The sequence below is a fragment of the Erpetoichthys calabaricus genome, chromosome 18 (assembly GCF_900747795.2).
Source record: "Erpetoichthys calabaricus chromosome 18, fErpCal1.3, whole genome shotgun sequence".
Classification (NCBI taxonomy): domain Eukaryota; kingdom Metazoa; phylum Chordata; class Cladistia; order Polypteriformes; family Polypteridae; genus Erpetoichthys; species Erpetoichthys calabaricus.
In genome coordinates, this window is record NC_041411.2 from 62,055,636 (window position 1) to 62,199,814 (window position 144,179).

General features: G+C 41.0%; 2 protein-coding genes across 2 annotated transcripts; one reads left to right on the plus strand and one right to left on the minus strand.

Annotated features, from left to right (window-relative positions):
- Positions 1 to 1,971: 1,971 nt before the first annotated feature.
- LOC114668438 (transmembrane protein 40-like) lies at positions 1,972 to 14,503 on the plus strand. The gene is made up of 6 exons (XM_051921541.1): positions 1,972 to 2,108; positions 3,597 to 3,645; positions 12,515 to 12,767; positions 13,090 to 13,161; positions 13,350 to 13,424; positions 14,225 to 14,503. Exons 3-6 carry the CDS (start codon positions 12,701 to 12,703, stop codon positions 14,308 to 14,310), a joined length of 300 nt encoding a protein of 99 aa, XP_051777501.1. The 5' UTR covers positions 1,972 to 2,108; positions 3,597 to 3,645; positions 12,515 to 12,700; the 3' UTR covers positions 14,311 to 14,503.
- Positions 14,504 to 14,784: 281 nt separating this feature from the next.
- tkta (transketolase a) lies at positions 14,785 to 56,350 on the minus strand. The gene is made up of 14 exons (XM_028825069.2): positions 56,056 to 56,350; positions 43,525 to 43,642; positions 36,827 to 36,940; positions 34,416 to 34,513; positions 20,836 to 21,027; positions 20,055 to 20,173; positions 19,761 to 19,957; positions 19,506 to 19,670; positions 16,602 to 16,758; positions 16,256 to 16,386; positions 15,771 to 15,854; positions 15,591 to 15,684; positions 15,243 to 15,365; positions 14,785 to 15,049 (listed from the first exon to the last, which is right to left on the minus strand). Exons 1-14 carry the CDS (start codon positions 56,160 to 56,162, stop codon positions 14,862 to 14,864), a joined length of 1,887 nt encoding a protein of 628 aa, XP_028680902.1. The 5' UTR covers positions 56,163 to 56,350; the 3' UTR covers positions 14,785 to 14,861.
- Between the last annotated feature and the right edge of the window lie 87,829 nt (positions 56,351 to 144,179).

Sequence of the window (144,179 nt, forward strand, 5' to 3'; positions counted from 1 at the left end):
CTTATATGTTGTTCAAATTCTTTTATCAAAATACCACTGACAGCGCAATGCACGATAACATGGAGTGAATACACCATACGCATCCGCCCACGGCTGCCCTGCTGTGCGCAGATAGGACTTGATTGTACAATAAAATAAAATAAAGATAAAAACACTAAAACAATCATCACCCATAAAGCGGATAGTAGACGTGACGTACTATATGTGTACCACATTTCAAGTGTATAGGTGCAACGGTTTGCGAGCTACAGGTCATTTAAAATCCTGGACAGACACACAAATTGCCACGGTAGCAAATTACAGAAGAAGATTTTACTGTTTAATAATTTATATTTATATGAAATGTGCTTCTTATATATTACTTCATATTCTCATATGATAATGATGTTAATGTTTATATTGATTTCTGTGTTATTAAAACTGCATGTATGTGTGTATATGTATATATATATATATATATATATATACGACCTGTATATACCTGGCGTTGCCCGGGGCAGAAGTAACCTAATCGGTCAAACACTTACATATATACCAAAGTAAACCTAATCGGTTAAACAGCTTCATATATACAGAAGCGAACCTAATCGGACAAACAGCTAATCTATATACATAAGCGAACCTAATTGGTCAAACAGTTATGCATGTGCAGAATAATTTTACAAACATTATGCGTGTTAACAATCATTAAAAAGAAAAGATTGAGGAACTCTTCTTCTATATGTGATGAAGCTGGATGAAGCTGACTTGACGAAGACGTAGGTGGCATAGATTGGTTTTTCTAAAACAGAACAAAAAAATGAGTATCTATTATTATTTTAAATTAGAATGAAAATGAGAACCTTGATTAGAGATAGATTATCCGTATTAAAATATGTGCATGAATAAACTTTTGGTAACTCTCTAGCAAAAGTTTATTCATACAAATTGGCATGGGATGGCTTTGTGAAAAACTAAAAATTAGATAAAAATAAATTGAGAATGCGTACTTCGATTTGACTGAGATTATCTGTAATGATGAAAAAAAAGTTTAGTATGTTTTTTTTTCCATACGGGAAGGATGTAAAACCTTACATAGGCACCCTTCAGCCCGTACTGAAGGGTACTGTCAGATTCTTACTGACTAAAAAACACCCTTTTTATTCCACAGCTACCCCAAAAACCACTATTAGGCATTACTTTGGGGGTGGCAGTAGTTTAGTTATGAAACAGCTGGGTCCTGAAAAAAAATCTGTCTTATTAGTGGCTTCATCACATATAGAAGAACAGTTCCTCAATCTTTTCTTTTTAATGATTGTTAACACGCATAATGTTTGTAAAATCATTCTGCACATTCATAACTGTTTGACCAATTAGGTTCGCTTCTGTATATATGAAGCTGTTTAACCGATTAGGTTTACTTTGGTATATATGTAAGTGTTTGACCGATTAGGTTACTTCTGCCCCGGGCAACGCCGGGTATATACAGCTCGTATTATATAAATTACTTACAAAGTTTGGAAACTTTTGGACCTTGTGTGTGCACTACATGCTGACCATCTAGTGCAGTGAGACTAAGCCACCCTGCTGTGACTGGTGACACTGAAGTGTGTCACAAGTGATGATATTTTTTTCTGCATTCTATAATATGCTAGACACTGTGATGATGGGACGGTAATTTCAAAACTGAACTGGGATGTAGTTAGATGGAACTTCTGCCTTCTTTATCTGTATACAATTGTGACAGAAAAATCAAGTGTGTGGGCTAATTTGTTATTAGTGAAGAGCTAAGAACTCAAGAAATTGGCTTCACAGATCTGGGATGAACTCATTGTACAAGTAGTTGTAATGTTTAGCACCTAATTTGCTCATTATTAGCATTTAGACATGCCACTTTACTTATCTTTCTTTACATATAAGCTTTAAATTTCACACCTTCATCTTCACATTTTCTTGTATTTAATAAACAGAAATCAAGGGGTTAGCAAAGGCATAGTGAGAAGTCAAGAAAATTAACAATCATTTTATGTTTGTAGAACCTAATCTGGAAATTCAAAGACAACTGTAATTCTGTGTGGAACTCTGTGAGGGGAATAGAAGCGCTGAGTATGATCAAGTGCAGCCCAAAGGTAAATGGAATCACTGGTCCTGTCAATGGTTTTCTTACCTGCAGCAGCCACTCAGCTGGCTCTTGAAGGCTGCTAATCTCTTAAACCTTTTAGGAGAGGGCAATGATACCCGTTGTGTAACTGGGTTAAGTGTGATATCCAAAGGTATAGTCTGAGGGGATTCCTATTTGACCCCCCTCCCAACTGATTGATCATAGACGGAACTTCCTCCTCACCCATCTGAAGTTAATGCCTGCCTATTCCCTGGTAGATTGTAATATATTCTTATCTGCTGTTGTAGCTTACTGAATGCTGTACTCTTTGTTTTTTAATGTTTCTCTTGTGTTATTTATGTGTGCATCATCAATGCAAACTCATATCAGCTACATTGTATGCCAAGTCAAAGTAATTGATTGATTGATTATTGATTACCTATCTAAACTCCTGCCCATCCTGCCCCAACAGCTTTGAAGTGATGCCAGCTGTCCTTTCTGAGTCCAGCATAGTGCTGCTCCATTGATATTTTCAAACCCTGCAGTGGGTTACTTTACTGGTTTTCCCATCATGCAATGTGGCTATTTTCAGACCCCTTACCTGAGCTCTTCTGAGTTTGGTGTTTCAGTTTCAGAAAAAGAAGATTAAGCTCAATTCAGCTGTGCCTGTATTTTATGTAGCCATTGCAATTCAGGTTAGTTTTACAGTCCTTTTGGGCAGCTCACTTGTCTTCAAATGCATTTCTCCTTAAATCTCTTCAAGCTTGCCTAATTCAGTTTAGGGTCTGCAGGCTTTCCTATGCAGTGCCAGGCATAAACCAGTAATCAGCCCTGGATGGAGCACCACTGAATAACGGAGCACACTCATGCACACAATCCCACAAAGTCAATTTAGTCAACAGTCACCTTACCAAACACGTTTGTGAATTGTGGACTGAAAGCCAGAGTCCACAGACAAATATCCAAATAGACATAAGGAGAACATACAAACTCCACACAGTCAGTGACTGGACATTCAAAAGAATGAATCTGGAGCAGAGAGGTGACAGCACCCTCTTCTGGGCTACCAATGAAACTGAAGCATCAGTCTGTTGTTGCTGAGCAAACTGTTGCTCCTTAAGCTTCCACTTATGCCATTGTCTGCTGTAAGAGTTCTCTTGGGTCCTGGTGGTTAAGAACTGTTGCCTCCCTTTAACAGCCTGGTCACACTCTGTGTGACGTTTGCATGTTCTCTTTGTGTTTGTGTAGGTTTTTCTTTTGTTACACCACTTTCCTATATATGCCAAAGACATGTAAGTTAAGATGATTGATATCTCTTTGTGACCCACCATAAAAAAGTGGAGAGGCACTTCTTTCAGAACTGGTAGTTCCTTTGCACCCAGTGCTATTTGAAAGTTTTCACTCTCTGCTAGCCTTTTTATTTAAAATGCAGGTTCAGAAAGTAAGTAAAATAAATAAATGAATCAATCTTTTTTCATTTTCATTTTCTGCTAATTACCTTTTTCCTTTGGAACAGAAAAATAAGAGTTTCACAGCAGAACCTGAGGAGATGACTGAATATGAAGGTATGTAACAATGCAGCTGACACAACCTAAAACCTTACTGCCATTCTAATGAATGCACTGCTATACCCTGAAGTCTGTGGGTGCCATTTAATGAATGGGAATCACAAATGTTAAGATCCTCTTTGTCTAAGGCACTGTATAAAAGAAATCAGAATTATGTTTAGTGCATAGGAATTCTAAATCATATCATAATCAATCAATTATAAATCACCCATCCATGTACAGTAAATTATTAATCCATCTGTAGAGTAATTGCTCATGGGGAGCTTGAGTGTTTCCTATCAACAGAAAAAGAAATCAACCCTGGATGGGACACCCACCCAGTGCAGGGTACGGCTGATGAAAGTTAGCAGTGGAGTCAGATATTTGAGCATAAAATATCCAAAGTGTCTCCTGTTCCTGGCCTGTAACATGATTGTTTTTGTAACTGTTACTCACCCTAGTCAGTTCCGGCCCAGTTTCTACCCACATGTTGTAAGGTTGCTGAACAAGGATTGCATATACTTATACTGTATATTGGATGTTAAGTATAATTTTTACTGTATTGTATTTTCATCAGCTGTTCTGAGGAGATATGTAAGTATTAATTTTATTGCACTGAGTACACATGATAATTGACTTGTCACAGAATAGTCCCAAGGTAGCACTTCAGTTGACCCATTTGCTGCTTTCTCTTATTACTGAGTTATTAATATATTCTGTAAATGAATGTCCTCATTATTGTTATAATTTTTTGTGAATTAGTAGAGCGACTGTGGCTTTAATATGTGAAAGCTGCACATTTGGGAGCATGGACCCTCAAAACTGATGCATAAGAGTGACTATGAGAATGTACCCTACCATGTTCTACCATCCTGTCCAGAGTTGGCACCTGCCTTTCATCCAGTGCTGCCTGGATAGTCACCGACCTGCCTTGAGCTTGAGCTGAAATAGTAAGATTAGAAAATGGATGGATGGATGGATTGTATAACAGGAGTTTGTCATTTCAAAGCCACTCCAAGTGCTGTCAAGTCTTTTTAGAGTTTCAAACTGCCCAAGGTCCTTGCATCACTTGTCCCATGTCACACAGGAATAGGCTTTGTCATTCTCAATGTGAAGGAATACTCCACCCAAAAGTGATATTTTTATACGTTACTTGCCCCATGTGGTTTGTAATGATGGCTGACAAAAAAGGTGAGTTGATGTTCTGCGTGTTGGAGCACAAGTACTGTATGATGATGTTTTCACTTATTTTTCTATACCTCTTGGTCTTTAGTTTTACAATTTCATCAGTGGACACTTTTTGTTGCTATTACATGAAGCACACATTAGCCAATGAATTGGCTGTGACTAGGCTGGACTCCTGACCAATGAATGGGGGGGTTGGGGTTGGCAGGTCTTCAATTCAAGTCCATTTTTGTTTACAAAAGCATTTCCTGCAAATGGTTTATTTAAAAATCTTTTTGTAAAAATACATGTGTTTGGGATGTTGTAAGCAAATAACTGGATGACTTGACATATGAAATATACAACACGAGAACGTGAGAATTTTTCATGGATGTTTCTTATATTGTTTGCTGCTGTCTAGTGATGGTCACTACAAACCCCTGTTACATCCACAACTGTCTTTTCTAAGTTCTGCATAAAAAAGATGAGATTAATCATTTCTTAGTCATCACTACAAACTACATGAAGTAAGTAACATATAAAAAAATATAATTTTTGGGTAGAATATTCCATTAACACTTAGACAGTGCTGTCTACTAGTAGGGAGTGTAAAGTGCTTAGTACTTTATTTTTGGTTTACAAAAATTGCCCAAAAGAAGGCGTCTCATACAAGGTAATCTTTTCAGGCCCTTCAGCTTTGAAGACCTCAGAATCTTTTTCTGAATTAACTTATGGGTTACTTCAGTTTAATTTGAAATACAAAAATGAGTCAGCCAGCTAGTAAGAATACAGATTAAGATTTGTCATTTTTCTTAATTATTTCGATGATCATTCTTGAATGCTGCAGTGGTTAGCAGTGCTGCTGTATGGCTCTACAGCCCTAGGTATGGATCAATGCCAGTGCGGAGTTTGCACATTCTCTCTCTTTCTCATTTTCTCCACATATTAGAACCAAATTAAGTTAAATGGTGTGAGCCATGGTGGGGGGCTACTAAAGCTTCAAAAGCTTCCCTCTTGCATGAAGTTGAGCTGACACATGGTGTAATGCCCATAGTCACATTAATATGGGATGTCCATAGTGATGCATGTGCCATCAAACAGGTAGATAGATAGATAGATAGATAGATAGATAGATAGATAGATAGATAGATAGATAGATAGATAGATAGATAGATAGATAGATAGATAGATAGATAGATAGATACTTTATTAATCCCAAGGGGAAATTCACATACTCCAGCAGCAGCATACTGATACAAAAAAACAATATTAAATTAAAGAGTAATAAAAATGTAGGTAAAAACAGACAATAACTTTGAATAATGTTAACGTTTACCCCCCCGGGTGGAATTGAAGAGTCGCATAGTGTGGGGGAGGAACGATCTCCTCAGTCTGTCAGTGGAGCAGGACATTGACAGCAGTCTGTCGCTGAAGCTGCTCCTCTGTCTGGAGACACAGTTTAGTGGATGCAGTGGATTCTCCATGATTGACAGGCATCTGCTCAGCACCCGTCGCTCTGCCATGGATGTCAAACTGTCCAGCTCCATGGCTACAATAGAGCCTGCCTTCCTCACCAGTTTGTCCAGGCGTGAGGCGTCCTTCTTCTTTATGCTGCCTCCCCAGCATACCACTACGTAGAAGAGGGCGCTCGCCACAACCGTCTGATAGAACATCTGCAGCATCTTATTGCAGATGTTGAAGGACGCCAGTCTTCTAAGGAAGTATAGTCGGTTCTGTCCTCTCTTGCACAGAGAATCAGTATTGGCAGTCCAGTCTAATTTATCATCCAGCTGCACTCCCAGGTATTTATAGGTCTGTACCATCTGCACACAGTCACCTCTGATGATCACGGGGTCCAGGTGGGGCCTGGGCCTCCTAAAATCCACCACCAGCTCCTTGGTTTTGCTGGTGTTCAGGTGTAGGTGGTTTGAGTTGCACCATTTAACAAAGTCCTTGATGAGGTTCCTATACTCCTCCTCCTGCCCATTCCTGATGCAGCCCACGATAGCAGTGTCGTCAGCGAACTTTTGCACATGGCAGGACTCCGAGTTATATTGGAAGTCCGATGTATATAGGCTGAACAGGACCGGAGAAAGTACAGTCCCCTGTGGTGCTCCTGTGTTGCTGACCACAATGTCAGACCTGCAGTTCCCGAGACGCACATACTGAGGTCTGTTTGTAAGATAGTCCATGATCCATGCCACCAGGTATGAATCTACTCCCATCTCTGTCAGCTTGTCCCTAAGATGCAGAGGTTGGATGGTGTTGAAGGCGCTAGAGAAGTCTAGAAACATAATTCTTACAGCACCACTGCCTCTGTCCAAGTGGGAGAGGAATCGGTGTAGCATATAGATGATAAAATCTGAAAATATAAAAAATGATAAATCGATCGAGTGATGGAATGATGAGGCATGATACCACCGTTAAGAAGAGCCCATGCACATTGTTGAAGTAGCATTAGTTAAACAGGAGGCCTGTCAGCCTCTCATGGCTTATCACCAGTAGGACTAGAAAACCTCAGGAATTTCCAACTGTAGTCATAACCCTTGCAAGCAAAGGCACTGGTGGGCTCTCATGGGATGGATCATTATCAGTACAGTGCCAAATGAGGATATTCTACTGGGAACACAAAGCTCTTGCTGTTCTGTTGTCCTAATGCTTCCTGTTGTATTTTGCAGAACAATTCACCAATCAAATAAAGGACCTCGTGCTAGCAGGTAATGCGACATTTCGTAACACTAGCACCCACAGCAGTTGTCACTGTCTATCAGTACTGGGTGGTGTTTGTAATAAGTGGAATTGAATGCAATTTGAAGAACACAATCATCCTAATACTAAAAGAACTATCAGTTTTTAAGTATGGTCTTTGAGGGCCAATATTAGGAACTTAAGCGTCAGAGATTGTGTGATGTGTGTTGCCATTAGTCCTTTCTGTTTTATACAGCACCATTCACAGAGGCATTGGAGTGTTCTCCTTTAAAACTGATCAGGTACTGTGGTGTGACATCACCATTAAGAACACGTGTGCACTGTGGAAGCAGCATTAGTCAAACGCGAGCTCTGTCAGCCTCTCATGGCTTATCAACAAGTCTGACGCATTTCCTGTTGGAGAACCCTAACCGTAACCCTGGGCACCGTAACCCTGGGCACTCTCATGGGGCGGAGTGTCATCAGCACAGTGCCAAGAGAGGTGATTCTGATGTGAACACAATATCTTTCATGTTCTGTTTGTCTAAACCTTCCCGTTGTCTTTTGCAGGACAAATCAACACTAGAATAAAAGACTTTATGAGAGCAGGTAATTTAACGCTTTCTAAAAGTAGCACTGTACTGTTCATGCTGGGTAAAGTTTGTCATGGCTAAGTTTAGATGCACTCTTGAATTTGAGCAGTATGAAGAACAAAATCAGTCCAATATTTAAACATATGGCTGTCAGTTTTAAAAATGGTCTGCAAGTTGCAAAAGTAATCACCACACTATTCTGGGCCTTTACATGCCAGAGGTTGTGTGATGTGTGCTGTCATCAATCCTTTCTGTTTTATATAGCACAATTCACCTGTTATACAGCTCTTTATCAATTAATCAATAATAAAATATAAATTGCAGTACATAATGGTAAAGAGCTGGAAGAGAAATACTGACAAACAGGCTGCAGACTACAGAGCATCAAGGCAGAACAGAAACCAAGGAAGAGAACAGATGGAGAACAGTGAGCAAGGGCACTACCCTGTTTAGAGCTGCGATTTGTGTAATGAAGCCCCATTTTACAGTCCTGATGTTGGCTGAGCCCTAGCTGGTATGGACTGAAATGCCACAGGAGATGCATCACTCTTCTAGCTCCTTATCTTTGGATAACATTCATCCAGCTGTTGTGGTATCCTTCAATAAGGGCGCGCACAAAAAGGCGAGCTTCAAAAGGGCGACCTCAATTGGGCGCAGCGAATAAAGGCGTGCGTAAATAAAGGCGAGCTTCAAAAGGGCGACCTCAATTGGGTGCAGTGAATAAAGGCAAACGCAACAAAATGATTACAGAAAATGTATTAGATAAAGGCAATGATTGAACGTATAAAAATGCGAAAGCAAGAATATTAAAACATCCAATTAATTAATGCATGAACTTCTAACGAACTATTTCTGGAACAAATTTGTGAAGAAAATTTATTAGATAAAGGCAATGATTGAATGTATAAAAAGGCGAAAGCAAGAATATTGTTGCTCGTTGTTTGATGTCCACTATTGCTTTCCTTGTTTCGATCTTCGCCACATCTGGAACATGGTTGTGCGTAGATGGTCTCTGGACGAATAATCCATTTTTGGTATGACAGCGAGACGAACATTTTCCAATCCTATATTCAGTGCATTTCCAGATGTGTTTCCCGTTGATAGTTTTCTCCTTTCTGAATGTTTAGCCTTCGACTACAAGTAGATCTGCACCTTTGTTGCTCTTCACATATTCCAGAGCCATTTGAGCTAAATTATCTACGAATGCCTTTATTCGCTGCGCTCAATTGAGGTGGCCCTTTTGAAGCTCGCCTTTATTTACGCGGGCCTTTATTCGCCGCGCCCAATCGAGGTTGCCGTTTTGAAGCTCGCCTTTATTTACGCGGGCCTTTATTCGCCGCGCCCAATTGAGGTTGCCGTTTTGAAGCTCGCCTTTTTGTGCGCGCCCTTATTGAATAAAGCCAGCTGTTGTCTGTCCCATTTGGTACAGTTTGGTGACTTGGTGGGTATTATTATTATATAAAGTACTAGGGGGTTAGCCCGTGCTCGCTTCGCTAGCCCAAATGCCCCCAATGCCTACGCTAAGCGCCAGCCACTTCGTGTCTCTGCCGTTTGTGTTGTAAAGAGGGGGGCTGAACGCACCCCAGGGAGACACGGTTGCTCCTCTGAAACCCCCTCTTAAACGGTGATACAATGGGAAACAAATGCAGTTTTATTTACCTCCTCTTTGCTTGATCAGCTGCTGGCTTGCTGCTGCTGACGTGCTGCGTGATCTGCATCTCGTGCTGCACTTTGAACATTTAAAAGCCTGTACAGCAGTTGTCTTTGTCATCTTCTCTTTGTCTTTTATTTCCGGCCCCGGGCATGGTTAAATGTCTTGGCACAAAGTCTCGTCTCATGGGAGTTCTTGATATTTTTTAGTTAATAATTTAAAAACAGAATAAGAATCTGAAAATCTAACAACATCACATTAAAGTTTGATAAATTCTAAAAAGAACGATACCAAACATATATATGTAGGTTTTAAAATAAGCCCAATTTAAAGCGTCAAAAAAACGTGACATAAAAACGTGACATAAAATCGTTGCGCAAAATCGTTGCACTTTCAGGCTTAGGATTTTATATATAGAGAGTAGATATTTTAGGCCAAGGCCAAGACATCAGACAGGTTTATGTGGTGTCTGTGTTTAGGGGTTTGTGTTGGAGTTACGGAATTTTTTCAGTATAGTATGTGACGTGTATTTAAAATGTCTGCTTTCTGTAGTTTTCTGAATGTGTATTGGTTTGTGGGATGACACCAGTGGTGGATACAACAGTGGGCACAACGGCTGTCTCTCCATTCTCTGTAACCGCCATATTTCTTGTGACATTTCTGTTTACTTCTGTATTTTATTATGTGGGTGTTTGGTACAGCAATGTAATAATATCTCTAGTGTTATTTTCTTTGATTACCAGTATTTTGACTGGTCTTTAGATAGTTCTGTACTGGTATAGTTTATGTGTGGCATTTTCTAGCCCTGTGGTGGGTTAGTTGTGTTTCTAATATGGTTTGTGTGTGTCTACTAGTTTGTGGTGCAGTGCCAGTTCTTGATGTCTGCCATCTGATTGTGTCTGTGCGTGGAAACTGTCTGTTGCCACTAGTTTATAGATGGCTTCTTATGGAAGTATCTGCATGTACTATCTGTAATGTTAGCATCCTTAAGAATATACAGGGTGTCCCAAAAGTCACGATACATCCATTCATTTTCCAACCCGCTGAATCCAAACACAGGGTCTCGGGGGTCTGTGGAGCCAATCCCAGCCAACACAGGGCACAAGGCAGGAACCAATCCCAGGCTGGGTGCCAACCCACCGCAGGACACACACAAAAACACCAGGGCCAATTTAGAATCGCCAATCCACCTAACCTGCATGTCTTTGGACTGTGGGAGGAAACCGGAGCGCCCAAAGGAAACCCACGCAGACATGGGGAGAACATGCAAACTCCACGCAGGGAGGACCCGGGAAGCAAACCCAGGTCTCCCAACTGCAAGGCAGCAGCGCTACCCACTGCGCCACCGTGCAGCCCCAGTCACGATACACTTTTAATAAATTCCTAAAAATGACACAAGAAACTGAGTTTATTAATATTTCTAGCATCAGCAAAGGAGTTGTTGCAGTTTTACTTGCCAGGCTTGCCATCACGTTCCAGAGTTTTTTGTATAGTCGACCCTCTGATTCAGTCACGACTGTATGCCCACCTTCTCCAAGGATTCCCTTCTCTACATTAATTGATCGACATTTTTCCAGTCTAAATTCCTTGTGTAAGTCTTATGAATACGTTTAGATTATTTCTAGTAACTGTTGTAATTGTTTGTTCCTGCATATATCTTTATGTCACCCATGTAGATTAGATGAGAAAGGGTGTATTGTTGGTGTTTTTTTAGATTTGCGTCCATATTGTGTGTTGTTTAATATGTTTGGTAATAGGCTGAGACTGAGACAGAACCAGCGAGTCCCACTGGAAGATGTCTTGTCTTATTTGTGTTGGGTTTGTCTGCATCGATATGTTGTTGATACGTTCATGTAGTGTTCCCCAGTGCCCCAGTAGTGTTTGTAAGCAGTGTATGAGGACAAGGTGTATCTTGTGTAATATTTGTACTAGCCATGTGTGAAGGACACACTCAAATGATTTTTTGTAGCCATTGAATCCTGTGTGCAAGTTTCTGTTTTTTTTTTGTATGCCTGCTGGAGTGTCATGGAGTCAATTAAGAGTTGTGTTGCCTTTGGCGGTCTTTTTGTTATTCGTTATCAGTGATGTGTATGTATATTTTGGTTGTTATGCATGCAGTAAGTATTTTGTGGAGCCCCACCAGACAAGTGATTGGTCTGTAGTTTTTGGCATCTGTGGCGTCTTTTGAATCGGGTTTCATGTGGATTGTGAATAAAGTACATCAGTTTGTCTGCAAGTACCAAGTGTAGAGTGGATAACCACTTAAACCAGAAATTGTGAACTTCATACAGGCCCGGTGCCTTCCTGTTTCATTTTTCCTGTCAAGATTTTCTTGAAATTATTATTATTATTATTGTATATCTAGCAAATGCCATTACCCGGGGTGACTTACAGGAGCAGTGAGTCAGCAGCACATTTTCAGTTTAAACTCCCATACCTGACCCATTAGGCCCTACTGACTGCCTATATGACAAATTTCTGTTTGCTATTTAATGCCTTCTTCTATGATTTTGCTTACTGTGAAGGGTGCTACATGAAATAGACATTGAGTGATTGTTACTCACCTTCACGTCACAGCAGGGGGAACAGCAGTCACAAAGGACCAGCTAAAGTCTTGTAAAATGTCTTCTGATAGCCCACTACAGTATTTAAAATGGAGCCTGGTTTGAAGATAGTCTCCACCATAGCGGTGAACATTGGATTCTCCTTCAGCTGTGTGTTAACTTTATACTTCCATGTAGTTCTGTTTGTCCATAATTTCCCCTTACTACAGTGTTTCTTTTATTTCCAGGTACTCGGCAAAGAGAGCTCCACTGTAAAGAAGGTATGTGCCCAAATGGTAGAAAAGGATGATGCAAGGACTCAACACGAATGAGTTTTGGTAACTGAGATGCAATCCAAGTCCATTACATTTCTCAGGGCCTATGATTTAAAGAAGTTAAGTGTCCATCTTTGGTGACATGTTTGATATGATGCTATGCTAATAAATAACTTACCTCTTCTAGAGTCTGAGAAGAAGACTGGAAAAATTGTTAGGAAAAGTGGTAAGTTTTCAAAGTGAGTCATTGTGATACGAGTGCTTTGGATTATTTGGCACCAGAGTAAGGTGACAAAAGAGGGGTTGATGTCAGATTTGTTAACAGTGTCCAAAAAAAAGGTAGGCGCTAAGGTACCAGTGTAAAAGTGTGCCAGTGCAGCTGTGACGGCAGTGTTAATAGCAGTAATGAAGTGTGCTACATTATGAGATGACATAAGAACAGGTTTTCTGGAAACTGAAGTTGCCATATCCAGGTGGCATTGAATGTTGATGTTTTACTACTGATAGAGAAAGACTAAACTGTTAAGCCTTCCCTTCCTGTCTTTCAGATGAGTTCTTCCACCTTCTCATCGCCTTCCTTGCCTTTGGATTTGGCTTTGTTGTCTTCCATTTGTATAAAGGTAAGCTTTTGATTCTGAATGGAGTCATTATATGCTGATTGTGCCTGAGTGGAATACAGGGAATGTTGAACCGCTGGTAAGAGGCCATATACCTTTGAAATTGCTTTTAAACCACCAAGTCCACAGAAAGGAGATGGTACTTCTAGGGGCCACACAAACTTATTAATAGGCGACATTGTTAATTTCAGGCTTGATCCTTTCTATTGGAGTCGCTCTGATCACATTTGCGTTTCTGGAAATCACTGCCATCTATTTCCCCCTCGGTGAGTGTTAATGTTATTTATTTTTTGGAAAAGGCATCATCTGTTCAAATAAGTACAAGCAGACACTATAAACAACTACCAGCCAGCTCACCATCCTAGATCTACGAGGTGAGACACAAAAATATTTATTGATGAATTAGAGCATTCTAAACATTGCCACCTTCTATACAAACTTTTGTCATGTGAAGTTTTTCGTGCAAAATGCGTCTCACTGATTCCATGTCAATACCAACCAACTGTGAAATAGCTTGAACACCTAGGCAACAATCATTTCGAACAATCTGATTCAAGTTTTGATGTTTTCATCCCTCCGAGACAAGCATGGGCGACCTGGGCGTTGAACATCTTCCACATTTTATTCTCCCTCCTTGAAATGTTTGTGCCACTCAAAAACTGTTATCACCATACACTGTTTTTATCATTTCATAAGTTTCTGTGGCTGTTTTGTTCAATTTCGAGAGAAATTTGATGTTGATTCGCTGTTCGATTTTTTCACCCAACATTATAGCGGCAACTCATGTAGTGATTGTTGTGCGAAGACTGACCGGGCTATTCACAGGATATACCTAGCTGGTCGGCGGTTTGATAGGGCGTGTAGGAGGGGATATAGTTCTCTGATTCACATCCAGACGGACCTCCAGATGGTTTTCCAGGAAAGACCCAAGCCCAGTACGTTTATTTTTGTGTCTCACCTCGTTCTGCAATCAGAGACCGACAACTGGTGGTGTTCTGGTCTGGCAGTCACATCCAGTGCAATGTTGTTCACCTTATTTTATTTTCTTTTAATTTTTTTTACACAGTTCGAAGAGTCCTAAATGTTTTCTACTATTTCATTAAAATGATTCCTGAAACAAGTTCATGGGTGCCTTCCATCTGGAGACGCTGAGAGTTTCTGAGAGCAGCATGTCTTGCAGTGTGGCACACCAACCATTTAAAAGGCCCTGGTGACAAACACATGAAGGATAATGTCTCCAGTGTCTTCCGAGTCCTTCCTTCCTTCGGTCCCTCAAGAAAGGCATGTTTTTTTTTTTTCTGCCAGAGCATAGAAATCCAAATAAAAAAGTCTGATTAAAATTAAATTTGTTGTATTTTGGGTCTATCCCTGTTCGTTCTTCATCCTGAACAGGGTTGCCAGTGCCGATGCCAGCCTATCCCTAATATAAGATCTATGAGGGCAGCAGCACAGACAAGTGGTGCCAGGCTGTATTGAAGATACACAGATAAAGTAATTGGAGGTCAGATAACACCTTGTGCACACTGCACATTACATTAGCTTACTGTGAACTACCTGCCATGTGGTATAGTGATCCTCTCCAACTCTCCTGTGGCCCTGACAGTAGGCATACACTTTCACTCTGTCCCTTATTGATGGCAGCAAAGCCTTTATTAAAAAAAAAAAAAACTTACAGGTACATCAGTGCTACTTCCTAATGGTGGTTAAATGGCATTCTCAGTGATGCTTATCACTTCTTTCACTTTCTTCATAATGGCATCCTTGTCTATCTGAAACATCTTCAGCAGCTCTGCAGGCTTGCCACTCCGGGGGACGCCAGACACCGCCATAGGATGCACCGTAATGCCAGACTCCTTTGCCACTGCAGACAACACTGCCTCCCCAAGTCCACCTGTAAGAACAGGAGAGACACTGTGAGGCTGGCAGACTTGCTAGTGTACCAGGCCTTTGTCTTAAGATTCATTTTCAGATATCTCTTACCTGTCGATCTGACAGTCCACTCATGGGCCAACTAGACCACTAGTCCCTGAGTTAAAGAAAGTCTCCCCAACCCTATCTTTCTATGTAATAGCCCCGTCACACACCTTCATAGTAATGGTCCTCAACGGTAATGATGCGCCCCTTGGTCGCCTTGGCGCTCTCCATGATTTTGTCTGCATCCAAGGGCTTAATAGTAAATGGGTCAATCACACGGATGAAAATATTTTCTGTAAGGAAAGATAAAAAGTACATTACACCAGCAGGGATCACTCTGCCATGTCACTACCACTGGGTCTAAACTGTTCATGTGCAAATCCAGCAGGAGTTTCCAGTCACCCTTTATCCATCTACCCATCACATTCTCTCTAGTAAACATTTTAATTTGCAGGATTCCAACAGTAGAAGTCTTAGAATAAGTAGGAAACTAAAATCTAGTCAGCTGACGGTCCTACCTGTTTTAAGCTGTTCTGCAGCGGCCTTTGCCTCATGCAGGGTTACTCCGGCCCCAATCACAGTAACTTGGTCATTCTTGCTCTGCTGCACCACCTGGAAGGAAGAGTAAGAACTGACTGAGTCTGACAGGTTTGCATAAGCACCACTACGGACAGTTGGCCCGAGTTGTATACACCAACCTTGGCATGTCCAATCTGGAACTCCTCACTGTTTTTGTAAATGATGGCATTGTCAGGGCGACTGGTCCTTATGAAGCAAATGCCCTGTGAGGGAGGAAGCAGAACATCGAACAGTCAGTTCTATTTTGAGTGCTTTAGTGAGGCTACTGGGGAACACCTAAAGGAAATGGGTACAACTTGGGAGGCTGTGTACCCCCCATAGACTGGCACTATATAATCTGGAACCAGGACGAGAAAGAGAGAAACAGAACTAACATTATGTGATTGACCCAACCATGAAGAAAGCACCTATATGACACTCTTTATTTAGTAGCAATAAGTCTGTTTTTTCTATAAAAGGTTAGATGCAAAAGTGCTGCTATACAACTTCTGTCCGTTCCATTTAAATATTACATGGAAGAAAACCTGAGGATTTAGAGCTTCAGAAGGGAGGTGGACAGTTCTCTGTCTCCCTCTAGTGCCACTAACTTTTAATGCATACATACCTTTGTGTTGGCAGCCAGCTCCACAGCCTTCTCAGTTGACACTCCATCGCTAGGGTAGAAAACAGTGGCTGTGGGGATGGCACGGAAAATTGCCAAGTCCTCAAGAGCCATCTGTGATGGGCCATCCTCACCTAGAAAAATCACTTGGGGTTAATATAGTTCACAGGAAGGCAGGTCACCCTAAAATACTGCAATGTAACAGAAATAAAGCCAGAACCCATTATTGTACCACAACCTGAGCAGAGACATGAACTGAAGTAGCAAGATTTACACCAATATGTTAGACTTTGGGGTTTAAAGGATGGTTGATTTGTGTGGACAATTCAAAGTCCTGTCAAATACTAACCAATGGAGATGCCACAGTGGGAGCCCACCAAGTTAATGTTGCTCTCAGAGATCGCTGCCATGCGGATCTGGTCATATGCTCGGGTGAAGAAGGCAGCAAATGTGCTGGCAAAGGCCACTGTGCGGTCCCTTGTGGCACAGCCCACAGCAATGCTCACCTGGCAGAACAGAAATAGTCCATAAATCATAAATATAAGCAAAGGGCCCAGTTATCATGAAATTAAACTGCAGCCTTTTACTCTACTAGTTTTAATTGTATTTTTACTCATTCTTGTTTATTTTTTGACATTTGGTTGCGATGTCATGATGATGTTATCAATATACCATTCCGGATTCTGGTTGTCATAGCCCCTCATTTGATTATTCAAACTTTGTTTGTAAACCAAAGAGCTTTTGTAAGCTTTTGGTTTTGACTAAGTTTTGTTATTAACTTAAAGCTCATTTAATCCTTTTTTTGTTTCCAATTTTATAAGACATACATGAGTTGTTCCTATTTTCTTTAGATAACTCTTCTACCTCAACAAATTTACTTAAATACTTACTTGTGAATTTCCCATTGGGATTAATAAAGTATCTATCTATCTATCTATCTATCTATCTATCTATCTATCTATCTATCTATCTATCTATCTATCTATCTATCTATCTATAATAAAACAATTTTGCTTCAAATGCAGCAACAGCCATTTGCACGCAGCATTGCACTGGGAAAAAGGTAGTTGCCAAGGCAGCAGGTTGTGTCAAGACGCAGAGGATAATCGGGATACAGCTTCCATCCCTGGAGGACATTTATAACACACGCTGCCTTAGGAAAGCTACCAGCATCTGCATGGATTCTTCTCACCGATGCCACAGTCTATTTGAACTTCTCCCATCTGGCAAACGCTTCAGAGCCTTTCCTGTACATACATCGAGGCTCAGAAACAGTTTCATCCCAAGAGCTATAAAGACACTCAATCAGTCCATCAAGTGCTCCTGGTAGAACGGTTTGAACTTATAATTACAATTACCTCACTGTAAACTTGCACTACAACTGTAACATCGCACCACCTGAGCCACTTTAGGAACCATTTACACTATCTGCACTATATGTACATGTATATTGTACTTATGCTTTCATATGATATATTTTTCATTTATTATTATTATTATTATTTTATAGGAAAATTACTTTATAGAGGAGTTGCATATTGAATCTCATTGTACCATACAATAACAATAAAGGAATTAAATTCAATTCAATAGAAGAAAGTGCATATTTACAGATGATGATGACTGGCTTCTAAGTCGATTTAGATTTCTAAGAGCTATCCTCTTGGAGCTGTGGGCAGTTAGAATACTAACATGTATACTTGATATCATTTTTATGAAGAGATTAATTAAAGTATGTACAGTATATTACATTTTACAGATAAATTGTTAACTTCATTTAAATAATGTATACTGTTAATAATTAAACATGTGGGGGCATAATGACATCACGGTAGCGATGAGCTGGCACCCTGTTCAGGGATTGTTCCTGCCATGCGTTCTGTGCTTGCTGCGACTGGCACAACTCTGGATGGTTGGAATAATTAAACATATATAATGAAGATTTTTTAATGTCCCTTAAAAGTTTTGAAGAATCAGCATTCTAAGCCTACATCTGGCTTTACCTTTATTATAGACGCTTATTGAGTGGCCATTGGTTATGTGGAGAAAAAAACCAAAGGACAGGAATTGTGAATTGGTACATTTGACAGACAAAGTACTGCTGCAATAAATTATTCCATCCAGGGTTACATGCATCCCAGCAGGTATCTTGCGGGAGGCAGGAACAATCTCTGGACAGGGCACCGGCTCATTGCTACTGCTGTGCCACTGTGCCCCCAAATGTTTTGATAAATGCTTTAATACATTTCATCATGAAAATGGTATCAAGTATACATCTTTGTACTCTAAAATGTTCAGAGAGCTATAATATAATGAATGTAATGTATTCTGTATGGTGAACACTGCCTGCACACTCCTGTCAGTGTAAGAAAAAGCTACTTTAACAAGCATGTAGCAATTATCAACTAAGTTGGGTAACACATAGAATATGAAGCATTCTAGTGCCACATTAGTTAGGATGGTAAATGAAACATCGATTTTAAGATGAAGTTTACAAAGTTCTACTCTAATGACAAAATAAACTACGAGATTAACATGGAAATTTTGATATTAAAGTCACCATTTCGATTTTAATCTGGACATAGACCTTTATTTTTCTTCTCTGTGGCCCTAATACGCTCCCTATGACACTCAGACACTTGCCTTTTCATGTTGACTTTGACATCTGACCACTTCTTTTTTTATTTTGAGCACTGTGCAACTTTCTGAACTTAAAACTTGTGAGTGACACTCTGTTAATTTCTTTTTGTTGCTCATATTACTGCTTAAGCTACCAAATAGAACGTTTCTCCTTGCCTCCACTTCACTTCACTCATTTCGCATTCACTGCAATTCTTCTTTTTTATACATGGTTTTGCCATTGCCTTTAACAAAACACTGAACGGAAGGGTCTATTTATTTTGATCTGCATATTCAAATAGGTGTAATTCTGGGAGGAGTCAGGGTGGGGCTGTAGGCGCATGCCTGTGAGTTAAAGTTCACATTGATTGGGATTTATAAAAGGTAAGTTTGTGTAACTTTTCTTATGCACAGTTTTATGCATCAGAATTTTTGTGAGTGTACGTACATTTCTGTTTTTGTCCGCATGCAATATTTTATTGTAAATTCTACACATAGCATTACATATGAGGATACTAGTTCTTCTATGTAAAAAAAAAAATCTTAATGACTCAGTTTTTCAGTCAGTAAAATTACAGAGATGACCCCTAGTATCACTAAATGAGAGAACAAAGACAGCAAATGTGTTGTTTACCATATTCTGCTCCGCAATGTAGCACTCCACAAAGCGATTAGGATGCTCCTTCTTGAACATTTCTGAGAAGGTTGAGTTTTTGGTGTCTCCATCCATGGCTACCACTCTGTTATTGGCATGACCCAGCTTCTTCAGAGCAATTCCGTAGGCTTTACGAGTAGCCACCTATATGAAGAAAAGAGGAAGCTTGTGTGAACTAAGTAGTGCTGTTAATTAGTCCCGCGTGACCCCATGGACCAAGACTTTGAGGAATACCTTTTCTCCCAATTTGTAATCAGGAGCACTGGGCATCTTGATATTTTTAATATTGACCGCTGGTGCATCCTCCTCTGGTGCAAGAGGGCAAAGCTTCTTGTTGCTACTATGGATCTGTTTTTCAAAATCCTTAGTGATGCGGTCAGCCATCTCTTTGGGAAGGGGCTTGCCATGCCAGCTAAGTTTATCTTCAGCATCTGTAAGATGGCTCAGTTATTAGACTGCCTGAAACAGCAACATGGAAGAGAGTTAAGCATTTTAGAGCTTCCCAACCCATGTATTCAGATTCAGTACCTGGGATGCCCTTTCCTTTGAACGTCTTAGCAATGATGACTGTAGGCTGCTGCTTTGCTTGACTCAAGGCCTTACAGAGCTCCTCTATGCTGTGACCATCTACGACAATGGCATTCCAACTGGTGAGAAAAGCACAAGCAGTATTAGGGCAGGAAAGACCTTACAGTGGCCAGATTAAAAAGCACATGCCAAGCTTACAGAATTTGAACCAACTGGGAAGCACAGAGAGGTGGTAGGTAAGACTCTAGCTCTCTATGTTTGACACGGACACATCGATTGTGGTAATTTGTCTAACAGCGTAAAACCACACTGATGCTCTGTACGTCTTTAGAATAAATGTCTTTAACTCAGCATAATCTGTGCATTTTAAGAATCGGATATGAGGTATGAAGCTAGCAAAAATTCCACTAATGATGTAAGCAATTTCAGAATAAATGGCTCCAAACAGTAAATGTCCCAGTTTGAACTTCCACTCCTTGCATGATCTGCTGTCCAGCTCTCACTTGCATTGGTTTAAAATGCTCTGGGCGCACCGTGCACCATCAAAGGTACTGAACACAAAGTGCGACTGACTGGATGATCTGAGTGATTTGGCTTAGTGGCTGCTGAGTTCCAAGATGCTGTTGCCATAATTGTCTACTTTCTTCACCATTATCCACATTGACGTTAAAGGGCTGCCATCTACTAAGTGCACCCTGTAATATGCGCTAAACATCCAAATGAGACCTGGTGATCTATACATACATACAGTATGACACACTGGCATGCACTACACACTTACCCAAAGGCTTCACAACGTTTTTGGTATTTGTCCACCTGATGCTGTAGTGGAGTTGGGTCACTCTGACCAAGGCGATTGATGTCAAAGATGGCCACTAGGTTGTCCAGATTGTAATGGGAAGCAAAAGCCATGGCCTCCCACACAGAGCCCTCTGACAGCTCGCCATCACCCAGCAGACAGTAAACACGGTAGCTGAAACAAAGACACATTACAAATTGAATCAAGGGATGGGTCCTGCAAATATCTGACTGTCTGAAAAAATCCCAGTAGTACCTTTAGAAGACAGGAACAAATGGACACTCAGAGCACTCCTGCCCACAGCCATGATAGTCTCTGTCCTAAAAATTGTCAGTTCAGACTCCAGCAGAGGCTCTCGGCACACATTACTTTGTAGGTAAGGCATGGACTCCCATGCAGGTCGCACATCTGCACAGTTTAAACACTGATGGCCTGTACATCTCTGAACTGTCGCCTTCCTCCCACTTTATTCTCCTTCTAATGAGGTCCTAGCCCAAGTCCAATGTTACCCAATTCCTGTGAGCCCTTTTGTGAGGTCCCATGTCTCTGAGATGAGCCTGGCGCACTCAGTGAATCCCTCTCCTCTCCGCTTGGTAAGGCATTTTGATTTCGTCAGCACTTCTGCTCTTTGCAGCCAGAAGCTCAGGTTTAAATCAAGATGAGCACTCCACTTGTCAGCTAAGCTAACCTGACAGGTTTCCAGTCCACTTCACATGTTTCTATTAACATGAGAAGATTGGCCAGGACAACGCGCATTAGTGCATGCATGCCAGCGCAGCAGCTCAATGACACCTGCTTTCGTGAGAAAGAACGAACGATGCGGACCACACCCTGAGCCAGGCGTTTGAAATGAAATGAGTGGGCTATCCGGGAGTTTTCATACTCTCTGAGAAGAATGTGGCATACAAGGTGCTATATGGAACAAACCTCTCTGTAATTGAAATGTCATCAGGAGGACATATGAAATGCACAACTGCAAACCACAGCCTCAAGAGTATCCATCATGTGCTGTCCCAAAATGGCATTGAGCCACAAGCACATCCAGAAGAAGCAAAAGGCTCTCAGCAGTAGAATGAGAGCCTGTTTTTGTGCCCTGTGCCCGAAAGATGATTAGTATTGCTGACACAGAGGATGACCAGTAGGAAGTGATATATGGTGTCTTAGAAATGTTTTTTTTAATTTTTTTTTTCTGATCATTTCAAACAGTAAAATGTACCCTTGGGGAAAACCAGACGCACACTGAGAAATGCCATCTTTTATGAACATGGTGTATGCGGTTGATTCTGTGCATACCACATGTCACTTCTCACTGACAAATGGACCAAGACAACCCCAAAGGAATCTCCATGAAAAGCCCTGCTGCACCCCTCAGAAGAAAAGGAGGAACTCACAGCCATCAATCCTAGATAGAGCCATCTAGGCTGCTCAGTGCATGGACAGCTTGTGCAATGAGTGGGCCCAGGAGGTAGCCCTACCCTTAGTGCCCATCAAGGATTAATATAATTACTGTGAAAGGCACTAGTTGGCAAAGAGACTGAAATAAGTAAAAGTAAAAACTCACTCTAGGGAAAGATATCAGACATTAAATGCACCATATAACAATGTGATCAGCATTATTATATTACAAAGGCACGATAGAAGCTCAGGCACTATACTCTGTATATCCAATTCATTATAATAACTATTCATGGTGGCTCTAAAATCTGTACTAACCCCTACTCTCTCTTCTGTTTCCTTTTCTGGTGTCCTTTTGGTGGTGGCTAAGTACCGTGATGTTCCAAAAATGATGGATGGATTAAAAGCCAGAAGTCTGTATGACCATCAGCATCAAGTGACTCCGTGAGAATCCTAAATACAAAGAGGACTATTTCATTTATGTTACCGTAGGTAGAATGCCCAGAGGGGACTGGGTGGGTTTCGTGGCCTGGAACCCCTACAGATTTTATTTTTTTCTTCAGTTTTCTGGAGTTTTTTTTTTGTTTTTTCTGTCCACCCTGGCCATCGGACCTTACTCCTTTTCTATGTTAACTAATGTTGTCTTATTTTAATTTCTTATTTTGTCTTTTATTTTTCTTTTCTTCATTATGTAAAGCACTTTGAGCTACTTTTTGTATGAAAATGTGCTACATAAATAAATGTTGTTGTTGTTGTTGTTATAGAGAAAGGAAACTTACATTATTAAAGTACTAAGGTACTATATAGAAAGGAGACTTACATAACTAAACTAAAATGTACTATACATAAACAAGACTAACATTATTAAAGTACAAATGTAGTAGGTAAAAATGAAAAAGATATTATTGAAGTACAAGGGCACCAAAAATATAGGAGACTGGCATAACTGAACTAAAATGCACTGTACAGAAAGAAGACTTACGTTATTAAAGTGCTAAGGCACTATATATAGTACGGATACTGACATTATTGAAATACAAAGGTACTATAAAGAAAAGAGGCTGACATTATTACAGCACAAATACTCCACATACAAGGACGATGAATACTGCTAAGCTACAAAGGCACTACATAAAAATGAAACAGACATTGTGAAAGTACAAAAGCACTATACAGGAAGGAGACTGACATAACTAAACCAGAAGGCACTATAGAGAAAGTAAACTGACATTATTAAAATACAAGTGTCAGGGAGGGAAGGACATGGGTACAGTATTCCTTCAAGTTTCTGAATCTCTGAGTTCATGAAGTAGGAGTTAACATGTCTGACATCCTGCAAGGCTCACTGCTCTTTTTAAATTATTGAAATGGCAGGTAAAATGTAAAACACAAGTTAATGACATTTAGAGATTGCTGTAAATGGAGTGAATTCACAGATACTTTAGGGGTGGCAAAATCTCTATACAGGCCCACATTTGTGTGACAAATTAACGTTAATACAGTACTAACAAATATAAAGTTTTACACAAAAAATAAAAAAATGATTACATAATTGGGCAGCACAGTATCACACTGATTAGTGCCGCTGCCACACAGATACAGTATCCTGGGCTGAAGTCTAATTCCCAGTCATTGTCTGTATGGAGTTTCAAGTTCTCTCTATGTCTGTGTAGGTCTCCCTCAGGATACTCCAGCTTTACTCCCACATCATTAAAGATGTGTGTTAGTTTAACTACTGCTTCCAAAATTCACCCAGTGTGTGAGTGTAAATGGCACCCTGCGATGGACCAGCACCCTCTCCAGTGGTCACATTTATAAAACTTGTGCGCTCACAAAAAGTGGCCCAAAATGTGCGTATGCAACTTCCCATGCAGAAGTCGGGATTTACAAAAGAAACCTGATGGGTGAACATACATATATTTTCAGCTACTATGACCCAACCATGCACAGGATCTTGGAGAAACTGGGAAATGACAACACTAATAAACGATAAATAATAAATAAAAAATAAATACATAATAAATTAAAAATAAATTAATAAATCATAAATAAATAAAGACATGCAGCCAAATTAGCTAAATGATGACTCAAACACCTAATAATTCATGGCACTGAGCTGTTATTATAATGTGCATTAACATGATAAACATATTAAATAAATATTAGACTATACTAGGGGGCTCCGCACCCTGCTCGCTTCGCTCGCCAACCCCTGGTCTTGGGTAACCCGAAATAAATTTGAAAGAGATTATTGTCGGCGTAACCCGAAATACATTGATGAATGTATGCGATATGTGCCTGCATTGCTTGCGGCATTTCAGACGCGCGCTGTAGGCGTCTGTGTCAGTTGTGGTCTTTCGTTTTGAACCTGTGCCTGCTTTGCTTCCGCGGTTTCAGACGCGCGTTGTAGGCGCCTACGTCTATTGTCTTTATCCATGCGGGCTCGCTTTTGTAGCTCCGTTAGTTGAGCTGGATCGTTTTGGAGCCGTGACCGTGACTCCATTTGTTATCCATTGTCTACTGTTAGTAATATGGCTAATTGCACTTACTGTTAATACGGAGCGTTTTCTGTGGTTGTACCGTTAATAATGCATCACTGTAATGTGATTCACATATGCTATATGGTTTGGATGTGGGGGGATGCCGTATGTTTAATACGGAGAGTTCGTGGCGCGTTGTTGCTTCATGTCCTATTCAGAAGCGCGTTTTGGACGCCTGCGCCTTTCGTACTTTCCCGCGCCTTCCGTACTATCTTTGTGGACCTGTGGGGCCTCCGTAGCCTCTTCCGTTTGACTCTGGGGTGCAGCGCAGAATCCTCTTTTTTGTGGCGCTGTGTCGTTAGTCGTTAGCTATGGCCGTGTTGTTGCTTCATTTCTCATTCACGTTAGTTGAGCTCTTTTGTTTTTGGGCCGTGACTCCTTCGTTCGCGGTGGATAAGACTTCGCTTGCGGTTTACGGGACGCGCGCAGGTGCAGTAATTCTCATGGTCCCATCGCCATGTACCTGCGTCCATATCCGGTTTATTCTCGGTTAGTAATATGGATTTCTCTTTTAAGAGGGTCAATGCTGGGTATTTGCACTGAACAACTTATTTTTTTTTTCTTCATTCTGTATCTGCCACCTATTGTCACTTCTTAGGGAACTGACCGACGAGGTGCTACATTTAGTTTTCATATTGGAGTGCATATACATACAAAAAACATAACATGTTTTGCCAACAAAAAACAGCCATTTGTAGCAGTGTCCAGTTGTCCTAATGTAATCAGACCAATTTACTGTACTTATATTACACTAATGGGAACAGTGGCTTGAGTCAACTTTGATGTAGTGTAGCTTTGATAGACGTGATGGTGCTGTATGTGGTGTCTGTCATGTTGGTAAGGTAACTGGCTGAACCCTCAGTGTTTCATATGGCTTGCACTATTCATTGTAACAGCAATCACATCATTGCATGTACTAGGTGATAGTGTCTACACGCTCAGATGTTGCTGGTTTACGCCTTTCCCAGACCCCCAGAGTGCAGAGGAGAGGCACCACAATGCTGCACCTGATCTTGTGCACTCAGTTGCACAGCACAGCATAGGACCTGATGTACCAAGAGGGAGGCCATCCTTCTAGTCAATGAAGTACCGCAGCATCGTGATTGCATATGTACAAGGTTGGTTACCATTACCCTTCTATGGCTATTTCAGGGTGCTAACTGGGTGAGATTTGAGGAGAGCTCATGTACCCACATTTAAAAAATGATTGTGATATCTAAAAGCAATTTGCATAGAAATGTGTGTGACAGGTTTTATAAGTCATACACATTTTTCTGTTGGAAGGCATGGTGGTGCAGTGGCAGTGCTGCTGCCTCGCAGTAATGAGACCTTGGTTTATATCCTGGCTCCTCCCTGCAAGGAGTTTGCAAATTCTCCTCATGTCTATGTGGGTTGCCTCTGGGTGCTCTGGTTTTCTCCCAGTGTCCAAAGACTTGCAGGTTAGATGAACTGGTGACACTAAATTGGCCCTATTTTGTGTGTGTGTGTTTGAGCTCTGTCCATGGTTTGTTACTGCCTTATGCCCTATGCTAGCTGGGATAGGCTCCAGACCCCACTGCGACTCTGATTTGAATTAAGTTGGTTAGAAAATGATGTCACATTTTCCTATTTTTCTGGCATAGGTATATTTTTATGCCCTAATCCACACAAAGTTCTATAAACGAAACCAAAAGGACTATTTCCTGCCTTGCACCCAGTGCTGCTTGAATAGTCTCCAATCACCCATGACTTTGAATTAGAGTAAGCAGGTTGAATTTAGAATGCATGTCTGAAATTAGAACGAATACTAACAAAGAATATTCACCCAAACAGTGTGCTCAAGCAATGCAAACGCTTAAAGGATTTGGGGTTATATAGCGCCTGTGCTGTGTGGCATAAAAGAGGTGTTATACATAAGCTGTACAATGCGCTTGTGAGGCCACACCTGGCATATCATGTGCAGATTTCACCAAAAAGGCGGGACATGGCAATGTAAAAACAATGAAGACAGTCAATGATAATTAAGAAGCCAAACAATTTCACATTGGTCAGCCATTCCATTTTGGTGCAATGCCAGTATAAAACAGTACACTGACTATAAATAAGGGGAGCAACAAGCTTTGTTATACTTGTTGACAGCCTGGGTGCTCCATAGATAGCCCTGCATTTGTCATTATTGATACAACACTGTTGACGTTGGAGATCAAGAAGAGGAAGAGAGTGAGGGCAGAGCCAAGGATCAAATGGTGGAAGTTGATAAAGGAAGACTGCAAGGCTGAGTTTAGGGAGAAGGTGAGACAGGCACTGGGTGGTAGTGATGAGTTACAGCTGGGAAACTACAGCTGATGTAGTAAGGGTGACAGCAAGAATGGTGCTTGGCGTGACATCTGGATAGAGGAAGGAGGAAAAGGAAACCTGGTGGTGGAATGGGGAAGTACAGGAGAGTATACAGAGGAAGAGGATGGCGAAGAAGAAGTGGGATAGTCAGAGAGATGCAGAAAGTAGACAAGAGTACAAGGAGATAAGGCGCAATGTGAAGAGAGAGGTGGCAAAGACTAAAGAAAAGGTGTATGATGAGTTGTATGAGAGTTTGGACATTAAGGAGGGAGAATAGGACCTGTACCGATTGGCTAGACAGAGGGACCGAGCTGGGTAAGATGTGCAGCAGGTCAGGGTGATAAAGGATAAAGATGGAAATGTACTTACAAGCGAGGAGAGTGTGTTGAGCAGATGGAAAGAGTACTTTGAGAGGATGATGAATGAAGAGAACGAGAGAGAGAAGAGGTTGGATGATGTGGAGATAGTGAATCAGGAAGTGCAACGGATTAGCAAGGAGGAAGCACGGACAGCTATGAAGAGGATGAAGAATGGAAAAGCCGTTGGTCCAGATGACATACCTGTGGAAGCATGGAGGTGTTTAGGAGAGATGGTAGTGGAGTTTTTAACCAGATTGTTTAATGGAATCTTGGAAAGGGACAGGATGCCTGAGGAGTGGAGAAGAAATGTACTGGTGCCGATATTTAAGAATAAGGAGGATGTGCAGGACTGTAGTAACTACAGGGGGATAAAATTGATGAGCCACAGCATGAAGTTAGGGAAAGAGTAGTGGAAGTTAGGTTAAGAAGTGAGGTGATGATTAGTGAGCAGCAGTATGGTTTCATGCCAAGAAAGAGCACCACAGATGCGATGTTTGCTCTGATGGTGTTGATGGAGAAGTATAGAGAAGGCCAGAAGGAGCTGCATTGCGTCTTTGTGGACCTGGAGAAAGCAGATGGCAGGGAGACTTGAGAGGAGTTGTGGTATTGTATGAGGAAGTCGGGAGTGGCAGAGAAGTATGTAAGAGTTGTATAGTGGAGTGGCAGAGAAGTATGTAAGAGTTGTACAGGATACTGTAGATTAGATAGATAGATAGATAGATAGATAGATAGATAGATAGATAGATAGATAGATAGATAGATAGATAGATAGATAGATAGATAGATAGATAGATAGATAGATAGATAGATAGATAGATAGATAGATAGATAGATAGATAGATAGATAGATAGATAGATAGATAGATAGATAGTGTGGAATAACGGGGGCGTACATCTCCCCAAACACAGACAGGCACAGAGGCACAAGTCTAAGGCAACACACATTTATTTCTCATGGGGCATCACTTTTCCCCGCTCCCCAATACAGATCACAGTACAAAAGCACAAGCAGTAATGCTCAGTGCCTTCTTCTTTCTTTCTTTTCCTTCTTATTTCTGTTTTTCTCTGCCGCCTCCACTCCTTGGCTCCCAGAGTGGCGTGAAGAAGCTCCTTTTATTCAGCACTTGGGAGTTCCCCAGGTGGTTCATCAGGATTAACTGGAATCACTCCCAGGTGTGGTGGGAGTCCATTATATGGCTGTGCAGCTCCCCCTGGCAGCCCCCACAGAGTCCAACAGGGCTGCACCAAACTTCAGCTCCCAGTGTGCCCTGCGGGACTCCGTGGTGCCACAACCACCCAGGAGGGCTGCCCTCTAGCGTCCCAGGGGAGGTATTGCCTCAGCGATGCTCTCCCTCCCAGTCCTTCCATTCCATTGCCGTCCTGGCCAGGTACTGTCCGTGACAGCCCATCACAATAGATAGATAGGCACTGTATAATAGATAAATGGATGGATGGATGGATGGATGGATGGATGGATGGATGGATGGACGGATACATAGACACTGTATGTACAAGGGAAGTGTGACTGTGGTGAGGTCTGTGGTAGGAGTGATGGATGCATTCAAGGTGGAGGTGGGATTACATCAGGGATCAGTTCTGAATCCTTTCTTATTTGCAATGGTGATGGACAGGTTGACAGACGAGATTAGGCAGGAGTCCCCATGGACTATGATGATTCCTGATGACACTGTGATCTGTAGTGATAGTAGGGAGCAGGTTGAGGAGACCCTGGAGAGGTGGAGATATGCTCTAGAGAGGAGAGGAATGAAGGTCAGTAGGAACAAGACAGAATACATGTGTGTAAATGAGAGGGAGGTCAGTGGAAAGGTGAGGATTCTGGGAGTAGAGTTGGTGAAGGTGGATGAGTTTAAATACTTGGTATCAACAGTACAGAGTAATGGGGATTGTGGAAGAGAGGTGAAAAAGAGAGTGCAGGCAGGGTGGAGTGGGTAGAGAAGAGTGTAAGGAGTAATTTGTGACAGACGGGTATCAGCAAGAGTGAAAGGGAAGGTCTACAAGACGGTAGTGAGAGCAACTATGTTACAGTTAGGTCCATAAATATTTGGACAGAGACAACTTTTTTCTAATTTTGGTTCTGTACATTACCACAATGAATTTTAAATGAAACAACTCAGATGCAGTTGAAGTGCAGACTTTCAGCTTTAATTCAGTGGGGTGAACAAAACGATTGCATAAAAATGTGAGGCAACTAAAGCATTTTTTTAACACAATCCCTTCATTTCAGGGGCTCAAAATTAATTGGACAATTGACTCTTTGGCTATTTCTTGGGCAGGTGTGGGCAAGTCTGTTGTTATGTCATTATCAATTAAGCAGATAAAAGGCCTGGAGTTGATTTGAGGTGTGGTGCTTGCATGTGGAAGATTTTGCTGTGAACAGACAACATGCGGTCAAAGGAGCTCTCCATGCAGGTGAAAGAAGCCATCCTTAAGCTGCGAAAAAAGAAAAAACCCATCCGAGAAATTGCTACGATATTACGAGTGGCAAAATCTACAGTTTGGTACATCCTGAGAAAGAAAGCAAGCACTGGTGAACTCAGCAACGCAAAAAGACCTGGACGTCCACGGAAGACAACAGTGGTGGATGATGGCAGAATCATTTCCATAGTGAAAAGAAACCCCTTCACAACAGCCAACCAAGTGAACAACACTCTCCAGGGGTAGGCATATCGATATCCAAGTCTACCATAAAGAGAAGACTGCATGAAAGTAAATACAGAGGGTGCACTGCAAGGTGCAAGCCACTCATAAGCTTCAAGAATAGAAAGGCTAGATTGGACTTTGCTAAAGAACATCTAAAAAAGCCAGCACAGTTCTGGAAAAACATTCTTTGGACGGATGAAACCAAGATCAACCTCTACCACAATGATGGCAAGAAAAAAGTATGGAGAAGGTGTGGAACAGCTCATTATCCAAAGCATACCACATCATCTGTAAAACGCGGTGAAGCCAGTTTGAAGGCTTGGGCCTGCATGGCTGCCAGTGGCACTGGGACACTAGTGTTTATTGATGATGTGACACAGGACAGAAGCAGCCGAATGAATTCTGAGGTGTTCAGAGACATACTGTCTGCTCAAATCCAGCTAAATGCAGTCAAATTGATTGGGTGGCGTTTCATGATACAGATGGACAATGACCCAAAACATACAGCCAAAGCAACCCAGGAGTTTATTAAAGCAAAGAAGTGGAAAATTCTTGAATGTCCAAGTCAGTCACCTGATCTTAACCCAATTGAGCATGCATTTCACTTGTTGAAGACTAAACTTCAGACAGAAAGGCCCACAAACAAACAGCAACTGAAAGCCGCTGCAGTAAAGGCCTGGCAGAGCATTAAAAAGGAGGAAACCCAGCATCTGGTGATGTCCTTGAGTTCAAGACTTCAGGCTGTCATTGCCAGCAAAGGGTTTTCAACCAAGTATTAGAAATGAATATTTTATTTCCAGTTATTTAATTTGTCCAATTACTTTTGAGCCCCTGAAATGAAGGGATTGTGTTAATAAAATGCTTTAGTTGCCTCACATTTTTATGCAATCGTTTTGTTCACCCCACTGAATTAAAGCTGAAAGTCTGCACTTCAACTGCATCTGAGCTGTTTCATTTAAAATTCATTGTGGTAATGTACAGAACCAAAATTAGAAAAAAGTTGTCTCTGTCCAAATATTTATGTACCTAACTGTATATGGGCTGAAGACGGTGGCACTGACCAGAAAGCAGGAGACAAAGTCAGAGAGGTGAGATTGCGTTGGTTTGGACATGTGCAGAGGAGAGATGCTGGGTGTATTGGGAGAAGGATGCTAAGGATAGAACTGCCAGGCAAGAGGAAAAGAGGAAGGCCCAAGAGAAGGTTTATGGATGTGGTAAGAGAGGACATGCAGGTGATGGGTGAAACAGAGCAAGATGCAGAGGACAGAAAGATATGGAAGAAGATGATCTACTATGGCAACCCCTAACGGGAGAAGCCGAAAGAAGAAGAAGAAGAAGAAGAAGAAGAAGAAGAAGAAGAAGAAGAAGAAGAAGAAGAAGAAGAAGAAGAAGAAGAAGAAGAAGAAGAAGAAGAAGAAACATTCTGAGCTGGTGAAGCTTGCTGGCCTCAGTTGGGATGTCTGCAAGCCTGCTGGTCAGTGATATGTATGGCATCGTCAATAGCGATGCCCTTCATTATAATAGACCGCAAGTCTGTCGGCACTGCAGCTGTGGAAAGTAACCTGTGTGAGACTTTAACCAAGTGGTCTGCGTTTGAGCATTTAAAACAGCAAAAAAAAAAAAGTTGTTGTTTTAGTGTCAGCTACAGTGACAAAACGGGACATTTTCTGGCTTCATTGGGCTGATGAGTTTAATTTAATTCAAATTAATTTGCCTGAAACTAAAGTAAAAAAAGAGATTGAACAATCCTATTGGTACAGCAGTAGAATGTGGAACTTTACTCTACAAAGCTTCTTTGCTGTTTTTATTTTTCTTTTTGCTATTCTTAGGTTGCTTTATAACAACTTAAGATGATGCTCACTGGAAAAGGTACAAGACAGACAGACAGACAGATAGATAGATAGATAGATAGATAGATAGATCTTTATTTGTAGACACTATATGTAAATAAAGACTAACTGGCTGTATAGTGGTAGTTAGATAAAAAAATAAACACAAATGTGTCACAAGTAATGGCACTATGCAGATCCATCATCCTGGGATTGAATCCCCCAACCAGTCTTTGCCCATTTGGATTTCACAAAGTCTCATCCTGTGTCTGCATGAGTATTGTTCCTACCTCTCCAAACCTTAGCGGGAAACCCTAAATTGTCCCTGGGTCAGTGTGACTGTGGGTGGGTGTGTGAGTGAGCCATGTGACCCACATGTGCTGTCCAGGACCAGATTTTGCCTTGCCCCAAGTATTATTGGGATAGGGTCTGGCCCCAGTGACAATAAATTAGATCAATCAGGTTTGTTTCAGTTGAATTAAATGAATAACCAGAACTATAATTCCATTTTATTCCAAGTCCCCATTCCTTGCCACAGGCTGAAATGCCACTGTGCAACACAAACATCCTATTTATTCCAAAAAAAGACTCTGTCATCTAAAGGTAAACCTATTTATTCTGATTTGTAGTGATCATACATGCCAGGTATAAAACTGGACACTCTTAAGGTGGTGTTAGGGTGGTTTATAGTAATATCTCAATGTAATTGTCACATCTTAAAAGCAACTCAGAGGCTTGCTATCATATTGGGGGAGTAAATCAGCATGCAGATATAAAAGGTGAGTCCTCCAGCATGAGCTGTACGTTTCCTTAAGCTCTACTTTGATTTCAGAAAGGTTTCACTATAGTATACAATTTGGGGCAAAACTATTGTGGTGCAGGGCTACTCTGCTCTCACAAAGAAATGTAGCCCCAAGCCAGCTCAATGTAATGGCTAGCCAATAAAACAAAGCCCATTTGCTCTCCTGTACCCTATCCCTATCTAAATGGCTGACCAATACTGCTTTGGACAAAGTTCACAAGACTTTCCTGTATCACAGCATAAGCTAGTCAGTCAGACAATAACACAACGTCCAGCTACCTTTCTGGCAACCAAAACAAGTTAATCAACTCACCACCAGCACTAATATAGCAGATAAGGTTCAATTTCTCCCTGCTACAATTTCTCCATTTGGCCTAACCAGTAACACAAATATGCTGTCCCTGCCGGTCTCCAGTACATTCAAATTTACAGACCAGTAAGACAAAGTCCACCTACTCTCCCTGCTCCCAACCTCATGCTGACTGGCCAATTATAACTGCCACTGAAGAAAGTCCACCTCTTCATTAGAACATGATATTTGACTAACCATTACTTTCCTGAACAAAGTCCACTCCCTCTTCCTGCCTTACAATACAAGCCTACCAAATGATCAATAATATAAAATCCATCTATCTCACTAAACCCACCTCAGAATAACCGATTGACCACTATTGCGTCACAAATAGAGTTTCTCTATTGTGCAAACCATTTTAGTGACCATTTCTTTACAGGGTAAGGTCCATCTCCTCTGCCTGCTCCATGCCACAAACTAACCAGCTGACTAATGACACAAATGCCACCTGGTCACACCTTAAGCTAATTGGCTGACATGTAACACAATGTCCACCTTATCTCTCATCACTGAAGTTAATCCGCTCTCCTGACAGTCACAATCCCCTTACAGTGGGCTTCCAGATCAAAATGAGATGTCCACTGACACCTTAGTGATCCAGAAGATAAAAGCCTAGCAAAGCTTCACTAAGCTCTACAAGTGCAGCTTGAGCCGGCAGATGGGCACAGAGCCAGACATGCCAACAGAGGTCCCAGACACCCCTGCAACTGAATGATTGTTGTGAGGTGCAGTAGGTATGCCACACTGTTATTTTGTGTGTCACAGTAAGCAAAGAACCCGACCCCATGAGACACACAGTAGACATCTCAGAAAAAAACAATTTGCTGAGTAACCTCGGAGGATGGAGGTCACTGGTGGATTTCCAGTATGAAGTAGAGAAACGAAAAAGGAAATATCACTGAGGGGACAAGTCCACAAGTCATTGGTGGACATATGAAAAATTATTAACAGTCAACAATATAAGATCTGTCTGCATAATGGATCAGTTTTGATATTTTTGGACTTATCATGACATAGAGGGCTGCATTACACTACTACGCATACTTTGAGGAAATTCTATTAGAATCCCTGTTTTGGGAGACAGAATGAAGTTAAGCAAAAGACTAAACTGAGTTGGTAGAATGAAAGAAAGAGGCCACCAGTTCCTAGCGCGGAGGGTTACCCAGGTGTTCTTTTTGGAGAAGTGGAGAACAGCTCCCTGCACATATGGGCACAGCATCTGCTTTCATTGTCACAGTGCATGGTTTTCTCAGCACACGGCTCAGTGTCACACCTCTTAGCTCAGCATATCCTTGGCAGCTTACTCACCTGGCCTTGTCAAAGTACTTCCCAGTGTAGGCCATGCCACAAGCCGCTCCCAAGCCCTGACCCAAAGAGCCAGTGGCAACATCGACAAACTGCTGCCTCTGCAAACAAACACATTTCGATTAAAAGTGCTCACAAAGACCACTGCTTCGTCTCAGACAACAGATATGTGCTGACACTGAAGTGCCACTGAAGACCAACTGTCTAGCTACTAAAGTCAAAGTTAAAGGAATAATAAATGACATTTTTTATATGTTAATTTCCCCATGTAGTTTTGTAGTTGTCACTGAAAAACACTTATTAAATCGATTCCAATATGTACAGAAATGTGCTGACAGTACTCCATCATTATACACAGAAGTTCAATATGGTGTCCCGCAGGGCTCAGTACTGGGACCTTTACTGTTTTCACTGTACATGCTTCCACTGGGATCTCTCATTAGGAAACATAATGTTAATTTTGTATGCAGATGACACCCAGTTATACCTTTCATTTAAATCAAATGAAGTTTCTCCAATGTTGTCTTTAATTAGTTGTGTTAGCGAATTAAAGGAGTGGATGAATGAGAACTACTTGTCTTTAAATACAGATAAAACAGAGATGTTAATTGTTGGAGGGAATGATGCTGATCACAACAATATTTTGTCATCATTTAACTCAATGGGAATCCCAGTCAATTTTACTGAATCAGCCCGCAATCTAGGAGTTATCTTTGACTCTAGCATGTCATTTAAAGCGCATATTACAAAGTTGTCCAAAACATGTTTCTTCCATCTTAAAAATGTTAGGAAATTAAGGTGCTTTTTAAATAAACAGGATTCTGAGAAACTAATTCATGCATTTATCTCTAGTAGGATTGACTACTGCAATGCCGTGTTCACTGGATGTTCAAACTGTTCTTTATACAGCCTCCAGTTAATCCAAAATGCGGCTGCAAGAATTATTACAAGAAAAGGAAAATACGAACACATAACTCCAGTTCTTAAATCCTTACACTGGCTCCCAGTTAAGGTTAGGGCAGATTTCAAAATCCTTCTTTTAACATATAAAGCATTAAATGGTCGAGGTCCGGCTTACTTGTCTGAAGTTATCATGACTTACAAACCTGAGCGCACATTAAGATCTCAAGATGCCGGTCTGCTTATGATTCCAAGGATTTATAAAATAACAGTGGGAGGTCGAGCTTTTAGTTACAGGGCCCCTAAACTGTGGAATGGTCTGCCTGCTACTATAAGAGATGCCCCTTCGGTCTCAGCTTTTAAATCCCGGCTGAAGACTCACTACTTCAGTTTAGCATATCCTGACTAGAGCTGCTGATTAACTGTACAGACTGCATCTCTGTTGTTAGTCATTAGCACTTAAACATAAGTAACATGACAGTTATAATTGTATAATAACCCTCACTTATTCTGTTTTTCTTCTCGGTGCTCAAATGTGGCACTTGGTGCCATGGCCCACCTGCCAAATTGTTTTGCCTGCCTAAGGAAAAGTCATCTCTGATGGAGGATCGCAGGAATCGTGGGAAAGAGGGGTCCTTTCATTGGATTGGCTGGCCCAGCACTGTTTCAGCCGTGGAATGGCCAAATGGGGGAGGCAGCTTGAAGGATGAGGTCTCCAGGACTCTACACAAATCCAAATCTTATTATGGGATATATCATCTACTGTTAAATTCTGCTCTGTACTTCTAAAATTTATATTTTTTATTTCTTACTATATTGAGAAATTGTTCTGTTCTGTGTACTGCATTGTATTGTATTGACCCCCTTCTTTTGACACCCACTGCACGCCCAACCTACCTGGAAAGGGGTCTCTCTTGAACTGCCTTTCCCAAGGTTTCTTCCATATTTTCCCTACAAGGGGTTGTTTGGGAGTTTTTCCTTGTCTTCTTAGAGAGTCAAGGCTGGGGGGCTGTCAAGAGGCAGGGCCTGTTAAAGCCCATTGCGGCACTTCCTGTGTGATTTTGGGCTATACAAAAATAAACTGTATTGTATTGTATTGTACTTGTAATCTGATGGTTTCATGGAGAGAAAAATGTTTGATATAATAGAAGCCAGTGGCCAATGCTGTACATAGCAAACAAAGTGAAAAATGTACATGTACAAAAGAAAAAAAAATCTTGTGTTACTTGTGTTGCATAATCTACGTGTCAGTTACTTTACTGAATTAAAGACAGGACTGTGAGTTAAGTAGAGTCCCACCAACAAATCAGTAATGGACACTTTGTGAGTTAAGCAGAGCTCGGTTATCAAGTCAGGAAACGTCACAGGAAGAGGAGCAGATACCAAACTGCAGTCCATTCCCTTAAGTCAGCACATTCTGCACTACTCAAACATGTCAGTCAGTCATTGTCCAACCCGCTATATCCTAACACAGGGTCACAGGGCTCAAACATGTCACTTCCAAATTTACTTACCGGAACAGGGTGACCTTCCAGAATTGAGTCAAGCTTTCTCAAATTCAGCAGCTCACTCTCCTTCAGGAATCCAGCTTCTGCCCAAACAGCATACAAGATGGGTGCAGCGTGACCCTGCAACAGAAACACCAAGGGCATATCAGCAAAACCAGTATGAAAGTGAAATAGTCATTGAGCAGAGCAAGAGGCAAGTATAAGCAGAGTGAAGGACATACTGGGAAATAAGTCACAGATTAACCCCCACCCATCAGCTCTCATTTTTTGCCTCTGGATGTCAGTGACTGTGACTCAGTTTGGAATTTCTGTCACCCAGCATCAGGGATCCACTGGATGGCAAAATTAAATTGGATGAACTCTGAGAAGCAGAGTCAATTCTGAAACTGACTATGGCAGACTTTCACAATGTTTGGCCCAATAGCCAAGTGAGGGAGTCACTGGGAAGCAGGCAATAACCCTGACCTGAATTAGCATGCTTACATCATGTCTGTGTAGAAATGTTCCTGCTGCTGCTGACATTCAGGATTTATTCCAATGAGGTCTGTGTTATTCACAGGCTTGTATTCAGATGCTGGCCCTTCTGTGCCCTTGACCTACTGAGCTTATCAGCTAAAAGCGAATCTCCCTTATGGCTACAGATAATGAAAATTTTACTCTCTCTAACCTCCCAGTAGACAGAAGCAGGGTTGTCGGCCATGAAGTCAACTTTGTAGAATGGAAGGCTCAAAGGGTGGCTAATTTAATGAAGCAACTGTGCCCCAGTGTCCGCAGCTGAGTGGGTGGGGCTCAGCCCTTAGCCCCTCCTTTTGCCTGCATTTTGCCCCAGTGCCTCCTCTCAGTTAATTATGTTGCAGTCAGTTGATGGGAAAGGCACTGTAAATAAAAGGCAGAACCTAACTAGAGGTTTCTACTGTAATATTTGAGAAGGCCTCTGGTCTAATGCTCCCAAATTTTATGGTTTAAAACATTTTTTTCTTTTTTACTCTTACTTGCCTCTCACATTTCTGAGATTTTGTCCTAGCACCTTTAAATACTTATGCCTGTGAATTTTTGCTTTGCTTTGCTTTCCGCTGTAAGAAATGTGTAAGATGTGAGAAAAAGAACTAATGTCAGTCAATCAGTTAATTAATCATCAGTTTTACTTTTGGCAATGGCAGTAATTAATTAATAATTTGGTAAGTCTCCCACTTTATCTTCATTATTTTTCTCTGTAAAGAGGATCCCCAAGCGTTAAACTCATATCAAGGTAACTGAAGCACACTTATTTTAAGAAGCAGAATAATAAAAATGTATTGATAAGCACAAGGATTATAGAAATATGATAACTGCATGCATATATATATATATATATATATATATATATCTATATATATATATAAAATCCCTATGTGCGTCCAGGTGTCCGTGTGTGGGTGTCTTCTGATGAAGTGCGCATGCACGGGGCACGGTGCGATATTACTGTCAGAGAAAGTTAGAGGCGTTTTACGGAAATACAAACCAGTATTACCGCGAGAGGAAATTAAAGGTACACAATACAGTGACGCATATTACAGCCACATACAAGCCAGTATTACTGTCAGAGGAGATTAAAGGCATATTACCGATGCGCACGCCTGTATTACCGCCAGAGAAAATTAATGGTATATTACGGACGTACAAGCCAGCGGATGTACAAGATGGTATCTTTCAATAAGGGTGCGCACAAAAAGACGAGCCTGAAAAGGGCGACCTCAATTGGGCGCAGCGAATAAAGACACGTTCAATTGAGGTCACCTTTTTGAAGCTCGCCTTTTTGTGCGTGCCCTTATTGAATAGAGCCGTACAAGACAGTATCACTGTCACAGAAAATTAAAGACACACAATACACGGCGGCAGCCCACGAAGAACGGTCAGCTCAGCAAGTAAACATCAACAAAAGAAAGGCTGAAAGAAAGAAAAATACGACCAACAAAAAGAATGAGGTCAAAGTCCCTTGCCATTTAATATAGACTGTTCCTACTAATGTTTATGCACTACTGTTCTAGCGCCCGTTATTATAACGGGCTAAATGACTAGTATATATATATATATCTCATATATCTCATTTATTTATCATATTTACAGTAGAATAGTGCACACAACCGTCTATCTATCTATCTAGTGCCGAAGCACCAATCACCCCTTTAAGTCCTGGCCACAACACAATGCCTTTCACAGTCTCTGGTCCGCCTCCACTCCTCTCCACCAAGCTTCGACCTCTTCCTCCTGACTCTTGCCCCTGACTGGAGGGAGGCGGCCCCTTTTATTCATCCCGGAAGGACTCCAGGTGCATTCTGAGGGGCTCCGTAGCCACACCCCTGTGTGGTGGAAGCTCTGACAGTACATCCGGAAGTCCTCCTTGGTGTCCACAATCCTCTTCCCCCCAGCACTTCCGGTTGTGGCGGAAGTGCTGATGTTCAGGGCTCCCAAGGCATCGGGGCGCCCCCTGGCGGTGAACACGGGCCCCTACAGGGTAGAGCTTCAAAGATCTGTACCCGTGGCCCCCAAAGCAACCAGGGCGGATGCCCCCTCGTGTTCTGGAGGAGGCATGAGCCCTCCTCTGGTCCTCCTGGGCATCCCAGCCGGGCAACAAGCCCAGCCGGGTGCCACAATATATATATATATATATATATATATATATATATATATATATTTATGATCTGCTTCTCGCAACTGAAGGAGGGCACCGTGGCAGATGTTAGCCGACTTGCTGACCAACCACAAGCGTTACCTGGTAGGTAACCACCCATACAATCCGATTGTGACACAGACTACGAATACAATGAATATATATATATATATATATATATATATATATATATATATATGGTTGAAATAGTTTACTGTCAAATAATGCAAAGAGTACGCGACACGTGTTTTGCCCTAATTCTTGGCTCATCAGGCGTACACACTCACTGCACTCCCTTACAGGAATCGAACCTCGGACGTCAGCGCTAGAGGCGAAGCCCGTAACGTTGCGCAACGGCGTGTGATTCATTCATTTCACAGCATGTAGATCGGGGTAATTACATTCATGGCATTCGTAGTCTGAATCACAATCTGATTGTATGGGTGGTTACCTACCAGGTAACGCTTGTGGTTGGTCAGCAAGTAGGCTAACATCCGCCACGTGCCCTCTTTCAGTTGCGAGAAGCAGATCATAGAATGGTTGAAATAGTTTACTGTCTGGTAGGTAACCACCCATACAATCAGATTGTGATTCAGACTACGAATGCTGTGAATGCAATTACCCCGATCTACATGCTGTCAAATGAACGAACCACACGCCATGGTGCAACGTTAGGGGCTTCGCCTCTAGCGCTGACGTCCGAGGTTCGATTCCCGTAAGTGAGTGCAGTGAGTGTGTACGCCTGATGAGCCCAGAGTTAGGGCGAAACACGGATCGCGTACTATTTGCATTATTTGACAGTAAACTATTTCAACCATTCTATGATCTGCTTCTCGCAACTGAAAGAGGGCACGTGGCAGATGTTAGCTGACTTGCTGACCAACCACAAGCGTTACCTGGTAGGTAACCACCCATACAATCAGACTGTGATTCAGACTATGAATGCCGTGAATATATATATATATATATATATATATATATATATATATATATATATCATAGAAGACAGGGAACTGTCAAACATATAACACAGAAGAGGCTAGAATTCTAATTTATAAACACATTTACAATACCAAGGCTTTAAGGGGGATGTCCAATGATGTGTATAGTTGTGTGCTGGTCCTACTGGGTTGAAATGGAGGACTCTTCTTTTGTCGCAGTGCACTTTGGTTTTTGCTACATGGTCCTTTATCCATAGGGTAATGCTGCCTTCCTCAGCTCGCTGTTGGGCACTTTGCTGTGTCCTGTCCAACTTCATTGGGAAAAGTGTTACTCTTTTCTGGCACAGGAGTGCAGGTACTGAAGTTCCCCTCTTGATGTAATAATGGCTGCTTCTCAGTCTTCTCAGACTGGGCTCGGTCACTGACACAACAATTGGCTTGGCAGAACGGATCTTAAGAGTTTGTTCAGGGTATCCTGCTTCAAGTCTCAATGGAGATGAGCTTCCAGTCCAATAAGGGTTTGCAAGCTTTTTGTTCCACCAAGAATGAGTAAGTTTTTTCTCACCAAAAGAGAGTGGCTTGTCAAGCATTTAGCTTTCCCAAAGAGGCAGAAGCATGGGAAGATCATCCATCAGGACATTCTAGGTGTACACCCATGGCATAGTAATAGCAAGGGCCCTTTTTACTAAATCCATACTCCCTTCCACTTAACCTCAACCCCCCATACCCCCCTCCACCCAATGAACTGATCCACTGTCCATGTGTGTAAAATCACTGAGGCTCAATGAAACGATCAAGTGTATGCGTGCTGAAATCAGCAAGAGGGAACCCACCCCTTCGCTTGATAAAATGATTTAGTCTCCTCACGGGTGTTTGCACACTGCATTGCTAAAAGTATGTTCACTCTGGAATGCAGGTGGGATACAGTTGGATTTCTGCATCCCTATTAAAGCTGCTATCTTAATAGGCCTACAGTGCCACTAAAAGCCAGGCAAAATGGGCAATGTCCACTTTGTCCTATACCTCCTGCCTTGCTTTTTGATTACTGTTAACAAATTGTAAACTTAAATAATAAAACAATGTTTACCTTCCACTTTGCCATACCTGCTTTTTCTCAGTTCGCCCTGATCTGCGCATCCAGCAAGATACTGTATGTTCAGCTAGCCTAGTTGTGGACACAGAGTGCCCAAGTATTATTGTGGCCACTAAAAAACAGGTGATGATTGATGAATGAGAATTCTTAGTCTATATGCAAGCTAGGCTCTGAACACCACAAGGGCCAAAACAAAAATGTGTAACTAGAACTCAAAGGGCAAGGCAAAATCAAAAGTCAGATCTGACATGGGTCATAACTAGAGCACAAAATCCTCCTGCCATGGCCTACTTGGAATAACGCTAAATATTACTATGATGGTCAAGTGCTTTTGCATCCACTGAGGGATAACACATAGTGTAACTTCCATTATGTCATCGTTGTGATGGTTGAGGTCATGTGACCTTCAAAATGGCCTCACAAAAATAAAGAAAACTAATCTTAATACATAATCCGCCTGCCTCCTCACTCACTCACTCACTCACTCACTCACATCCATCCGAAGCCGAATGCACAATCGCCTTCTGCGCACGTCCGAAGCCGAATGCGCAGTTGCCTTCTGTGCAGCTGCCCGAAAAACCTTACGAGACCGACATCCAACTACAACATCACGGCAGGCGGGGGATTTACGGCCGCAAAAATTCAAAGAGAAAGGCAACTTCGATTAAAGCTCGAGGCCTAATTACGCATTCTGATTCAATTCCGCATTCATTCAATACACCTATATCAGGTTTGTGGTGTTGATACTTATTACTATTCCATATTGTACTGGAACACTCATCATTCAATATTATACTATAGGCCTGGAAAATTCATCAACTAACAGTACAAGCCTGTACAGTAATGAGTAAAGCGGACTACAATCATAACAAAACAACTTTTTTGTTACTTATCATTTGTTCTTCATACACTGCTGACACAAACTCGTGCCCGTTTCATCTAACGTTGTCGAAATGGGCTCTTTGTCTAGTATTTTAATAAATATCAACGTTTAAAGGAATACTCCACTCAAAAATGATGTTTTATTTATAAGTAACTTACCCCGTGTACTTTGTAGTGGAAAATTTTTAATCTCATGTTTTTATGCATAATGGAGAAAAAGAAGTTTATCACAAAGCAAAACTCAATGGTGACCAGTGCTGTACAACAGCAAGCAATATGAAAAACGTCCATGGAAAAAATCTTCTCATCTTGTATAATCACCATATCAGTTATCCAGGTGTATGCTCAAAAAGTGCAAATGGAATGCTTTCTTTGCTAAAATACTGTTAAATAACTACTTCCACAATTATCAGTGCATACATAAACAGGAAATCCAAAAGACTCAAAGAAAGGATGTTTAAAATTGAAGACAGAACTCTTGACTAATGAATGATGGGGAGAGGCTGGTCTTCAAGTCAGAAGTCAGTCCCATGAGGCTTTGCCTTTCCTGTTTTTGTATGCACAGATAATTACAGAAGTAGCTACTTAGCAATATTTTAGCAAAAAAAGCATTCATGTTGTACGTTTGAAGCAAAGGGCTGGCTAATAGACATGTGGATTATGTGACATGAGGTCAGATTTTGTTTCCTTTCTCCCCATGGACATTTTTCACATCATTTGCCATTGTACAGCACTGGCCACTACTGAGTTCTGTTATGGAATAAACTCCTTTTTCTACATTCTGTATGAAAATATGAGATCAGAATTTCTTCTCAGCCACCACTACAAAGTACATGGGTATAAGTAACATATAAAAAATAATTTTTAGGTGAAATATTCATTTAAATATAAAACATGAAAGTAATGGAAGAAATGGATTTCTCAAGTGTCAAAATGCCAGGACAGACAATAATACACGTATGACTAGCACTCACTAATAATACACAGCCATGCTCAGAGGTGTGGTGTGTTACATTGCAGAAACCCAATGCTGGAGTTCTGTGTTGCATGATCTCCGAATCTGTGGGCAAATTTGGTCAGCGTTCACCTGACATCTGGCAGTGAAGCAGGGTTAATTAATGGCTTTGCTGTGCCTTACCTTAGACAGCACAAAGCGGTCATTACACGGGTGCCGGGGCTCCAGAGTCTTATACTTCATGGTGTGGAAGAAAACTACAGACATGATCTCTGCCATACTGCAGCATGAAGTTGGGTGGCTGTGAGGAAAGAGGCAAAAAAAATGCATTAGAGTTGTGAGCAGTAATCTCGTCGCCCACCTCACTTCAGCCAGGGAGCTGCATGTCTGCTAAAACAGACTGAAGTAAATACTATTAGTAGTAGTAGGTGTAGTATTGTCACTTGTACAGGGTACAGTAAAATTCTTACTTGTATGTCTGACCAACAGGCAAAATACCCTTTGGCACCATGAAAAATAAGAATGTAATCTTGTCTACCAGTGCCAACTGTGGACTGTCCTAGTGCAGCCTCTTGGGCATTTTCAAACTGTGACTTCAAACAATCACACAGACCTCCACGCTACAAATATCCCTTCTTCAGTCAGCTATCTGTGTTGATATAGTACACTAGGACCCCAACATATCCTTGAGGGCCCAGCTCTTATAGAAACACAAGACTAGGAGCCAAACCCATCCACCCTAATGACTGAAATACACTATCCTAAAATGGCTGTTGCCACCCCCACCACAGTTATGTTATTTAAGCCCAGCATGCACTGAAGGAGTCTCCATTCACAGGGATCTTTGGACCCTGTGATTTTATTCTTGGACCTCTCAGGACTAAAATGCAACCTGAGTGAGGGAAACTGTTGGAATGAAAATTCAGAGCACAATCAAGCCTCTTTCTCCATGCTGATTAGAATTCACTTCTTCAGAGGCAATCCACGTATCGCGTATCTCTTTGGTCATGCACATTAGACTTCTCGCTCTTAGTCACACAAGTCACTAAATAAGATTCACATATCACTGGTTAGCGGGTTAGGGGGCACGCAGCATGCTTTTTTTTTTTTACAGATATCTTTGTCCTCCTCCTGCTTCTCCTTTTCCTTTTTCCCGCATGAATATTTATACACCTGCAAGAAGACATCAGTTAGGAAAACATTAACAGCAGCCAGAGAGAAGAAAGTACATCTTCTGAGGAACACAGTTCTCCACATCACACCCATAGTAAGTCGTTCCCATAGAAAAGCACCATATAAACATTTAGTTTAGGCAAAGTACAACCACAGGGAGAAGCTGAAGTGATGGGCACTAAGCATCCAGAACTCAAAGTGCAGGAAGATTGAAAGTCAGGCAAAGGGAACTATGTAAGTCCCATGAAGTATAAAACCCAAAGTGGAACTGGGAATTTGACTTTGGACATCCGGACTGGAGTATTGAAAAACATAAGGAAATGTTAACAGACAAAGAAAAAAGCAGCATTTAAAGTACATAGTCACACTTTGTACCTCTGTACACTCTCAGTCGTGACTCCTCTTACTGGGAAACTCCTGCATCTTTCACTTGCCTTCATCTCTTAGAGGTTCATGGGAGTTTTAGTAATTACCACAAATGACCTGCACCCAGCTTAGCAATAGCGCCCCCTAGTAGCTCTTAGAAACACAGCACACTTGATCTCTGGCATCCAGGAATAAACAGAGTAAAATAAACAGTGCTAAATTCACATATTTCATTTTATTTTACAATTCAAGATTTGGTGTTAGTTTAAACATTTGTGTGTTATTTTAGTATCATATAATACATTCCTACAATTTCCAAATTGTCCCTCCTTTATTTGTCTATGAAGAAAAGAATGCAAGAATTCGGCTGACTGTCTATATGAGGGTGCAGCACAATGGTCAGCAGTACGGACTCCCAGCTCCAGGTGACTTGAGTGCGACTCTGAGCCTACTCAATGTCTATCCAGAGTTTGCACCTTCTGCCCACTTTCATGAGGGTTTCGCTGCATTATGCTGTATTCTATCCACCTCCCAAAGGAGTGTGATGAGCTGTTGCTCCCTCTACAGTGGGTTCCAGCCTTGTGTCTGATGCTGCCAGGATGGTCTCCTGTTCCCAGTGACCCTCTACTGGAATAATATGCACGTCTGGGAATAATAACAGTGCCGCACTTCATCCTTCCAATGCTGATTTTGTAATTGCTCACTGTTCTTTGATTATGTAAGATATTAGGTTTCATTCTTTTAAATAAAATTACAAACTAATTATTAGTTTCAAAAATTAAACTTTATTTACTCGTTCCCTGAACAGTACAGTATAACAATTCCAAATGGCCTGAGCTACAATTAAATAATTTTTACAAAGTGCATTACTTCAATACACATCCACCCTGGCACATACCGGGTCAATTTTTAATAACTAATTTAAACGGTCACTTTTGGGGTAGAAAAGAAGACCTCAGTACCCGGGTGAAAAAGTTTGTTCCTTGTCCAACCCTCTGAGTCGGCGCCCAGCATATAAATCTGAACAACTCCTGCAGACAAGTGTGGCCAAACGGAAATACTACAGTTAGTTCAACTCTTCCCAAACTCTTTTCGGTCGTTTAAAGCACTTATCTTACATTAATTAATTTTAGGATATTTCGGTAAATTCAATGTTGTTATGTACTGTATACAGGCGTGTACATGGAATGTGTACACAAAGTGCACGTGCAAAGTAGGTGTACAGTAGTGGTTTTCAGAGATTGTTCATCTGTGATTCAAAGGTGCAGCTATTTTTCACATAACTTACAAATACGGCATTCATCTTTACTATGGACACGTATTTTGGGCGACGTGTGCCTCTTCTCTCATCTGCAGATCAGTTTGTTAAACGATGAATTTGCAGGGTGTCACTTCTTCTTCGTTCTTTTCGGCGTCCGTTCACTTCTTCTTCTTTCGGCTGATCCCTTTAGGGGTCGCCACAGCGGGTCATCCTGTTCCATACCTTCCTGTCCTCTACATCTTGCTCTGTCACACCCATCACCTGCATGTCCTCTCTCACTGTATCTACAGGGTGGGCCATTTATATGGATACACCTTAATAATAACTATTATTGCATTTAACTCCCTTCTCCATCTCTTATTTATATAGATATTTACTTCTCCCCTTCTTTTGTCTAATGTTGCCTTATTAAAAAGCTTAAAGAAATTTTCCTTTAGCTAAGCTCTCCTTCTCAGGGGTGGGGTTTGATTTGTTTTCAAATTTGTTGGGTTATAAATTGATCTGTTTGTATGGAATGATTACAATGAAAATTAATAAAATAAAAAATATTAAAAATATATATAAATAATAAAATGGGAATGGTTGGTGATATTAACTTCCTGTTTGTGGCACATTAGTATATGTGAGGGGGGAAACTTTTCAAGATGGGTGGTGACCATGGTGGCCATTTTGAAGTCGGCCATTTTGGATCCAACTTTTGTTTTTTCAATAGGAAGAGGGTCATGTGACACATCAACCTTATTGAGAATTTCACAAGAAAAACAATGGTGTGCTTGGTTTTAACGTAACTTTATTCTTTCATGAGTTATTTACAAGTTTCTGACCACTTATAAAATGTGTTCAATGTGTCAGGTCCGAGCATTCCTAGATGAACAGTTTCCTGGAAAGTGGATTGGTCGTCGTGGGCCAGTTGAATGGCCCCCAAGGTCTCCCGATCTGACCCCCTTAGACTTTTATCTTTGGGGTCATCTGAAGGCAATTGTCTATGCTGTGAAGATACGAGATGTGCAGCACCTGAAACTACGGATACTGGAAGCTTGTGCTAGCATTTCTCCTGCGGTGTTGCTATCAGTGTGTGAAGAGTGGGAGAAGAGGGTTGCATTGACAATCCAACACAATGGGCAGCACATTGAACACATTTTATAAGTGGTCAGAAACTTGTAAATAACTCATGAAAGAATAAAGTTACGTTAAAACCAAGCACACCATTGTTTTTCTTGTGAAATTCCCAATAAGTTTGATGTGTCACATGACCCTCTTCCTATTGAAAAAACAAAAGTTGGATCCAAAATGGCCGACTTCAAAATGGCCACCATGGTCACCACCCATCTTGAAAAGTTTCCCCCCTCACATATACTAATGTGCCACAAACAGGAAGTTAATATCACCAACCATTCCCATTTTATTAAGGTGTATCCATATAAATGGCCCACCCTGTAGAAACCGTCTCTTAAACCCGTAACTGGGCGGTAACTGATTGACAAAGAATTTCACCATTCACTGTTTTAGGATGCACAGTAGGCGGGACTTTTCGCTACCAATAAAATGTTCATTTTTTTTTTCTACCGCAGAAACCTCTCGTAACTGACAGGCGAAGCTGTGACCCTGAAAATGATAATCACTTCTTAAATGACGTTTTTATGTGTAAATTAGCTGGAGGTATTACTGCCCGACTTTGTTATTGCACTGTTTTATGCATATAGTGCCACATGAATGTGTCATTATTTCTTCAGTGGGAGATGTGTGTAATGGAGCAATAAATGAAAACTGACCTTTTGACACAAAAGTAAATATCATAAATTAATCTACCAGATACTGCTGAGTTTTTTATATTTACTTTACTTAGGCTTTTCGTGTATTCGGTTACCTGTTGTGTACGTAACATATTTCACAAACAAATAAAATTGTAGCTTAAATGTTTTAAGTGGGTAGGGCTATCGAGTACTGCCTTAGTCTGGTTTAGATCATATATAACTGGAAGGAAATGCTTTGTCAGTTATTATGATTGTGCATCAAAAACACATGATATTCTATATAGTCTACCACAGGGATCAATTTTGGAACCATTATTATATTCACTTTACATACTTCCGTTAGGCCAGATAATTTCAAAATATAATAGAAATTACCATAGCTATGCTGATGACACACAGCTCTATTTATCCATTGTGCCTGATGACCCAGAGGTTCTAAACCTTTTAATCCACTGCCTTACTAGTATAACAGAATGGATGAGTATGAATTTCCTTAAACTAAGCAAGGAACAAACAGAATTGTTGGGTTATTGGCAGCAATAAACAAAATGAGAATCAGAAATAGAATTAATCATCTGGGCTGTGAATCAAACCAGAGGTCAAGAATTTAGGAGTTATTATTGCCTCTGACCTTCATTTCAGATTTCATATTAATAATATTACCAAGACTGTTTTCTTCTATCTAAGGAACATTGCAAGAGTGCGATCTCTTATAACATTTAAAGATGCTGAAAAATTAATACATGCGTTTATATTTAGCGGAATAAATTACTGCAATGTTCTCCTATCAGGACTAACCAAGAAGGAAATAAATCGGCTACAGCTTGTCCAGAATGCAGCAGCAAGCATTTTAACCAAAAGGAAAAAATATGTGCATACATCCTCAATATTAATATCTTTACACTGGCTGCCAGAGTCCTTTAGAATCTATTTTAAAATACTTCTACTTGTATATAAGGCTTTAAACAACCTTGCCCCTATCTACATCTTTAAATACCTGTTTCCTTATGTACCAAATTGTAATCTTAGATCTGCAAATTCTGGTTTACTCGTTATTGCAAGATCTAACCATAAAAGAACTGATGAGGCAACTTTCTGTCCTTATGGACCTAATATCTGGAATAATTTACCAACAAAAACATGCCAGGATAAATCTGTGGAACATTTCAAAAAACTTTGGAGGGTGGGCGACCAGCTGGCCTACAGTAGGTCATTCAGATAATTCTATGATGTAGAGACTGATTACCATCAGACCTAACTATATGATTTGCTCGCTTCTGTCTAGCCACTATAGACATCCAGGGGTTTATTTTTCTCCTATGGCCCATCGTAGGAGTTTTTTGTTTTCCTCTCCGCTTCATTCGGGTCCTAATCTGGGATCCTGAATTGATGTGTCATGTGGTGGGTGCGGCAATGCGCTGTATCAGTGCCTGCTGTTAACCTCTCTCTCTCCCTCTCTCCTCCATGTCATCTGGTCAACCAATCACATCCAGGAATCAAACAAAAAACTCCATCTACATCCTAATTCAACCGAAACAGCTATGGACTGTTTTATTTGCTTTTTTATCTTTTCTTTTATCTGGAGTATGTGAATTTCCCCTTGGGGATTAATAAAGTATCTATCTATCTATCTATCTATCTATCTATCTATCTATCTATCTATCTATCTATCTATCTATCTATCTATCTATCTATCTATGATAAGGGTGGTGGTTTGTTTTGCACTTTAGTGGTTACATTTTACTTAACAATACCTGGTTGATTTTGTATTTAGTATACTTACATTTATTAGAAATAATCATAGCATTAATTATAATAATCCAAGTGAATGTGGCTTATCTTTGTTTTTTGTTGATTAATCTAAGGAAAGCACGCTGAGTTGCATGTAAATGTATGATAAGGTGCTATATACTATATATATATATATATATATATATATATATATATATATATATATATATATATGGTTGAAATAGTTTACTGTCAAATAATGCAAAGAGTACGCGACACGTGTTTCGTCCTAATTCTGGGCTCATCAGGCGTACACACTCACTGCACTCCCTCTCGGGAATCGAACCTTGGACGTCAGTGCTAGAGGCGAAGCCCCTAACGTTGCGCCACGGCATGTGGTTCGTTCATTTGACAGCAAATATATATACAGTGGAACCTCGGTTTACGACCATAATTCGTTCCACAACTCTGGTCGTAAACCGAGTTGGTCGTGAACCGAAGCAATTTCTTCCATAGGATTGTATGTAAATACAATTAATCCGTTCCAGACCGTAGAAACTGTATGTAAATATATATATTTTTTAGTTTTTAAGCACAAATATAGTTAATTATACCATAGAATGCACAGCGTAATGGTAAACTAAATGTAAAAACATTGAATAACACTGAGAAAACCTTTAACAACAGAGAAAACTAACACTGCAATAGTTCGCGCTATAGTGCTAGGAACCGCTCTCGCTAAAAACACTTTTTTTAATGAGTTTTAAGCACAGGGAAAAAAAGGAACATTTGAAAAATTCGTAATTTAATAAACCACCAAGAAAAGTAACATTGCAACAATGCAGGCTACGAACCGATCACCGGAAACATAACTGAAAACAAAAACAAGCCTTCTCTAACTTATGCGTCCCTCAATCGCTGTGTGTGTGTGCGTGCGTCTCTCTTTTGCGAGCCTGGAGCGCTCCTGTGTGTGTGCGCGTCTCTCTCCTACCCCCCCCAGCCTGTGTGTGTGTGTGTGCGTCTCTCTTTTGCGAGCCTGGAGCGCCTGTGTGTATTGTCACGCTTGGGTCACAGATTTGCACAGAGACACAGGAGGTTGTAGAAAAAAAGGAACTTTATTCAAAGCACTGCAAACAAACATTTGTCTCTTTTCAACAGTTTAAACGTGCTCCATGACAAGTCAGAGATGACAGCTCCGCCAGGAGCACAGATTGTCTGAGAGAGAAAGAAGGAGAAGCAAGCAACCAATTTAACAAACTGAAAGAAGCCCGTGCAGGCTTTTTAAGAAGGCGGAGCACCGCATGAGAGGCATATTACGCGACAGAGCCGGCAAGAAGGGAAAGGAGGAATGTGAAGGTAGTCTGTCCATGTTTCTTAGGGGTTTTCCCAGGGGCGTCTGTATTCTCTGGGGGTGCGATCAGCTTTGCAGCTCACAGTGTGTCTGTCTAGAGCGCTCCTGTGTGTGTGCGCACACGCCTCTCTCGCGCGTGTTCCTGTGTGTGTGTGTGTGTACAGCCCTCTGTCTCTTGCGCTGCCTCTGTGTGTGTGTGTGTGTGCGTGTGCGCATGCGCGTGCTCTCTCTCGCTCGCTGCACAGGAAATGCACAGGGAGAGAATGAACATCAACAAACCGAAAGGGAACCTGGCTTGTTCGTAAACCGAGTGTTTGGTCGTGAACCGAGGCAAAAGTTTGGCGAACTTTTTGGTCGTAAACCGAGTTTTACGTATACCGAGACGTTCGTAAACTGAGGTTCCACTGTATATATATATATATATATATATATATATATATATATATATATATATATATATATATATATACAGTGGAACCTCTAGATACGAGTTTAATTCGTTCCAGGACTGAGCTTGTATAGCGAATTTCTCGTATCTAGAACAAACTTCCCCATTGAAAATAATGGAAATCCAGTTAATCCGTTCTGCACCCCAAATATATTAACATAAAAATCAATTTTCCTAACAAATAACACTGATAAATTATATATACTGTAGTCTACCTTTAATAAATAACACTGGTAAATAATATAACTGATTATTAAAAGAATCAAAACAGGTGTCCAAAGTGCAGTAGAGCATTCAATAAATCTTTAAATAAATAATCCTTAAAACAGTTGTGAAGTGGAGGTTTAAAATACACAAGAATAACAATCCTTTAACACGAGGTTAAAACGTCAAAAGGATGCCGTCTTTAAAAAACAGATGACAATCGCCGGTGCTTCTTCTCTGTTAGCGTCTCACCTGCGGGCTCTGCAACAGGTGAGACACTCTTAATGCAGCTGACCTTCTCTACACCGTCCTGCTTCAGCTGTTTGGCTCGCCTGTTCAGCTACACGCGAGCCTGCACTCGCCTGCCTGCCTGCCTGCTCTCTCTCTCTCTTTTCTTTTACTTTTTCTCCCCCTTAACCGGCTCGCGCTTCTCTATATATGCGGGGAGGACATGGCAGCTGCAGCCCATCAGCCACAGGAACAATCATGGATGTGGGCAGTTTCCCACCTGTGCACTTAAGTGAGAAACGCAGACACCGCAGATCGCGGCTCGCAACTGCTACCACGCCCCCTTGCTAAGCCGCGAGCTATACCCACAGCCTGGCTCGTGGCTCGTTACGCGAGCCAATGCTCGTATTTAGAGCTGAATTTTTCACTCATACTTTCCTCGTATTTTGAATTTCTCGTATACAGAGGTGCTCGTATCTCGAGGTTCCACTGTATATATATATATATATATATATATATATAAAGTAATTATTATTACTAATATACAGATTACACAAAAAGTGCAATCATCCAAATAAAAAGGTGAATGTCTTCAATATTCTTAACTGTTTGTGCAGTCATCTAAGCATGGATTAATGAACTCCTTCAAGTTAAAACAAAATAAATATGGTTAGGCTAACAACCATAAAAAAGTGAAAACAAATGAGTGGATATGTTTGAATTTAGTTCTATCAACAATTGTACTGTATGCTGATGTAAAGCTGTCTGTATGTGTCAGATGAACACTCTTTGATTGAATGGAAATGTGTGGCCTAACTGATACAATTCATTAATTTATTTTTTGAGCACGTGCTGTCACTGCCTAAGTCTTCCCAGGAGGCTTTGTCAGTCTTTGTGTTGAAATGGCACCCTTTTCTCCTTTGTATCTTAAATTGGCAATATTGTTGTTTTATTATCCAGCTCTTCTGTATGCACGGCATGGATGGTAAAGCTCCTGTGCTATCCTCTACTTCTACAGGTATGTATACTCAAAAAAATTATTCTTGGGGTATGTTGCTGTTACACAGCTAATTTAAATTGACTTTGCTGAAAATTGGCACATTTTAAGACTTTACATATCTGTTTCAAAAAGAGCTGAATCATATTTTTTGTGGTGTGACATGCACAAGTATAATTTATGCAAAAATGAGTTAAAGTAATGGATTTCATTACTTTAAACACCAGCATCAATCCCACAAATAATTTCCATTGCCCAATTACCTTATGTTGACTTTGGCCCATTTTAACATGTTTTTAACTTTTAAGCATATTGTTTGGAAAAATGTGTTGTTACACAGCATCGTTAATTTGATTCAAATGGAAATGAACGAGTTTGTAATCTCTACAAATCTGTTCCAAATAAGACTGAACTGACATAATTTTATCATATTTTTATTTTGATTTGATATACTTTATTAATCCCCTAGATGTCATAGTGACTCTGTTCATTTATGTTCAAGCAAATTACATCAGTTTCATAGCCATATCATCATTATTTGCACTACAACGTCACACAGCAAAGTTGCCATGGGACAGGTTCCCCCAATCAGGTGATTTTTTTTAACATTTTCCAATTGGGAAATGAGAGCTTGGGGATTTTGGATATTTTGTAGATTGTGCAGTTTTTCAGTTATTTTTTATTTTTTGGCAAAAATGATGAATTTACGTAAGGGAACCACCTTCCTTTGTAAAAATATTAGAAAGAGTTTTGGGGACTTCTACTTATTTGTGCCTGTCAATCAAAGATCAAGGCTTTGTACATAAAAAATGCCTTTCTAACTGATAAATATTTGTACAGTTACGAAAATGGCTTTAGGCTTGTATGTGCTCAATAATCTGTCAAATCAATTACACACGGTACATTGCAAAAGCATGCGTGCATTCTCCATGTGAAGATGTGAACATAATTACACTTTTGGATGTCATTTGTTATTTTGCTGTTAGGCCTCTGGTTGGCTTTTCTGGATTGAGAGAATTGCTATATGGATGGAGACTGGTTCAACAAAGAAAACAATAGGCCTAACAATGATGTGACTGGGTGGTTTTTACTTTGTGACTGGCTAATGCACACAACATATTTGGTTAAAATTAGAGCAAATTTGTTCAATTGAATGGAAAAAGGTAATATAATTTGACGAACTAAATCAAACAACTTAGTTTTTTCAATAAAAACTTGCTGTAATAACAAAATATTAGAGTATTAGATCTCCACATCTGCTAAATATTAATACTACCTAATTCGATTAAATAGAAAAAGGTATAATAATTTTACTAAGTAGATCCAATTAGGTTTTTTCAGTGTTTATTCTGAGTTTTTTTCTTTTAGTGCTTGATAATATCTATGTATTACACTTTTTATTTATCTTCTATTGCACTTTATCTTGTTGCTTTGAAGGGTATACTTAGATGCTCTATAAAGTGTCTTGTGATGATTAAGATTTATTTTTGTTTACAAGGACAAAATATGAATAAAAATAAGATTTCTTCTGTGTCAGCTAGAAAAATAAAGAATTTTTTCAGATAGAGAAAATATTAGGTGTGTATAAGACATATTCCTAATTGAATAAAAACTCCATATTTTAATCAGATCTGCTTGAAAATGGCAGGTAAAGTTCAGTTTTGTTTGAATATTTTAGGATGATATTGTCAGAAGTACCTCAAAGACCCTGTCCATTACCTCGTGAATGTCCCTGAACATTCTTTCACTCTTTCACACCATTTCTATTGCTTTTATGTTACTGGCTCTGCTGCTGTGGACCTGCACACGAATTGCTTAACAGGCACGACCTACAGTGTTGCAAAAGTTTAAAGAAACACAGTACACCATTAAGCAATAACACAATAGACAAATAACAAGCACCTCCACGCTATTTAAAAACTCTTTTCTTGTTCTCATCAGCTTTGTTTCCACCTTTATTTATTACAGGTATTTATTTTGTATTTTCTCCTTGAAGTTCACACTAAAATGTGTTGTGTGTTTTCTTTTTGTGTCTTTTTTTTTTAGAGAAGGTATAGGAGTCATCTTTACTTGTGAACAATAAATGCCCACCCTCAATCATTTACTCGCTTCTGCTTGCTGAATCGCACCCACTGCACAATGGCATCGTGTCCTCAAGTGTCCCCCTCCAGGTACCAGCAGGCCGCCACTGCAAAGCTGTCAGAAATTTGAGTCTAATTGTGCCAGGCAGACAGGGTGACACGCAACAGCACCCAAGTGTAAAACTGGCCGCCCTGCGACTTTTACAAGTTAACGCTGTCGGCCATTTCAGTGTCTTACTGCACGTTCATCTATAAGCTATACAAAATCCGAAAAGCTAGGAAATAAGAGATAGTTGGCTTTGAATTTTTACAAACTTCCCCATGCCGTCTGCAGTGTGTAGAATTTGATCGCATGCCAACATTGTGCTTTCGCAACGCCAGGCTCAATCAATCGCTACAGATAATCCTTCCTGTTCATTGGAAATGGTGAAACGGACTTGAGCGCCTTTTGGTCATCTTTCTACTGCTTTTCTAGCAGGTCACTTTTATTTCGAGTAGTGTTTCAGCCACAGATGATCAGGGGGAATAGCATCTGACCCGGATATGTCCGTCCAGGCCAAGTGACATTTCCAGTAGTGTACGGTCACAACGCAGTCCTTAAAGCACTGAATCGCAGCAGCACGCACGTGTGCACAGCGCGGTTCTACGACAAGCCCCATCGCGCGAACTGTTTGATAGATCTCCGCTCGGTTTAAGGACACAGCAATGAGCGTCTAGTGCAAGACGGTATGCGCCGATCCAGTCGCTAATTCTGAGCAGGAAATCTCAAAGCAAACATCTAGTGGACAATCAGATGGAGGCTGATGCTGTCACCGTAAAACATAAACTAGCTGGGTTTTTTTCCCCAAGCACGAAAAAGACGATGTGCTGTCACATAACACATGGCAGAGCGAACAGAAATGTTCCGGAAATTATTAAGACCTCTTCCCAGGTTGAGAAGCGCGTGACGTGCCATGGTACATATTCTAACGCATTTCACTCTAAAATGTCTGAGCTATAGATAATTAAGCTAGCGCAATGATACAGGAGGCAGCATATCGATGCTCCTCGGGTGCCCAAACGATGCCAGTCTTGTGTCCCGCCTCCCGTTCTTAGTGTCCCCCCAGTGCCGCCCTCTTACCCCGAGCCCGCTGCCGTGGTTGCTTTGATGGAATTGATGCGCAGACGGGTGGCGATGTCTTTCAGCGTCTGCAGAGTCTGCTGATCGGGCTTGTGATAATGCTCCATGATTGAAGAAGAAACTATGCAGACGTCTAAGCAAAAAGGAAGCAACCAGTAAGCCGGGGCAGGTGCCTGCGAAATGCGAGCTGTCAGAGTCGCTGGCACAGACGGTCTAGAACGAATGGAAAATCCCTCTGACACGCGCACATATAGGCGCAGTCAGCTCGCCCGAGACCTCCCACCGGACGGCTCACTGCCTGATCCCGGTAGGGTGGGACTCAAAATGACGAGTGGGCGGACTCGAAGCCAACCTGTCGCCATGAGGACGGAATTTGGCGTCTTTGACTCTGGGTACACTAGGATTTGGCGGGCAAGGAGAACTGGCAAATGTGAAAACAATTAAAGTCAATGCTAGTTAGTTAAAAGAAGACGCCGTAATGCATACAGCTGTATTTTATCGTTTTCTCAAACCCTAAATGTAATTATTCTGCTTTTATAAAATTGGCAATGAAACGAGTGGTACTTAGTATAATGAGATAAAAGTAGTAAGCAGTTAGCCTGGCTTTTGGGACGTGACTTCGAATGGATGCCATTATGGCTAAATGTTTATCTTAAAAAGCCGTTTGTTTACTATTCAAAATAATAACAGGGACCTAGATTAATACCTGAAGTTCAGCTTTTAAATTTGGGGTTGCATTACAATACGTTGAGCCTCTCATTTTTCATCCAAACTGTTCCAGGGTTCCTCAATCGTCCCCTTAGGCCAGAAGTACTAACTCTGTGCACATATGACCGTGGAGAATGCCAATTTTTAGGGTGGCGTGTTTAATCTTACAAACGGGGACTCTAATGACGTGCTTCTCGCTCCACTGCACCACAGGCATTAATTACTTGGCTAAACCAGAGATTCCGCCCTGTGAAGCACGCAAGGACTAACGAGGTAGAACTCGCTTCTTCCTGAAAGGTCTGTGACGTTTTGTGGGAGGAGCATTCACAAATTTCTTTGAATAATTCTCTAATCTACCAATCATTGTCGGCAAGACTGTCATTCGAGGAGAAACGGCAGAGTTTTAATCCCGCCCCTGGTAAGTGATTGGATTCTTAGAACACGATTGACGAGTGATACTTCCACTTGGCCGACCCCTCCGGGCTTACTTGCATTTTGGATTGGAATTTGAGGTCCCAACGGAGAGTTTTAAATGTTGGAAAATAGAACAGCTGTTCGGACCAGGCCGAAACTCGCGCGTGTGTCTGCAGCTGCTTTCTATGTAGCCATCCATTTACCAAAACCTATTGTAGCAAGCATCGGACACAGTGCGTTATAACCACTGGACTAGGCGTCAGTCTATCGGAAGAATACACACACACACAAAAAGCTCCAATTTAGCATCGCCAGTCCACCACTATGGAGGACTATTTCGGACAAAATTAAATAAATAAATAAATGCGCAAATAAATTAAAGTTCTGTGAAATGTGAGCATAAATAAATAAATGTATCATGAAATGAAGCCTTAATAAATAAATGTGCCATGAAATGAGAGCATAAATAAATAAATGTGTAACGAAATATGTTTTTTGTTGCTTATTTATTTATTTCATTTTGTCCGTAACATTCCTCCAAACCATCATGAAATACGACTTGAAATAAAACTGTCACTTTCACTCGTCAAAGTTGAGAGGGTGGGCTCTAACACACCCTCTAGTTATTGATTTGTTGAGTGTTACCTTCAGCCTAGAGTAATCGAACTATGAGCCATATGATTCTCAAGGTACCAAAGCGCATGCTTAAAGTTGTGCTTGTGAGTGTCCATGGCGAATATGACTGCTACAAAAAGTTGCCCAGAGTTGCTACGTGAAGCGGCAGTTTTAATTCAGGAAGCTCTAACCTCTTCATCCCCTCAGGAATCAGCACATGAGGTTTCAGCTGTAAGTGCCCCACTTGATAGCCGAAGACCTACCCCCACTTTGTCGAGTACTCACTCTACTCCTGTTCAAGATATACTACTGTATTTTAGGTGGCTGTGCTAATAGCGCTGTAAATTTGCAATAGTTATTTGTCTGCAAAATACAAACCTGCCTACAAGTAAACAGAAAGACCTGACGGTAGCCACATCACAAACGAAATATCAGTTGCTAAATACTGAAGAGCTATTAAATCTAACAGAAATATTTTGTGAATGTCGCACAATAGTTGAGTTGGAGCCATCATTTTATAAACATACTCGCCTCTTTATATTCACTTTGTTACAATGAGTATAATTGAACAGTGGTTATCTTAAAATGCAGTTTTCACCTACTGTCAAGTGATTTTGGTAGACTGAGAATGCAGAAATTATCCATCCATCCATCCATTTTCTAACCCGCTGAATCCGAACACAGGGTCACGGGGGTCTGCTGGAGCCAATCCCAGCCAACACAGGGCACAAGGCAGGAAACAATCCCGGGCAGGGTGCCAACCCACCGCAGAATGCAGAAATTAATTTGATGCAAAGGATGTGGAGGAAACAAAACAGGTTTATGTGCATTTTTAGGATAATAAACTTTAATATGAACAGTTGTTTTTCTTCTCACTTAACGGTATGTTATACACATATATTGTTGCAAGTGTTTGTTTTAGTACATTCAGTAACCCACAGCAGAAAGACTGTGGAAACAATTTTGAGTTAATTTTTCATGCTATTAAATAGCTTTCCGTTACTAATTTCCTATGTTGTTATGCATGTATTTTTCCTTGATTTCTCAATATGTGACTGTATTTCATTTTTTACTTTTTTCTTAATTATTTTTCTATGTTTACCAATATGTTCTATTTTCTTATATCACATTGTTTATATTTTTCATGTAATTGTGTTTTTAATTTTTTATTCTATGTAATTGTTAGTCTACTACCTTTGCCTTTTTCTGCTTTTTCTACCACTTTTTATATATAAAAATTTGATTCATTTTCATTTCAGTTTGTATTCTTCATACAATTGGTTTCTGGGGTTTTTTTTGTTGTTGTTTTACCTGTTTTTTCCCCCCTTTTCGTAATTAAACAACACGTTTCTTTGTTTTTCACCACCCCCCATAATTACTGTTTAAAGTAGGTTTTAAACATTTATTTATACTCTGTCTCTCTCTTTCTCTAAGACCTGTGGTTCCTTGCAGTTTAGTGAGCATATTTTTTATACAGTGTTTCCTGGTATCCTGATTCAGTTTTACCCTTCTGTAGTTATTTGTAGTATGTTGCTACTTCTAGCTTTCCTAAACAATCCTCAAAACATGGTGCCCACATTCCAGAAAGGATGATTCTCCTCTACATTTAACTGGGCTTTCAGTGTTGCAGTGAAAGAAATACAGTGATGAGCACATTTATTGAACACATTCAATTTTATCTTGTTAAAAACTATATTGCTGCATGTCAAAAATTAAATGTGTTGCTTCTTTTATTTAACAGCAGAGGTAGCACGGCTATTTGCCCCGTATGGGGGCTCAAACAACCCAAGGAGGCAATTTAGGTCTACTAGAAGGATGCCTTCTCCAAGCATAGTACATCACATAATGTACACACATAATTTCTGTTGTCTAAGTGACCAGACTTCTACCAAAATACCAAGTGTGTTTGTCAAAGCAAGCCTTGCTGCCTCTGGACTTGGAGAAAAGAGGATCTCCTTCACAGGTATGTAATATTATTAGACCACAAATAAGTAGCCCAGTTAACATAATGTAAAGTATGGAAGGAGAGAAATAATTTTGGTTTTGCAGAATAATGTCAGCAGTGTGAAAAGATCATAAATGTGAAATTACATGGTTAAGTAAAATGTGTGATATTTAATTCAAACTGGAACGTCAGTCTTCTTGCATTCTTCCATTTCTCTGCAACAATTCTCTCTCTGAAATATGTGATATCTTCGGCAGAATCCATTTCATCGGCAGTAGTAAGCATTTTTCTAATTAATTCTTGTGCTATCTCGTTTACTTCCATCTCACACACAGCCATGTTGAATTAGGCATAGCCAATCTACAGAAGTCGATTAACCAATCAATAACTAGAGGGTGTGTTAGAGCCCACCCTCTCAACTTTGACGAGTGAAAGTGACAGTTTTATTTCAAGTCGTATTTCATGATGGTTTGGAGGAATGTTACGGACAAAATGAAATAAATAAATAAGCAACAAAAAACATATTTCGTGACACATTTATTTATTTATGCTCTCATTTCATGGCAAATTTATTTATTAAGGCTTCATTTCATGATACATTTATTTATTTATGCTCACATTTCACAGAACTTTAATTTATTTGCGCATTTATTTATTTATTTAATTTTGACCGAAATAGTCCTCCATACACCAAACCTGCAGGTCTTCGGACACAAAGCAAGGTCACATGGGGAGAAATTGCATACTCCACACATTTAGCACCCAGCACTTGAACCGCAAGGAAACAGCACTGGCACTGCACCACTATTGAACAAACGATGCCAGCCAGTTATGGAACAACGTCACACAGACACAAAATATTAAAAAGCATGATACAAACCCCACAAATCCATACATATCAGGTTTATCTGTTCATGAAATGTGTTTAATTATTGTCGAGCCATCCATTTGCACATGTAGCTAAGCCAAGCTGAGTTAATGGGTGCAATGCAGGAGCCAAAACACAAGCAGGTTAACTTACAACTCTCCTGAGCACTCACTCACTTCATATGTCCAGTCCATCCATTATCCAACCCGCTGAATCCCAACACAGGGTCACGAGGGTCTGCTGGAGCCAATCCCAGCCAACACAGGGTGCAAGGCAGGAACAAACCCTGGGCCGGGCGCCAGCCCACCGCAGGGCACACACACACCAAGCACACGCTAGGGACAATCGGCAATGCACCTAACCTGCATGTCTTTGGACTGTGGGAGGAAACCGGAGCACACGGAGGAAACCCACGCAGACACGGGGAGAACATGCAAACTCCACACAGGGAGGACCCAGAAAACGAACCTAGGTCTCCTTACTGTGAGGCAGCAGCGCTACCACTGTGCCACACTTCATATGTACACAATGTAATTCAAGATCACAGGGTGCCACACAACCGGAGCCTATCTGCTTGGCAAAGAGTGCAAGCAGGAATCTGTCTCTGGGTGGGACACTGGCCAAATGAGTAGGAAATTTGTATTAGTTAGATGTAGATGTACTAAAACACATCCAGTAGACACCTAAAATCTTTTCAATCAGTTCCTTCTAAGGATGTCATTTTTAGTCATTAAAATTAATATGTTTTAATTTACTTGAAGTTTTAATTCACTCTGTCATTATGAAGAATAAAATATCCATTCATTCTTCAGTCAGACTGCATTTTAAATTCTTATCATCTTCTCACAATGGTGTAGCTACACTAGTGTGGCACTGATTCACTGCTAACCAACCTGGGACTACCATAAAGCAAAAGCATTTAACAGTAATAATATTTCTCTATAGACCTCTTTTCATTACTTATAAGAGCCTTACCTAGTGTATCTGACAGCTAAAGGCACCTCTTACAAGGTACAAGCATGCCATACCAGTGAGTAAAAGATGCATGACTGAGGTGCTTTTTAACCAGTGCCCACGGCTGTACTATAAGCAGATACCAGCAGGTGGCAAGCAGCAGCATCAACCTCGACCATAGACGTGGAGCACAAGAAAGTGGTCTCTTTGGCTACTAGTTGACTTTTAGAAAGCATACAGAGGGGCAGTGGCCTTCTGATGTACCACAGAGAACAGAGCAAATCAGCTCACATTTGCAAATGGAAAAAGTGTGGCCACCTGAAGTATAAAAGATTCTGAGTCAAAATACAAGCCTCAGACATGGAGACATGGATTAATGCAAAGGGGACGACAGAGTTGGAAAAAGGACTTATGATTTGCTATGTGGAACATAAGAGCTTTAAATGGAAAGGAGATCACGCCTGGGGAGGAAATGATAAAATAGTATTGGTAATGTCAAAAGTCTACACACCCTTGTTAATGCTAAAGCTAAAATCAAAATCAATCGGGTTATATTTTAAAGAACCTTTTAAACAACAATATTTATTCTTAGAAAAAAGTTAAACATAATAAAAGTGTGAAAACAAGAAGAAAAAAACTGGAGAACAAGAAATGGATAAGGGATTCACTTTGAAGTATTCAGGTGCACCAGAGGGAAGAAGTGCAAATGAAGCACTGAGAGCCACTGTATCTTCAGAGGCTAAATACAAAGTGTTGGGATATGGAGCAGTGAGCCCCAGAACCTTAGTGGTAGATATGAATTTAGAAAATGATTTAACTGTGTGGGCGGCACGGTGGCGCAGTGGGTAGCGCTGCTGCCTTGCAGTTGGGAGACCTGGGGACCCGGGTTTGCTTCCTGGGTCCTCCCTGCGTGGAGTTTGCATGTTGTCTGCGTGGGTTTCCTCCGGGTGCTCCGGTTTCCTCCCACAGTCCAAAGACATGTAGGTTAAGTGGATTGGCGATTCTAAATTGGCCCTAGTGTGTGCTTGGTTTGTGTGTGTCCTGCGGTGGGTTGGCACCCTGCCCGGGATTGGTTCCTGCCTTGTGCCCTGTGTTGGCTGGGATTGGCTCCAGCAGACCCCCTGTGACCCTGTGTTGGGATTCAGCGGGTTCGAAAATGGATGGATGGATTTAACTGTTTTGCAAGTGCACACCCCAACAGAGGATCCTGATCTACTAGAAAAAGAGACCTTCTGTGTGGATTTTGAGATATTCGTGATGTTCTCTGGAAACAGAAATATAAGTATTATGATCATGGAAGACCATGACTTTAAATGGTAAATATACTGTAGAGAAGACTCAAAATACAAATGGACAGGATTCATACATTAACATTTGAATCTAAAGGATGAAACATAAGAAACATAAGAGATGGAATTATCTAAGCAGAAAGTGTATGATAAGCAGCATGAGATGTAAAAGTAATATGAGGGGTAAAATTGTCAAATAATCATACATTTCTGTTTTTTATATATAGGAACAAGAGAAAGAAAGAGAACATAAGATAGAACAGACATAGCAGAATGGTGTGACATGGACTAGAGAAATGAATATCAAGACAGACCAGCAGAGACTAAACAAATGTAAAAGGGTAGTAGTAGAAGGAGGCAGGATGAAGAGAAAGAGTAGAAGCAGAGATTAATAAAGAGGATATGGCAAGGCTATTAATAATATGAAGATTGTAGAGGGTGGCAAAAAGGACAGTAGTGGAAACAATTACTCTTCTTTGAGGAAGTGCATGCAGGGTTCTCAATGTCTCCCACTCCACTGGTAACGTTCATGACATCATTATATAAAAAGGGGAACAGGAATGAATGAGGAAACTACAGATCTGCATTCCTATCATCAGTTGGTTTACAAAGTGTATCACAAAATGGTCATTGAAGATACCCTGGAACAAGAACAAGCAGTCTTTAGACTAAGGGGACCTGTGCTGGACTATATATTTAGTCTCAAGACTGAATTAGAAAAGGCATTGGATAGAGAAAAAATGCTGTTCCTAGCCTTTATAGACCTTACATTTGCCTTTGATATGGTACCAAGAACAGAGTTCTGGAATGCTCTAGTGCGTACATGGGTACTGAAGAATTTATTAGTTGCAGTCTAGGACTTCTACAAGAGAGAACAACGAATTGTGGGGCTCATTAGAGACATTTCCAACCCCTTCAAATGGTTAAAGAAGTCAAGTAAAGGGAAGGCTTGAGACCACTGCTATTTATTGCTTTCATGGATGAAATGCATAAAACTGTGAAAGGCAAGCTTCAGGAACATAAACTGGAAAGTGGTGGAAGAGGCTCATCTACATGAAGGCTCTGTTCTTTGCAGATGGCATAGTCTTGATGGCAGAAAAATCAAAATAATTGGAGGAATGTGTCCTGGTGTGTAAACAGAAGCTGGAAAGGGCAGGGATAATAATGCTGGTAAAAGTAAGGGTCTCCTGGTATCCAAGGGAGAAAGAGAATTAAAGGAGGTAAGGGTGCAGTGTGGAGACAGGGAGTGGGAGCAGGTGACTATATTTAAATAAATATGCATGGCAGCATAGACCAGGAAATTACAAATAGGATCACTATAAATTATTTGGTGGTAGGAAAAAGAAGTCCCTACAGGCCACCATTGCTGTATATTTCAGAATGATGGATAGGGATGTTTGCAGGATTACATCGATCAAAATGTAGTATTTGAAGAATGTAATTGGAAAGATGAGGAGAAACAGAAGATGAAGCGAGAAGATAAAATCCTAAATGGAAGAAGTTCTGTTAGTGAACACTGTCAAGGAAGATGGGTTGGACATATAATAAGGATGCAAGAGGACAGACTTGAAGAGTGGGTGATGAAAGCAAGGTCATAAGAGCACAGGGGACATGTAGAGAGTACCACCAACTAGGATAACATGATGGAATTGGGAAGGGAAGATAATAAGACTATGATAGGGATGGAGAGGAAGATGTGGCAAGATATAGGCTGATTCTCAATCATATCCATATCTGAAAGATTAAAGCGTTGGAGAAAGAAGAAGAAGGAGATTTTAATAGGTAAATTTTTCACTTTACATACAACAGTGTTCAAATTTAAGTTTAGAAATTCTTACTTACAAGTCTGACCAAGATGTAACAGATTGCTATTCCCTGGTGCCATAAGCAGCAACTATTGCTTATCAAATGTGAACTTTGGCTTGAATCTTCCAGAGTCTTTTTTTTTTTCATTCTAAACATTTTATTGAATTTATTAAAATCAAATAACATTCCATAAGCAAGTCTAATTTGACCAGACTAGGTTTGAATCAAATCAACCCCCACCCATGAGAGAATGAGCTAGGACAACAGAGTAAAACTTTAATAGTAGGAAAAATAAGTAAGTAAATAAATAAATAGAATAAAAAAAGTGAAGAGAATCCGCTTCCTCAATTTAAATGCTTATTCTAAAATGTTATTGATTAGATTCTACAAGGTTTGAAAAAAGTTTTGCACAGATCCTCTAAGTGAGAATTTGATTTTTTTCAGTTTCAGATAATATATAACATCAGTTACCCACTGACTTAAAAGAGGTGAGTTAGGATTCTTCCAGTTGAGCAGGATAAGTCTACATGCCAATAGTGTAGTAAAGGCAATTACAACTTGTTTGTCTTTCTCCACTTGAAACCCATCTGGAAGTACACCAAACACAGCTGTTAGTGAATTGGGAGGAATTGTGACTCCGAGGCTGTCTGAAAGGCATTTAAAGATTTTGGTCCAAAATGATGTTAATTTGGTGCATGTCCAAAACATATGGTTCAATGAGGCTGGAGCTTGATTGCAACTTTACAGGTTGGATCTTGTCCTGGAAACATTTTGGACACTTTGAAATGAGGCAGATGTGCTCGATAGATGATTTTAAGTTGAATAATTGTATGCTTTGCGCATATGAAGCTCGAGTGAATTCTGTGCATGGCTGCCTTCCACTCCTTTTCTGAAATGTTGAATAAGAGATCCTTTTCCCACTGTACTCTGGGATCTTTGAAATGGAGGGACTTTAAAAAGTTTTTATATATTACAGAAATGCTGTCTGAGTCCTCGAGACTGATCAATATTTTTCTGGAATAGAAGTAGGTGGGATGTGAGGAAAATTGGGCAGGTTTTGTTTAGCAAAGTTTATAATTTGGAGGTAGTGAAAGAAATGTGTTTCTGGAAAGTTGAATTTGGAGTGTAATTGTTCGTAAGATGCGAAGATGTTGCCTAGGTACAGATCTCTAAGTGATTTAATCCCGAATGTTTTTCAGACATAAAAACTGTGTACTTTTGAGAGCGTGGAAAATGGTGTTTCTCGTGCAGAGGTGCCACAGATAAAAGTTTCTTTATCTTAAAATACTTCCTACATTGGTTCCATATTCTGAGTGAATGAAGCACAATTGGGTTGTTAGTATATTGCCGATAACTTGTATTTATTGGGGTACAAAGCAAGGAATATAAAGAAGTACTGCAGGATTTTATTTCTATTGCGGACCAAGCCTGTGTATGTTCATCTATTTGTATCAATATCCAGGTTTTTATAGCTTATATATTTGCTGCCCAATAATAAAATTGAAAGTTAGGTGGAACCATGCCACCTTCCGCCTTAGGTCTTTGTAGGATTGCCTTTTGGATACGTGGATGTTTTGAATTCCAAGTAAATGAGGTTATGATTGAAACTAACTTCTTTTGATGTATCTTTGAAATAGAAAAAGAAGCTTAGGAAGGATATTCATCTTGACAGTGTTAATTCTTTCAGCTAAAGTGAGATTAGACCATCTATGCAAGTTTTCCTTAAGTTTTTCCATGCAGACAGCAAAATTTTGTTGATAAAGAGCTTTATGTTTAATTACGATGTTTACCCCTAGGTATTTAAACTGATCTGTGATGATAAAGGGGAAGGTGTCCAATCTAAAATTGTGTGCTTGAGAGTTCACTGGAAAGAGCACACTTTTATTCAAATTAATTCTGAAACCAGAAATCTTCTGAAATTCTGTTAGTGCTGTTAGGACTGCAGGCACAGTATTTTGTAGATCTGATATAAATAGTACCTTATCATCTCCATATAGTGAAATTTTCTTTTCAAGGCCTTCTCTAATAATTCCCTTTATGTCATAAGCATTTCAACAGTGAACTGCCAGTGGCTTAATGGCGTTTGCAAATACAGCTGTGACAAGGGTTATCCTTTGTCTTGTACCAAGTTCTAGTTTAAAATAGTCTGAAATAAAGTTGTTAACACAAACTGAAGCTTCTGGACTGGTATACAGTAGTTTGATCCATACACAAATGTTCGGGCCAAACCCAAATTTCTCCAATGTAGTGAAAAGGTAGTTCCATTCAACCGTATGAAATGTTTTTTCTGCACCCAATGATAATAATATTTCCGGGGTGTTAGACTTTGTGGGTGAATATATTACATTCAACAGGCGTCGAAGATTGTAAGCTAAGTATCTGCCTTTTAACAAATTCAGTTTGGTATTGTGATATTACCGAAGGAAGCACTTTCTCAGTCATTCTAGCTAGGTCTTTGGAGAGTATCTTAACATCATTATTAAGAAGTGAGAGTGGTCTGTATGACGCACATTGTAATATGTCCTTATTTTGCTTAGGAAAGAAGGTAATTAATGCTTGGCGAAAAGTCCGAGGTTGAATTTTATTGTCTCTAGCTTCTGTAAATGTTGCTAATAAAAGGGGATCTAACTTAAGTGAGAATTGTTTATAAAATTTGGCAGGATAGGCATCAGGCCCTGCTGCATTCCCACTCTGAGAATCTTTCAGAGTCTTTATTTTCCCAAAGGCGATTTCTTTAGGTATGCCAAGAATAGGCTACCAATAAAAATTATATATCCATTCAACAGCGGTACTGCAGTTAGAAACAGAGTGCTGGGGAACAGTATCAAAAGAGGTGACTCATTTTGTACAGAAGAACAGGCAACAGTTGGTAAGTTAATAGCTAATCATGGCAGTGGGGCCAAATTAAACATATCCAAATGTGCAACTTGTCATGCCTTGTATACAGATGGAATACGGCAACCAACAACCCAGACAAGTTCAATTTATGTTAGCATACAGCAAGAAGGAGTGGTTGCGGTCAACTAGACACTAGAGGACGAAAAAAGCTTTGTCCTATATGAAGAGCCTCCTGATTCACATTGATAGGAGGACCAGGATATGATGTTACCTCATGAACCGATGGATTCATCGAAAAGCGCAAGCCAGTCTAATGTTATAGTGTGTGTTATTATTATTCACATCGGTTTCCATAATGTAATTACAGTAAGGTTTTATTCCCACCTTATAGCTTAACATTGACGCCAGTCAGGTCCATCCCTTGAGCACTGCACTTATCTGTAAATGGGCTTTTTCTGAAAGAGTAATGCTTTATACCACAATGCCATTCATATCCTGCAATAGTTTAAGGGACATGACAGTAAATTCAGCCTGATGCATTTCCCTCTGCACTTCTATTATTTTTTTGGGAGAAAATAATGATCAGGCTCTTTGGTGTAGGGTTCTACCACAAACTAACTTATATGTGTTAGATTTGGCATGAGTCAGCATCCATGTGCTACATTTCCTACAAGTTGTTGAGTCTGTAACCAACATCTTCAGGATGGTCTGTGGGAAATGGGAGAGGGGTAACTCAATATTAGGTAGGTGTAATCTTTCAAGTGGTGTCAAAAGTCTACATACTCTTATTGATGCAAAGTCTGAAATTAAAATAAATCTGGCCATCTTTTATAGGATCTTTTAAACAGCAATATTTAAGTGAAAAAATTGATCATTCACGGATAATGCAAAAGTAAAAAAAAAAAATAGAGTTGCATATAGCGGGTTGGATAATGGATGGATGGAAGTTGCACCTATATACCACTAGGCAGGTCTGAGAGTATAGAGGCCTGGGGAAGACCTCCCTTCAGCTCAGAAAGGAACAAATTTATGTGTATAGACCAAAATTTAAGCAGGGCACACACAAGTTGACTCAGCTACCTAAGCGGGTGAATCAAGTGATGAGTAATGCCATCAAACGCTGTGCTCTCATCTAATAAATTATAGTTGCAGGCCCGATTTGTGACATTCACTGCATTGATTAGTGCCGTTTCAGTGCAACTCTGTGTAATGGGTGAAAGTCAGACTGAAGTCTCATTACGAGTATTAATACAAAATAAGGTTTGTCAATTGTGAGACACTGTCCTCTCTGGAACATGGCGCTGGAAAGTATGGCATGCTGCTTCTTGTAGAAATGTATGTTTTTTATGCAATCTTGTTGTTTTTGATGTTTGTGTAACCTGTTATTACGTATGACCCCCTAACATTTTGTTTTGTAAGAAATTTTTTGATGTCAAAAACCTTGTAGTTAGTATTTAGGGTTTAATTTTTAATCTGTTAAACACAGCAAGCAATCAAATGAGGAGACAAAGCTGTAGTCAGGAAAAAAGAGAAAGGGCCAAAGTAAGCATGGATCAAAACTAAAAAAAGAAATCCCTCCCCTCGGTTGAATTAAGGTGAAAGATACAAGAAAATGATAAAACTTCTACAAGAAAAAATGAGAATAAGAAGATCATGAACTTGAAGTGAGAATGCAGGGATAACAAAGATTAAGAAATGGTAAGCTAAAGGCCATGTCACGTTACACAGCATTTCCAGTCATGAGCTTCATTTACATAGTTGTAGCAAGTTGGAGACAGTCATGGCGCACTCTCGTGACTGTCATTGTCTATTTTAAAGCACCCAGTGACTCAGTCCAGTTAGTTTTTGGCTCAGCTCAGCTAAATCAAACAGGTGTGATTTTTGTCTTAAGTTATATAGACTTTTGTGTGTGTGACCGCCAATAATAAATGAGTCCAAATTTGAAATTACAGAGCATATAATGCAGCTACGAGGAATAAGAAATGCAAGTGTTTCAGACCTCACAAACAGATAAATGGCTCGTCCATCTGCTGTTGTGTGTTTTACGTACCATAGCAGGATGGGAATAAAGTGGAACGAAAGACCAAGATTGCATCTGAACTTACAGGACCTGTGAAGCCTTTGCACAGGCACTGCCTGGCTCAGAGAGCACTTTGTTGTCTGTCAGAAAATATTTTAATGTGATAGTTTTGACATACATTATGATTCCTATTGATGTAATCTGATACATTCAGGTGACAAGATCACCAATGGCAGACATTAGGTGTGACATCCCCTGTGACTAGAAGTTATGTAAAGTGCCACCATCTTAAAATTGTATCTCACTTGAGTCGGGTGCTACTGTGGAACCGCAGGTTTCCACAACAAAACACTTAAACTAAAATATACTTATAATGGAAAAGAACACAGGAGCCACTTATGACATGGCAGTAATGACTACAAAAAGAGCAGAAGCTATTGCCATAGGGGAATTTGTTTAAAGAGTGTCTTTCAATGGGTGCTGAATACATGTGCCCTGATAAAGCTAATATTTTCCAATACATTTTACTCAACTACAATATGATTTGTTTTTTTTTTGACCTTATACAATTTCTTGTATTAGGAATTTGTTAGTTTTCGCATACCCCTTGGGGTCAGAGCGCAGGGTCAGCCATTGTACAGCACCTCTGGAGCAATTACAAGTTAAGGGTCTTGCTCAAGGGCCCAGCAGAGTAGGATCTCTTTTGGCAGTGACGGGGATTTGAACTGGCAACCTTATGGCTACCAGCACAGATCCTTAGCCTCAGAGCCACCACTCCACCCCAAATAATAATCCATCCATCCATCCATTATCCAACCCACTATATCCTAACAGGGTCATGGGGGTCTGCTGGAGCCAATCTCAGCCAACACAGGGCGCAAGGCAGGAAACAAACCCCAGGCAGGGCGCGCGCGCGCACACACACACCCACACTAGGGACAATTTAGAATCGCCAATGCACCTAACCTGCATGTCTTTGGATTGTGGGAGGAAACCCACGCAGACACGGGGAGATAATAAAAATTTGTTTTAATAATCTATTTGACTTAATCTTCAAAGGATAATCTAGAATAAGAAAACAGACCCTGTTCCAGGATTGCAGGAAGCCTCTATGGATCATTTGTCTAGCCACCTGAAAAACCAGACAGATTTAGACTCATCAGTTAATCAGGGGTGGGCAAAGTCATTCCTGGAGGGCCGCAGTGGCTGCGGGTTTTTGTTCCAACCCAGTTGCTTAATTAGAAAACAATCCTTGTCAATAATTACATTTCATGGCTTGTTAGTGCTTTAACTCTGCTATGTCAAGTCATTCTCATATCCTAGATTTTTTTCCATTCTAAGGATATCATCCAAATACTTTGAAGTTTAAAATGGATGGGTAATTCTCAATCCTTCACTTTTTTCTCTTCTCTTTCCTTCCAAGTATTTAATTAAACCAAATAGTGCACGATAAATACACACAGGTGTAAAGGGTAACAAGCAAAATGGATAACTGCTGGTTTCTTTTGTCATTTACATCTAATTGCTAATAAGGAGCAATTAAAAACTGAGAATGCAGCTGTTTAAGACTTAAATAAGCAATAAAGGTTCAAAATCTTAATGAGACAGATAACTAAAAGGAAGCAGAAGTGTTTCTAGAGCAATACGTGCTTCTTATTAAGCAATTGGGTTGGAGCAAAATCCTGCAGCCACTGCGGTCCTCCAGGAATGACTTTGCCCACCCCTGAGTTAAATGAATGTTAATTTTTCACTGTTATAAAGAATATGCAAATGTGGACCTGTAATTATGTTCAACTGCACTATAAACCAATATTGTATTTATATAAGACACATGCATCTTAAAACATTACAAAACAGCTTCATTCACAAACACAAATCACACACTACATGTTGTAAAAAGTGGATTAAGTGAATAGTTAACTACAACACTGTTGCCACACCTCTTACACTAATAGGCCTCATTGTCAAACGGCTGGCCTGTAGCCCAAAGCAAAAAAGGCAGTGATTTTTTTTTTCTTTCTTTAGGGAAGCAGATGGAGAGTAGCGATTCTGCAAAGTCATCATAGCTCATCAAGTATAATACAATCATTATGAACACACTAAAACACCATTTCATATTCCTCATCTGCCTTGTACTCTCATTTCAACAGATGGAGAAAGGATGACTTTTCAAAAAGACATGCAGACCAAACGGCCCTCTGATTATCAGAGATAAGACTGGGGAGGGACTCAGAACGTGCTGGAGATAAGCCAAAGCTGGCCACACTAAATCTGAGATGTGTACTAAATGAGCAAAGCAAAGACGAGTAAGGGACAAAGAAGTTCATAAAGTCTGTACTGCTAATGTCTTGTGGTTTTTTGCACTGTAATTCTGAATTTCTATTTGTTAAATTAGCCACTGTTCTAAACAATACACAAGGATTATTATTATTATTGTTGTCTATTATTTTAAAAAAGTAGTTTGAGCAAACTTTAAAGAGAGCTTTTTTATATTTTTAAATACTCTCCGTCCATGCAATTTGAGAGACCTGCAGCTTTGGTGTTCCTCATCTATGCTCCAGTTTCTGAAACTCTAATTTAAGAGCTTGAGTGGTCTCATTAAACAGGGTGAGTTTCTATGTGCTTTGATCACTTTTGTTTTAAGGGGAGCCACTGCGTCCAGAGCATCTCTCAAGGTCACATTATAATGTGGTGTTAGCTGATCTAAATTGTTTTCCATGATTACACTTGACATACTCAAAATGTCTTGAAGCAGAATTACAATCTAGATGTTGCACTGTCTTTGTTTTAATCTGTGAATGTATTTGTAATGGCAGAAAGAAATCAAACATAATTAAGAAGTTATCAGAAATAACTTCATTTAATGGAGTAATATTTAAATTTTGAATTTCAACTCTGTGAGTTATATTTAAATCTAATGTGTGGTTATAATTATCAGTTGGACCTTTGACAATCTGACAAAATCCTACTGAATTTAACAATTAAGTAAAACATTTGCTAAAAGTGTCAGTTTCCACATCAATGCATACATTAAAATCCCCCATCATCACTACACAATCATAATTTATAGCCAAATTAAATAAATGATTGCTAAATTCAGTCATGAACAATGAATATGGCCCTGGTGGTCTGTAGACTGGCACTACAATTATGCTAAAATCTATTTCAATATTTAAAATGAGTACCTCAAAGGAAGTGAAGTCACCCAAATTTTTAGGGATAATTTCCATTTTGTTACAATGCTTTATTCCAGTGCCACCAATATCTTTAGATTTATGAAGGAACGTGTATCTATCTGGTGATGCCTCAGCTAAGGGAACAGAGTCTCAGATTTACTAAGCCAGGTTTCAGTGAGAAGACAAAAATCAAATTTTGTACTTAATATCATTTACCAAAGCAGCTTTACTTCCAAGAAAGCGGATGTTTAATAAGCAGCATTTAAAACTGCATAGTTCTGAACTGGTGATATATTTTTTGTTTTAATTTGAACTAAGTTTCAAATACAGGTGCGTCGGTGGAGGATCTGTCTTTATCTCTTGGTCTAATTATACACCTTATTTTTTGGTAATGAAGTAATTTAAGGTTTGCATCTTGACTAAATTTATAGGATTCCCCACAACAGTGATTATTAGTAACAGCTACAGGATAGTAACAGGTGGGATAAACAACAGGCTGTGATTGAAGATCACAAGACTGCAGACTGGATGGTCCTCTAATCATTCAGGCAGGCAATATTGTTGCCATACTTTGGGATAAAACAAACAAACCCCTCCAATTAGGATGAAGACCATCTCTCTTGAAAAACCCAGGCCTTTCCCAAAAATCAACCCAATTGTTCACAAAGGCTATGTTTTTATTTGCATACCAAGTTTCTAGCTAGCAGTGAAGGGGATGCAGTCTGCTATAAATCACATCCCCTCTATATAATCTTGGTAAGATCTCAGATATAATTCAATTCTGACATTTTCTTTTTGCTTTGGTGCATAGAGAGAGATGAAGTTCCCCTTTAATACCTCAAATTCTTGTAAATAAAAATCATTAGTGCCAACATGTAGCAATAAGGTAGCTACTTCATCATTGGCCAAAAGATCCAATTTAGACTGAATGTCAGATACCTTCACCATAGAAGGCATTTAACATTAACTGCTGGTTTAGACAGACAGACAGACAGACAGATAGATAGATAGATAGATAGATAGATAGATAGATAGATAGATAGATAGATAGATAGATAGATAGATAGATAGATAGATAGATAGATAGATACTTTATTAATCCCAGGGGGAAATTCACATATTCCAGCAGCAAAAATATTAAATTAAAGAGTAATAAAAAATGCAGATAAAAAAACAGACAATAACTTGAATAATGTTCAACGTTTACCCCCTCTGGTGGAATTGAAGAGTCGCATAGTTTGGGGGAGGAATGATCTTCTCAGTCTGTCAGTGGAGCAGGACAGTGACAGCAGTCTGTCACTGAAACTGCTCCTCTGTCTGGAGATGACACTGTTTAATGGATGTAGTGGATTCTCCATAATTGATAGGAGCCTGCTGAGTGCCCGTTGCTCTGCTACGGATGTCAGACCGTCCAGCTCTATGCCAACAATAGAGCCTGCCTTCCTCACCAGTTTGTCCAGGCGTGAGGCATCCTTCTTCTTAATGCTGCCTCCCCAGCACACCACTGCGTAGAAGAGGGCACTCGCCACAACCATCTGATAGAACATCTGCAGCATCTTACTGCAGATGTTGAAGGATGCCAGTCTTCTAAGGAAGTACAGGCGGCTCTGTCCTTTCTTGCACAGAGAATCAGTATTGGCAGTCCAGTCTAATTTATCGTCCAGCTGCACTCCTAGGTATTTATAGGTCTGCACCCTCTGCACACAGTCACCTCTGATGATCACGGGGTCCATGAGGGGCCTGGGTCTCCTAAAATCCACCACCAGTTCCTTGGTTTTGCTGGTGTTCAGGTGTAGGTGGTTTAAGTCGCACCGTTTAACAAAGTCCTTGATGAGGTTTCTATACTCCTCCTCCTGCCCACTCCTGATGCAGCCCACGATAGCAGTGTCGTCAGCAAACTTTTGCACGTGGCAGGACTCTGAGTTATATTGGAAGTCCGATGTATATAGGCTGAATAGGACCAGAGAAAGTACAGTCCCCTGCGGCGCTCCTGTGTTGCTGACCACAATGTCAGATCTGCAATTCCCGAGACGCACATACTGAGGTCTGTTTGTAAGATAGTCCACGATCCATGCCACCAGGTATGACTCTACTCCCATCTCTGTCAGCTTGTCCCTAAGGAGCAGAGGTTGGATGGTGTTGAAGGCGCTAGAGAAGTCTAGAAACATAATTCTTACAGCACCACTGCCTCTGTCCAAGTGGGAGAGGGATCGATGTAGCATATAGATGATGGCATCTTCCGCTCCCACCTTCTCCTGATATGCGAACTGCAGAGGGTCGAGGGCGTGTTGGACCTGTGGCCTCAGGTGGTGAAGCAGCAGCCGCTCCATGGTCTTCATCACATGTGATGTTAGAGCGACAGGCCAGAAGTCATTCAGCTCACCAGGATGTGATACCTTTGGGACTGGGGTGATGCAAGATGTTTTCCAAAGCCTCGGGACTTTCCCCTGTTCCAGGCTCAGGTTGAAGATGCGCTGTAGACGACCCCCCAGCTCTGATGCACAGACCTTCAGCAGTCGTGGCGATACTCCATCTGGACCTGCTGCTTTGCTGGCACGAAGTTTCCTCAGCTCTCTGCTCACTTGCGCTGTTGTAATTGTGGGTGGGGATGTCTCTCCTATGTTGGTATCAGCAGAAGGATGTGTAGAGAGTGCAGTAATCCGAGGTGAGAGTGGGTTAGGGTGGTCAAACCTGTTAAAGAAGATGTTCATTTCGTTTGCTCTCTTCACGTCTCTCTCGATGGTGGCACCCTGCTTCGAGCTGCAGCCAGTGATGATCTTCATCCCATCCCACACTTCCTTCATGCTGTTGTTCTGCAACTTCTGCTCCAGCTTTCTCCTGTACTGCTCCTTCGCCGCCCTGAGCTGGACTCGGAGTTCCTTCTGCACGCGCTTGAGCTCATGCTGATCACCGTCTTTAAAGGCCCTTTTCTTCTGGTTCAAAAGGCCCTTGATGTCACTTGTAATCCATGGCTTGTTGTTAGCATAGCAGCATACTGTTCTTACTGGAACTAAAGTGTCCATACAGAAGTTGATGTAGTCAGTAGTGCAGTCAACAACCTCCTCAATGTTCTCACTATGTGATCCCTGCAGGATATCCCAGTCTGTAGTTCCAAAACATTGTCTCAGAGTATTCTCAGCCTCCGGGGTCCACTTCCTGAATGATCGTTTGGTTACAGGTAGGACTCTCACTTTTGGTTTGTAGTGAGGCTGAAGCAGAACCAGGTTATGATCTCCTTTCCCAAGCGCAGGCAGCGGGGTGGCACTGTATGCGTCTTTAACGTTTGCATACAGTAAATCAATAGTCTTATTTCCCCTGGTGTTACAGTCCACATACTGAGAGAAGGCAGGTAATGTTTTGTCCAGTGTCACATGGTTAAAGTCTCCAGCGATTAGCACAAGCGCCTCAGGGTGCTGCGTTTGTAACTTAGCAACAGCAGAATGGATGATGTCACTCGCTATCTCCACGTCCGCCCGAGGAGGAATATACACAATGACAACAATGACATGTCCAAACTCTCTGGGCAAGTAATAGGGACGCAGACTTATGGCCAACAGTTCGATGTCCCTGCAGCAAGTGGAGATTTTGACTTTAACATGTCCAGAGTTACACCACCGTGTATTAACATAGAGAGCGAGTCCTCCTCCTTTGTGCTTCCCACAGGTACTTGCATCTCTGTCCGCTCTAACGGTGCTAAACCCGGGTAGCTCCACATTAGCATCTGGGATGGTGTTAGTTAGCCACGTTTCGCAGAAACACAACAAACTGCATTCTCTGTAAGTTCTGACATTTTTCACCAGCGCAGCCAGTTCGTCGATCTTATTTGAGATTGAGTTTACATTCCCCAGAATAACAGAAGGCACCGAAGGCTTAAAACGCCACTTTCTCGCAATCTGCTTCATTTTTAGCTTAGTGCCGGCTCTGCTGCCACGATACTGCCTTCTTACCTCGTCAGGTAAATAGGGAACCACACCGGCACTGGCATTTGTTCTCAGCGCCCGAAGTTGAGTACTTGAATAGGCGAGTCTCGGCGTGTAAAAATCCATGCCCATGTTGTAAAAGTAAGTGTATCCAGGGAACGAATCCACATAAAATAAAGTAATAGGAGTGATCAATAAATAAAAATAGAAAAATAAAAGTAGAAAAATACACATACATATACAGTCATACACGGAGCTGCTGCAAAGGCTGCCACTCTCGGCGGCGCCGGATGTCACAACATTTAACATTGTTTGTTAACATTCCACACTATTGGAATCACCAATTATGAGCACTTTATTCTTCTCAGGATCCACAGACATGCTGCAGAGTGTCCAGAATGTGTTATGGGTCTGATTTGGTAGGTAGATAGATAGATAGATAGATAGATAGATAGATAGATAGATAGATAGATAGATAGATAGATAGATAGATAGATAGATAGATAGATAGATAGATAGATAGATAGATAGATAGATACTTTATTAATCCCAAGGGGAAATTCACATACTCCAGCAGCAGCATACTGATAAAGAACAATTTTAAATTAAAGAGTGATAACAATGCAGGTATACAGACAGACAATATAACGTTTACCCCACCGGGTGGAATTGAATAGTCGCATAGTGTGGGGGAGGAATGACCTCCTCAGTCTGTCAGTGGAGCAGGACATTGACAGCAGTCTGTCGCTGAAGCTGCTCTTCTGTCTGGAGATGATACTGTTCAGTGGATGCAGTGGATTCTCCATGATTGACAGGAGCCTGCTAAGTGCCCGTCGCTCTGCCACGGATGTCAAACTGTCCAACTCCGTGCCTATAATAGAGCCTGCCTTCCTCACCAGTTTGTCCAGGCATGAGGCGTCCCTCTTCTTTATGCTGCTTCCCCAGCACACCACTGCGTAGAAGAGGGCGCTCGCCACAATCGTCTGATAGAACATCTGCAGCATCTTATTGCAGATGTCGAAGGACGCCAGCCTTCTAAGGAAGTATAGTCGGCTCTGTCCTTTCTTACACAGAGCATCAATATAGGCAGTCCAGTCCAATTTATCATCCAGCTGCACTCCCAGGTATTTATAGGTTTGCACCCTCTGCACACAGTCACCTCTGATGATCACATGGGGTCCATGAGGAGCCTGGGCCTCCTAAAATCCACCACCAGCTCCTTGGTTTTGCTGGTGTTCAGTTGTAGGTGGTTTGAGTCACACCATTTAACAAAGTCTTTGATTAGGTTCCTATTCTCCTCTTCCTGTCCATTCCTGATGCAGCCCACGATAGCAGTGTCATCAGCGAACTTTTGTACGTGGCAGAACTGTACAGAATTGTATTGGAAGTCCGATGTATATAGGCTGAACAGGACCGGAGAAAGTACAGTCCCTTGTGGCGCTTCTGTGTTGCTGACCACAATGTCAGACCTGCAGTTCCCGAGATGCACATACTGAAGACTGTTTGTAAGATAGTCCATGATCCATGCCACCAGGTATGAATCTACTCCCATCTCTGTCAGCTTGTGCCTAAGGAGCAGAGGTTGGATGGTGTTGAAGGCACTAGAGAAGTCTAGAAACATAATTCTTACAGCACCACTGCCTCTGTCCAATTGGGAGAGGGATCGGTGTAGCAGGTAGATGATGGCATCCTCCGCTCCCACCTTCTCCTGGTATGCGAACTGCAGAGGGTCAAGGGCGTGGCGAACCTGTGGCCTTAGGTGGTGAAGCAGCAGCCGCTCCATGGTCTTCATCACATGTGACATCAGAGCGACAGGCCGGAAGTCCTTCAGCTCACTAGGACGTGATATCTTTGGGATGGGGGTGATGCAAGATGTTTTCCAAAGCCTCGGGACTCTCCCCTGTTGCAGGCTCAGGTTGAAGATGCACTGTAGAGGACTCCCCAGCTCCAGCACACAGGCCTTCAGCAGTCGTGGCAATACTCCATCTGGACCCACTGCTTTGCTGGCACAAAGTCTCCTCAGCTCTCTGCTCACCTGCGCTGCTGTAATTATGGGTTGGGGGAAACTCTCTCCTATGCTGGTTTCAGCAGAAGGATAGTTGGAGGGTGCAGTACTCTGAGGTGAGAGTGACGTGGTGATGTGGGTGCTGAGGAACCAAATTTTGGCTTCGTAGACCCCCGTCTCACTCTTACCCACTCACCCTGCGGGTGAATTGGTGCTACTGATTTCGGCCTTGCACTGACTACAGTTAGACCTGGAAAGCAACTGAAGCCAAATCAGAAGTAGCTGAATTGTTTAAACATATCAAGTCAATTCTGTTTTCAGTTTGCCTAATCACTATCAAGTTCCTAACGTGGTCCTCCAATTCATATATTTTCCTGACCAATTCTAAATTAACTAAGCATTTTTGGCAGGTGAAGCTGTCAGCACTATCAGCCTGAAAACCTGAACTGTATATGCTGCAGGACACACAACATGTAAACGCACCCTCAACGAGCAGACAGCAGATGCAATTTACCTTCAGCACCAAGTTCATCTTTATCTCTTTCTGCTCCCTTTTTTGCTTTCTGCATTCAGCTGAATCACTAGGAGACCATTGACTTTAAGCTTTCACCACCTGCTGGGTGATTGACTTTGCGCTGTTGGTTACATCTTCTTGTCGGATGTCAGCTTTACTCCAGTTGAACTTTACTGATGGATTTGATTCGTTTTCGGCTATTCTTTTCTGTGCTTGTAAAACTCTATGTCTAATAATAATAATGCATTTTATTTATATAGTGCCATTCCCATGCTCAAAGCACTTCAGAGTTTAAGAAAGAACGGCAGGGTATACAGTATATACTGTAGCATTGTACTAAACCAGATAAATAATTAAAGAATAGTAAGATAGTAAATTCAGAGAAAACATCCTAATAGACAACATAATTGATGATCTAGCACACACACACACACACACACACACACACACACACACACACACACACACACACACACACACACACACAAACACACACAGGTTACATGAGCATCTTGACATAGAGGTAAACTTAAAGAAGGGTAATAAAGTCAGGTAGAGCTAAAAGCCTTCCTGAACAGATGAGTTTTGAGTTATTTTTAAAAGAATTCATGGAGTTAGCGGACCTGATTAATTTAAGCAGGTCATTCCAGAGTCTGAGCGCTATACAGCTGAAGGCCCTGTCATCCATGGAGTGTAGATTAGTGACGGGCACAACAAGATTGCCAGAATCAGAGGACCTTAGTGGGTGGACAGGCACATAGTGATGGAGAAGGTCACTGATGTAGTTTGGCGCGAGGTTATTTAAGGCTTTGTAGGTTATTAGTAGAATTTTATATTCAGTTCTGTAATACACAGGGAGCCAGTGAAGGTGAAGCAGGATGGATGTTATGTGCTCACTGCTGCTGATCCGTGTAAGGACTCTTGCAGCCGAGTTTTGAATAAGCTGGTGCTGAGAAATAAGATTAGAAGGGGCACCTGCCAGTAGGGAATTACAATAATCGATACGGGATGTAATAAAAGCACGGACAAGTTTCTCAGCATTAGAAAAGGAGAGGAAGGAGCGAACACGGGATATGTTATGGAGGTGAAAGTAAGAAAGTTTCTTAATGTGATTTATGTGGGCGGAATAAGAGAGGGAGGAATCAAAAATGACACCAAGATTCTTTGAAGCAGAAGCAGGTCTGATGAGATCACCGCCAAGATTGACTGGGAGGGAGCTCATTTTATTAAGTTGCACTTTAGTCCCAATTTGCAGGAGGTCAGTTTTGTTGCAATTTTTTTCAATGAGTTCTGCTCCATCCAGATTTTAATTTCACTGAGGCAAGTTGTGAGCTGAGAAAGCTCTTATGAAGTTCCACTTTTAACATTGAAATAGAGTTGAGTATCATCTGCATAAAAATGATAACCCAGTCCAAAGCTATGAATAATATGGCAAAGGGGAAGCATATAAATACAGAAAAGCAGAGGACCGAGGACAGAGCCCTGTGTGTGTATGTGAAATGCCACTTTCATGCTTCGCTGCTCAGCCCCACCAGATGTTGTGTAAAATAAGAAGAAAGCTTATTAAAATGTTTCTAACATCCCTAAGATGTCTTCCTGGACATACAGTGCATCCGGAAAGTATTCACAGCGCATCACTTTTTCCACATTTTGTTATGTTACAGCCTTATTCCAAAATGGATTAAATTAATTTTTTTCCTCAGAATTCTACACACAACACCCCATAATGACAATGTGAAAAAAGTTTACTTGAGGTTTTTGCAAATTTATTAAAAATAAAAAAACTGAGAAATCCTATGTACATAAGTATTCACAGCCTTTGCTCAATACTTTGTTGATACACCTTTGGCAGCAATTACAGCCTCAAGTCTTTTTGAATATGATGCCACAAGCTTGGCACACCTGTCCTTGGCCAGTTTCGCTCATTCCTCTTTGCAGCACCTCTCAAGCTCCATCAGGTTGGATGTGAAGCATCGGTGCACAGCCATTTTAAGATCTCTCCAGAGATGTTCAATCGGATTCAAGTCTCACTCTGGCTGGGCCACTCAAGGACATTCACAGAGTTGTCCTGAAGCCACTCCTTTGATATCTTGGCTGTGTGCTTAGGGTCGTTGTCCTGCTGAAAGGTGAACCGTCGCCCCAATCTGAGGTCAAGAGCGCTCTGGAGTAGGTTTTCATCCAGGATGTCTCTGTACATTGCTGCAGTCATCTTTCCCTTTATCCTGACTAGTCTCCCAGTCCCTGCCGCTGAAAAACATCCCCAGAGAATGATGCTCCCACCACCATGCTTCACTGTAGGGATGGTATTGGCCTGGTGATGAGCGGTGCCTGGTTTCCTCCAAACATGACGCCTGGCATTCACACCAAAGAGTTCGATCTTTGTCTCATCAGATCAGAGAATTTTCTTTCTCATGGTCTGAGAGTCCTTCAGGTGCCTTTTGGCAAACTCCAGGTGGGCTGCCATGTGCCTTTTACTAAGGAGTGGCCACTCTACCATACAGGCCTGATTGGTGGATTGCTGCAGAGATGGTTGTCCTTCTGGAAGGTTCTCCTCTCTCCACAGAGGACCTCTGGAGCTCTGACAGAGTGACCTTCGGGTTCTTGGTCACCTCCCTGACTAAGGCCCTTCTCCCCCGATTGCTCAGTTTAGATGGCCGGCCAGCTCTAGGAAGAGTCCTGGTGGTTTCGAACTTCTTCCACTTATGGATGATGGAGGCCACTGTGCTCATTGGGACCTTCAAAGCAGCAGACATTTTTCTGTAACCTTCCCCAGATTTGTGCCTCGAGACAATCCTGTCTCGGAGGTCTACAGACAATTCCTTTCACTTCATGCTTGGTTTGTGCTCTGACATGAACTGTCAACTGTGGGACCTTATATAGACAGGTGTGTGCCTTTCCAAATCATGTCCAGTCAACTGAATTTACCACAGGTGGACTCCAATTAAGCTGCAGAAACATCTCAAGGATGATCAGGGGAAACAGGATGCCCCTGAGCTCAATTTTGAGCTTCATGGCAAATGCTGTGAATACTTATGTACATGTGCTTTCTCAATTTTTTTATTTTTAATAAATTTGCAAAAATCTCAAGTAAACTTTTTTCACGTTGTCATTATGGGGTGTTGTGTGTAGAATTCTGAGGAAAAAAATGAATTTAATCCATTTTGGAATAAGGCTGTAACAATAACAAAATGTGGAAAAAGTGATGCGCTGTGAATACTTTCCGGATGCACTGTATGTTTTTTTCAGTTTTCCATCATGGGTTCAATGTAATTACCTATCTAGAAAAATCTTGCTTTTTACAGTTTTTGGAATTGTCTTCATGCCTCGTGCTGCCAGTCTGTTCCTGGCTGAGTAATTGGCCCTGCAGTGTTCTCTATATCCTTGGCTGAGTATAGTTTCAAGATGCTGAGCAGCACAAACAGAATAAATATTTTGAACTAGGAAATTAATCAAGGTCAAAATACCAAAGAAAGGGTCATTACCAAACAGCACTGACCAAGAAACTGAGTTCCAAAAACAAGAGTGTTAAGCAAGTTTGGCAACAGAAGGGGAAAAGCTTCAAAACCAGAACAAGTTTGGAAACACAAAAAGAAAGGGATTTGTTTTTAGGGTTTATTCAAATCATGGATAGCAAGTAGAGTTTTGTGTCTTTATTTAAACCAGCACATTTATGGTCAATGCGCTGAACAGCCACATAGCAGCATAGCCATCAAAAGTTCCAAAATTATGGTGCCCATAGAAGCAAACCATATCCAATATCTTTGCATTCTATAGTTTTTTTCTATTATTTTGGCTACCATTTGGGTTTGTTACTGCTGTGGACATTTTGTTAGCTCATCATTAGGGTAGTGTCCTCAGATGTTGTGACTTGTGGTAACCAATGCTATAGGTTTAAATGGTGGCTGAAAGTTCACTTTCCTATATAAACTGTGGATTCAAAACCCAAAATTTACCGTTGCCTCACATCTCCACTCACTGGTGCCTCAGCCACTGCCTGCGTGCTCCTTGCATATTCTCATCATGTCCATCTCCATGTTCTCTTCAGCTTCTTCTCAAAGACCTTCAGCTCCAACCTGACCCCTGACCAGTGACTGACGTCACCTTGTGATCGGTTGCCATCCTGGGTTTGTATTTTCGTGCTCTGAGCCCACTGCTGCTGGTAGAGACTGCAATATCTTGAAAATCTGAAATGGAAAAAGAAGGTCCAGAAAATAGATCATTAGGTGAGAAGTCAAACTAAAATAAATTATGATTTATAAAGGGATAAGCGGATTAGAAAATTGATGGAGGAGTGGAGACATGACGCCATACAGTAAACCAATTTAAAGTAAAAGTCAAAGGCCATCAGAGGGCACCAGATCTGCTCTAGGTGATTGATTGCTGAAGTTCTCAGATTTGCTGATCTCCATCCACTCTCCTGAGTGTTAAACTGCCATAACAATGCATCAATCAGATGTGTTATCAGAAAAGGAGCATCTTGTCCAGAATGGAGAATTTAAACACTTTGTCATACAAATCAGAGGAGTGAATACAAAGAAAGAGCAAGGATTTGATCCTGTGTCATTTGTCGAAAATGTGTGATGTCTGACATCAGTGAGATGAGATTTATGAACTGATCATATTAAAAAGAGCAAAAAAAACCAAGAAAATACTGCAGAGTTAGTGGAGAATAATAGTACCATTACAGTGAAAGACATTCTGCATTATATAATGCCTTTGGTGTTGACAATATGAACTACAATTACTATTGGAAACTCACACTATAGTTTCTCAGGCAGGTGTGATTCTCTCAGGTTCAAACAGCAAGGCCGACACTGAAACTGAACCTGCGTTCTTGTGGCAGAGCAATAAGGTGACGGCAAGTTGAGTTTGAGTGAAGAAGGAACCCAATGTTGGCTTATAAAACTCTGTAAAGAAAACCAAAGTGAACATTCAGATAATCCCCTCTGAGTGTCACTGTGTATCGGAGCAGGAGTCACTTTACTGGGGGGGCTCAGGACTTCAGCCCACCTTCTACTCCATCACACTGGACAGAACCTGCAGTCAGTGACCATCCAGCACACAGTGGTCATCCACAACTGCACTGACACCTAAAATAATATTTATATCTAAATCTAAATATATTTGTACAAAGAATTTAAGGAAATACAAAGTCAATATGCCAATGAAAAACTTCCAACACTGGATATGTGTACATGCTGCTCTCTTGTGGTCACATAAGGAATTAAAATACATGCATATTTTTGAATTCTTTTTTCAGTCTTTTGAAACATTAAGGATGTGTTGCACCCCTGGCGCATCTAACTTCAGGTCAGTCGTATCCTCTGCTGTTTGCATTTCCATGTGTTGATTTTCTCTTAGAGACCTTTACTGGGAGCTTTAGCTTAGAGAGCATTATTTTCTCTTAGAGAGCTTTACTCTTGAAGAGGTTTGAGTGGCTGGTGAGGGTGGCACCAGGGTGGTATGTGGACATGAGAAAGGACTGTCATGAGGCGTGAAGAGATTGGTAGTGACACACCTGGCAATAAAAGGTTATTGTCATACACCAGTTTGAACAGGCAGTGACCACTAGGGGGCGGTAGATCCGGTTTGTTCTCTACAGCAGGGGTAGGCAACGTCGGTCCTGGAGTGCCACAGTATGTGCAGGTTTTTGTTCCAACCCAGTTCCTTAACGAGAACTCAATTATTGCTGATGAAGCACATATTGCTTAAGTGACATTTTAATGCTTCATTTTAGTGGTCTCGCTTGTTAAGGTTCTCCAACCTTAATTGCTTATTTCAATCTTAAACTGCTGCATTCAGTGTTTTAATTGCTCCTTATTAGCAATAAGATGTAAAAGACAAAGCAGCCAGCAGTTCTCCAGCTAGCTTTTTTCCAATTACATCTGTGTGTGTTCATCATGCACGGTTTGATTTAATAAAACACTTAATAGAAAAATGTGACAGACTGAAAATGATCTGTTTTAGGCTTCAAATTATTTGGATGATATCCTTGGAAAGGAAAAAAATCTACGATATAAAAGCCTTACATTGCACAGACTAACAAGCCATACAATTAAATAAGGTCTGAGATTGGCAATGATTGGTTTCTAATTAAGCAATTGGGTTGAATGAAAACCTGTAGCCACTGCGGCTCACCAGGACCGACATTGCCTACCCCTGTTTTACATCTTATTGCTAATAAGGAGCAATTAAAACACTGAATGCAGCAGTTTAAGATTGAAATAAGCAATTAAGGTTGGAGAACCTTAACAAGCGAGACCACTAAAATGAAGCATTAAAATGTCACTTAAGCAATATGTGCTTCATCAGCAATAATTGAGTTCTCGTTAAGGAACTGGGTTGGAACAAAAACCTGCACATACTGTGGCACTCCAGGACCGACGTTGCCTACCCCTGCTCTACAGCACCACAGAGGAGTTCATGTTCTGTTAGTTGTTTTCAGGTAAGCATACCCAAGGTTTAACAAGAAGATGTAGGTATTATTATGGGATTTCATTATAATTTATTGTTTGTATTAACTTGGGGATCCATTTAGTATGTGATTTCAGTTGGTTATAGAGGACTGGCGGCATGCTAATTTCATTTCTAAGTATATCACAATTCTGAAAACAAAACCTCCAACGTGTTTCTACTTGTGCGGCCCATTCAATCGACGCGTTAATATTCTTCTACTCCGTAAGTGGCAGGTGGTCAGTGTCGTATAGCTAGCAGTGTCACATCAGAGAACGTGAGACTGAGGTGATGTCTCCCACGGAGGAGTATAAATATATCAGGGTCTTGTTCGCGAGTGAGGGAAGAAGGGGTGGACTGGCGGTTCAGCGCAGACGTCAGATGTTGTCAGGGCCGTCTTAACGCATGGGCAGTCTGAACAGTTGCCCGGGGCCCTACAAGCATTGGGCCCTATGCTAATGTGTGTGACTTGCTGAGTGGATTTACAGATTGATCTAAGTTCCTACCGTCACCTTTGGCAATGAACTATGCATATTGACCGAAGCACCTGATCGCAGGTACGAGAGACGGAAATGAGTTTCAGGGTGTCTGGGCTCAGCCTTTGAGAAGGGGTGTGGAGCGCAGACGAGGTGGTTCAGACATTTACGCCTTCTGGACGCCAGCCTGAGAAGATGTTTCAGGCATGTCCATCCGGGAGGGGACCTCGGGGAAGACCAAGGCTAGGTAGGAATGAATTGGTAATCCCCGGAAAGATATGGAGCAGGTGCCAGGGAAAAGAGAAATCTGAGTGTCTTTGCTTAGACTGCAGCCCCAATGACCCAGACCAGATTCACTGCAGAAAATCAAAGGATGGATGGCTAATTTTATCACAGAAAAGTGAAGGAATTTTTTACAGTCTGCAGTAATGAGGTCAGATGCAGGCTGACGCAGTTTATTGATTACAGACATACGACATGGATTGCTGTCCTCTTATGGCTAAACACACACGTCAAAGACACACTGGGGTTAACGTAGTGTCACCAGTCCACCTAATCTGCATGTCTCTGGACATTTCGAGGAAACCGGAGCAAACCCCTGCAACTATGGGAAGAACAAGCAAATTCCTTACAATGAGGCATCAGTGCAACCACTGCACCACTGTGCTGTCTTGAGACCCCAGATGTCACATTTTAAAATGTTGATATTAGAATTAGGAAACTAAATACCAACTTTTAAAACGCCAATACCTTGTTGTTATCAAATTTGATAGATGACAGTCTGCCTTCTCCACCTCCTCTAAATCCTATTGGACAATCAAGTCATAGCAACCTATCAGGTTCAAGTGCTGGGCGATGCAGTCCCGCACCGACTTCGCCCATTGGGTGCAGTCAGACTGAGTTGAAAATTAGTCTGAAACGGGCTCACCTGAACAGGGGGCGTCGCCTTCGGCCCTTCACACTGACCAGTTAGACCAGTGTTTCCCAAACTCGGTCCTAGGGTCGCCCTGTGGCTGCAGGTTTTTGTTACAATCAGCTTCTGTTTTTAACTGAACTCATGGATTAATTAAGTGAACTGATATTTCCCAAGTTCTGTATTTAGGGAACAATATAGAAATTAGAAAAGTAAGTTTGCAAAACAAAAAAATTAAAATGTACCAAACAGTTATGCAGGAATAATGTATTTTTTCTTCTTTTTAACAGTATTTTCATCTTGATTTTCATTCTAATTTTCTAGGTCTTCTAATTGTTTAATTAATCCATTATTTACTAATTAGTGGGTCTGACTCTAAAATAGTTGCAGCCTTTGATTTTTCAGTGTTGTTTTCCTGGGTGTCTGATCTGCTCGTTTTAAATTGTCATATTAAGATACAATGATGGGGGAAAACTGCACAGAGAAAGGGCAAAGTATAATGAAATCAACAAAAGAGAGTTAAGTATTTAAATCTATAGCAAAAGCAGAAATATTTCTAAATCTATACTAATAAAAGGCAAAGCCCTCACTGACTGACTGACTGACTGACTGACTGACTCACTCACTCATCACTAATTCTCCAACTTCCCGTGTAGGTGGAAGGCTGAAATTTGGCAGGCTCATTCCTTACAGCTTACTTACAAAAGTTAGGCAGGTTTCATTTCGAAATTCAAAGCGTAACAGTCATAACTGGAACCTATTTTTTGTCCATATACTGTAATGGACGGGGACGGAGTCGCGTATCGCGTCATCACGCCTCCTACGTAATCACGTGAAACGCCTTGGGGCCAATCTGGAAGAAGGTAGCACAGCACCGTGATTTAAACGATTCCATGTCTTGGTGGGTTTAATACTGTGTAAGCATACATATTAACACATGTGCAATTAAACGTGTGCATTTACGGGGTGATTTCTCAGGCTTAAAAGCTCGCCTTTTATTAAAAAAGTAAATGCAAACTGTTTTCATTCTGAAGGGCACAAACCACGTTGGATTTTGTAATGATAGTTGATTAGTAAGGTCTATTAAGGGATACTTACAGAATGATTAGTAATGCCTGTGAATGCCGATGCAAGTAGGAGAATGGGTGTGAACTAAAGAACGAGTAGTAACATGTACAGTAAATGTCTCTAAAGTCTGTCTATTAACAAGTGATTATATCTTTCAATCCTGTGTATTGATTAAACTACGAACCTAACAAGATCACTACATGGTGTCAGAAGTGGCGGATTGGAAGAGGAATGTGAAGAAGAGGTTCAGCTTTTGAACGAGTCTTGTGTCTGTGAGTAACCCGAAAACGTGGTCAGAAAGCGCTAAGACGTTCTAGCAAAAGAGAAAAAAAAATATGGATTACAGCCCCCACCAAATCTCCAGTTAAAGGGAAATGTAGCTGAAAATTGGAAAAGATTTAAACAGAGATTTGAGTTGTATCTTGTTGCGATTGAAGCAGATAGGAAAAGTGAAAAAATGAAAGCATCTATGCTTCTACATGTAATTGGCGAAGAGGCGCTAGAGGTGTATAACAATTTTCAGTTTGAAGAAGATGGAGACAATATGAAATTGAACAAAATAGTTGAAAAATTCAAAGTGTATTGCAACCCAAAGCGCAATGTGACGTTTGAGCGGCACAAGTTTTTTACGTTTCCAGAAAAGCGGCGAAACAATAGACCAGTATGTGACGGAATTGCGTAATAGGAGCTGTTCTAAGAAGAAACCGTCGAGACATCAAAGGACCAATAACCTCTAATCAGAACACTAACACCAGCGAAACAAATATTAACGAGAAAACAAGTATAAATCAGGAAAGAACATCTCAACTGCAAACACAATTAACCAGAAGATCAAAATGTCAAGTAAAAGTGATCGCCCACCTATCGCGGAAGTTAGTTGTAGACCCATTAGTGATAGGTGAAAATCCGCGATATAGAAAGACCGTATAAATAAACATTTTTATAGTTTAAGCCTTAAAATACCCATCCCACACGCTTTAAGCACATGTAAACTTATAAAACACACTTTGTTAACACATATGATATGTGGATGTCGGACTAAGGATATGAGTAACATCTTACTATTATAAAACATTTTAAGTTCATGCAAGACAAGGCAGTGAGACAGGAAAACAGCTGCTGTACATGCTTACTGACACGCAGAGCAACAAGCAGGCATTTTGGCAAAAGCAGCACAAAGTCCACCTCTGCTTAATGTGCGTTCACCTGCCCCCCTCTTCACAAAGCGTCTGATCGCTGCGTGTAGTGTTGCTCTGCGGTGTTAAGAGTGTAGAAAGTGTTTAAAAGCATAGGAAGTGTTTATAAGAGTGTGGGGAAGCTTAAAAAGAGAGACAGAAAGGTTTATAAGAGTGTGGGAAGGGTTTTTAAAGCCTTAAAATATATATAAATAATAAAATAAATATAGGTCGGTACTTCGCGGATTTTCACTTATCGCGGGGGCTCTGGAACGTAACCCCCGCAATAGGTGAGGGATGACTGTATTTCTGTTTTATTTAAACCTTTTAAGTTCGTATGCATAGCCCCATTTGGCTGTTTTAGTTTTTTTTTTCTTTCTTCAGTAATATTTAATCTCCTTAAAGAAAAACAACATATGAATTTTACTTTTTTTGTATCTCTTTAGTAATATTTTAGTGTAAAAGGATAACCAGTATTTAAACCTTTTATGTTACTTTATAAAGTTATTTTACACAATGTTGAAAAATTAATAAGAAAGCTACATATTTTGGCAGCTGCTGCTTTAAATTTCAATGAAATGAAAAAAGCTCTTCAAGAGAAAACCTCAATGAAGAAGAAACAGTTTGCACTATCTAAAAAGGAGAAACCCTCATTTATAAAGGTTTGCTGCAGATGACTTAACTGAAAATAAATGAATAGTTCCTATGTGTATAATACATATTTATCTATTTTACTTATGCCTTTATTCCAGCAACTTGCAACATCTGAGGTACAATTTGTTACATTACTTTTGTTTTTTGCAGCACCGGCAGGTGAAGTGACTTCCTCAGGGTCACACAGTGGTGTCAGTACCAGGATTTGAACTGACAAGCTCCGGGTTTGCTGAAATATTACTGAAGAAAGAAAAAAAAACGAAAACGGGCAAATAGGGCTATGCATACAAATGTCCATCCATCCATTATCCAACCCACTATATCCTAAATACAGGAGCCAATCCCTGCCAACACAGGGCACAAGGCAGAAAACAAACCCCGGGCACGGTGCCAGTCTACCGCAGGGCACACACACCCACACACACCAGGGACAATTTAGAATCACTAATGCACCTAACCTGCATGTCTTTAGATTGTGGGAGGAAACCGGAGTACCCGGAGGAAACCCAGACAGACACGGGGAGAACATTCAAAGTCCACGCAGGGAAGCGAACCCGGGTCTCCTAACTGGCACCTTTCACTGTGCCACCATGCTGCCCGCATACAAACTTAAAAGGTTTAAATAAAACAGAAATATATACCTTTATTTTTACTTCCTTAACTTGTGGAGGGTGTATCCTGTAGCAAAGCCCTAACTTTTTTCATGAAAGCCTCTTTCAGTCAATAAGTCTTAAAAACAGGTGTAAAGCTAAACTTGCAGCACCGCTATTCAATTACACTTGCCTAACGCCTCTCCTAAGGGGAAATACTGTGGGATCTGGGCATCAGTCAAAGCACCAATCACAGGCCCGATTAGAAAGCGGGAAGCTGTGATTTGTCGTCTCCCTCCCATGTAACAATCACAGCCCGTGTTACAACGCACTATGTATGTATGTATATATGTATATATGTATATGTGTGTGTTTATGTATGTGTGTATATGTATGTGTGTATATATGTTGTTATGTGTATATATATATATGTATATATATATATATGTATATATGTAGATATGTATATATGTATATGTATATATATGTTTACATAACCTCTTTAACACACTACTTCTCCGCTGCGAAGCACGGGTATTTTGCTAGTGTCTTATAAATGTAAAAATCATGCTGCTGTGTACGGAAGCTTATTCCCGCCACTCAAAAAAAAAACTATATTGCGTTATTTCACAAAAGAATTGCGTTATATCGCAATAATAATTCGCAATAATAATTTCATTATATCTCAAACGTATTGCATTATTTTGCAATACCGATTGCGTTATTTCGCAAAAGAAGCCATTGCAGAAGGCTTGCAGTAGTGTCTGCACATTGCCGACTAGAAGCGACTCGTGTACTCGCACATCCGTCTTCTAAGGACAAAGCTCTAGTTCACAACGCAGGCATCTGCAAGGCAGAGGTAATTTAGAACTCAAAACAAAAATTAAACCTAAATCATATATTTCAATGATAATATAGGTTGATAAAGATACAATATAAGTATATCCATAAGTTTCGTTTTAATGATAACATACAGCTCGGTTAAAACAACGGTTCGAGTGAAAGGTGTCTAATTAACATCCTACTAGTGGTAAAGATAGCGCATTTGAATTGTTTTAGTAAAGATAATGTTTAAATGGATCGGCAACGTGCTCATCTTTAACTACTGCCTGGCCGTAATGTGTGTGGAGATTTCGCGATTTGATTCAAAGAATTCCCGACAATGCATCAAACATTATTATAAGTGACTGGGTCGTCAAAAATGGACGGGTGCATACTAGATTTAGTATACCAGAGTGCATTGCCAAGTGCAAGCACACCTACTAATTAGAGATGACGGTGGTGAGGTGGATGTACCAAGGGCCATAGCCCGACTAGGTAAAACGTAACTCATTAAACTTGACGAGGGTTTATTTGGCAAAAATAAAACGTGACTGGGCCCTGCGCTGGGCTGGCGCCCTGCCCGGGGTTTGTTTCCTGCCTTGTGCCCTGCGTTGGCTGGGATTGGCTCCAGCAGACCACCGTGACCCTGTAGTTAGGATATAGCGGGTTGGATAATGGATGGATGGATAAAACGTAATTGGATTGCTACTGCAATCTTACTTTTAGCTAACATTCGTACTGCCTAAACGAAGTCGAAAAGAATCTCACAGCAAACAAACTTAAAGTAAAGATCGCTCTCCCCTTATTTGCTTTTTTAAGACCCACGTGTTTTAATATAATGTAACGGTTTATTTCATTACTTCATTCCTTTACATTTGAAGTGATTATGTTCAAGTTGGAAGATTTGGGTTCAGTTGCGATGTAAGCAAGTATAGACAACGATTGAAATTTCAGAAGCTGCTATTCAGTGTATTTTCATTACATATAAATATTGCATTTATTGATTAACCATTTTCTTACAGTTTTTGCAGTCACAAAGTGTCTGATTTTGGAATTTACCCATAACATTCTACACAAAAATCCTGTGTAAATCATATCCAATGAATCTTTTAATTGTAGTTTTAATAAATAAAAAAGAAAGGTGTGAAATGTTTTTGTCTGTCTTTCTCGTTATGAAACGTTTACATATACTCTTTATATTTAATTATGCACTGTTTCTGTTTCAGAAAACAGATGCATTACAAGTGTGAGAACATCTTAAAATAATAAGCAGTCATGTCGAATTCTAAAAGCCAAACCTGGCGGAGGAAAAATGGAATAATAATAAAATTCTGTCAGAAGTTAAAAAATGGTTAAATAGATTAAATAAATGAACCATCAATATTAATTATTTTAATATTTCACATACTTCTACATACATTCAAAGCACCTCATAATTCTGTCATTCATCAGGTACTGTCCACCCTTGTCTCCAACTTTATGTACCATATCTGTGTCTGTTTCATCAATATCATTGCCAACCAGACAGCCTGTTAAATTTCCAGTTTTCAAACATGTTTTGTAAATGTGTTGTTTTTGATTTTTATAATTTTGAAATACAATACTTACACATGAAATGCGCTCCTGGTAATGACAAACCCTAAAATTGATACCAACTAAAATAATAATGCTTTAAATAAAATATTATCCAAGGATTAAAAAATTACTGATTTGATACAAAAATTAATCATTTATAATTTTATTTCTAGCATTTTCAGTTTCCAGTTAAGAATGGCCTTACAAGACATAATGTATGACCAGTTTTTTGACTTTTTGAAGAGCAGAAATCTACAGGAAATCATTCCAAAGTTAGAAAAAGAAAAGGTATTGGAAATTAATTCATTTCATTGTCAGCATATACTAACATGGGGAATTTGCTACACATTAAACTACTGAATTTAATAGTGTAACAACAAAACAGTGCAGTGTATTTTATTCACCACTTTGCTCTCCAAAAACGGTGTTGCGGTGATGGCAACAAGGTGACTTGGATTCAGGTGCTTTCTGTGTGCACCTTGCATGTTCTTCCCGTGAGTATGTGAGTTTCTTCCCACAGTCAAAAGACATACAGGTTAGATGTACTGGCGTTGTTAAACTAGCCCCAGTGGCTGTGGTATAGGCTTCAGCTTTTTTCACAACCATGCCCTGTCTAAATGGGTTTGGGAAACAGACAGACTCTCAAAAATCTTTTGAGGACAAAATCCAGTAGAGGGTAATCATCACAATACAGAAGATAGAGATTTAGGGTATAGTACACATACTTTTGCACAATTTTCTTAAATTCAAAAAGGAACTTGAGGATTTTAAAAGTATGTGGGGTCAAGAATCCCACAGGGAGTTATATTAAGCTTACAGTTTTTTAAAAATTGTATAATTAATTTAAATAAAAATGTAGCTGTTACCTTAATTTCAGTTGATAATGACTGCAAAGTTGGTAGATTGCCAGATAAGTAAAGAAAAATAACAACAGAGGGACTAAAGTAGACAGTGTATACAAGAGATTAGAAATTGTAATAAGGATGTTATGTTACTCAGTATCAATGAGCTGCTGAACAGAGTTGGTCAGAAAGATTCGGCTTCCCTAGTTTGGCACACTTGTCAGGTTTCATCTAGAACTATATGCAGTTCTAGATCCCATATTACAGCAAAGATGTAAAAAAAGTAATGAAACTGCAAACCAGGTTCAGGAGCTTAAAATACAGCTATGAGTTACGATAGAACTTAAGACTAAAATAGATCATAAGAGGTGACATGAAAAAAATATTTTAAATGGTGATTGATGATGATGATAGGTTGATTGTTAGATGAAACTTTTAAATCTGTCTTTCAAGGGGAGCACAAATTGAAGTTGATTAGAGGGAGAGCAGAAACAAAGTAAAATAGTAATAACTGCTGATATAAGGAAAATGGGTGCACTGAAAGTATACTAGGTAAGCCTGGTGTATCATCATTGCTGACTGTAGAGTAGTCTGAGGATTGTCTTTTCTTTAGATACATTCTAGGGAAAAACTGGTAAGTCTACTTACTTGCAGTTTAAAGTAAACCCTTTCCACTCCATTTTAATGGTCATGGCCAGCAGTAGAGTTTTGCTGGATGAAAAGTGCTATAAATAAATGGACATCCTGAAGAATATACCAGACACTGTCATAATTTGTTTATTAATGTACTTCTTTTATTGCTGTTATATTTTAATACAGATTGATCAGAATGTTTTATTACTCATGGATGAGAAGGCTTTATCCACTTATTTTCCCCTATATGGTGATCGTTTAGCAGTTTTAGACTTCTGCAAGAGGCAAACATTTCAGACGCATGAAATGTCTAGAAAAGAAAAGCTACTACAGAATTTACGCAAGAAACTCAGTGTTTTGAAAAGACCAGAGCCTTGTTCAGATGAAGAGGATAAATGACCAACTAAACATATGGGTCAGTATGGAAATAGTAATGCTAAAAAGTCTGCACGAAAAATTGAAATTGGGTGGCTTCAGAAAGAAAATCAAACAAGTGATCTTAAACAAGTACGTACAAAAAGTGGTGGAGGAACAAGGAAATTATCAGTTTTAAAGAGTGCTACAAAAGAAGACATTCTAAATATGGCAAAAAATATTTTCTTTCCTAATGGTAAGTCATCACACGGATCAGTTGAGGAATTTGATTTTGATATTACCAACTTTGAGCGTAAGTCTCTAATGGATGAAGACACAGTTGGAGAATTATATGACCAAACAAAACTCCCACTGCTTCGTTTTTATGTGGTTACTTGCAAGAAAGAAATCATAAATCGTGAAGCAGTTTGCAGATCTAAGACTCTATTAGAAGAGAAGGAAACTCCTAATATTCACAAATCACTGAGCAACTTTCCGGCATCCTCACCTGCAAAGTCTAGAGATCTTAATGAGGGATTAGTCTCAAATTTACAGAATGAAGCTATCTGTGTAGTGCCTGATGCCTTGATATCTGAATCTTGCAAAGCTGGTTGCTCACATACCCTACTAGATTTTCCTGCAGATGCTTCTAATTCTGTGAATCATTTTACATTTGATGTAAATAAACATCAAAAAATAAATGAAGAAGGTTTGGATTACAACTATATAAACTATGAAATTCCCAAATCACCGGAAGAGTGCCAAAAAGAAGATAAACAGTGTACTGAACATGAAATTTCTAATGATGCAGTATTTACCACATTGAGTGATGACAGCAACATAATTGTCTTTGGACCTTCTTTTGATTCTGATGTCTTATCAGACACAATACCTCTTGAGTCTACAACATGTTTCATGGAGTTTGAACTTGTTGTAAGACGTGGAAATGCTATGGAAGATATAGTACACGCTTTTGAGAAAAATCCAGAAATTGATCATTGCTGCACTCTGAAGATTAAAAGACTTCTACCCTCAGGTGAAATGGAAGAAGCAAATGACTTTGGTGGAGTAATACGTGATGCATTAGCAGAGTTTTGGGAGGAATTTTACAATAAATGCACACTTGGTAAAACATTCAGAGTGCCATTTCTGAGGCATGATTTTACATTAAGTAAGTGGAGAGCTATAGCAAAAGTGATCTTGATCGGATACGAGCAGTGTAGGTACTTTCCAGTACAGCTTGCCCCAGCTTTCATGCAGCAGGTTTTTTTTGGAAGCATTGAGAAAAACAGTACACTTTTAGACAGCTTCATGAAATTTGTACCCCCTTTGGAATCCGAGGTTCTCCAAATGGCAATTTCTAATTTCACAGAAGTGGAATTACCTGAGCTCATTGAAGTTCTTCAGGAACACTCATGCAAAAGGCTACCCAAAGCTGATAATATACAGCAGATAATAATGGAGATAGCACATAAGGAGTTGATTCAAGAACCAATGTTTGTTATTGATATCTGGACCGAAGTTCTGAAAAATATCATGTTTACTGTGACATCATTAAATAAAATTTATGAAGAGGCAGTACCTAACAGCAAGAAAGTTCGAAAGATGGTCCATTTTCCAAATGAAATGAGCCAAAATCAAAAAACTGTTTCAAACTATTTGGTAAAATTCATCAAGGAACTAGATGATTCAGAGTTGGCCACATTTCTTCGATTCTGTACAGGCTCAGATATAATTTGCACAGAAAATATTGATGTAACTTTTGTGAACCTTGAAGGTTTGGCACGCCGACCAGTGTCTCATACTTGTGGTGGTGTTTTGGAATTGCCAGATAACTATGAAAGTTATCCTGAATTTCGTAGTGAATTCTTAGCTATTCTAAAGTCGGGCATATGGATAATGGATATTGTGTGACAAAACAAATGTTATGGTACAGCCATAAAAATATGTTCCATTTACAGTTCTTTGCACTTTAGCAGCAAAAGTTGGCATTGTTCTCTGTTGTGTTTCCCTAATTATGTTCCAAAGTGAGTGAGGAAAAATATTTGGAATACCAAGAAATGATGGTTTCATTAGTAGTAGAAAGTATGTTTCATTATGCAAGCAGTGTTGTACTTTCTGATATTAAAAAGATGTTCTTCATGTAGGACATTGACTCACACTTTAAAAATGCTATTAATGCAAATATAGCAGTACAACTTAAAACAAATTTCTAGATTATGTCAGGAAAAACAAAGCATTTTATTTCCTATTTCAATGTTTCCATATAGTGTGTTAAAGAGAGGCATATTTTTGTGATTAATAAAGAACAACATTGTAATATTTTGGCTAAATTATTTTTAACAATATTGTTTGAAATATTGACTTAATTGTTATATGGCTACTGATTAAGTATTCAGTTTGATGCAAATTTTGTCACAAAATAAAGTTTGTAATGCTATCATTACTCTCGTGAAATGGTTAAAACATATATTATGTGTATTTTCTTGGACTGTTTTAAAAGTCCTTTCACTTTTTTCTTCTGGAAATTAACAACATTTGTTGTACAACAATTTGAATGCAGAATAAAGAATTATATATGCTTTTACAGTTTTTTTTATTAATAATAAACTTAAAATTATTAAAAACTTTTATACTCCATTTTCATAAAGTGTTACATTTTTGCCTAATTTGCAACTGCTATCTTTGTATAGTGAAATACAGTGAAATAATGCAAGAAATACTGTAAGCATATGTGCTAATAACATGAGAAGCACAGTGATTGGATTGGCACTATTTTCTCCGAGATAGTCCTGTGTTCAGACACTATTCTGGACGCTGCCTGTGTAGTTTGTGTGTTCTTTCTGTGTCTGTGTTAAGTTTTCTATACCAATTTCATGTCTTTGCTTTGTCAGTCTTCCACTGTAATTGGTCATTCTAAACAGGTGCTATATAAGTGAATCTGGGTATGTGTAAAAATGTACTCTGTGAATGACGGATATCCCGTCCTATATTGCTTCATACTTTGCACCTGATGCTACCCAAAAGTGCATAACGTCCATTTGACCTTGATCTGCATTAGTAGAATAGAAAATGAACAGATTGTATAGTAGAATATGCCTTTCATAATTGCATCAAATGGTTTAATACAAAATAATAAACAAATAAACAGTGCCGTCTATGCACGTGCCCTTAAAGGTGCATTAGTATTTAGGCTAAAACCAGTTTTAGTCATACCTAATTGTTTACTTCCTATAAAATATAACTTTCAAAGTTATGAAATATTTTTATATTTTGATGTCATGAGAATGATGTAGTTTAATGCTATAAATATTACTTAGAAAAACATTACCTGTCTATTATATAGTGCTTTCCACATCTATGTACTGTAATTTTCATCTGCCACATTCATATCATGACATTGTAATTCACAGAGTGAAACCCTTCCATTTATCCCCACCCTTCACTATGTGATGACAGAAATCCGCCAAATGGATTCTGGACTCAGTAGGTAGTCACCCCTGGAATACTGCATTTAAGGAAGAGTAAATATCTTACATAGCTATTAGTAACATTCATGCAATAAAAGCAGTTTTTCAACCACCATCACAAGAACTGTTATATTTTCCAGTGGTGTGATTATGTTGCATTACTGTCTGAATGTATTTGTAAATTTGGCTAAACTCAGTAACATTTTACTCCCCATTCTTTGTCTCTCTGAATGACAAACCTCTCTATAGCTCGTTCAGATTATGCACAACAAGACTATGTCATCTACTTACCTATCTACTATGCCCTGAAACACCACCCCTGGACCTGTATAAATGCGTGGCTTCAAGTAGATCTGATCTGTGTTACAATATTGTGGTTTCATTAATACAGATAACATACACAATCTTTGTTCATTCTAAGATCAATTGTCAAATTCAAAAATGCTTTTATTTCAAGTAAATAATTACCAACTTATAATGAGTGTAGTTATAATTCACAGAATCACTGATGATAGTTTTTGAGCTTTATACTAGGCTCAGACGTTTTCTGTTAGCCTCATAATATTTCACAGGCATTTTAGGAACTGATAATATTTATTCTGACACTGAAAATAAGAGTATGGACTTTTATTTAGACACATTAATATTTAACTGCACATTACAAAATATTGTAACTGGAAGGAGTATATAAATGCATAGGATATTGATCCAGAAATAACTGAGTGTGGTGTTGAAAGCACAATTGTATTTTTTCTAAAATATTGTGTGAATTACTAACATTTCAAACAGCAAATGTAAAACATAAAAAGTATGTGTAACACCAATATACTTAAACATCACATTGCTAGGTGAATTTTCTTGTTTCCATCATGGACACTGTACTTTAAAGTGGTAATAATGTAATTAGGAATAACACAATAGTTTTTAAATTATAAAATATTTTTTGTGCAACTGTTGCAAATATAAAAGACTGAAGCCCTGGGGCAATGATTTAAAGAACATGCTGTAAATAATTGCAGAAAAATTCTAATAGATATATTGGTCCATTACAAAATTAAATGTATCTGTATTTCTAAAGTAAATTATGTATTATTGTCTTAAGTGCCTGGTAGAGTGTTACAGCATCAAAAGGGTCAGATGGCATGCTAAAGCCATTCTCTTCCATAAGTATACAGCACAGCTCATGTATATCTGGATCACAGGGATATTCATTTTTTGGAATGCTTTCCTCTTCACAGACTTCAGTTTCTAGGTGATCAACAAAAACAAGTTCATCTTGATAACCAAACAGTTCGGGAAGAGTATACAAAAGAAAAGATTTCCCACTGGGAAGGATAGCTGAAGGATTGGCTCTCATACGGTGCCTGTTCCAAATGGCAACAACATCATCCAACTCAGCCTGAAAGGCAATACATTATGAATAGTTAATGATCAAATTTAACATGTAATCTACTGCACTGTGCTTTTCAGCAACATTATACTAACTGTGAGATTCAATAATCATCAATTGCCATACCATTAAAAGGTTTGCTTATTTTTTGTACTCATTGATAAAAGTGATGCATTTTCAGATCGATCAATATACCTGGAGCAACATTAAATTGATTCCCTTCCCTTTAAATCAGAATGACAAAATATATTTGCAATAATTAATAGCAAACTGTTCCACATGGCATAATGGAGTGATTACATATTGTCATATTACTTTGTAGGACATAGTTAAGATGGTGCGGGAAGTGTTTCTACAAATGTTTTGAATTTCCCCTTGGGATTAATAAAGTATCTATCTATCTATCTATCTATCTATCTATCTATCTATCTATCTATCTATCTATCTATCTATCTATCTATCTATCTATCTATCTATCTATCTATCTATCTAAATGGAGTAGATTATGGGCAAGGCTAATTGCTATGGGAATATCATAAATGAAATAAAAGAATTCCATACCTGTATTAATTTCATAAAGCAGAATCTTATCAGCTCCTTATCTAGAAAACCCCCACTGAAGTAACCATCCACTTGGATTTGCCTAAAAAGATCCATCCAAAACTGAAGATTCTGTTTTGTTAGTATGCCCCACCAAAATTCAATACGCTGATTTGTTCTGCTTTGACCATATATAAAACTATTTTCTGCAGCATAAAAATCAGTGTTTTCTTCTTAGAAATTTTTGCATTTTTTCAACATACACATTTTCAACGCCGAGATCAGCTCGAACAAGGCATGGACAGCCATTCCTTTTTTTAACTGCTTGTGCAAAATAATTTGCAGTTATTCCAGCCTTTCCACTGTTACTTGCTTCCAACCATATAATAAACCTTGAAAAGCCATCAATGCAACCATTTATGAAAATACCATAGGGTTTTAATTTATAATTGGAGTCTGTGCCATGTATTGTTAGGCCCCTTACTAGAAAACTGACGGCGTCTTAAACAACGACGTTTACGCTGTTCAACTCCTTCTGGGTCTAGTGTCTTTAGTAGAAGTCTTATACTTTCAGAGTCAGTAACAAACCCTTTTGCTAAGCATTTTGCATGCATCCATTTATATCCATGGAGTCTTCCTGATTTATTGATTTCCTGTTGAAGAAACAGAGCTAAGTCTAGAGAATCTGTCTTGTGTTTCCGTCTGTACAAGTTTAAGCACTGCAGATTTCTTTGCAAAGTTCGAAGGGAAACAATTATTGCATGATTGTGGGCCAAACACAATAAAATGTCCTTTTGTTCTAGTCCAAGATCAAAGTACATTCTTATTATGCTATTTAACATCGTCTGTGCTGAATCCACAATGTATATATGAATAAATAGCTTGAAAACAGAAGCAAAGAGAAAATAATTTAAATGATTTGATATAATTTCCCCTGTTTATTCATTTAAAATATTATAGTTTATTTTAGTGTAACATGCAAAAAACATCAAATAGACAGTGCAGGAAAAAATAAAGCTTCAATGTATTGCCACTGTATGCTGAAGACTAATATTAATAATTATTTTAATTTACTCTTGATGCCACTGAGAAACATTTGCTAAAAGAAACTCTAACGCTTACCTTCAATAATATAACACAAGATACTCACTTAAAATGAGTACAATATATTTAAAAATATGATTAACAACAAAGTGATACGAAATTACATTTAGCCTAAAATGTATTTCAGCTGATAAAAACAAGTACTGTGTTTATTGCAATATGAAAATACTGTACTTCCCTGCACACAGATTAAATTGTTTCATAATTATGAATAATAGTTTATATATTTTCTGTATTAAATCGTGCTTGTTTTACACCTCGTCATCTGCTTGATGCCTATTGACACTGGTCTATAATCGATTGTGTAATCGGTGTAAATATGATACGTTTTTCGTTAAAAAAGTCACACATTCATCCATCCATCCATTTTCAGACTGCGCGTGTTCTGATAGCGCTGCGGGGACCGAGGTAGTGCAGAATCGGCAAAAGGATCAATTCGGAACTTGTTGGGGTGTCAGCACATCTCAGGGCACTGTCACACAGGGACACCTACTCTCACTCATTCAGAGTATAACAAAAGAGCATCGCCTGTAAATTTTACTTGTTAATGTACAGTAAAGCGTTTAACCCAAAAATGTTGTATATATTACATTTCGTAGAACTGATTTATCCAAAACTTAGTGCAATTTATCTATATTTAACCGCTGTAAAAAGGTATAGATTTGGTACATTTGTTTACAGGCAAAGGTTACACAAACCGGTGGCAAAACCAAAGACGTATTATTCTGTGTAAGTATTTCATAAACGTCCGAGTTATTTATTCATGCCTTATTACGAGGATTGGTTTTGGCTCTGATCAAATTAACTGTTGGACTACAAGCTGGTTCAGAGTGAACTGACAGAGTTATCCAGCTTATACGTTGCATCTTCTATACATAGTTCTACAGTTTGCAGTTTTATTTACAATAATGTTTGTTGCATTGTCGGGAATTCTTTGAATCAAATCGTGAAATCTCAACACACATTACGGTCAAACAGTAGTTAAAGATGAGCACGTTGCCGCTCCTTTTAAACATTATCTTTACTGAAACGATTAAAAAATGCGTTATCTTTACTAGTAGGTTTTTGGAACAGACACCTTACACTCGAACCGTTGTTTTAACCGAGCTGTATGTCATCAGTATCTCTATCAACCTATATTATCATTGAAATATATGATTTAGGTTTAATTGATGTTTCGAGTTAAAGATTACCTCTGCCTTGCAGATGCCTGCGTTGTGAACGTGCACTTTGTCCTCAGAAGATGGATGTGCGAGTACACGAGTCGCTGCTAGTCGGCAATGTGCAGATACTACAAGCTTCCTGCAATGGCTTCTTTTGCGAAATTACGCAATCGTTATTGCAAAATAATGCAATTCTTTTGCGATATAACGCAATTCTTTTGCGATATAACGCAATTATTATTGCGATATAACGCAGTTATTATTGCGATATAACGCAATATATATTTTTTTTTGAGTGGCGGGAATACGCTTCCGTAGCTGTGCTTCTCTGAGAATAAAAGAAAAAAAATCCCAGCTAATTAAATGAGATCAGTGTTATCAGGTGTTGTCACTGATTAGGAATCCGGTTGGAACAAAAACCTGCCGCCACAGGAGGTCTTCAGGACCGAATTTGGGAAACGCTAGGAGTTCCTTCATGGTTTTTCTATGAACGTTAATAGTGTTATAAAATATTTAAAGTTTAGTTGAGGAGAGGTGGCTGGGACCTGCTTACTTTCCTAATTTTTAAACCTACGCCAGAAAAAAGAAGAATTCGGTTCACGTCATAAACGCGAAACAGATCATTGTTATTATTTTGTATTATTACAGTAAGTGAGTCAGACGGAATTCTGCATCACCGCTTGCGCTACTGTGGCTTTCGAGGTTCATCCGAATGAGCCGTCAGCACGGAAGATAAGGTGACAGCCCAAGTACAGCTGCAACTGAGCATAAAAATGTAAAACTGCAACAAATTGACAAATGTCGAGTCTTCTGACTAGCACGCATCGTTTGTTACTTGGACGTATGTGATGTGCATGGCAGGTATATCATTTTGAAGTGAGGTATCTGCGTATTCATTGTGTTACTAAGAAAGGCTTTTTGGTAATGAAGCCGAGGTAGCGGCCTTAAATTTTGAGTTATAATAGGCGCTGTCCAGTGGACAGGTCGAGCTGTTGGATCTCGAGTACACCCTGCTCCGCTGTACGAGACACCTAAGGTTGGTTTCTACCCACACTTCCCGATTTGGCATACGACGGGCAGATGCCGAGGTCACTTAATGACTTGAAAACTGTAGTATATTTACTGTCACAAGGTAGGAGTCCATGCGACATATAATATCTCCCGTTTTGAAATCACACACCACGAGCTGGGACTCCTTGATCGAGCTGACCGCGTCTTTACATTTGCGAGGCACACTACGAAGTTACGGGAGAACATGCAGACTCCACTCGGATCACACAAGACCCTCGGAGCTCGGCTTTCCTCTAGATGCCCTGGACTGGTTTCTGTTCAAGTTGCTTCGCCATGTTAGGAGCCTGTTAGGTTTTCCAGACCAGAGGCACGCGTGTACGGGACAGTAGCGTGCGCTCACAGGCCAGTGCCTCGCCTTGCATTACAGGTTACCGAGGTGCCTTCACGCACTCCTGAGGTGCGGTACAGACCCCCTAATGGCAGAGGACGCTCATTACTATAGCCAGGGGGTAATTACTTAAAACGCATGTGTAGTTCCCATTAACACATAACCTTTTTTCTTGTTCTTCTTCCTCTGAACGCAAACGGCATTACACCACAATACGTAATGTTTGCTATTAAACCGGACACAAAACAAACCCAAAAAATAAAGAGGGTTACAGAAGCCCTCCGTAGTGTTTCCTTTCTCCAGACCAATGCTCAACTAAAAAGCTGTTGCTGATTTTTTACGCCTGTATCTTGAAAGGGGAATTGGGTTCAAATTTTGCAGCATGTTGGGGAAGGGCGCAAGTGGGAAGAGACTTCAGGACAGCAAGAAAATAACCATTGTCCTAAGGACTAATAAAAATAGGCATGTTTCGTTACTGAGGAGGACTTGGGGTGCGCGGGACAGTTGTACGTTATTGTGCTGATTGTACACTTGCTGGCCTAATTCTTCGGTTAGAAAGAACCGCAGCTACACCAGAGAGTAAATTACACCTTTTTCCAGCTTGCTTCAAGTACTTTAATAGATGTGTATACGTAAGCGTATGTGTGGTATCTAAACAAAAATAAATGAATACAATAAGTGCACAAATACATATATGCACATAACTAATTAAATGTCAAAGTTATACAGCATTCAGGAAGAGCGGTGTTAAACATCACTCAACGTTACGTATTGTTTAATCCAACCAGTAGATGGCACTATTTACTAGAATAAAAGGTACAGCGAAATGCCCAAGACGGCATTCGTTTACAAAAAAAACGCTTACGTTTAATACTGTAAGAATCAACACATTTTAACGTCCTGGAGCGAAGTAAAGTACAGTGCATCTATCCCCAAAGGTCAACAGTACACAGACTTAACAATATGTTCATTTGCAAACAGCAAACATAGCCATAATTACGCTTTTGTATAGCCTACTTGCACTGACCATCAACATAAGTTGCAACATTAACTAATATATTAAGTGAACGCTGCAAAAAAGGAAATGACTTACTTTGTCAGTAACGCACAACACACAGTTACAAAATGTAACAGCAAACTGTAACTTGGAAAAATGCAAACAAGCAGGTAGAGACTGTGAGCGCGTTACAATTCAGGAACAAAACGCTGTGCATGCGCAATAGTCTTGTGGGGCGTGTCTTTCCTAGGTTCAGCATAAAGCAGGGAATTTTGTACATAGGATGTACGAATAATACATATTTTTAATATTTTTAACTTTATTAATTGATTTTATTTCAACAAAGTAACAGTATACAAACAAACAGATCAAAAAATCTAAATTAATCTAGAAAAACAAACAGAAAATTTTAAATATAAAAGAAGACAGAGATGAAGCAAAACCAAGAACAAAAATTGAACCCCCATCCAAGAGAAAGAGAGGATAGCTCAGAACAGAGGGGAAAAAAACACATTTTTTCCCAATGCAACATGTATGCTTATTCTAAGATTTTTTTAAATGAGGTCCTTCCATGTTTTGGACAGAACCTCTAGGCACAAAGTTGGTTATTTTTCAACTTCCAACAATATACAACATCAGTTTCTCAGTTATACAAGGTGGGTTGGGGGTCTTCCAGTTAAGCAAGATAATTCTACATATTAGTGTGGTATAGGCCAGAACGGTTCATTTGTCCTCTCCACTATAAAGCCCATCTTTGAGTCCTCCAAACACAGCTGATAATATGGTCAGGAAAGATTGAGACCCCAATGCTGTCTGATAAATAATCACAGAGTTTTGGTCTAAAATTATGTTAATTTGACACATTCCCAAAACAAATGTCCTGGGGCCTCATGTATAAACGGTGCATACGCACAAGTGTTATGTACGAACGTTTCCACGCTCAAATCGTGATGTATAAAACATAAACTTGGCATAAAGCCACACACATTTCCACTCTAACTAAAACCCTGGCGTACGCAAGTTCTCCGCTCGGTTTTGCAGACTGGCAGCACCCAGCGTCAAAGCAGTGCTACTGTTCCTGCGTGGTTACCCTTTCTTTTTTAGATCCATATCCTGGACACAGCTTTATCATATACACTGAAAGTAACTGCATATTGTTTATTAGTTTAATGCATCTGATTGTGATTAACCTGTAACAATATAATGGTCCAGGGAATAGCCAAAGTATTCCAAATACCACAGCTGCTTTAGCGTTGTTACTCTCACTGCACCTTCTTCTCTTCTTTCAGCTGCTCCCGTTAGGGGTTGCCACAGCGGATCATCTTTTTCCATATTACTCTCACTGCACCACTCGAAGTATTTATATCACTGTATCTGAGTGGGGAATCACAGCTCTACAGCAGAGAAATATCGGTATACAGCATCAAGCACACGCTGCCTCAGCCATGCTGTCTATTTGAACTGCTCTCACACGGCAAATGCTTCAGAGCCTTTCCTGTATGGACCTTGCAGTTCAGAAACAGTTTCATCCCAAGAACTATAAACACACTCAATCAGTCCATCAAGTGCTCCTTGTAGAACTGTTTGTACTTATAAGTTCAATCACCTCACTGTAAAGTTGCGATACAATTATAATATTGTACAACCTGAGCCACTTTATAAAGCGCGAATTTACATATGATGACAATATCATTTTTAAGATTAAATGCAGCAAAATATGTTTATTATATTATACAGAAAAAACTTTAACTTAATTTAAATAATCTATATTGTTAATAATTAAACATGTGAGGACATGGTGTTGCTGCGCTAGCAAGGATCTGGCACTCCGTTCAAGGATTTTTCCTGTCTCGCGCTGTATTCTTGCTGGGTCTGATGCGACACAGAATGTATAGAATAATTAAACATGTACTACAAATATATTTCAATGTTCCTTAAAAGTTTTGAAGAATCAGCGTTCTAAACTTTCAGATTGCTTAACATCTATTACAGAGCTGATTGTGTGGCGATTGGGTATTTGGAGAAAGAAATGTAAGAACAGGAATTTGGGGTTAGTACGTTTGAAAGAGACAGTACTGCTACAATAAATTATTTCATCGGAGGTTGCGCACAGCGCAGCAAGCACCTTGTGTGAGACATGAACAATCATTGCGCCACCATGTTCCCATGTTTAATAACATGCTTTAACTCCTATCATCATGAAAATGATATCATGTATACATCTCTGTATTTTAATTATTCAGAGAGCTGTAATATTACGAATGTAATGGATTCTGTGTCCTGTCGGATGAAGAGAAAGCCCGTTTAAGAAGCATGTAGTGATTCACACACACAGAGCACATAGAAGATCAAATACGAAACAAAGCATTTAATGTGCTACTTTAGCTACGATGGGATTTGAGACACTAGTAAATTAAACGATTTTAAGGTGAGGCTTATGATGTTCTACTTTAATGACAAAATAAACTACGTGACTAAAGTGGAAATTTTGAGATTAAAGATGGCATTTTGAGCTTTTTCCCCACTGTGTGCCTATTTTTTTTCTCTGTACCCTAATAAGCTTTCATATCACTCAGACAGTGGGCTATGACTCGCCTTCTCACAGCGACTTTGACATCTGACAACTTTTTTTATTTTGGGCACTGTGCGACTTTGTGAACTTGAGCTTTCGAGTTTCTTCGACACTCTATGTCACTGGATCATCTTCATTTTGTTGTTTATACCACTGTTTAAACCAACAAATAGTACGTTTTCCCTTGCCTCCACTTGGTATTCGCTGAAATTCTTCTATTTTCCCTCATGCTTTTGCCATTGCCTTTTCACAGAAGGCTGAGCTAAGGGCTATTTACATTGATTTGCATATTCAAAGAGGCATAATTATGGGAGGAGTTGGGGCGGGACAGCAGTTGCGTGCACATGCGTTACTTTTCACGCCGACCGGAATTTATGTAGCAGAAGTTGGCGTATACACAGATTTATGAATCTGGTAAGCACATTTCCGCTTTAGTCCGTACGCCATGTTATAGTGTGAGTTCTACGCACGGCGTTATACATGAGGCCCCTGGTGATGCTAGAGCTAGATGGCAATGCTCACAGGTTGGATCTTGCCCTGAGTACATTTTGGACAGTTTTAAACAAGAAAAGTGTCACTGATGAAAGATTTGAAGCTTAATTCCTGAGTACTTTAGCACTTCTCCCCCCTTCACTTCTACATCTATAATCTCAGGCAATTCGACACAGTAGAAGAACAAACAGGAGTCAAGTTATCCATTTAATAATGTATTATTGATAATATTCATAAAAATAATATGGAAGCAAAATACAATGTGAATATTCACAAATCATAACCATACGACCTGATAAATAAATGTGAGATGTGTAGTTTCAGGCAGCACACAAACGTCTCTGGTCAAGTTATCGTTTCTGGTCAGCTCTTTTCAGGGTGGACAAAAAGGCAAGGAAGGGGGAGAAATGCTAAAGTACAATACTTATAAAGAGTGGTAAGTCTGTGTGATTTGAGGCCTTCTGATAAAGTCTACACAATAAAGAGTACAAAAAGGGAACACGGAGTCACATAGGACAAATACAAAACAGTCCTTCATAAAAATCATTTTAAATAAAACACAACACAGAGATTATATGTAAAAGTTGTATAAGAATGAGGGCAGAAGCATCCATTCATAATGAGGAACATATTCTTTAAGTGCAGTATATTTGGCAGCACTGGGGGTGAAGCTAAACAGCTAAAAAGGGGCATCATGTTTGGAAAACAGTCATCAAGGTAGGCAATCAGGACTAAGGGAAAGTAATTCTAAATAAAGACACTGGCAGTCAAAAGAGGAGAATATTACAGGTGTTAAGAAATTCAATATTTATTTTTTAATTAAAAAGGGAGCTAGTACAAATTTGGATTATGAGGATAATATTATGCAAGTTCTGTTTGATGTTGGAGCTTTTGTAGATTAGTCAGTCCTTGATTTGAGGTGGAGCTAGGTGGGTCACAATCAGGCTTAGAAAGAAGTGAAGGATGCACTCTCTGCTTGTGAATCCATCGCAGAATTATAAATGTTAAACCACTTTCAGCAACTTGTGCAACTGGACAGTGACTCTGTAAACTCGGAGGTGGTAGGCAGGTACATGGTGAGCTTAGTGTGTAAAGGTATTGAAATGCAGGTTTTCTCAGGGAGCAGACGCGTTGTACAATGTCTTCTGGGTCCACAGGCTCTTGGCCAGAGTGGGGATGCATCTAGATGTCATTTTCCATGTTGGAACAAATAACATACATGAAGGTAGGTTATCTGTTCTGCAGTCAAATGTAGAATTGACAATGTAGACTTCTCTGAAGGTCTTCATGTGCTGCCCAGCCATCCAGGTAAAACCTTGAAGTAGGATAGACAGGTGTAGGCTTATGGGACATTGGGACTCTTTCTGGAAAAGATGGCACATTTCCTGCTGTGATGGCTTACATTTGAACAGAAGGGGTATCCATATATTGAAGAAGAATATGAGTAGGATAGTCAAGGGTTGGGGGTCAGGAAAGGCTACCACATTAACGAATAAATGTGAGGACAGCAATGTAGCTGTTTTGAACATTTACAAAGACACCACCACTTCCCTGTCTTCATGTCAAATGTGACCGTCATCCACCCAGATAACTCCAGGCTTCTTTTTTTCCCTTAAATACTGAGAAGTAAACATTTCTCCCAGAATAGCCATACTTCTCGTAGAAAACGGGATACACTGTACCTGCACCTTCCCTGAATGGTCCATTATTGAACTCAATACCCTCATTTCTTCTGGGCCTAGAAATTAGCCCTTCCTCCAACACAGACTGTATGGAATCAACATAAGCATCTGCAAAGGGAACTCTACACAAGTGCTCACACTCGACACCAGGTTGCCCACTTCGCTTTGCTAGATCCATGAAATCTCTGCAGTCTGCCACTTCACAGGAAAATTATCTGTGAGGTTGATGATTTGGTTACAGGAATCGGAACCCTGACACCTCTGTTTGGTTTTGAAGTGAAAAAGACAGCATTTGCTACATCAACTCAAAATATGGGTTTATTTCCGTTGGAATGTTAATGTCTTTCATATCTTCTTAAGTTTGTAGACATAGCAAATGAGGAATGGCAAGAACTGCAAATTAACTGTCCTAAAGATGGTGTTTTAATTGAAGTGTCCTCATTACTACCTCACATCTTCGTTCGATCACTTACAAGCACTTTTGTTTTGGCCTATTAAAAAAGATTGACACCAGAATATTAAGAAATGATAAAAATGCAAGATGAACTTTGCATATGCTATTATTTTTAAATAAGGGGCACTGGCCCATGAGAGTCTAACATAACAGTACAGTACTGTACGCTCAGTGCTTGAAAAAACACCTTTAAAGAGGGAGAAATTATTGCAAAAGTGCCCCCGTAGGGGCAATAAAGAAAGATTTATGGTAAAAATTACAGTTGAATTAACTGCCATACAGAACTAACACGCAGCACTTGCCATTGCTTATAATTTAAACATTGCAAACAAAAAACACATATTGTAGTATAATGCTGTTTAAATTCAGAAGAAGAAAAAAAATGTGTTACAACAGCAACTGCACTAATGTCTCCTATCTATTGTAACAAGGGTTCTGTGCCATTAGGGGTCAATACTGTACCTCAGCCCAGAGTGCTATGGACTGCGTGAAGGCACCTTAGTAACCTGTAATGCAAGGCGAGGCATTGGCCCGTAGAGCGAGAAACTGGCCTGTGAGTGCGCGCTACTGTCCCGTGACCCTGGCCCGGAAAACGTAACAGTACGGTACACTTAATGCCCTAACCCGCTCTCTGATTTTGGCTTCAGCTGTTCCCCTTAAGTGTTATTTCATCAACGGGGGTTTCTCTTTCAAAGTTGAATTGGATGTTGGAGAAGAAAAGGGGCGTTGCTGCACTTCCATCTGCGAAGCCTATTGGAGATTCAACTAACGGGCGTTTGTTTCTGCCCGCTTCTAAATTGTATTGGATGTTGGACTCTGCTCCGCCTCTTTTGACTGTCAGTAAAACGCTGAATGTCGCCACCGCCCACATGCTGTTAAGAGAGGGAAAAAGAGTGAAACGGTAGGATTTGAAAAAGTACAGTATTTGAATCGGCCTGCTGTTCATATTCATTTTACATATTGTAAATACATATTGTAATGAGTAAGTAAACAAGGATGAGCTGATTGAGAAGTAGCGAGCTGGAGCTTCTGTTTTGTTAATTAATCATTTAGATCACGGGTGTCGAACTCCAGTCCTCGAGGGCCGCAGTGGCTGCAGGTTTTCATTCTAACCATCTTCTTCATTAGTGAGCCGTTTTTACTGCTAATTAACTTCTTTTGTTTCAGTTTTAATTAACTTGACTCAGGCCCCTTAATTGTTTCTTTTTCCTTAATTAGTAGCCAAACAATAATGAGACATCAAACAAGCCACCATTTGACAGAAAAAACAGAAAAACCAACAGATTTGGAAATGTCTGCTGGGGCAGAATAAGAGCAACAACAAGCCATTGAATTAAATAACGGGCCTAATTAACAGCAAGAATCATCCATCCATCCATTTTCCAACCCGCTGAATCCGAACACAGGGGTCTGCTGGAGTCAATCCCAGCCAACTCAGGGCACAAGGCAGGGAAACAATCCTGGGCAGGGTGCCAACCCACCGCAGGACACACCCAAACACCAAGCACACACTAGGGCCAATTTAGAATCACCAATCCACCTAACCTGCATGTCTTTGGACTGTGGGAGGAAACCCACGCAGACACAGGCAGAACATGCAAACTCCACGCAGGGAGGACCCAGGAAGCGAACCCGGGTCTCCTAACTGCGAGGCAGCAGCGCTATCACTGCGCCACCGTGCCGCCCCAGCAAGAATTAGCTTCTCATTAGAGAATGGTTGGAGTGAAATTGGTTGGAGTTTGAAATCCCAGTTTAGCTGGTCATCTGTTGGCTTGTTTCACGTCTCATTTCTGTTTGGCTGCCATTTAATGAAGAAACAAATCAATTCAGAGGTCTGAATCCTTAAAAACAGGGCTATTGAAATGAAGGGAAAAGGAGTTAATTAGCAGTGAAAACTGGTGACTGATTAGGAAAAGGGTTAGAATAGAAAACCTGCAGCCACTGAGGCCCTCCAGGCCCGGAGTTCGACACCCCTGATTTAGATGATAAGAACAAGGGTGCTGTACGGTCTTAGCCATTATGAATGTAGTGAAAAGTCTTGCCTGAAGAAGGGGCCTGAGTTGCCTCGAAAGCTTGCATATTGTAATCTTTTTAGTTAGCCAATTTAATGTATCATTTTGCTTGACTTTTCACTACGTAGATAAGAACAAAAAATTTGACAAACGAGAGGAGAACGCTCAGTCCATCAAGTGTGTTTGTTTACCCAAAAGCTTGTTTTCCAGTACTTATCTTTATTTAGTGTTTAGTGTGGACACAATTTTGTATCCAATATTGTATATTTGTTGCTTTTTTCCGAATTCCTGTAACGCTCCTTTGAGCATGGGAAAGACGCTATGTAATTAAGATGTACTATTATAATTATATTTTTGTAGTTCTTAGAATTTACCTCACTTTAAAAAAGTATACAGTAATGCTCAGTTTTCTTCTTAATAGTAAATATTGGTTTCTGTTTTTCCTTACAGGTCATATTTTCTTCTGATGATGGTAGGATTCCAGCCCACTGAATGTTCTAGCTTGGCTGGTGGGTTTGGAGGTGTTCATCTTGTTGAGCTACTCTTTGAGCTCTTCTCGCTGTCGTACTTCAACACTTTTAACAACTGATCTTTCCGTCGTCACTTCAAATAAAATCGAAAGTCATACTGATCGTTATTCATCTGGATCCTCTTCGGCTCGTGGGTTGGTCTCGATTGCCGGGCCGGCTTGGTCTTGGCTGACGGGGTCGGTTGCTTGTTGGCTGTGCCACCACGGAGGGATCCCCTTTCGAAGAAGGGTATAGCAATCATTTATACTGTTAATAATTCGGTGTCCACAGAAAATAAAGAGGCTGCTTTCTATTTCAGTTGTTTTTATGATTTGGAGGCAGACGCGAACTTGAACCCTTCTACCCTGTGTGAGTGGTCCAGACAGTTGAGCTACCGAGTCTGACCGTTTAGTAAGCCGACCAGATGCATTTAATGTTAGCGACATTGTGGACGAGTTAAAGAAATGGGTTGTCCTCTTATCATGGCTGGAGAGGACGGCGTTCGAACCTTGTACCTCCGTTTTTCACCAGAAGAACTAAATCGGCTTGTCTGTCTTGGTGAGCTAATCCTCTGCCTGGTACTTTCAAGAAATCTTTTATCATTGACAGAATGGAGGGCACTGCAAATAGACAGTTTGCGTGTTATGTGAGGTGAATCCTATGGGGTGGAGATTGGGATTGAGCTTAGGGCCTCCTTCGGTTCGGTTCTGCCCCTTTGACCGAGATGGTCGGTCTGTTTCAACCGTGTGGCCGGCTCTGTCCGCTCTCTTTTCACGATGTCGCACTGCCGGCCCCTTTAGCGGTGTAGTGTATAAATTATTTGTATCGCCAACCCCATCAAATAAAGAAAGACTACTGTCGATTTTAACACCCCTCTTCTCGGGCTGGAACTCGAGCATCTCGTGCACTGATGGAGTTACGTCGGTGGTCTACTGCAGTTGACTCACCACCCTGGCAGCCAGTCGTGCTTTATACCAGCAACAGGTCAGCGGACCCCTTAAATAAAGGAGTTCCGTACTACGACTGGACATGTCAGCATTGTACCGGGTGGGTTGAATTAGCCCGTTTATCGGGGTGAGCTAATCATCTGCTGTGAAGTGCAAGAAGTTGGAGAGCACTGCATGTAAACCGGCAATTACATAAATTGAAGTAAATCCTGTAAGTTAGGTATGGGGGCTTGAACCTGGGGTGTCCCCCTACAAAGGGGCGCTTATCCTCCTGAGTTGCTCGCTGACCCTTCATTAACCCTAACGGCTCCCATGTGCGACCAAGGACGACTCAACGGGGACTCAGTTGGCGATGCGGTCGTGCTGGGGACGAAATCTGCTCGTTACAATCTGTTCATGTAAAGCAAATACCAATGGCAGACCGAGTTAAACATTTTTCAAATCCTAGCGTTTTGGTTTATAAAGTTGTCTGTAAACGTCTCCTTAGATAAAGGCGTCAGCTTAAATAATAACTAATACAGGTAATACGCATGTTGTGGCATTGTGCTTAGAGAGCCCCACTTTGATATTCCATCCCAGAGGTTGTATGAGCGCAAATCCCCCCAGTAAAACGGTGTGACCCTGAGCAAGTGAATTCAACTGCCTGTGCTGCACCTGAAACAAAGAAAAGGGGCCAATTGTATTGGCTGAAGGAGTTAAGTAAATATTAATAATTTACCTCGACGACTTTAATGATAAGAATGAGCTGGTCGGAGAATAGCAGGCTGGGCATTCTATTTTAATCAGTTGTTCATCTTTGTGTTTCTTATATTTATGTTTATTTAGTGTTTTGTGTGGATATTGTTTTGTATCCCATATTATATATTTCCTGTTGTTTATTTTGTAAAGCACTTTGAGCATGGGAAAGGCACTATATAAATAAAATGCATTATTCTTAATATAATTATTAAATTTGCGTAATTGTTAGCATTTGCTTCCCTTTAAAAATGAAGAATAGCCAGTTTTTTTTTTTTTATGCTTCGTATTATTTTTAAAAGTAAGCAATTGGTGTCTGTTCTTTCTTCCAATAAAGGACGCAAAGCAGCTTTTCTTTTGATGAGCCTATGAAGTGAACAAATATTTGAGCCCACTGCCTCTTCGGTTCTGGCTGGTGGTCTGGTGCAGAGCTGCTTCTTGGACCCCCGTTACACTGGAGCTGCAACACTTTTAAGACCAATATGTCTGTCTGAAGCTGTAAATAAAAGATAGAGTAATGCTCATCATCATTCTTCTGGACCCGTTTCGACTCGAGTTCCACTGCAGGGCCGGCTCTTTGTCTGGGGGTCGTTCTCTCAAAGCCATAACCACAACGCCACCATACCTGAGCTAAAGCCGCTTAAAGACTCCATGCGGCTGACAGTCGGCTGAATTCGGATCTCCTTTAAGATGTTACATTCAGGGACGGCCCGCCAGGTGTTTCACTTCACGTGGACCCCCAGGATCATCGTCTTTTTTTCCAGCCCATTCAGGATTCCGTCAAAAGCGTTGTCACACCTTGTGACGTGTTATCGTTGATTTTTTTTCTATGAGATATTGGATGGATGATTTCTTTTCAATTTAATGACGAGGATGAGTGTATCACGGGCTGTAAAGTGGGGCCCTGCATCCTAATGGGGTGCTTTCACAGATTTTTACATTTTGCCTTATAGGTCCCCTATCTTACCCTGTGATGGTCCTGTTCACAATGCTTTCAGGGATCGGCTTCAGCTCTTCTGGGCAGGATAAAGCAAGTGTAGACGATGGATGGATGATCCCTGTTCTTCTCTTAGGTTCCCACCTTCTCTCTGTGCCTTTTATCACAGTACTTTGAACTGGCAAAGATATTAACGTCAGATTGTTTGGAGACACCATAAAGTATAGGACCAACCAGTCTTTTTTTTTAGCTACCCTTTGGAAGCAGTAAGATCACCTCACACATAAACTCTTATTTCAGATTTATCTTTGATATTTCCTGATGTAGACTCTATTTAATCTATCCATTCTGAAACTTTAAAAGTGTATTTTTTCAGGGACTTCTTGCTTTGCTTATTTTTTAAAATACTGTTGAAGTCACTAATTGAACTGTGTTAATAACAATAATAGCAGAAATAAAGATGACAGTTTTTCCACACTGCATTTTTACAATCATACCACGTGCATAAAATACTGAACATCTGTTACAGGTACGCCAGGTAAGGCAATGAGAAAGACTTACAGCAGGCTTTGACCATAGGCGCATCATCACAAAAACCGTTATTTATGTACTGCAATGTTGTATATCTACCACAAGAGGGCAATAAGATAGCAATTTTGCCTTTTGTTGTTTATCATCATCAGTTACCATTACTCTCGTTTCTTTACTTTGTCTTTTTTTATTTCATATCCCACCTTTCATAGACGACAATAATATAAACTACTTAATGAATGTCTAGTCGTTCTTGCTTTTTTTTTTCCTATAATGTCTTTCATATTGGACACTTTTATGGAGTTCTAAATAATTTCAGTATTTCTTTTGTTTATATAGCGCCTTTCGCACTGGGTACTATTATCCATCCATCCATTTTCCAACCCACTGAATCCGAACACAGGGTCACGGGGGTCTGCTGGAGCCAATCCCAGCCAACACAGGGCACAAGGCAGGAGGGTACTATTATATAGCACTTAATGACTTTTTCATCATTGTTCGTTACTCTCCTTTTTTAGTATGTTACCAGTCAGTGTGGACACTAATGTATGGCATTTATATCACATACAGTTATACTTAGTTAGACAGAGACGTATTTGTTTGAACCAGAAGCGCACCTTCTAAAAATATTTTTATGTACTGGAACTTTCTGTGGCTACCAGAAGAGGGCGACAAGACGTCAACTTTACCTTTTGTTATTTATCATCTCCTTTTGCATTTCTTTCTTTCTTTCTTTCTTTCTTTCTTTCTTTCTTTCTTTCTTTCTTTCTTTCTTTCTTTCTTTCTATAGTGCCTTTCATATTATTTACCTCTGAATATTTCTTTCCTTCATGTAGTATCTTTTATACTAGATACTGCTATAGAACACTAAATGGCTTTTCTATCATTCTTTTTTTTTACTTTTGTTCTTTTTCATATAGTGCCTTTCAAAGTGGACACTAATTTATAGAAGTTGTAGCATACAACAATATGCTGAGTATTTGAGAGAGACTTTTTTTACCATAGGTGTATCTTTTTACAGTATTTATGTACTTCATCTTTGTAACCACAAGAGAGCGACAAGATATGAACTTTGCTTTTTGTTGTTTGTCATCACCATTCCCCATTACTCTCATTTCTTTCTTACTTTCTGCATTTTTTTCTTTCATACGGACAGGCCGTATTGTTGATGAGGCCCTTCCCGGTTCAGATGTGCCACTCAAAAGCACTGAATTTTCACTGCCCACCTCATTTCCTTTCTCGCTCCCACCTTTGCTGTCAGTTGCAGTAGATGATGTGTCGTAAGGTCCTGACTGATCCTTTCCTTCACCTGTCTCCTCAAGCTCTGCTTGTGGTAGGTCATATCATGAATCTGAACTTGAGACTGCCTTAGACGTCGGCGGATTTTAAGTTGCTTTTTCCTTCTCTTTAGAAAAAGAAGACATTGCATTTATGTTAAACTTTTCAAGATACTTAAAGTGCTTTACATTGAGAGTGGGGAGCCACTTCAAACTTCACCAATGTTCAGCATCCACCTGGCTGATGTGATAGCAGCCATTTTTGCACCAGTACGCTCTCCACATGTTAGCTATTAGGTGGTGAAGAGGTGAGAGATAGTTAGCCAGGTAGAGAGGGGGGGATGATAAGGAGGCCAGAATGACCAGGCCATGGTGGGCAACTTAGCCAGAACATCAGGATACACCCTACTTTTTATGAAAGATGCCCAGTGGTTTTTTATGACCACAGAGAGTCGGCGTGGTGCCATTTTAACAGCTGTGTTCCCCGTCACTGTACTGGGGAGGATACTATACTGTACTTTACACAGGATTTTGCACTGAAAACCAAACAAAAGAGTCTGAGTCATGAACATTAAGATCCTATAAACAGGAATACAAATATTCTTGAATGATGTAAAAAATAAACTCCACCAAACCAACTTTTCTTCAGGTTGATAATTTGCTATCACTGAGCCATCATCTGAAGGCTGTGCTCAGTGTCACAGCAGCCCATAAATTAGGACTTCTGGGAAGTGGGTGGGAAGTGTGACCTCTAGTACTGTAAGCTGTGTCAGGTCTGGATGGAGCTGTCCACAGTGAATAGACTGAATGTGGCCTTTTATTGATTCATAACTCGAAGCTCCAGCATGACCAGCTTTATCATCTTCCAGCATTCTGTTTCTCTAAGGGCGAGACTTGCCAGTGTTCACACTGGTGACACTCTGACACAAATGCCTCTTGATCTTTGGACAGGGCCACTTTAATATGGCATTAGCTTTATAGCACTGTGATTTCACTGTACCCCTGCACACCAGGTAGCCCAAATATTTGGTTTTGGTCAACCCAAAGAAAGACTTCTTTGAGTTGATATTAAGACTGACCTTAGATAGATAGATAGATAGATAGATAGATAGATAGATAGATAGATAGATAGATAGATAGATAGATAGATAGATAGATAGATAGATAGATAGATAGATAGATAGATAGATTCCTTACCTAGTGTATGGAGCATGGCTTGTCCTGCTGCAGGTGTTCCTTCCATGTGCTGGAATAGATGATGATGTCATCCAGGTAGGCAGCACTATACGAATTATGGGGATGAAGCATTCTATTCACCAGATGCTGGAAGGTTGCTGTAACCCAAATGGAAGCACACAGTGCTGGCAGTGTCCACTAGGGGTGCTAAATGCAGTCTTCACCTTGGCGGAGTCTGTTAAAGGAACCTGACAGTACCCTTTCATCATTGCAAATGTGGTCAGGAATTCCTCCTTACAGTGTCACTCATGGAGGTTGTCCACTCACGGGGACTCATTGGGTAAGTGTCAAATTATGAAACCTGATTAAGTCAACAGAAGTCATTGCAAAACCCCCCATCTTCCTTCTGGCTTAGTAACCAAGACAATACAACTGGACCAGGTACTGTGAGACTCTCCTTTATCACACCTAAGACAGACAGGATAACTGATTCCAACTCCTGTCACTACTTGGCTGTCAAATGTTGCTGCCAGAAATAGGCTCTATTGTAGGCATGGAGCTGGACAGTTTGACATCTGTGGCAGAGTGACAGCTTCTATGTGGTTTCCATGCTTAAGTGAGCAGGCTCTTGATTCAGAACATCTCTGTACGAGTTTGGTGATTAGACCGTTCTGTCCACTGATTGCCTCCCGGTGACGTTCTATGGTATCGATGAAAGTCTCCATATTTTTAAAAGACTGCCACTGGGCCAACTGGTTAAGATAATCTGGGAGGGCATTCATTAGGAGTTCACAAGTGATTTGCTCAAGGTCTTATCGCAAGTCATTCACATCTGGCCATAGCCAGTGTCCTGCCTTGCCCCACATATCAAAGGCCTGTGAGTGTGTTGGCCTTACTGGGTCAATTTGCCATTCATGACAAATCCTTGCCTGCTGGTCTGGGGAAACGGTGTACATTTTGAGGACCTCAGTCTTCAGGACATCATAATTAGCAACTTTCTCCTCCGAGAGGTCATAGTAAGTCTTTTGCGGTTCCCCCTTTAGGAATAATGCTATTATGTTAGCCCATTCCGCACACTCCCAGCAATACCTGTTGGCTGTACGTTCAAAGATTGAAAAATAAGATTCATTATCGTCGTTATCCTGGAGAGGTAACAATACCTGGGATGGACCCCACACCTTGTCCCGTTGGACAGTGACACGTGCTTGTGCTCACGCCTTAAACTTGGCATGCTGCATTCATTACTCTCCTACCTGGAGTTTAAGGATCAGGAGCTCTGAGGCCATTTTAGCCAAAATCGTGTTGAGGTTCTGCTTCTGGCTCATCTTTGGAGCAAATCCTGCCGACTACACCAACTGTGGAAATAAAGAACACAAGAAACAGGAAGAAGTTTGGGGTAGCCAGCCTATATACTTGACAACAGGTAGGTTGAGTGAAAAAATACTCTTTACAGACTGGAGTCCAAAACAGAACTGAGTAATAGTATTGAAAACGGTGGTTATATAGGAGTACTGGCTGAAGTGATGTCAAAACGTCCAGAACCGAAAGTGAGGTCAGTGAAGGTGGAACTGGAAGTGACGTCCTTAGACTCAGGTGGGATTTCATTTGGCTGGCCTGCAGAGGAAAGAGAGAAAGGATCCATGCACACTGCCACCCTCTGGTTTGGCATGTACCATCATTTGACCTGTTTAGTTGTCTCCCATGCACATGTGTGTGACTATACAGTTGTGCTTGAAAGTTTGTGAACCCTTTACAATTTTCTATATTTCTGTATAAATATGACCTAAACATCATCAGATTTTCATTCAAGTCCTAAAAGTAGATAAAGAGAAACCAGTTAAACAAATGAGACAAAAATATTATACTTGGTCATTTGTTTATTAAAGAAAATGATCAAATATTACATATTTGTGAGTGGCAAAATATGTGAACCTTTGCTTTCAGTATCTGGTGTGACCCCCCTTTGCAGTAATAACTGCAACTAAACGTTTCCAGTGACTATTGATCAGTCCTGCACACCGGCTTGGAGGAATTTCAGCCCATTCCTCCGTACAGAACAGCTTCAACTCTGGGATGTTGGTGGGCTTCCTCACATTAACTGCTCGCTTCAGGTCGTTCCACAACATTTCGATTGGATTAAGGTCAGGACTTTGACTTGGCTATTCCAAAACATTAACTTTATTCTTCTTTAACCATTCTTTGGTAGAATGACTTGTGTGCTTAGGGTGGTTGTCTTGCTGTATGACCCACCTTCTCTTGAAATTCAGTTCATGGACAGATGTCCTGACATTTTCCTTTCGATTTCTCTGATATAATTCAGAATTCATTCTTCCATCAATGAAGACAAGCCATCCTGGCCCAGATGCAGCAAAACAGGCCCAAACCGTGATACTACCACCACCATGTTTCACAGACGGGATAAGGTTCTTATGCTGGAATGCAGTGTTTCCTTTCTCCAAACATAATGCTTTTCATTTAAACCACAAAGTTCTATTTTGGTCTCATCTGTCCACAAAACATTCTTCCAATGGCCTTCTGGTTTGTCCGTGTGATCTTTAGCAAACTGCAGACGAGCAGCAATGGGTTTTTTTGAGAGCAGTGGCTTTCTCTTTGCCACCCTGCCATGCACACCATTGTTGTTCAGTGTTCTCCTGATGGTGGACTCATGAACATGAACATTAGCCAATGTGAGAGGGGCCTTCAGTTGCTTAGATGTTACCCTGGGGTCCTTTGTGACCTCGCCGACTATTACACGCCTTGCTCTTGGAGTGATCTTTGTTGGTCGACCACTCCTGGGGAGGGTAACAATGGTCTTGAATTTCCTCCATTTGTATACAATCTGTCTGACTGTGGATTGGTGGAGTCCAAACTCTTTAGAGATGGTTTTGTAACCTTTTCCAGCCTGATGAGCATCAACAACTCTTTTTGTGAGTTCCTCAGAAACCTCCTTTGTTCGTGCCATGATACACTTCCACAAACATGTGTTGTGAAGAGCAGACTTTGGTAGATCCCTGCTCTTTAAATAACACAAGGTGCCCACTCACACCTGATTGTCACCCCATTGATTGAAAACACCGGACTCAAATTTCACCTTCAAACTAACTGCTAATCCTAGAGGTTCACACACTTTTGCCACTCACAAATATGTAATATTCGATCATTTTCCTTAATACATAAATGGCCAAGTAAAATATTTTGTCTCATTTGTTTAACTGGTTTCTTTTTATCTACTTTTAGAACTTGAGTGAAAATCTGATGATGTTTTAGGTCATATTTATGCAGAAATATAGAAAATTCTAAAGGGTTCACAAACTTTCAAGCACAACTGTATATATTAGGGCTGGGAATCGATTAGTAAAAATTAATTAATCAATTGCATAAATGTATGTAATTAATTGTGATTAATCACATCTAACATTAAAACAAGTAATTATAAAGGTAATGCATAAATTATAAAGTAAATACACACTGGATCACAAAAGTAATGTAGAATCAACACAAAGAAATTAAAAATAAAATAATGGCATGGTTTAAACTTAAACAATGACCTTAAACCTGAACTTTTAACAAAATACTACTTAAGAAAGTACTACTGAATTTGAATGCCTTCCTAAAAGGTAAGTTGAAAAGAAAACAATAAAAAAATAAAGGCAATGTATTGAAACTGGCATAGCATCTTAGACATAGATGTGTCAAAGTAAAAAACGATCAAAACGACCGTTGACTTTGAATGCAGTGCTGAAGACTGATTTAACTGAAAGAATATGCATCTCTTAAATGGGCATACATTAAAACTTATGTTAAAACTCCGCAAATACTATCCTCAATTGAAACATGAAATGAAATAAAAAACAAGGAAAGAGCGTAATTTTTACCTTTTTTTACCTAACATTACACCAGGTCTGCCATAAACCTTCCCTTCTCACCCCCTTTCCTTTCACTTCCCTGCACCTATGTCAGTATGTACTGTATAAATCAAGAAAGTGAACACCAGTGTTATGTATTGACATGTAGTGCATTGTTGTGAACCACGCAATTTTAAATTTTAAATCTTACAATGAAAATTTTATTTCATAAAATTTTTAAAGGTAGTATATAAATATGGTACTAAATGTGTATGTAATTGTTTAGGTACACACTTAACTTTTTGTTTTATTGTTTCATGATGTTAAAAATAAAATTACATTAAAATGCCACCCAGACCAAAGAATTGCCCGAGGCAATTGCCTCATTGTTGGGGATGAGATAATATTTTTTACTGTGTTAAACAGGCCTCATTAATCTCAAAAATTAATTCACTAATTTTCCCAGGCCTTATATTATATATATATATATATATATATATATATATATATATATATATATATATATATATATATATATATAGTGACAATAAAGAATCCAAGACATCATAAACATTTGGGGCAGCCACCCGTATATTCTTTTTTCCTGGCTGCAAAAGTCAAAATAAGTAGCATGATTTGCATAGAGCAGAGCCCAAAACAGAACTGATCACAAGAGACAAAGATGGAGGCTTTAAAGGCCTGTATAGGAAGTGACGTCATCAAAGGGTCGGAATCAGAAGTGAGGTTGTCTGGACCGGAAGTGATGTCAGCAAAGGGCCCAGTGCCGGAAGTGATGTCAGCAAAGGGGCAGCACCGGAAGTGATGTCTTCTGAGGTACCGGAACCTTGCAGGATTTTCTGGGAAAGGTCTGTAGGGAATTGAGAAAGACAGCCAGTGCACTCCGCCGCCCCCTGGTGGGATGTTTGATTACAATTACTCAGGCCCTTTAGCTGTCTCCTATTCGCACGTGTGTGACAATATATATATACAAGGGGGCTTCACCCCCTGCTTCCTTCACTCACCAAACCCCCCGCCTGCGCTACACACCATTGTGAAAAGGGGAGCTGAGCGCACCCCAAGGAGACGCGGTTGCTCCTGCAAATCCCCTCTGATACAATGGGAAACAAATACAGTTTTTTTTTTACCTCCTCTTTGCTCGATCAGCTGCCGTGCCACGTGATCTGCATTTCATGCGGCACTTCGAACGCTTAAAAGCCTGTACAGCTGCTGTCCTTTTGTCTAACTGCCTTGTCTCTCTTCTTCCCCAGACATCCTCAAACACTATTCAATTGCATTTTGCTGTTCCATTATTTCACCAAGTAATATTTTCTGTTCGTTTGTGCTAATGCAATCTTTACAATCATTTTTTTGAGACTTTCGAATTTTCCTACTTCCATTATCTCTAACCTGCTCTGCATGTGTATCGCACCAACGTTTTTGTAATTCTTTACGACGTTCTACTTTGTCATCTACTCTTTGTCTTTTTCCTGCCCCGGGCTTGGTTAAATCTCTTGGCACAACGTCTAGTTTCGCAGGCCTTGAAAGTGTCTTTCTGAGAAGGTCACGTCTCATCTCTCTGAATAGGTCTCGTCTCGTCCCAAGTTTTTTTTATATAATATATATAAACAATATCTACATATATTGTCACGCACGTGCGAGTAGAAGGCAGCCAACAAACCTTAAGGTGAGTGAATACTCTCAAGATAAGGGGTTACGAAGGAGTACTAACATCTCTCTCTCTCTCTCTTCAGAAGCAAAGACAGAAAATAAACACACCCTACCCTTTTCCAGGACTCATCATGGCCGACTCTATAAATGCCCCACTGTTTCAAATGTCTGTGTCGATTGTCTATTTTTGAACCTGTTGTTCATTTCATTTTGACCTGTCCATTGGACATTATATGGGGCAATTCCCCAACACTTGAAAACGACTGGAGTTCGAGTTATTTCTATTTACTATATATTTTTATCACTATATATATATATAGTGAAGAAAACACAGAGACACAGAATAAGGGTTGGGGATCTGTTCCTGTATACTGTGTGGTCCAACAGAGGTCTTGCTTGAGCAAATAATGGTATTTAAAGAGAGCAATTTATGGGATCTGAAGAGGAAGTAAGCTGTAGGAAAGGTGACATGGATAGTCTTCAACGAAGGTGACATCATCAGAGAGCGACTGGAGGTGAAGTCATCAGGGCAGGACGGGAGTAATGCGGAAGTTCTTTGGATGTTGGGATGTTGTTTTCATGAAAAATTGAAGGTACCATATTCTTTTGTTGTTCATTATTTCTGGTGAAATAAAGAGAGAAGTATTAATACGCTGCCTTATCTCCCCATCCTGCATGTTTCCGTGCCTCGTCGGGCCCTTTAGCTGCCCCCTAATCGCTTGTGTGTGACTATATATAGTCACAAAAATGAGACGTAAACAGATAAAGGTTTGGGGCAGCCACCCGTATAATCACACAAACTGTGGATTTCATCCTGGCAGCATCAGTGTTAGTCAGGAGCCTAAAACATCCGGCGCCGCCGTGAGTGGCAGCCTTTTCAGCAGCTCCGTGTATGACTGTATATGTATGTGTACATTTCTACTTTTATTTTTCTATTTTTATTTATTGATCACTCCTATTACTTTATTTTATGTGGATTCGTTCCCTGGACACACTTACTTTTACAACGTGGGCATGGATTTTTACACGCCGAGACTCGCATATTCAAGTACTCAACTTCGAGCGCTGAGAACAAATGCCAGTGCCGGTGTGGTTCCATATTTACCTGACGAGGTAAGAAGGCGGTATCATGGCAGCAGAGCCGGCACTAAGCTAAAAATGAAGCGGCTTGCGAGAAAGTGGCGTTTCAAGCCTTCGGTGCCTTCTGTGATTCTGGGGAATGTAAACTCAATCTCAAATAAGATCGACGAACTGGCTGCGCTGGTGAAAAATGTCAGGACCTACAGAGAATGCAGTTTGTTGTGTTTTTGCGAAACCTGGCTAAATAACACCATCCCAGATGCCAACGTGGAGCTACCCGGGTTTAGCACAGTTAGAGCGGACAGAGATGCAAGTACCTGTGGGAAGCACAAAGGAGGAGGACTCGCTCTCTATGTTAATACACGGTGGTGTAACTCTGGACACATTAACGTCAAAATCTCCACTTGCTGCAGGGATATCGAACTGTTGGCCGTAAGTTTACGTCCCTATTACTTGCCCAGAGAGTTTGGACACGTCATTGTTGTCATCGTGTATATCCCTCCTCGGGCGGACGAGGAGTCAGCGAGTGACATCATCCATTCTGCTGTTGCTAAGTTACAAACGCAGCACCCTGGGGCGCTTGTGCTAATCGCTGGAGACTTTAACCATGTGACGCTGGACAAAACATTACCTGCATTCTCCCAGTATGTAGACTGTAACACCCGGGGAAATAAGACTATTGATTTACTGTATGCAAATGTTAAAGACGCATACAGCGCCACCCCGCTGCCTGCGCTTGGGAAAGCAGATCATAACCTGGTTCTGCTTCAGCCTCACTACAAACCAAAAGTGAGAGTCCTACCTGTAACCACACGATCATTCAGGAAGTGGACCCCGGAGGCTGAGAATACTCTGAGAGAACTTTTTGGAACTACAGACTGGGATATCCTGCAGGGATCTCATAGTGAGAACATTGAGGAAGTTGTTGACTGCACTACTGACTACATCAACTTCTGTATGGACATTGTAGTTCCAGTAAGAACAGTACGCTGCTATGCTAACAACAAGCCATGGATTACAAGTGACATCAAGGGCCTTTTGAACCAGAAGAAAAGGGCTTTTAAAAACGGTGATCAGCATGAGCTCAAGCGCGTGCAGAAGGAACTCCGAGTCCAGCTCAGGGCGGCGAAGGAGCAGTACAGGAGAAAGCTGGAGCAGAAGTTGCAGAATAACAGCATGAAGGAAGTGTGGGATGGGATGAAGATCATTACTGGCTGCAGCTCGAAGCGGGGTACCACCATTGAGAGAGACGTGAAGAGAGCAAACCAAATGAACAACTTCTTTAACAGGTTTGACCACCCTAACCCACTCTCACTCTCACCTCGGAGTATTGCACCCTCCACACATCCTTCTGCTGATACCAGCATAGGAAAGACATCCCCACCCATAATTACAACAGCGCAAGTGAGCAGAGAGCTGAGGAGACTTCGTGCCAGCAAAGCAGCGGGTCCAGATGGAGTATCGCCACGACTGCTGAAGGTCTGTGCATCGGAGCTGGGGGGTCCTCTACAGCGCATCTTCAACCTGAGCCTGGAACAGGGGAAAGTCCCGAGGCTTTGGAAAACATCTTGTATCACCCAAAGGTATCACGTCCTAGTGAGCTGAATGACTTTCGGCCTGTTGCTCTGACATCACATGTGATGAAGACCATGGAGAGGCTGCTGCTTCACCACCTTAGGCCACAGGTTCAACACGCCCTTGACCCTCTGCAGTTTGCATATCAGGAGAAGGTGGGAGCAGAGGATGCCATCATCTATATGCTACACCGATCCCTCTCTCACTTGGACAGAGGTAGTGGTGCTGTAAGAACTATGTTTCTAGACTTCTCTAGCGCCTTCAACACAATCCAACCTCTGCTCTTTAGGGACAAGCTGACAGAGATGGGATTAGATTCATACCTAGTGGCATGGATCATGGACTATCTTAAAGACAGACCTCAGTATGTGCGTCTTGGGAACTGCACGTCTGACATTGTGGTCAGCAACACAGGAGCGCCACAAGGGACTGTACTTTCTCCGGTCCTGTTCAGCCTATATACATCGGACTTCCAATACAACTCGGAGTCCTGCCATCTGCAAAAGTTCGCTGATGACACTGCTATCGTGGGCTGCATCAGGAATGGGCTGGAGGAGGAGTATAGGGACCTAATCAATGACTTTGTTAAATGGTGCGACTCAAACCACCTACACCTGAACACCAGCAAAACCAAAGAGCTGGTGGTGGATTTTAGGAGGCCCAGACCCCTCATAGACCCAGTGATCATCAAAGGTGACTGTGTGCAGATGGTGCAGACCTATAAATATCTGGGAGTGCAGCTGGATGATAAATTAGACTGGACTGCCAATACTGATGCGCTGTGCAAGAAAGGACAGAGCCGGTTATACTACCTTAGAAGGCTGGCGTCCTTCAACATCTGCAATAAGATGCTGCAGATGTTCTATCAGACAGTTGTGGCGAGCGCCCTCTTCTACGCAGTGGTGTGCTGGGGAGGCAGCATTAAGAGGAAAGACGCCTCACGTCTGGACAAACTGGTGAGGAAGGCAAGCTCTATTGTTGGCATGGAGCTGGACAGTTTAACATCTGTGGCAGAGCGAAGGGCGCTCAGCAGGCTCCTATCAATTATGGAGAATCCACTGCATCCACTTAATAGTATCATCTCCAGACAGAAGAGCAGCTTCAGCGACAGACTACTGTCACTGTCCTGCTCCACTGACAGATTGAGGAGATCGTTTCTCCCCCAAACTATGCGACTCTTTAATTCCACCCAGAGGGGTAAACGTTAACATTCAACATTATACATAGTTATTGTCTGTTTTTCTGTTTTTCACCTGCATTGTTATCATTCTTTAATTTAATATTATTTATTGTATCAGTATGCTGCTGCTGAAGAAAGTGAATTTCCCATTGGGATTAATAAAGTATCTATCTATCTATCTATCTATCTATCTATCTATCTATCTATCTATCTATCTATCTATCTATCTATCTATCTATCTATCTATCTATCTATCTATCTATCTATCTAATCTGGTTTCCTGGCTGCAAAGTCATTTTTTATCAATAAAGAGCACTGACGTGCATACAACGGAGTCCAAACCAAGACTGACAAATAGGGAAAACGGGGAGACTTTTAAAGGGGAAGACAGGATGTGAGGTCAAAGGGATCTGGCTCATGTTCTTCAGCCATTGGTTCAAGCCCAGAGGTGACATCACAGGGGCCGGAGCCGGTAAGGTCTTCTTCCATTGGCTCGGTCCCGGAAATGACGTCAAGAGAGCCAGGTGAAATCTCCCGGGACTGGTCTACAGGTAAGGGAAAAAAAGAGTCAGTGCACTCTGCCACATCCCGGCATGCCTCAGAACTGCCTTCACTCAAGCCCTTTAGCTGCCTCCCATGCACACGTGTGTGACAATATATATATATATATATATATATATATATATATATAGTGAGAGGTTCAGCCCGCCCCTCCTTTAACCGCCACCTTATCGTGGTGGAGGGGTTTGCGTGTCCCAATGATCCTAGGAGCTCTGTTGTCCGGGGCTTTATGCCCCTGGTAGGGCCACCCAAGGCAAACTGGTCCTAGGTGAGGGATGAGACAAAGAGCGGTTAAACAAACCTCCTACGATGGAAAACAATTTTGGACGGCGTTTTCTCTTGCCCGGACGCGGGTCACCGGGGCCCCACTCTGGTGGCCGGGCCTGCACCCATGGGGCTTGGCTGGGCACAGCCCGAAGAGGCAACGTGGGTCCCCCTTCCCATGGGCTCACCACCTATGGGAGGGGCCAAGGAGGTCAGGTGCAGTGTGAGTTGGGTTGTGGCCAAAGGCAGGGACCTTGGCGGTCCGATCCTCGGCTACAGAAGCTGGCTCTTGGGACGTGGAATGTCACCTCTCTGAAGGGGAAGGAGCCTGAGCTAGTGCGCGAAGTTGAGAGGTTCCGGCTAGATATAGTCGGACTCACCTCGACGCACAGCTTGGACTCTGGAACCAATCTCCTTGAGAGAGGCTGGACTCTGTACCACTCTGGAGTTGCCCCCGGTGAGAGGCGCCGAGCGGCTGTGGGTATACTTATTGCCCCCCGACTTGGAGCCTGTACATTGGGGTTTACCCCGGTGGACGAGAGGGTAGCCTCCCTTCGCCTTCGGGTGGGGGGACGGGTCCTAACTGTTGTTTGTGCGTATGCACCGAACAGCAGTTCGGAGTACCCACCCTTTTTGGAGTCCCTGGAGGGGGTGCTAGAGGGCATACCTTCTGGGGACTCCCTCGTTCTGCTGGGAGACTTCAATGCTCACGTGGGCAATGACAGTGAGACCTGGAAGGGCGTCATTGGGAGGAATGGCCCCCCCGATCTGAACCCGAGCGGTGTTTTGTTATTGGACTTCTGTGCTCGTCACGGATTGTCCATAACGAACACCATGTTCAAGCATAGTGGTGTTCATATGTGCACTTGGCACCAGGACACCCTAGGCCTCGGTTCGATGATCGACTTTGTGGTCGGGTCGTCGGACTTGCGGCCACATGTCTTGGACACTTGGGTGAAGAGAGGGGCGGAGCTGTCAACTGATCACCACCTGGTGGTGAGTTGGCTTCAATGGTGGGGGAGGATGCCGGTCAGGCGTGGTAGGCCCAAACGTGTTGTGAGGGTCTTCTGGGAACGTCTGGCAGAGCCCCCTGTCAGAAGTAGCTTCAACTCCCATGTGGATGACATACGCCCGGAGTTCCTCAAGGCTCTGGATGTTGTAGGACTGTCTTGGTCGACACGCCTCTGCAACATCGCATGGACATCAGGGACAGTGCCTCTGGATTGGCAGACCGGGGTGGTGGTCCCCCTCTTTAAGAAAGGGGATCGGAGGGTGTATTCCAACTACAGAGGGATCACACTCCTCAGCCTCCCTGGAAAAGTCTATTCAGGGGTCCTGGAGAGGAGGGTCCGTCGGATAGTCGAGCCTCGGATTCAGGAGGAACAGTGTGGTTGTCGTCCTGGTCACGGAACAGTGGACCAGCTCTATACCCTTAGCAGGGTCCTGGAGGGTGCATGGGAGTTTGCCCAACCAGTCTACATGTGTTTTGTGGACTTGGAAAAGGCATTTGACCGTGTCCCTCAGGGAATCCTTTGGGGGGTACTCCGAGAGTATGGGGTACCGGCCCCCCTGATAAGGGCTGTTCGGTCCCTGTACGATCGGTGCCACAGCTTGGTCCGCATTGCCGGCAATAAGTCAAACCCATTTCCAGTGAGAGTTGGACTCCGCCAGGGCTGCCCTTTGTCACCGATTCTGTTCATAACTTTTATGGACAGAATTTCTAGGCGCAGCCATGGCGTTGAGGGGGTCCGGTTTGGTGGGCTCAGGATTGGGTCACTGCTTTTTGCAGATGATGTTGTCCTGTTTGCTTCATCAGGCCGTGATCTTCAGCTCTCTCTGGATCGGTTTGCAGCCGAGTGTGAAGCGGCTGGGATGAGAATCAGCACCTCCAAATCCGAGACCATGGTCCTCAGCCGGAAAAGGGGGGAGTGTCCTCTCAGGGTTGGTAGCGAGATCCTGCCCCAAGTGGAGGAGTTCAAGTATCTCGGGGTCTTGTTCACGAGTGATGGAAGAATGGAGCGTGAGATCGACAGGCGGATCGGTGCGGCATCCGCAGTAATACGGGCGCTGCATCGGTCTGTCGTGGTGAAAAAGGAGCTGAGCCGCAAGGCGAAGCTCTCAATTTACCAGTCGATCTATGTTCCTACCCTCACCTATGGTCATGAGCTATGGGTAGTGACCGAAAGAACGAGATCGCGAATAAAAGCGGCTGAAATGAGTTTCCTCCACAGGGTGTCTGGGCTTTCCCTTAAAGATAGGGTGAGAAGCTCAGTCATCCGGGAGGGGCTCAGAGTAGAGCTGCTGCTCCTCCGCATCGAGAGGAGTCAGATTAGGTGGCTCGGGCATCTGATCAGGATGCCTCCTGGACGCCTCCCTGGTGAGGTGTTCCGGGCATGTCTAACCGGGAGGAGGCCCCGGGGAAGACCCAGGACACGTTGGAGGGACTATGTCTCTCGACTGGCCTGGGAATGCCTTGGGATTTTCCTGGAAGAGCTAGAAGAAGTGGCTGAGGAGAGGGAAGTCTGGGCATCTCTGCTCAAGCTGCTGCCCCCGCGACCCGACCTCGGATAAGCGGGAGACAATGGATGGATGGATGAGGTTCAGCCCGGACACTGGCAGTTCTTAAAACGAACACGTTTATTAAAGACAAAGTCCCCCAAGAGACAGAAGTGCCGCATGAGCACCCAGAAGCACTCCAGGCATCCCTGGAAGGTCCTTCCTCCACCTTCATAGGTGTGGAGGAAGTGCAGATCTCCCAGGCTCCATGATGCTCAGGGGGGGCCCTGGCATTGGCCACAGGCCCCAATGGGTTTGAGCCTCCTTGCTCTGTCCCTGTGGTCCCCTCATTCTCCAGGGCGGTTGCCCCCCTCGTGGCCCAGGGGATGTATAGACTACCTTCTGGTCCTTCCAGGCATCTCGGCTGGGTCTGGCCACCAGCCTCCTGCCACACTATATATATATATAATATAATATAATATAGACATCCGGCGCCGCCGAGAGTGGCAGCCTTTTCAGCAGCTCCGTGTATGACTGTATATGTATGTGTATTTTTCTACTTTTATTTTTCTATTTTTATTTATTGATCACTCCTACCACTTTATTTTATGTGGATTCGTTCCCTGGACACACTTACTTTTACAACATGGGCATGGATTTTTACACGCCGAGACTCGCCTATTCAAGTACTCAACTTCGGGCGCTGAGAACAAATGCCAGTGCCGGTGTGGTTCCATATTTACCTGACGAGGTAAGAAGGCGGTATCGTGGCAGCAGAGCTGGCAGTAAGCTAAAAATGAAGCAGCTTGTGAGAAAGTGGCGTTTTAAGCCTTCGGTGCCTTCTGTGATTCTAGGGAATGTGAACTCAATTTCAAATAAGATCGACGAACTGGCTGCGCTGGTGAAAAATGTCAGAACCTACAGAGAATGCAGTTTGTTGTGTTTCTGCGAAACGTGGCTAACTAACACCATCCCAGATGCTAATGTGGAGCTACCCGGGTTTAGCACCGTTAGAGCGGACAGAGACGCAAGTACCTGTGGGAAGCACAAAGGAGGAGGACTCGCTCTCTATGTTAATACACGGTGGTGTAACTCTGGACATGTTAAAGTCAAAATCTCCACTTGCTGCAGGGACATCGAACTGTTGGCCATAAGTCTGCGTCCCTATTACTTGCCCAGAGAGTTTGGACACGTCATTGTTGTCATCGTGTACATACCTCCTCGGGCGGACGTGGAGATAGCGAGTGACATCATCCATTCTGCTGTTGCTAAGTTACAAACGCAGCACCCCGAGGCACTTGTGCTAATCGCTGGAGACTTTAACCATGTGACGCTGGACAAAACATTACCTGCATTCTCCCAGTATGTGGACTGTAACACCCGGGGAAATAAGACTATTGATTTACTGTATGCAAACGTTAAAGACACATACAGTGCCACCCCCGCTGCCTGCGCTTGGGAAAGGAGATCATAACCTGGTTCTGCTTCAGCCTCACTACAAACCAAAAGTGAGAGTCCTACCTGTAACCAAACGATCATTCAGGAAGTGGACCCCGGAGGCTGAGAATACTCTGAGACAATGTTTTGGAACTACAGACTGGGATATCCTGCAGGGATCACATAGTGAGAACATTGAGGAGGTTGTTGACTGCACTACTGACTACATCAACTTCTGTATGGACACTGTAGTTCCAGTAAGAACAGTACGCTGCTATGCTAACAACAAGCCATGGATTACAAGTGACATCAAGGGCCTTTTGAACCAGAAGAAAAAGGCCTTTAAAGACGGTGATCAGCATGAGCTCAAGCGCGTGCAGAAGGAACTCCGAGTCCAGCACAGGGCGGCGAAGGAGCAGTACAGGAGAAAGCTGGAGCAGAAGTTGCAGAACAACAGCATGAAGGAAGTGTGGGATGGGATGAAGATCATCACTGGCTGCAGCTCGAAGCAGGGTGCCACCATCGAGAGAGACGTGAAGAGAACAAACCAAATGAACATCTTCTTTAACAGGTTTGACCACCCTAACCCACTCTCACCTCGGATTACTGCACTCTCTACACATCCTTCTGCTGATACCAACATAGGAGAGACATCCCCACCCACAATTACAGCAGCGCAAGTGAGCAGAGAGCTGAGGAAACTTCGTGCCAGCAAAGCAGCAGGTCCAGATGGAGTATCGCCACAACTGCTGAAGGTCTGTGCATCAGAGCTGGGGGGTCCTCTACAGCGCATCTTCAACCTGAGCCTGGAACAGGGGAAAGTCCCGAGGCTTTGGAAAACATCTTGCATCACCCCAGTCCCAAAGGTATCACATCCTGGTGAGCTGAATGACTTCTGGCCTGTCGCTCTAACATCACATGTGATGAAGACCATGGAGCGGCTGCTGCTTCACCACCTGAGGCCACAGGTCCAACACGCCCTCGACCCTCTGCAGTTCGCATACCAGGAGAAGGTGAGAGCGGAAGATGCCATCATCTATATGCTACATCGATCCCTCTCCCACTTGGACAGAGGCAGTGGTGCTGTAAGAATTATGTTTCTAGACTTCTCTAGTGCCTTCAACACCATCCAACCTCTGCTCCTTAGGGACAAGCTGACAGAGATGGGAGTAGATTCATACCTGGTGGCATGGATCGTGGACTATCTTACAAACAGACCTCAGTATGTGCGTCTCGGGAATTGCAGATCTGACATTGTGGTCAGCAACACAGGAGCGCCGCAGGGGACTGTACTTTCTCCGGTCCTATTCAGCCTATATACATCGGACTTCCAATATAACTCGGAGTCCTGCCACGTGCAAAAGTTTGCTGATGACACTGCTATCGTAGGCTGCATCAGGAGTGGGCAGGAGGAGGAGTATAGAAACCTCATCAAGGACTTTGTTAAATGGTGCGACTTAAACCACCTACAACTGAACACCAGCAAAACCAAGGAACTGGTGGTGGATTTTAGGAGACCCAGGCCCCTCATGGACCCCGTGATCATCAGAGGTGACTGTGTGCAGAGGGTGCAGACCTATAAATACCTAGGAGTGCAGCTGGACGATAAATTAGACTGGACTGCCAATACTGATTCTCTGTGCAAGAAAGGACAGAGCCGCCTGTACTTCCTTAGAAGACTGGCATCCTTCAACAGCTGCAGTAAGATGCTGCAGATGTTCTATCAGATGGTTGTGGCGAGTGCCCTCTTCTACGCAGTGGTGTGCTGGGGAGGCAGCATTAAGAAGAAGGATGCCTCACGCCTGGACAAACTGGTGAGGAAGGCAGGCTCTATTGTTGGCATAGAGCTGGACGGTCTGACATCCGTAGCAGAGCAATGGGCACTCAGCAGGCTCCTATCAATTATGGAGAATCCACTACATCCATTAAACAGTGTCATCTCCAGACAGAGGAGCAGTTTCAGTGACAGACTGCTGTCACTGTCCTGCTCCACTGACAGACTGAGAAGATCATTCCTCCCCCAAACTATGCGACTCTTCAATTCCACCAGAGGGGGTAAACGTTGAACATTATTCAAGTTATTGTCTGTTTTTTTATCTGCATTTTTTATTACTCTTTAATTTAATATTTTTGCTGCTGGAATATGTGAATTTCCCCCTGGGATTAATAAAGTATCTATCTATCTATCTATCTATCTATCTATCTATCTATCTATCTATCTATCTATCTATCTATCTATCTATCTATCTATCTATCTATCTATCTATCTATCTATCTATCTATCTATCTATCTATCTATCTATCTATCTATCTATCTATCTATCTATCTATCTATCTATCTATCTATATATTATGATGGACAACCGGCTACAGACTCCGGTCGCCACCCCCAGGCCGCTAGGAGGAGCCCTCCGGACCGCTTGATGGTGCCCCGAGTTCCAGCAGGGCCTCATGGACTTTGTAGTTTCTATACACAGCCCTGCTGGATACCTTGGGGACCACCGGGAGTCGCTGTAAGGGGGCTAGTGGGCTCTTGTGTGCCCTATAACCCGGGAGTGCGTCAGCTTCACGTGTCTGGAAGAAACAACGTGCTCCCGGGGTGAAGAAGAGGACTGTTTGCCCTGACCCGGAAGGAAATGGACTTGTGGGTTGTGTCAGGAACCACTTCCGGGTCAGGGGATATAAAAGGACTATGTGAAAGCCCAGATACTGAGCTGAGCTGGGAGGTAGGAGGGCGAAGTGTCTGGGCAAGGAGGATTGGTTATTGTAAAAGAGAATAGTGATTTATGAGTGTGGAGTGGAGGGTGCTTTGTGCACTGTACAATAGTAAAATAAATACTAGTTATACTTTTATCCAGTGTCTGGAGTGGTACCTGAGGGTTCAAGAGGTGGACGAAGGGCTCAACTGTTACACTGGCGTAGTCAGCAGGATTCTCTGGCCGTCTGTTGGCAGGGGACCTGTAATTTCTTTAACTTTTGTGGTGGCAGAGAACCCTAAGAAGGTAGCTCTTGAACACACGGAGGTGCAGACACCACCCACGACAGAGAGCGCTACGACGGTGATGAGTCTTGTCTCTTACTGGTTCATGATGGGGAAAAAATCTAAAAGAAAGAATGAGCGAGCTCCCATAATACAGAAACTCGCAGAAATGTGGCCACCGGAGGACGCCGCAACGCTGTGGTCTTACCTGACGGGTCCTGCGGAAACCAGGGATGAAATCGACGCTGTGAGAGAGTACTGGCTAAGGCAACAACAAAGCAGTGAAAAGATGACTGTACTGGAGCCTGAAGCAAACCCTCATACGTCGGAGGTATGTGTCGCGAAAAAACCCGAGGCGCAAGGAACTGTATTTTCTTGTTTTACAGAAGCCGAGCGTTTCGGGAAAGCATATAAGATAGACGCATGCCTCATACCTGGGCAAGATGGCTGCGATGACGAGGAGTCTCTAGATGTACAGCTGAGGAGCCTATTCGTTGACGACGATCACATGGACCATCCTGGTGCAGGCTGGGAACGACGTGGGATAATCACAAAGTCACCTGACCAGGAAGGGGCCTGTTTATTCGCCGACACGCGACGCGTGACTGCGCGCGATGGATGTTGGGATAAAGGAGGTCAGTTACAGTCCGATTGTGAGGTCGTATTTCCCCGAACGACTCCGGACTCCCTGAAGGGAAAGGGGGAGGTGAACGAAGCATTGCCGAAGTTAAATTGAGAGAACGAGGGGCGGGATGTGACTGAAGGATCTGCCGTTAGAAAGAAAAAGACAGATCTCAGTCGGCTCGGAGCAGCCAGCCGCCCTTCTAAAGACTTCAACTCCCGAGAGTCTTTGTGTGACACTAAGCACGTGTCGACAACGGACGTGCCCATTGGCTCTTGGCCGGTAGCAGCGCCCAGACCGTCTAAAATGCGGGACTCAAATTCCCAAGAGCCTCCGCGAAGCCCAGCAGAGCACATGCCAGGAGCGGACGTGCTCATTGGCTCCCGGTCGGCAGGTGAGACGAACGTGGAAGCGAAATTACCTCCGGCCGAAATAAGTAACTTTATAGACTTACGGGAGCTCAAGAAATATCTCGAGCCCGTATATGCTTTCTTACAGGGACTAAACGACTTGATGGAGCGTGTGGAGGAACTGGGAGCTACAGCCGAGGCGCCACTAAAAGTACTGCAGGAATTCCTACAGCGACTGGGGCGAGAAGCTCCTCTGATGATCGATGCGGGAATACAGGTGAGTCCTGCCCGTTTCGTATATCATAAGGGGACTCAGTGTGAACCGGCACCGCGTTTAATAAGTAGCGGCTGCCAAAGCACTGTGAATCCGACAGTGGAGCGTGGTGTGATGACTGAGTGGTCGGGCAAAGGTCCGATTGAACCGCGGTATCAGACGCCTCTCTGGAACGATGCGGACCTCAAGACCCCGACCCGCGTGAAGAGGGAGTTGTCAATAGTTACTGGAGGGGCGGAGGAAGTGCCAATCAAACCGGGGCAGCTGGAAAGTGCTGTTACCCGGAACGATATGGTACTAATGATGCCGCCTCCTAAATTACATAGGACAACGGGCATGCAAACAGCAAAGAGGCTCTCTCTTCTCCATAGAGAGCCTCACACTGTGCACAAGCCCCAGAGAAAGCAGGAGATCCCCGAAATAACACGTGGGTCTCCTGACATAATAAAGAAAAGGGCAGAGAGCAGCAAAGCGGCCGTTAACCCCTCCTTGGCGGAGGAAAAGGTGGAGCTAACCGAATTTCCGAGGTGTTTCAGGTCTCGGGAAGAGAGGCCACCAGGAGGATGTCGGCGGTTAACAACTTTGCCCTGACCCAGAAGGAAATGGACTTGTGGGTTGTGCCAGGAACCACTTCCGGGTCAGGGGATATAAAAGGACTATGGGAAAGCCCAGACACTGAGCTGAGCTGGGAGGTAGGAGGGCGAAGTGTCTGGGCGAGGAGGATTGGTTATTGTAGAAGAGAATAGTGATTTATGAGTGTGGAGTGGAGGGTGCTTTGTGCACTGAACAATAGTAAAATAAATACTAGTTATACTTTTATCCAGTGTCTGGAGTGGTACCTGAGGGTTCAAGAGGTGGACGAAGGGCTCAACTGTTACAATATATATATATATATATATATATATATATATATATATATATATATATATATATATAGATGAAACGTCTAACCATAGTGATGAAGGTACCAACTCTATGACAGAATTGTTGATTTCTGACACACACTGTGGAGGCTGGTCCATCTCATGTATTAAGCTTCTGCAAAGTCTCTTTCAAAAGAAAACTTTTGTTTAAACATGTTTTATCAGGTATCAATGGTGAAAGGTTGTAAAAATTTGGTTGGCTAGTGGTGAATGATAGCAGAATAATGAGTGCCATGTGTATGAAATTCTTAAAGAGACGACTCACAAACACAGAAGTGACTTGGCTGACTGGGCCATGCACAAAGCTTGGCAGATCCTGGACAAAGTAAAATGCACATTGTTAGTTATGCAGTTATAAAAGAGAAACACAACCAAGAACAAACTGGGATAAGTCAAATTGAAAAATTAACTTCAGTTTCGATTAACATGCAAATAGATGCTTCTCTAGGAGCTTTGAGATCAGCTGTATGTAGCAAACATGAGTTACCACATACAACCATATTTGAAAAATAAATGTAAAAATGCACATTGTACCCCAGAAAGGATACTGCAAGAACTGATAATTTAGCATCAGAAATTAGGTCTATAATACTAAAAATGTGAATTCTGATTATTATTGCAGTATTCTATATAATGAAACTACAGATATCTCAGTTTTAAAACAGTTTATTTTATATATTAAATATGGTAGTCAACTAAAATTAACAGATTAGGGTTAGTTTTTTAGCAACTTGCAATATGACTGATGGCAAAGCTGAAACTATAACCAATTCTCTTATTCAGACCTTGACAGACTCCATTTAAAAATGTGGAAACTGGTTGGCCTTGGATCTGGTGGAGCAGCTGTTCTGAGTAGGAAACAACAGGGAGGTGCTGAACTCCTCCAAGACCGATGGACGACGCTTGTTGTGAAAACCACTGAGTGACTCCCGCTAGAGCCCAAGCTGAAGTGCCTTAATTAGTGCAATTGTTTTCATTCATCAGGATGGTTGGTTTCACTCTAAACCAAAATATCCAGAACATTTCTCAGATTAAATTTAAAATGATCAGTAACACAAGATAATCATCTCATGATGCTACAGTACAATCTCGAATAGAATGCATTTAAAAGAGAAGCTACAAGCAAAACAATATTGAAGCTAAAGTTGAAGTTGAAATAATAAAACATGCAGGCCAGTTTTGGTGCTTTACTAATGATGATTTCAGATGTTTTGACTTTATTGTCTGACTTGAGTAGAACATGCAAGAGATCTTACCTTGATAGAAATAAAGGCAATCTTACACGCCATGGAATTGAAGGACACTCTGGCAGACATTTTCAAAATCCCGATCAACATCTTGCAGATGAGTGGTCAGACCTTATTCACATACTAATATTCCCACATTCAAGACTCTAATTTATGATGAATACATACCAAGATGGTGAATTTGCTGCAATGCTGATCATTGTTGGCTTTTTAGGACTTCTCAATGGTGAAAATCAAGTTCAGAGAGAGGTTGCTGAAATCCTTTTATAGGGCTGGATTAAGACCTTTACAGGCTGTAAAAAGATTTTTGTTACCCTACAACTTCTATTATTACTATTATTATTTTTATTATTGTATATATATATATATATGTATGTAATTTTTTCATTTAATGGTGGCAGTCCCTTTTTTGGTGGAACCTTGTTCAGCCACATCATTGGCAGTTTTGCACCATATGGTCCATGGTAGATCCGGCAATGGAAAATTTCTGTGGTGTCCCCCTTCCCTTAATGTCCTAATCATGTGTTTATTTTGCTTAATGGTTAATCCAGCTGTGTCCTTTTCAATTATAATTCTAACAATGGCAGTCCTGTTATTTTAAACTATGGATGTACTAAGCAAGAATGGGCTTTTGTATCAAAAACGATTAAAGGACAGTCATACAAAAATCTAAGTCCAAAACAAATACCATTTAAATTAGCAACTTGAGCTGAAGAAGTTTTTCAAATTTAGCAAAATGTTCTACTGTTAGAATGGTCATATCTGTGGGCACAGCCAAATGAGAAAGGGGGTTTTTCTGAATAAAAAGCTGTGTGAGGAATCGTGTGAGTGAAAACACAGTAAATAATTTAACGCTGACTTCTCGGGGTGGACCAGATCTTTGGGATTTTATCATGAAAAGGCTGTAGACTCTGGGGCTTTAAAGAAGAAAAAGAATAAATATATCAAACATGAAGCTTGGTGATCACTTTGAGTACTAAAAGTTTTCATTATTCATTAATTAAATAACACTTGAACAGTTATGTGTTTTTTATTTTTAAGCACCCAGGTAGTCCTTCATCCCACACAACTGGGGAGAACATTGAACATGCCTACCTACTCAGCCTCAGAATGAAAGGTTAATGGTGCGGTCGTACTCATAACTCCGTTACTAGGACCTATTGAACGTTTATGTAGTTTACTGTTTATTGTTGAGATATCTCATTGATGGTGTATTTTTCAATTGGATTTAATTTAATTTCACCTGAGTTGGGTGCTAATTTATTTTTTCACATTAAGGCCCATCAATTCAAATTACACCTCTGGTTAAAGTTTTTTCTTTCTCTTCACTGATATTTCACTCTTTTGTGTCTGATTAATTTTAGGTACTCAGCCTTCCATTTCTATGGAACCACTGAAGGCCAAAAGACCAAACTGCAGTGCAATGCTGAGAAGTGGAACCCCCAACCAGAAGTCACCTGGAAGGACATGAATGGAGCAGACCTGACATCTCAATCCGCAATAAAATCAGAGTGGGACTCCGAGGGTCTTCTGACACTGAGCAGCATCCTCCCGGTGAAGGAAGAGTACAACGTGTTCAGTTGTCTGATGAGAAGTAAACCACCAAAGCCAGACTGCCCGTCTGAACTCAGCATCTACAGATTGTGTGGAATTATCATCACTGCCATTTGGGAAAAGATTTTAAAATAATGTGATTTCAAAATGCCTTTAAATTATGTATTTTTCTAGATATATTATGAATGCCATGAATGCACCGTTGTTACACAGAACGTTGCACTGAAACCCATATTTGGTAATCAGCCTATGATGTTTAGGCTCCCATTGATGGAATATCTTCCAAAAGGTGAACGATTGAATTTGTAAAATACTTCAGAAAAGCAAACCATTCTGCATCAAAGCACATTTTACTGGCTGGTTGGTTGCTTTCTGTGTCTTGTTGGCTCCTTGCTTAGCAGCTACTCCTCTGCTGATCATTCAATTGAGAAGAATGAGAGGTGAGGACAGAAGATCTCACATTGACATCAGAACAGACAGAATGCTCAGTAAACAATAAAGTCATTCATAAATAAATGAGATTTATATTCTTTCTTGTCTTGCCTAGAAACACACGCCAGATATGACTCAATAGGTAAGTAAAATTCTAAACTTGTCCTTCTCTAACGCAGATGTTTGAAATGAGTTACCTTGTGGTCTTTGGTTATCCTTAACCAGCAACCCCGCGATTCTCGAAAGAATCGCAAATCCAAGACAGGCAATCACTTTCTGTTCCCTCCGATATTTGTAGGGATGAAATATCATGGAGGGTGGGTGCGTCCACAGTGCCAATCACAGTATGTTGCGATGTTGACGTATGATTCTGCTAGTCATGAGGCGTGTTTCAGAAGCGCATTGTAGGCGCCTTGGTGTATTGTTTTTATCCATGCAGTCTCGCTTTTGGCAGCAGTGGTAGTGTGAACGACTTGCCTGTTGTCTCTGGCATCTGTGCATATATACTGTACAACCCGGCGTGCACGCTGCACTCATAATAACCGCTTTTCCAGCAGGGTGATCTACCACGTCCGCATCACGATTTATGTACTCCATCAGCAACTTGTAGTTATCGGCCCTCAGTGGAGGTTAGTTGTTTTTAATCCATTGGAGATCATGTGATTGTGCTCGAACGTAAACATCACCTATGTATTGTTGAGTTAGCTTTCCTGAATTGATTAATGGATTAAACTCGTCTCTCACTGAGAGTCTGTAGGACAAATATTCTTTCATTGATACCCGTGATCTTTTCTGTGCTTGATTTGTTTTATATCTGCAAATTCCAGCACTCCATCCTTCCTGGCCAGTTGGACAAACAAAATGGGGTATGTCAAAGTATCAAGTTTAGGTTGGTTATTTCCATCAGAACGTAAATGCATGACAATATCGCGGTGAAACGGAGGCTCACCATCTTTGAGACACAATTGCCACTTCATTAACGATGGGAACATTGTATCGTCTCGGATCCTGTTCTTTGTCCTTTATTAGCACTACGGCAATTTTAGTTGGTACCACACCGTCCGCCCCTGCTTTTGTATTGGCTTCTTTTTCAACTTCATGTAGCATTTTTATAGAGTTTGCTAATGGGTGATTGTTTATGACTTCAGCTGCGTTTCTCATTATTAGCTCTGTGCATTGCTTGTTTTTAGGAAGGTTCATTCGTTGATAAACTGCGTCACCTAGATCTAACACGTACATTTGGGCACATTTGCGGTGGTGATTTGGCTCAGGGTGCACTGTTCCATTCCGATGCAATATTTGTCCACACACGCGCAAGCAGTATGGGGCATTCTCTGGTGGTGGCTTGATATTTACCCCAGTAGATGCAAAGGCAAATGAACTATTGTAGGATCTAATGCATTCCATAAAGCTTTTACTTATCCAAAGGAGCCAGCTTAACTTGACCTTTTTGACAACAACATGTAGCCCTTCTGCAGTTTCTTTTTGGATCCGTGCCTCTCTTGCATGTAGTGTTTCAGAAGCGCGTTGTAGGTGCCTTCGTTCATTGTTTTCATCCATACGGGCTCGGTTTTGTGTTTTGTTTTGGAGCCGTGACTTCTTTGCTTCTGGTGTTTGTGAGGCGCGTTGTAGGAGCCTCCGTTTATTGTTTTTATCCATGCGGTCTTGTTTTTGTTTCTCTGTTACTGAATTACCGTTATGTGATTCAAACATGTCACACAGACTGCTGGCACAGTGGATTAGAGCAAGTTTAGTTTACAGGTGGTGTTTGGGCGCCACCTACTGACTCTGGGAAGCCGCTGCGTTTGACTCTGGGGCGCTGCGGCGCAGTGTGCATGCGCTTCGGTGGATCCGCCGTGCATAAATTTAACTGTCGTTTAGTAATATAGATGAATCTTGAGACCTGTCACATTGTTTGAGTTTAGACCACACAGTTTACTGTTCACAGCAATGCCATAATATGTAGAGGTCCACATGGGAGGCCCATTTGAACAGGGGAAGAACATACAGGCCACCCATAGAAGACATCTTTACCAGGAACTAACCTGGAGTTTGAGTTCTTTGGGCTGACAGCACTGCCTGCCACGTGTGTTCTGTGTGCCACATAAGCAGAAGGTGTTGCTCTCCATTGAAGTTCACTATCAAAGGAAAGCGACTGTTCAGGGTGGTGTACTGGTAATCTCACACAGGGAGCTCGACATGAGATGGTTTGGCTCTAGGACTGGTCCTGTTAGCTTAGCTTCTACCGGAGCCACTTCTCATCTGAGTGCTGTGATGGTGGGGTGACATCACAGGGGGGTATTGAATCCCTAAGCAGTTGAACTAGCTAGGACTGTAGTTAAGGCTTTGGGAATGAAAGAATAAACCTGTCTGAGCCATCGAGGGAAGCAGAACAATGTGAATGTGAAGAGTGGACAATCTGAAAGTGGTCAGCATTTAGCCAATGTGGCCCACTGGAATATTCTTCTCTGTCTCCTCTGAATTAATGTGCCTTGTGTTAAAGAGGGTGACAAGAAAACACAAGAAAAAAAGAAAATCATATATATGTACAGTATACTGTATCCATACAAATCCATAAGATTATGAATCCAAAAACAGAGCTACATTCACCCATCCGTCTATTTTCTGAGTCTGGTTTTACAGTTCTGCGGTGGGTTGGCACCCTGCCTGGGATTGGTTCCTGCCTTGTGCCCTGTGTTGGCTGGGATTGGCTCCAGCAGACCCCCGTGACCCTGTGTTCAGATTCAGCGGGTTGGAAAATGGATGGATGGATGGTTTTACAGTTGTAGAGAGCAGACCGTGTGGGGTGCCAGTCAATGATTGACCTCACACACACACACACACACACACGCACATACCTTCTATCATACTTAACTTACTTAGTGTTGATCTGGCAGGTTTACCTTTGGAATGAAAAGTGGAGTCAAAAAACAAACATGCAGACATAGAAGGAGCATTCAAACACAGTTGTATGATTATGGTGTGGTCTTTGGGTACAGCAAACAAAAGTATGAAGTCTGTGGACAGAAAATGTCTCTTGTTAACACATCACTTGACAAACTGGGAAGAAGAAATAATTAACTGTAATTTCACACCATGGCCTGTGTCTCATGGTGGGACAAGACATGCATAAAGAGATTGGTGTTATCAGTCTTCAGTCATCAGTTGGGTTCCTTCCTATTTGGTTTCTGCACAAGGAAATTGGTAAGAAAAAGATTTAATCCTGTTGTATTAAAGTATAAGTTAAAAACTTTGAAAGCTGTGAATGGAGTGAGTCTATAAAGAAAGACAAATCAAGGATTACACCATGAAAAGTTTGGTCTTAGAAAATACATCTCCAGCCTAGAGGGTGTTGGTCAGGAAGAACATGGAATCTTTGGATCCTTCCCCTAATATTTTTGAATATTTATTGACTTTTATTCCATATCTGTGACAGGGTCAGTGTTTAATAATAAATACAATCCTATCAACACACACTCTGCCCTCCTCTCACCCGCAGGTGCCCACTGAGCCATCCTCTCATGTCTTATGTCTTCCCACCCAATAAGGTGCATTATTATGTTTTTTTCTCATCATCGTCTTTGATTTTTTTTTGTCCTGCTCATCTTAACTTTTGCCCATT

Coding starts and splice junctions, on each gene's coding strand:
- tkta (XM_028825069.2), bottom strand. CDS start 56,162: ATGGAGCATTATCACAAGCCCGATCAGCAGACTCTGCAGACGCTGAAA. Junction 20,174..20,835: donor AAACGTTGTGAAGCCTTTGG/GTAAGTGTGTAG, acceptor TTTTCTCACCAG/TTGGAATGCCATTGTCGTAG. Junction 15,366..15,590: donor TGCAGAACAGCTTAAAACAG/GTAGGACCGTCA, acceptor CTTTCCTTACAG/AAAATATTTTCATCCGTGTG.
- LOC114668438 (XM_051921541.1), top strand. CDS start 12,701: ATGCTAATAAATAACTTACCTCTTCTAGAGTCTGAGAAGAAGACTGGA. Junction 12,768..13,089: donor AAAAATTGTTAGGAAAAGTG/GTAAGTTTTCAA, acceptor CCTGTCTTTCAG/ATGAGTTCTTCCACCTTCTC. Junction 13,162..13,349: donor TGTCTTCCATTTGTATAAAG/GTAAGCTTTTGA, acceptor TGTTAATTTCAG/GCTTGATCCTTTCTATTGGA.